At 39.9% G+C, this 107,934-nt stretch overlaps 1 long non-coding RNA gene across 1 annotated transcript; it reads left to right on the top strand.

The window, feature by feature from the left end:
• Positions 1–42,461: 42,461 nt before the first annotated feature.
• LOC140594500 (uncharacterized) lies at positions 42,462–101,487 on the top strand. Its single transcript, XR_011995378.1, has 4 exons — positions 42,462–43,054; positions 52,691–52,802; positions 95,928–96,073; positions 100,751–101,487. It is a non-coding gene; the product is annotated as an uncharacterized lncRNA (long non-coding RNA).
• Positions 101,488–107,934: the final 6,447 nt, after the last annotated feature.

The following is a 107,934-nucleotide window of genomic DNA, read 5'->3' as shown; positions in this document are numbered from 1 at the left end:
CCTGCTCTGGGGGGAAGGGGCACTCCAGCGGGGTCCTGCAATTATTTGGAGGTTTGCTGAGGCAGAGGGCTCCCGAGCTGAGCTGAGCTGAGCTGCTCCTGCTCCTGCAGCTGGCTGGGGGCGCGGCGGGGCTCTCTGTTCTCCATGGGGGTGAGCAGTGCAGCAGGAGGCTTTCCGTAGAGGCTCTTTGACTAAAAAACCAGAGGCCTGTCTGCCCTCACCATTATGTCTGGAACCCTCAAGGCAGTATTTGGAATTCATGCTCCCCACCTGTGTCTACCAATACGGTCCCTGGGGCAGGATGCAAAATTATTCACATGCCAGTGTTCTGGCCTAGACCAAAATGTTTTAAAATTATTTATGTTCCAATTACACTTCATTACTTTTTAACTAAAGATCTCATTTCACTCCAGTGAAGAATCCAATACAATCTGGGTCATTTCAAACCAGCCACAGAGAACCTGCATTTGGGGGACATATTTCAGGGAAGACACAGCCTACCATTCAGAATCCTCCCGAATCTATGAGACAAAGTGCTTCGGTGAAGCTCAGAGATTCAGTTTGGAGTTGCTACCAAAGGTAATTTAAAAAAAAAAAATTATTAGAGCTTTTCTTAATTTCTGGCAATATCCATATTCAGGCAGCAGTTTACTTTTTTAGTGTTTTTGTTGTTATTGTTTGCTTTTTGTTTTTGTTTGTTTGTTTTTGTTTTGAAACAGGTTTTACTCCTTCCTTTGATACTGTGATTAAATCCAAATAATGTTCCGGTAGACCTTTGCTCCCACAGTGTCTAAGCTATCAGCCTGACTTCTGTGATTCTGTTAGAGAGAAAGAAATTCTACTAGGGCCTCTCCTCGCCCACAGTCAAAATAAATTGTTTCAAAGGAGAGAGATGTCTTGGACGGCTTAACAACAGCCTCAGTGAATTAGTTTCCCCCTCATCTCAGACTGAAATCTCATTTTTTGGCTAAAGCTTTCCCCAAGGAAAAGGAGTACAACATGTCCTTGAGGTTCTCACTGCCAGGGTTTAGCAAGAGAACTGATCTTTTTTTCTTCCCTTTTCTTTTCTTTTTTATTTTTTTCTCTCCCCCACACACCCCCCTTCCCCCCACAGCAGTCTATAGAGTCCTGGTTGAGAAGATCCACCTGAGAAATTCTCTTCCCTCACATTTCTTAAAAATGTTACCTCTAGCTTTTGTCTTGGTTGGGAAATCTTTTGAGCTTTTCTTAGGGGTGTTTTTTTGTTTTGTTTTGTTTTAATTTTCTGTGGGAAAATGTAGTTTCTGCGGGTAACTTTGTGTTGATTTTCATTTGTGTGGCCAGGTGGGGATGGGCGCTTCCACAGGGTTAGCTTTGTAAAGACCCAGTGAAAGGCCAGAACATTGCAAATGTTTGATCCACTTGTGAAGCTACCCCAGTTTCCCAGGTCCACGACGGACCGTGGCCATCTGCCCCCCATGGCTGCGTCCAGATATGACTGAATGTGACCTTGGAGAAGACCTTTATCTCTTAGGGCTTTGTTCCCTATTTTGTAAACCGCAGACATTGGACCAGAAGTTCTTTCCCTAATTGCTCTGTGGAACACTGTGCTCTTCATTCGACATGGCAGTCGGGGCCCCGCACAATACACAAAAACTAAACTAAAATAAAGTAAAAACTTCTGTGGTCAAATACGCATGAGAAAGTTTTCCAATATATATATGCCTGTCTTGAAGATTCATATTTTCTAGTATTGAACATTTCTGTGGTACAGAAACCTGTATAAATCTGTATCCTTCAAACACCACTGGCCTTTGCGTCAGTGTAGACCAGGTTATGCAGACAGAAAAAATACAACCAAATTTCATAGGCTTACAATAAGAAACTCTCTCTCTCTCTCTCTCTCTCTCTCTCTCTCTTCCCCCCCTCCCCATGCTCTCACTTCTCACTCTCTCATCACATTTGTAGTGTGGTTTAATGGGACTCATGTTCATAGTCACTCAGGGACACCAGCCGATGGAGTAGACATCATCATGAAAATTGCAGATCATTTTGGCAGAAAGAAATGAGGAAGTTTAGGAGGGTCTCAAACCAGCTATTAAATGTTACAGCCCAAAATACGACACATCTGATTCCCACTCAAAATTCATTGGCCAGAACTAGTCACATGATCCTAGTCAACTATCAGGAAGGTAGAAACTGCACAGAGGAAAGGAAAGCTGGATTATAGTGAGCAGAACTAATGACTACTCCGACTTTGGAATCCTTTCTTAGTGCAAAAGCTATAACTTAGAAAAACATTCTGGAAAATTCTGTAGTGAATGCATTTTTCTAAGAGCCCTTCCAGTTCTGAAAGTCTTTGATTCTATGATGCAGTTGCAGAAAACCTCTCCTTTTTTCTAGTTTGTATGTGTGCTTCTCTGGGAGAAAATACCTTATTTCTTTTTCTTTGTTTATTGGGATAAAATACATATAACACACAAGAAATACCTTTATTTTATAAGCTAAACCTTTAAAAGATGAAATTTTTAGTCGACTGTGGGATCTTTTAGGATAGCTGGTCATGGTGTATCTTCCCACCAATCACTGAATATTTATATTTTGAATACAATTGCATACCCTTAGATTATTATTATTATTTAGATTTTATTTATTGATTGATTCATGAGAGACAGAGAGAGAGAGAGAGAGGCAGAGACACAGGCAGAGGGAGAAGCAGGCTCCATGCAGGGAGCCTATGTGGGACCAGATCCCAGGATCCCGGGATCACGACCTGAGCCAAAGGCATATGCTCAACCACTGAGCCCCCCAGGTACCCCAACATACCCTTCGATTAAAAGGGAAAATGAGGTCTGCCTGCGACTAAATCCTGCTGAAAACAGAATCTGGACACTCACCTCTTGGAGGAGGTGTCAGTGCAAATTTGTGAGCGCTTTGGTTGGACCCATTTTCTGTTCACTTTCTGCTGCCTGTTAAAGTCCCAAGCATGGGAAGGGAAAGAATTCATGTTCCAGAAACACTATGTATATATATATAGTGTTTCTGGAACGTGAGTGTGTGTGTGTATATATATATATATATATATATATAAAAGAGGGATACATAAAAAGAGGGATACATATTCAATTAATCTGAATGCTCCCTGCCGGAGCTGGGGCTGGAAATGAGATAATGTTCCCACCATTCCTCACCCACCTGTGTTCCTGCTCTCCACCTATGCCTCATGACTTTTTTTTTTTTTTTTTTTTTTTGGCCTTAATGCTCTTTGTCTTCTAAGGAAATCCTAAGACTACAGTCTTGCAGCAAGGAGAGGCTTGCCTTGAGCATGGTGTAATTCTCTTTAGGGACTGGGGGGTACGATTTATAATGTTTGGGTGAGCTGCTGACTTGTCACCAATAAGGGAGGTTCAATCTATCCACAGTTCATTCTGACCGACTGTCTGGCGGGGACCCCAGTGGCCAGGGTGCTATTTAATTTGTCACAGAGCAGCCGGCGGCTGTGATAAATTCATAACCTTCTACTTCCCTTCCCTCCATGTACACACGATTTGCTGATGGGTTTATATACCGCTCTGAGGACGGAGGCAGATTTATAAACATTTTGTGATGCAAAAAGGAGCTGAGCACAGAACGGTGCACAGTCACGGCTTGTGAATTGCTAATAGACCACGAGTCTGGCTTAAATATACATCACATCCTGCGACATTAATCAATTCCTAGAGCTGAACCAACGCAGGGCTTGTCCTTCGGGGACACAAAATGCCTATTTTGAAGAAAGGAATTCTAATAAGGAGCGCAGAGGCATTCTAGACCTTGAGGCTCTTAGCAGCAGCACATCTTTTGTTTCATTTTTGAATGAAAAGCATTTACAAGAAGACACTTGTGTTGGATTCAGTCTGACTTTTTTGAAAAGGATAAATATAGTGGCTTTGCATCTATATGAAATATCCAATTGTTTGGCAACTTACGGGTTCCCAAATCTTCGGTCCTTGGACGGCATAATAAAAAAAAAAAAAAAAAAAAAAAAACCTCCTCTTATATGTAAAATCTCTTCAAGGCTAAGCCCATCATGAAAAATTAATGGATTTACGAGTGGGAGAAAACAGAATCTTTTTTTTTTTTTTCCCCTCTCTGCTTCACTGTCATATACTGTTAAAACCTGGATGGTTTCTTTTCCTTTGCCTGGACTCCTAAGGCATAAGATCCTCTCATTTATCTGTGTAATTAAAATACATGTGAAGCCCTTGGCGATGCCACACCTACGTGCACAGCACCTTCCAAGTGCTTTGACATATATCCTTTGGCGATGTGACCAGCATCACATGAGACATTTTAGGTCTCATCACATGAGACCATCTTCCGCATTGGAAAGACCTGATACCTGAGATTTAACTTAAATGACCAGTCAAGGATATTTAGCTAGAAAATGATTGGATTGGGACTGACAATCAGATCCTCAGGTTACGAGTCCAGGGATTTCCAGGACTGTGGTAACTATTCTTACAATTAGTTCTCTGGTTACGGGCTTTAGTTATCATTTGTTTATGAAGCAACTCCTTAGGCTGAAAGAAGGTAGGAAACCCCTCCATAAGAATATATTGCAAAAAAAGGAAAATGCATCCGTAAAAGAAACAATTTGTTATAGGGCATATCCCATACCTAGAAGGTGGGATGACTTTCAAAGTGACCTTTTGTGTCTTTGTTCCCAGAGCCAACAATCTGGACAGATGGGCCCGGACCTTGGGTTGGAATGGTCAGGATTTCTCTATGAAACCGCTCCTCCAGGGGAACACTCCTCCCTACCTCGAGATGCTTTCTTTTATATGGGAGGCACTCGGGGCCTATATACCCTCCCCTGGTCTGCCTCTTGCTGACTCTGACCTGGAGGAGGAAGACTGATCTGATTAATACACTTGTGACGAATGAATGAGGCATCAGCAGACTCAGCTCAGCCGCCCTGGTCCAGGTCTTGATGTGGTCTTTCTGTGGGGCTCCTCCGGGCGCTGGCTCTGCCCCCCTGTGGGGCAGGGGGGAGGCTGGCCCCTACGCCGTGGGGCTGAACCTGGGCGGACATTCTGCCTAATTCTCTGTGCACACACGGGCTGGCCCAGCCCAACTTTTATTTGTCAAAATGTCATGCTTGGACATGCATCTGCCGCTCCTTGGCTTTGTTCTTCTTTATTTATTCGGACCCTAAGGTGATTACAGAGGTGCCATTTACTGAGTGTGCTTGAAGATTTCAATAGCCATGATCCCTGATTTTTTTTTTTTAATTTTTATCTTTTGAACTACATGTTTGTTTTGAACTTTTGGGGCATTTGCTGGAATAATGGCCTCTAAAGCCTGAAATATAGTTAATAATAATAATTAGTAATAGTAATAGTAATAGTAATAGTAATAGTAATAGTAATGATTGCAGCTGACAGTGTCTGATACTATGCCAAATGCTGTACCTGCTTTATCTCATTTAACCCTCATTGCAATATTTTTGATGAACTTCTAAATTATCTTTAGCTCCGAGATCGATGATTGAGGTGTGGGCCCAGTATCTTTGAATGGGAGTAGCTCCTTTTATTGACACAGGAGGATAAACTGTACTTGTCTAAGAGCAGCAAAGGATGCTTGGAGAGGGGAAAGGATTCAGGGCAACGTCTCCAAGGTCCTTCTGTGGGACTGAAGTGTGTCAGCCCCAGAGAAAGATCTCTGGGACTGACACAAGCTCCTAGTCAAGCTGCTAGGAGGCTCCAACTGCCAGCCCTCAGGTGGGAGGCTGGCCCCTTTGGGGGACCAGCAGCAGAAGTCAGGCAGTTTAGGCATCAGGCTTCTGCTCCTTGCTCTACACAACGGAAAGCCATGGAAGGCTTTTGCACAAAGCTCTGAGACCATTATTCTCCACCCTATGGCAGATCATGCCAAGCCCATTCTTCCCCTCTTTTAGGTTCAGACCCACGTCTCTTTATTCATTCTTTTGTTCATTCATTTATTTGTTCATGCTCCTTCCTTCCCCCCCTCCCTGCCCCCTCTCTACCTCTCATCTATTATTTATTTGATTAATATCTTGCTGACATTTGTTCTTCGCCTGTTAGTGAAGCCGTCATCCGGATCATTGAGTCTTTCCCCCTTCTGCTCTGACTCGGTCAACAACTGCAGTTTTATCCCCTAGTAAATTAAACCCCGGCCATTATTGGCAGGAAAGCAGCTCTTAAATGGCAGTGTGAGGTATTTCTTGGTGGGGCTCCCCCCCACCCCAGCCCCCACGTTGATGAGATAATTGGAAATAAATCTGAGACCATAAAAGATAGAGGGGGTGAAAAAGACACTGAGATAATTTTACAGCTGACTCTATGGGAATCTCTTAGAACTTTTAACCATCCTGGGTGAATAAACTGAAAAAATGGCTAAATTCCCAAATAAACTTCTTATATTTTAAAAACTATGCTTCTGGGCTGATGGCGTTTGAGAATGAAGTACAATCCACGTGGCGAAATATTGTAGACTTTATTGACCTGTCACAATTGGTCCTGGCTCAGAAGTAGCACGTTCTTAATTATTTGACAATGTCAGAGATTGACATGTCCTGCATAATTCAAAATTCTATTTCCTGAAGCATTACCAAATATTCTATGTACAGATCATCGATTTAAAAGAAGAAGGAAGCTTTGTTAAGATTTATACTGGGGGCGCCTGGGTGGCTCAGTCGGTTAAGTGCCCAACTCCTAATTTCGGCTCAGGTCGTGATCAAGGTCAGGGTTGTGACCTTGAGCCCCATGTCTGGCTCCACGCTGGGCATGAGGTCCCCTTGGGGTTCTCTCTCTCTCCCTCTCCCTCCGCCCCTCTTCCCCCTCCCTCGCCCCACTCACATGCACAGGCTCTCTCCTTTTTTCTCTTTAAAAAATAAAATTTCTACTGAGGAAAAAAATTTTTTTGATGTTTCAAAATTATTCAGCTGGTTTGGAATCCCAGTAGTACCACATCCCTAGGAGTATCTTGAAACTTTGAGGCCTCGTTGACCTCATCTATAAAGTGGGAACTAGAGTAATCCCTAAACTCATAGAGTTAGGGGGCAGGGTAATATGTCTAGAGTACTTTCTAGCATATTAAGTGTGGTAGATTTAAAATATGTTTTTTGGTTTGGTTTGGTTTTTTAATTAATTAATTAAGTAATTAATTAGTTTTTATTCGAGTTCAGTTTGCCAACATATAGCATAATACCCAGTGGTCATCTCTCCAAGTGCCCCCCTCAGGGCTCATCACCCAGTCACCCCATCCCCCTGTCCACCTCCCCTTCTACTACCACTTGTTCGTGTCCCAGAGTTAGAGGAGTCTCTCATGTTTTGTCTCCCTCACTGATATTTTCACTCATTTTCTCTCCTTTCCCCTTTATTCCCTTTCACTAATTTTTATATTCCTCGAATGAATGAGACCATATAATGTTTGTCCTTCTCCGACTGACCTACTTCACTCAGCATAAGACATTCCAGTTCCATCCACGTCAAAGCAAATGGTGGGTATTTGTCCTTTCTGACGGCTGAGGAATATTCCACTGTATACATAGACCACAGCTTCTTTATCCATCATCTGTCAATGGACACCGAGGCTCCCTCCACAGTGTGGGTATTGTGGACGTTGCTGCTATAAGCATTGGGGTGCAGGTGTCCTGCCGTCTCAGTGCATCTGTATCTTTGGGGTAAATCCCCAGCAGTGCAATTGCTGGGTCGCAGGGCAGGTCTATTTTTAACTCTTTGAGGAGCCTCCACACAGTTTTCCAGAGTGGCTGCACCAGGTCACATTCCCACCAACAGTGCAGGAGGGTTCCCCTTTCTCCACATCCTCTTCAACATTTGTGGTTTCCTGCCTTGTTAATTTTCCCCATTCTCACTGGTGTGAGGTGGGATCTCATTGTGGATTTAAAATATGTTTACAGGGTTTTTAATACCCCTCCCTTCAAGAGGTAGAGCTCAACTCCACGCCCTTGACAGCTGGCTGGACTTAGTGACTTACCCCCAGTGAATAGATCACAGAGAAAATGATGATGTATCATCTCCCTGATGCTCGGCATGGTGTCTTAGTTGCTCCCTTGGATCCCTGGCTCTGGAGGAAGCCAAATGCCATGTTGCTAGGGTACGTAAGCTGCCTGAGGCACAGGTGTGTTGGTGAGGAGCTGAGGCCTTCAGGAAGCAGCCAGCAAGGAGCTAGATCCTCCTTCCTTTACCCTGTGAGGGAGGTTTGAAGCAGATCCTCAGCCTTTGGATGACTGGACTGGTCATCATTCTGACCATAACCTCATAAAAGACTCTGAGCCAGAGCTACCCAGCTGCTGCTCCTGGACTCCTCTCAGCATGTTTTTGCTACCTCATGCCATTGAAGAAGGAAAGATGGGCTCAGAGCCCAGGTTCCAACTGCATCAGGAAGCCCTGTTAGGTAGACTGTTTTGCTAATGAAGTAAGGAACTTAGGCTTGTTCCCCACGGGAGCTGGTGGTCCTGCTTTCGCATGTGTGCAAGCGCACACACATACACATACCCCCCCACACGTAGTAAACCACAGTAGAGACCACAAGCCTGATCCCGCTGTGACTCCTTTCAAAGGTCTGTGGAAGGTTCTGGGTGAGAAACTGGGGAGGCCAGAGGAGACTACGGATGACTCAGCATCCCTCTCTTCCCTAACGCTTCCCAGATCTGCCTGCAGCAATCAGGGTGTCAGAGCGAATGGAGAGCACAAAGACTAATGGAAACAGTTCAAGACAACACATCCTGGTGTCCATTAAATATAGAGATTTAGTGTTATTTAGCCACATTCTCCGTGAAATAAGATTTCCCAAGGATATTTTTTTTCACTGAACAAGGAGACAAAGTTACAGCCTAAATTTGCATGTATATCTATTTTTAGGAGGAGGAGAGGGGCTCTAATCTGGTTGCTTTTCAATAGCATGGACAACTTTAAAAAAAGTCTCTCTGCCTACTAAGGAATTTGAATGATCCTTTCTCTAACAAATGACTTGACATTTCAAATTTATGGATTTATTATTTTTTTAAAACAGTCATCTCAGCCACCATTCACTTAAAGAAAAAGAATTCTGTTACTTCTTACCAAACAGATACTTGTCATAACCAAGAGGCTAGTAAAGTTCTAAATACTGCTTAGTCACCGAGGTCTGGTGAAAGTAAACCCAGAAGCTAATTATCATATGGTCACATTTCCAGAAATGCTGGAAATCGTTTGAATCAGTTTTAGAATCCTGAAGGACTAGAAGGCCACCACTCAAATGGCTCTTTACTCACTGGTCAGTGTGATCATGAGATACCTTGTTCAAGCAGTAGCATAACCATCTAAGGGGGTAGAAAATGTAGACATTGGCTTCATTTCAAGCATCAGGAAAATTCTGGGGCTAGTTCCAGATAGCTTAACCTTTTTGAGAATTACAAAAGGGAGCATTTGGGAACGGAGTTCAAAATACACATATTATCCAGGGAACAGGGCGTTTGGGAAAACAGAATATTCCTGTTTTATTTCTTGCCTGAGACCTCCAGAAGACGACTTTTGGGTTTGACGACAGAATCTGCCATTAACTTGCTGTTTGACCTTAGATAAGCCGCTTCACCTCTTTGGGGCTTACTATCCTCATCTGCGGGCAAGGTGATAGTAATACCAGTCACATAGGATGCTATGAGGATTTAACAAAATCATACACGTTAAAGTGATTAAAAGGATACCTAGTACTTGTAAATGTAAGCGGTTAAGAATAATAACAGCAGTAACCTGAACAACTAGTGTCAATTTTTTTTTTAAATGTGAAACCTGTTTGTTTTTCAAAAGGAGAGCAGGGTCGATATGTCATCCTTTGCACCTTTGCATTGAGAATGAGAAATACTGTGGGGTGGGGGCCTGCGACGGAGCAGAAGTGCTGGTGTGCACTTGAGACAGACCCTGTATGGCCCGGGCACCGGATGATGCTGACTTAAGAGGCCTTGCCGGAAGGCTCTGCGGGCCTGTAGAGCTGGCTCAGGCTGCCATGGGCATGTTCTCAGGCTTTGCCGGGTGTAGCCGCAGAGTGTGCAAATTCATACAGACCGTGGTGAGAAGACAGGGTCCCTGCTTGGCACAGGGTCTAGGATGACCCTAATTGGAAACAGACTCCCGGGAGTGCAATGGGAAGCGAGAGCTGACTCAAGTTCCACCACATTTCCGTCTCAGTGACATTTGACATCGCCTGTCATCTTAAGACACTCTTTGCCTTTGGCTCCTGGACCTAATGTCTCTTGGTTCTCTTCTTACCTCACTGATCACCGCTTCTCGAGCTGCTTGGCCGTCTCCCTTCATCGCCTCAACGTCTCATTCCTAGAGCTCCCCGGGACTCTGTCTTGGACCACTCTTGTCCATGTTCACTCCTTTGGTGATCTCACCTGCTCCCCTATGTCTGAAGGTATTTCTATCTCGATCTTTCTAAAATGTATGTCCCCAACCCAGAACTCATTCTGGAATTCCAGGATCTAGCTGAACGGCCTGCGTGACATAACCACTCGATGTACGAGGCCTCGCAGACCTTCGTGTCCCAATCGAAACTCCTGAGTGTTCTCACCAACTTACCCCTGCCTCTCCCGTTCGCTCTGCAGCCTTCCCGGGGTGCCAGCTCTAACCTTCCACCTGCTGAGGCCACAAACGCTGTAGTCGGTCACAGTTCTTTGTCCCACTCTGTGCGGGACTCACCTATTGGTAATTCTATCAGCACTAACTTCCAGTGAAAATGGAATCCAACAGCTTCTCATCTCCACTGCTTCTGCCCAAGACCAACTCACTTGCACTGTTATATGTGGAGTGTTTGTAATTGCCTCTCTCTGTGCTGCCCTGACCATCTCCCGTCTGTTCTCAACTCAGCCATTTGGGTGGGGGGGGGGGGGGCATCCAAGATTTTGACTGAGATCTTGTCACTCGTTTCCTTTGATTCTTCCAGCAGTTTCTCATCATATTCAAAGCCAAGCACTCACAGTGGCCGACAAGGCCCTTGAGATCTGTTTCCTGTTCTCCAACCTCTTCATTTCTCATCCTCTCTGATCCTCTCACATTATTCAACCTCTTTTTCTAGCAAACCAGTCACATTCTCACCGCAGGTCCTTTGCACTTGCTGTTCCCTTTAATTGGAACACCCCTCTCTCTCAGCTCAGTTGTCACTGTATATGTGAGGCCATCTCTCTGGACATACAGGACATAATATAGAATATCATAAACCTGGACCTACTATATAAAACCATAAACCATCTATCCTTCCACCTTCACCTCAACTATAGTCTCACTCTCTGTATTAATCTGTTTTTGAAATTTTTCCTCCCACAGCTCATACCACCCCTTGATTTGTTAGGTAAATAGATAGATATATGCATACATATACACTGATGAGTTGTTTATCATCTATTTTCCTGCCTCAACCAGGAAGTAAACTACACAGATGGCATTTTTCCACAGTTTTTCTTACTGCTGTATCCCCAGATCTTAGAACAAATGAAAAAAAAAATCATATATTATAATCAGTAAATATTAATTAGACGAAATGTCTCTATTAAACTATAATTACTCCTTTCAGGGGGGCTACTCTTAGAACATGATCAATCATGCTCTTTTTCTCAAGTTGAAAGGGATCTAAGACATTCCGGATACCCTCCCAATTTAACAACAGATGATACAAAGACCCAGAAAGGGATAAAAATTTGCTCAGGCTTTGCAGTACATTTTTAGTAGAATATTCAGGACCAGATTGTCAGTCTCCTGACTCTTACTCAGCCTGGTGCTCAATTTATATTCTAAAAACGTGTCAGAAGTTCCCAAAGAAAATATTGTGGACTTGTCAATGGGAAAAATATAGATATTACTAGGACAAGTGCAGGACTTGACAAGAGCTTTGGAACCACCAATGAACAGCTGGGCTCACTGCAAAATTAGGGCAAGAATAATTTAAACAGGAAAGTGACTCAGAGGAGGTCATAGAAGCTGAAGAAAGTTTCCAGGCCCTTTCACTGAGAATTGATTGGTTGGCATATTCATTCATTCACTGCTCATCCTCATGCCAGTTACCATGCCAGGGTAGTTAAGGGACTTAGATAAACTGTGCCAGCTATGCCAGGTGCTGATAGTGTTCTGTGCTGGGTGAGGAGGGTGCAGTCAACAAAGTGTGCATTAGGAGTGTTTCCCTGGAGAGGTGATAGCTGAGTCGAGTCTGGAAGAGTAAGTAGCTCTTAGCAGGTAGAGAAGAAACGAGAAGGCGGGAAGATGGAGGGAACAGCATGGGCAATGGTAAGGTGGTATGAAAGTACATATATTCAGGGAATTGGGATTAACCAAAGAGTCTAGAGTGGTAGGTTAGTCGGGGTGGGGGGGGGGGGTAAGAAGGGGAAGGAGGCCTGAGAAGACAGACTGAGGCCAGGTGGTGAATGGACTTATAGGGTGAGCCTATCAACACCGTGTTGCAGGAGGGACATTTTCCTCCTAAATCTCAGGGCTTTTAATGCTATTCTGATATTCCGTGTGCTTTCTTAAATAACAACTTTTTTAAATTATTATTTTCACCCACAGATTCCACGCTATTTCTCACGGGCTTTTATTCTGGGGAAAAAAATTTGTATGTTTTTTTTTTTTCATTAACATCTGTCACAACCACAGATGGATTTTAGTAGAGCCCAAACCTGGTTCTGATGTATGGGCATATTGTGAGCGAAGATAGAAACAATAAAAATATATCCGTGTTGTGCCTTCCAAGTTATAATGCTTCTTAGAGAAGAGGAAAAAATATATATATATACTTAAGTCTAAACTCAGAGTTGTATTTATGTAATAAAAATCCCAGATGAGGAGCCAACAGCGTGATTTTAGAGCATTGAAAGGAAGCTGCGAAGTTTACATGGTATAAATTACATCCACGGAAAAGAAAAGTGTTAGATTGATGTAACACTGCTTTCCTTTACATTACCATAAAAACGGAGGAAACAATAAAACTCCCCCCAGATTCTGGAAAGCCGACAATTCTTTTTAATAAAAGATGAATGTTCTGTGATATTGCTGCGATTAATCAAAGAGATAATGTTTTATTTGCATTTGTCTGGTTAGGTGCTGGAATCTTTTTTTTTTTTTTTTTTTTTTGGTTGATGTTTGTAAAGATAGGAACACAAATTAGCCAGGAGCACTGCCTCCTTCCATTTAGTCAACAAATAACCCCGGACAGAACAGTTAGAAATTGGAAGAGCTCAGAGAAAGTGGATGAGCTCTTCCCAGATGATGCACAGAGTAGCCTTAATGGGATTCGGGTCACGTAGTGCACAGCTCAGACCTGCTTTGGTTTAATCAGCTTCCAAACGTTAGAGTCTAGTGCAGCCGTGCTGATGCAGGCCCTACGTGGTAGCCTGTGTCCCCAAATTAGGTCTTTTTGCTTCCCTTTGTGTGACACACTCTGGCAAGCTGCAGCCGCAGCCTGCAGGGTGGGAGCAGGTTACGTGTGTGTCTGGGCACTCCGGGTGTTCACACTCCTCTCGGGAGTGTGCAAAGGTGCAGCACCTCCCCCCGGGGCACCCAGGGGGGACAGCACGGCCCGGCCGTGGAGGAGCTGGATCCCACTTCCTCTATTTGGACACCTTACTAGGGCACCGCTTTGTTGAAAGTAGGGCTGCCCTGGCAGGACCAGACAGCTCCCGGGGTGCCCGGACTCAACCCCTCGTGGGGTGTGAGTAGGATTAAGTAAGTACTTACTTAAATACTTACTTACTTAAGTACTTACTTAAGTAAGCACCGAGTCCTTAAACCCCCGGGGGGACAGGCCGCAAGTGACCAGCACAGCAGAGTCAGAGACGACAGGCCCAAGAATTCTGGACATGCTTCCTTCCCAGGCTTTTCAGAAAATTCTGGCCCAAATCTAATTAATGGCTATGCTCCAGCTTTCTGTCTTCGGTTGAAAGAGTGAAACCTGGAAGAGTGTAAGGAGGGGAGGGGTCAGCATCACCCCGAATCCAGACCACAGTGTCCTCCGCTGAGGGCAGGTGATGCTCGACGGCCAGCAACCCCGGGGCAGGGCCACAGCAGAGCCAGCGCCTCTGCTCTTAGCACCCAGTAAGGACACCAGAGAGATGGATCTCGTCTGCATCCCATCCACGACTCTCAGTATGATTAGAATACGGTTCAAATAATAGCTTAAGAAAACTAGGCCTCTTGACCATTCTTTCCAGAGTGGCTACGGGGGGGCCAGGGCTCTTCATATTCTTTACCCACCAACACATCCGGCCTCGCAGTCTTACTTCGCTCGTTCCTGACGTTGTGAAAGAGAAGCTGGTTTTCTGAGGCGATGATATTTATAGTTTGGCATCATCAGAAAGCAATTCCTTGCTTATTTGGGACCCGAAGGCTCGCCGGGACTCCCTTGTGACTCACTGTGTCTGCGCTCAGGGCTGCCTGCCTGCCTGCGCTCTCATGAATCCTTAATTCCATCTGAACCCAGCAATGCCACACTCACTCTCCATCAACCACCCACCCCGCTGGACCGCGCCAGCCTCTTCTGTGCAAAGCCTCACACCCCGGTTCGAAGATTGATTGGGCGTCGGGCCACTGCCGCAAAGACAAAGGAGGTCAAACTCGGCACCTGCGGTTTGCTCTGAGGCCCGATACCGTCATCCTCCCTTCTGACTTATGGAGCTGACACTGATGACATTTTCCGGGACTTACTTACATAACCCTGTGTCTCGGTTGAACCAGCTCTATCCGCACTTCATCACCGATAATAATCCCTGAAATATTAATGATGTGCTACTTGCACCCTCTGTCTGCACAGCACACGGTTGAAACCAAAAGGACATGGTGAGGCCGGAGCAGACCGATGTGCAGCCAGCCCTGCATCGTGGCATCTTTCTCATTCTTCTGCTTTGCTCTTCTCTGGCACGGCTAGAGTGCTGGCCAGATGTCCAACCGGGGATGCAGCTCGAGGCCCTAGAGATGGCAAGTAAGGCAGGCAGGGTGGCTGCTCCCGGGGTCAGAAGCATGGGGAAGCCGAGAGCAAGCTCAAACCCAGTCCTTGAGTCCACAAGGCAAGCGCAAAATGAAAGCCTGGTGACCAAGCCAGAGGATCATGTGTAAGAGACGGATATAGACTCAACACAGGAGCAAGGGCAAGGGCAGGGAAGCTGGATCTGAGACAATTACCACCACCCGGGCTGGTGGGAAGGTGCCTTTTATCAACTGGTTGCCTGCAGAGTTGGGTGTATTATTAGCATTGGCCTAGTTTCGAGGCTCAGCGTAGAAGGTTGGCAATACACAAAATATTGGAAAGGTTGAAAACTTATTTAGAGAGTATTGGATTATTTGAGCTCTCCCCAGTGGGCCTTTAGAAGCTGTGGCTAGAGATAAGTCAGATGTGGTCTCCGCCTTGAGAAGTTCAGCACCTGCCACGGGAGACGGGAATGTAAATAAAAAATTACAACACTCACAGGATTCCTGGGAAGAAATGGTCTCATTCCGCCAGGAGGGTAATAGTAGTAATCGACATTTTTTGAAAGTTCACCATATACCAACTGCTGCCTAAAATACTTTACAAATATTACCAGTGATTTTCTTTTTCAGTCTGTTTTATGAAACAGATAAATGGAAGCTAACAAAGGTGAAACAATAATCACCCTGGGTTGCAGAGCTAATTTTTTTTTCAGAGCTAATTAACGTTAAAGTCTGATTCTGTGACTTGCAGCCTGACCATTAAACTAGTCTTTTCTGGGAGACATGTTTTAAGATAGATATCGAGGAATATGGAACTTGTCAGGAGAGCAGCAAGGATGTGGAGACTGGAATTCATGATTTATGAGCAAGTCTCCTCTTCTCCTCTTCCAATGAGTCCGATGAGACTCAATCCTGGAGTAACTGATAGACCCTGGGTGGTTCTGCCAATGAACAACAACAAAGTTAAAGCATCCAAAACTGTTTAGCTTAGAGAAGGAATTTTATAGGTATCTTCACCCATCTGAAGGGCTGTCATGGGGAAGAGAAAAAATAAAATTTGTTCTCTATGATTTTAATGAACGTAACTGAGACCAACAACCAGAAATTCTAGGGGCCAGATTGCAGCCTGAAAAATACTTTTCCCAACCACTAAAGCTGACAAACAGAGAAGCTGGTCCCCGGTAGCGTGAGATCTTCATAGCTAGAGGTGTTCACGTAGAGGTGGGCCACCTTCTGTTGAGAGTGGTAGTTCTCAAATTGGAGGGTTCAAGAGATTCACCTGCACTGCTTGCTGAAAAATGTGAGTTTCTGGGCTCCACATTCAGAGATCTAATTCGTGGGTCAGTTGTGGGTATCAGGAATCTCTTGTTTTTGATAAAAGTGAACTAGAAGATTCCGATGCAAATGAGAAATATGAATCTGCAGACCATAAGCAGAATTTCCATTTTGACGGAGGTTATATTACACGACAAAGTTTCCATCCAGCTCTATGTACTCACTGTGTTGCTCTATCTCTACCCAGAATTCAGATTTTTCATATAATCTGCATCACACAATTTAATAGCTAAGGGGCACCTGGGTGACTCTGTCAGTTGAGCGGCCAACTCTTGATTTTGGCTCAGGTCATGATCATGGGGTCGTGGGATCAAGCCCTGCCTCAGGCTCCATGCTGAGTGTGGAGTCTGCCTAAGATTTTATTCTCTCTCCTTTTCCCTCTGCCCCTTCCTGCTCATGTGTTCTCTCTCTCTAAAAAAACAAACAAAAAACCACCTTAGTTAAATGTTGATATTTTATCTTTCTCTTCTAAGTAGTTCCTTCATCCAATCAATATGTTCTGAGCATCTGCTATGTGCCAGGCACTGTTCCAGGCATGGGGGAGACAGTAGAACAAGGCAGGCATAGCTCTTTGCCTTTGTGGAGAGGGTAATCTAATGAAGGGAGATAAAGAAGTAAAATAAGTTATTTTGTAAATGCTCCCTCTATATAACCAGGCATGAACTCTTTGGGGAAGGACTATTTTATTTAGTATTTTGTAGCGTCTAAAACAATGCTATGCAAGAATAGCGACTCAAAAGCATACATATATGTGTTTTAAAGATTTATTTATTTGTTCGTGAGAGACACAGAGAGACGCAGAGACATAGGCAGAGGGAGAAGCAGGCTCCATGCAGGGAGCCCAGTGTGGGACTCGATCCCAGGACCCTGGGATCATGCCCTGAGCCGAAGGCAGAGATGCTCAACCACTGAGCCGCCCAGGCGTCCCTCCAAAATATATTTTAAAGCAGCCGTAAAACATTGAAATAAGACTTGATTTGGAGGAAAACTACAAAAACTTATCTTTAGAGGCTAATCTCACTAGTTTAACTGAGGATGGCTTTGTGCCTTGAAATTTTTGTAAACCAGCAGATTTTTGCTGCATTAGGAGAAAGAGCATCCAGAAAGAAGGGACACCTGCTTCTAAAGTTTGGAAGGGTCACAGTGTTGGAGAGGGAAAAACTGACAGGCATCTGGGAAGGAATAAAGATGATGAGGGGACTTGACCTGCCACGGTGTAGGGCAGGGGCAGCCAACTTTTTGTACACATATAAAAAGGACCAGATAATTAAATTTATTCTTGGCTCTGTGGGCCACAAGGTCTCTATCACAACTAACCAATTCTGTCTGCCATTCCTGTGAAAGAATTATGGGAGAAGCTACAGGTAATCTGTAAATAGTCGGACGTGCTCTAATCAAAGTTTATTCACGTATGTAAGTGGCAGTCTAGAGGTGGCCCTCAATTAAATAATAAAGGTGGCCCTTTAAAATAACTAAAAAATAAATAAAATAAGCAGAAACTAAAAACTAGGTAAACATAAATTCTATTCTAGCAGGTCTGATTTACAGTTTGCAGACCCCTGCTATAGGAGAAACAGTTGAAAGAACCTATACATTCAGTTTGAAGGATACAGAAGAAGAACACCACATCTATTTTCAAATATTCTAATGAATCCCATACAGAAAAGAGATTTAACCTCTATTATATGACCGAGGATCTGTAACCAACACCTGGAAGCTTATGTCAACGTAGTTTTGCCAAGTAAAACAGCATTTTTACTAGAATCCTCGAGGGCAGTAGTGAGTTTACCATCACTGGAGGTGTTCAAGCAAATATCAGATTATTACTTAGGAATGTTCCAGGAAAAAAAAAAAAGGAATGTTCCAGAACAGGCAAAGGACACTGATGAACAATTCGACTAAGTGTTCTCTAAGGTCCTTGTCATTCAGGAGATTCCCTAATGGATTTAACGCACGTTGGCAGGGCACAAAGCAGGTTCAGGTGGGCACGGAGCCACAGGGAAACGCACAGGTTACATTTTATTTGTGATAAATCAACTACTGGGTGAGACGCCAAGCAAGTCTGCTAAACAGTAGGCACGTAGAGTAACAAGCACGTTTAAAATAACTAAAAAGAAATAAATAAAATAAATAAAATAAAATAAAATAATAAAATAAGCAGAAACTAAAAACTAGGTAAACATAAATCCTAGTCTAGCAGGTTTGATTTACAGGAAGACTTTAAGATCATATCTGGCAAATGGGTCAATAATTCAAAAATCAAGTGGATGTCTTATGTCTTTCAGTCACACAGATTAAAAAATAAAGGGGCTAGAGAATTTCTTTGAATTTTAAAAATCCAGGGGTTTTACATTTCCGATTCTCGTTTTGGACTTTCTATAGAATTTTTTTTTTGTGCCTTCTGATGCTGTGTATTTATAGAGCTGTAAATGCTGAAAACAATGCTCCTCCCACATGGGGGTGTAGACCCATAAAATTAATACACGGAGTGATTTATTCAGGGCCTATTGTCCCACTGATGAAAATGAGAACCAGAGACAGTGTCTGACAGATGAACATGACAAGAAGCTAAAAAGCTTAAAATTTGTGGCCGTCCTTAACATGCTACCCACGTGTGCCAAAGAAGCAAATCCTCAAGCAGCCGGGCCTTGGTCCCCACCTCCGAGCGGAGGGTCGGAAGGGGTGAGTGATTCCAATCAATATCCAGTTGTTAGAGTAACAGCCATGTCGGTTCTGGATGGCCGACTGGGCGAAAACATGTTTGTTCTACTTAATGTGACAGTGTCCTGTCAAATTAACAGCCACGGTGGCAGGAGCAAGCTTGCTTAATGGGTTGGAGTCAGTTCCGCAGAGAATTCATCATCAACATGCAACCGAGAGGAACCCCAAACCTCATTACCAGGGTTTATTTGGAGATAATAACTGAAGGTATGCCATGTACTTACAGCAGGATTTGTTTGCTCTCTGGCCACCCCTGTTTCATGTTCTTTATCAAACGCTGCCCTCTTGACTCCCACAAACTCTGTAGGATCGTGCTTGGCCCGTGTTTAAATGCACCAAGTGGAGAGGAACATTTAAGCAACTGGGCCGAGATCTTTTAGCAAGATAAAATGAGGGTCTGGAATAACCAAGTGGTTGATGTCGAGGGCAGCAGAGGAGAGAGACGACCTGGACGGTCGTGTCACCCTGCACGTCATTGTCAGCACTTAAAGGCGTGTTTCCTTTCCAGGTGAGGTGCTGTTCCAAAGCCATCATGACCAACTCTTTGCCAAGTGCTTCCCACAGCTAGATTGCGTTCGACACATAGAGTATAAAAAATTCAAACAAAATACCCTGTATCACTTAAAAATGAAAAAAAAAATTCACACACAGTCCTGGATGTCTTCTCTGAATTAAAACCCCAGAGGAAGAGGCAGCACAAGCCAGCTTTGCACATGGCAGTGGTTGGCTGGAGCTGTATGGCCGCCTCTTTTGCTGGGCTGAGTGTGCCCTATGGTGCCCACGGGCCCTGCTTTATTCATCCACGTGACCAACGCAGCTCCTGCAAGCCTTGAAGTTTTCCATCCTCAATGTGAAGATTAAGTCTTGATTTGCTTCATCATGAGACTCATGGGTGGCAATGCCCCCCATGGATAATGTCAACACCCTCTTTGCTTCTCTCTTTCTCCAGCAGCCCAACCTCCACCAGAGCCTCTCGGTGTCTGAACCAGTGGAAGCCCACTGACAACAGAGGTGGGGGGGCGGGGGCAGCCCTTCACAGGACGGTATAGGAATGGCAAGGAGAAGATCGGGGAGCATAAGCTTAGAAACTGGGAGCCAGGACACATGGTTTCTCACCCACTAATTGACTCTGTGATCTTGGGAAAGGGCTTGAACCAACTTGATGCACAGCGTGTTCCATGTGTAAAGTGAAAAATTGAGCAAGATGATCCCTGTGGTGGGGCCTTGGTACAACCTGCATTTCACTGTCTGTGCATACCCGTCGGGTGCTCCAGAGACATAGCACCGTGCACCTTGAGGCACCTAAGTAGGTTACATTTGTGAGGCCCTGAGATGTTTTAGGGGAGGCAGAGGATGTAGCTCGGCTGATAACAATAAAAACATCTCTGGGTAGCTTTATTTAAAAAAAAAAAAAAAGTGAAGGGAATCTACAAAGGTTGCTTTAGCTGGAGAGCTGCTTGGAATGAGAAGACGACAATGCGATCCCTGGCCCCCAGACTGGCCTGAGGGCTAAGGATGTGGTCCTGAGTGACTGACCTTAGCCGCTTTCCTAGTCCTCAGGAACCCGAGGACACCTTTCAAGCAAGAACACTGAACAGACAACAGTGTACTATTTGCATCGTTTAGATCACAAATGATTTTCCCAGAACGATTGGCTCCAATTTCAGAAGGAATCTGGAAACGGATCCAACATGCAGTCCAACTTGCAAGTTCCCCATGAATCATGAACTCATTTCTGCTTGCCTGCTGACACTGAAGTATGGACGTTTGATGGCGGATTCATTTCTCTTTGTGGGGCAGCAACTACGTAATGAATTGGGGGAAAAAATGGCAGTGGCTTTTATAGCTTCATTTGCTCCAGACAGGTAAAGATCTTTTAATTCCGCCTTGCGAAATGTCACATCACCCGCCAATGACAAAAATCGAAACCTGCACTTTCACAGGATTTTTTTAAAGAGGGTATCACCTTTGTAAAGGGACAGCAGTATTTTAAACAAAAGTGAACACACCCTTAAAAATAGAGCCATTATGGGGCCCACTGAGATCACAGTAATTTAGTAATTTTTCTCTCTGAAAATGGGGCATTTCAGAAACAGATCCAGACTCTTCTGTTTGTACCTCGTGTGGAACTGACGAGAGGGACCGAGGCTATTTCCTGGCACGTAATGATAGGCCCGACACTGACATTCTTCCAATGAAGTCACTTGCAGTTTCTCTCTGACAGGTATAAAGCCTCAGAAATTAATTGTGGGAGCTCGTCCTGATTCACCCAGGATGGCTCAGCAGCTGCAGGAACACTTTTTTTTTTGTCAAAAGCTTAAAGCTGAACCAAGTTTGCTTGTTGAAATGTCCAGCAAATAGGAGAATAAACACGGTCACATATCCCATTTTGAAGTGAAAAGTACAGATGACGTTAGAGCTATTAAGGAAGAATCAAAAGAGAGACTAAAAATGTTAACAGTCTGCAAAAGAACCTGACTTTAATGAATGCATTATTTATTGTTTCAGTAAAACCTTGATTAAGTGGGAGAAGTGAGGAAAAGAGATACCTGAGCAAGGAAAATTTTTGATTTGGCTGGAAAACCAACTCTTTTTTTCTTGTGTTTGTAGCCTTCCCATTGGAGATCTTCCCAGAGAGATGATCCTTCTGCCTTCAGTTCAATTGGCCTTTTTGGGGGCGCTTCATGCTTGTTGACCATGACGGTAGGAGGCTAAAGAGGCCACTGAACGAATGCTCCCCTTACTGTCAAGGGATTCCTAGACTCGAAGTGTCAAGTATATTGAACATCAGTGAGTAGTTTTGACAAGCATTTGTTCCTGGGCCTTCCAGATTGATCGTTTTGTGTGTCTGTTTCCACTGCTTCATGATGGAGATGGAGAAGGATGGGAGAAGGATCGCTGGATGTGGATAGGAAGGTCTTGAGGATGAAATGAAATGAAGGAATGCGTGTGAATGCTACTAGCGCAGTGTATGCTACTTATAAATGTCAACAACATGTGGGTATTTTTTTTTTATTGTATCAAAGATAAGCGGAAGACATTATTTAGATTAACTCCTTGGTAAGAGCTTGGAGGTGGGAAGGGAGTTGGATGTCACTTAATTTTTCTTAGTCAACCAGCCAAACACGTACTGTGTGTATCTACCAGATATGGTGGAGCCATATAAGCAGAGCCATATAAACCAGGTTGCTGCAGGAACACATGGGAGGAGGGACACTAAACCCAGATCTGGGATGCCAGGAACTGACTGGTTAAAGAAACTGATACTTGAAGAATATTGTGAAAGAAGGCACATCTTTAGATAATTTTTGCAATTTCCAGTAGTTGCGTCTATGAAATAAATGAACTATTGGTTCAGAAACTCAGACAGCTGTCCAATTGCTAAGATAGCAAAATGCATTTATTCCAAAGTCGAAAGAGAATCCTTCCTTTATGTGAAATTTTGTCACAAAATGCTGGAATGAGCTTCTGCAGTGTGCATTTTGTGTGATATGATTGTTGAAGAATGAAATCCTAGCGTCTCTGTCAGTGTTTAGTGGCAATTAATGAGCCTTTAATTTACCAGAAAAATGTACTGAGCTTCTGTTATATTGTTAGAGCTATCAGGTGAAGAGGAAGCAAAATATATGTATATATATTTTTTTCTTTTTTTTTTTAAAAAAGAGTTTTTAAAGTTGTCTCTCTCCTTCAGGAATTCACAATCAACTGGGGAAGATAGACTTGTATAGACATGACTGAAATATTAGGTTTGAGGTAGAATAAGTACAAATCATTGCTATACAGGTGAAATAAAGTAAGGAACCATTATTTTTACTGTATGTTAAGGATTTAGAGACAATTTTATAGTGATGAAACAAACTGTGAAGATGAGCAGTGACATTTAACACTTATTCTCGAATCATCTCTGAGTATTTGAAAATTACCTTATGGAAGAATTGTTTTTGTGCTCAGAAATGTGGATATTGGCTTTCCTTTCTCCCTTCCCATTTGTCTAAACAAGTTCTTTACAATCATAGCTTCTCTGCCCACCTCTTTCCCTATGGGCATTTGTAATCCTAAAAAAGATGTGCATTTTTCAGTGTTCCGTCAGAATTGGATAGCTTAGGATCTTCAACATCGAGATGTGGGTCTCAGCTCCAGAACGGCTGAGGAAGGCTAAAGCACATTTGAGGTGCTCTTCGCCGTAGAGGGCATTTAAAAAAAATCTATGACTTCAGAAAGAATGAGTATCAAAAAATTATTTTCCTATTGTACCTTTCAGAGAAGGGATATTGTGATTCTGGGTGAATGTTGGCTTACACCTCTACTGTGGTCTACAACACTCTAGATGGTCTGACTCTCACCTGACTTTCCATGTGTGTTTATCCCCTACTGCCCTTCATTCACTCTTCTCTGACCACACTGCCTTCCTCTGTTCCTCAAAAGGCTGATGATTATTTCTTCCCCCCTCTAGGGTCTCTATATTGGCTGTTTCCAAATCCTCTAGGTGACCAGTTGCCTCCTTCTCCTCATTTAGATTTCAATTCCAACGCCACATTTTCAGAGTGGTCTTACCTGACCACCCAACCTTTTGTGTCATTTGCTTTCAGGTCCAAGGGAAAGAAAATGTCATTCAAATCCACTTAAACAATAGAAACACACAAAAGGAAATCCTGAATGGGATTGAGTTTCATTTTTCCTTTTCTTCTCTCCAGCTTCTACAACATCATCTCTCTCTCTCTCTTTTTAAAAAAGATTATTTATTTTAGAGAGAGAGAGAGGCTGGGTGGGGTGAAGAGTAGAGGGAGACAGAGAATTCGAAGCAGACTCTGTGCTGAGCACGGAACCCCAGGCAGGGCTCCATCTCACGACCCTGAGATCACAACCTGAGCCAAAACCAAGAGCTGGACGCTTAACTGACTGTGTCACCCAAGCGCCCCAGCATCATCTTCTTTCTAAAGCTGGTTTCTTTCATGATTGTACAATGAGGCCAGGGAACATCTGGGCTATGGGTTTCTTATTAATACCAGAAGGCTATTTATTGCTCATGACTGTTTCTTTAAAATAAAACCCAAACTCTCAAATGCCTGCATCAGAATTGTTTTTCGTTCATTGGCTAGAGCTGTGTCACCTGATTATGCTTGACCCAATCATTAATAATGTGGGTGGGGTGTATTCATAGTATTAAGAGCCTGAGGTCCCTTCCTCAGATCACATTGTTGCTATTTCTCTAGTGAAGGTGGATTAAGTGCTATGGAGTCAACTGAAATGTCCACTCTCCTCTCAGTCACAATCCCTTTACCTTTTTAATTTTTTACATTCACAATAATTTTAAGCTATATATCTACATTATTATGTATGCTCATTGTCTGTTTTCCTCACTGTAATTAAAGCTTCACAAGAGGATGGCCCTTATATTCAATGATATATATTTTACTTAGAAAAATAGGATAGTTAGTACACAATAAAAAAAAATATGTGTTGAATCAGTGAGCTACTGCATGTCTTTCTCTTATAGTCTTTTTATTTCATGAGGATGAAAAAATTTTCCAGTTTATAATAAATTGACTTTTTCTTTTTATTACCCAGAGACAATTATTTCTCAGGAGACCCCAGCTATTGGATAAAATATAAAAATTCCTAAGAAAGTGTTGATTATATCAGTTTTGGGAATGAGACTTTGAAGAGTGAATAAAATGAAAAGTATGTCAATTATTTAAAAAGAAATAATGGGAAAGGTGTATGGGGAACAGGAACAGTAGCAAGGCAGGATAAAATAGCACGGGGGTGTGCTAAGAAATGAAAGCAATCCAGTGTGGGTGTGACTAGGATGTGTTGAGTGACAAGGGCAGGGGGGCCAGGAAGGGAAGCAGTGACACTGACTTTCTCCAGGTGGTCCTTCTCAGTTATTTCCACCATTGTGATTACCCCCGGTCACTACCTTATTCACTTCAGCCCATTTATCATTTGTTTTACATTAAATTATCTTACAAATATACCTATTTCCCTATCCTTGATCCCTTAGGTATATTTTGCTTCTTTACCTAGTTTGTAAATTCACTGATGGCAATGAATAGTTTCACTGTGTGTTAAAATGGAACTGAACTGACCCAGCCATGAGGTAAGCTTCATAAGAGCAAGGACCTTGAGCGACCTTTTCACCACTGTATTCTCAGTGCACATAGAAAGCACACATTAATATTGGTAGAATAATTGAATGAAAGTGGGAATGACTCAGACAACCTGTTTCTTAAATCAGGCTTCGCCTTCACTCATAGGATCTTGAAAGAGTCCCTGAATCCCTTTTAAGTCTCAATTTCCTTATCTGTCAAGTGGGGATGCTGCTGATGATAAAGCATAGCTGGGACAGTTAAAGGAGATTGTGAAGGCACTTTGGGAAATGAAATGCTATACGAATATATATATATATACCACAGTGCTGGGCATTATTCTGAAATCAATAGCTACACTCTAGGAACAGAGATGGGAACAGGAACAAGAGAGATCATCAATTTTCCCTCCAGATGAGAAAAAGTAACACATCCTTTGGCCTTTCTCAAAGATTTCAAGTTACCTCTATACTATTGTTTAAAAGTTGCATATTTCACAATAAGAAATGGAGGTAGACAATCAGCTGAATAAAGAGCTGTAGAGATCCAAGCCTAAAGACTTCTGGAATATCAAGATGTTGTGTTAAGTAAATGTTCTTGAGTTGGAATGGGCCTCTTCTAAGCAGATATTGCTGGGATTCATGGCCTATGTCAGATGGCACTTCCGTTCCTCCTCTCACTCTCACCTGAGAAGGAACGAAGAAATTTTCTCACCTTGATGTAGAAAAATGATCACTGCATCAGGGGCCAGGACACGAATTATAGTACCAGCTCTCCACTAATTTCTTATGTAACCTTAATAGTAACTCGCGTACCAGTCTTTCCTCTATAAGATGAAGGAACTGTGTGAGATAAACTCTGAGGTTCTTCTATACTCTAAAATGTCATCATCTCTAAGCATTCAGAGGAAATAACATTTCTGATCCCAGGCAACTTTTCATGATCACTCAGCTTCCTGAGTCCCTTCTTCTACCCATATCTGCCCCCTTCTGCACGTATTTCTATAGGATACTTTCATTCTGGCTTTAAAAGGCTTACTTTGGGGAGTCATTCTGCTGGCTAATTTAGGTCATTTCCTGTTATCCAGCTGGATGATAATAATAATAATAACTACCACTTACATAACGTTACATGCGAGGCACTATTAAGAGCTTTCATATATTAGCTCATGTACTCCTCATAATAGCTTTATGAGGTAGATGTTATTGTGATCCTTACCTTATATATGAGTAAATTGAGGCAAAAGTAGGTAATTTGTCCAAAGTCATACTACTACTACTAAGTACCAAAGTAGCAATTCAGATCCAGACTGGTTTATATCCAGACTGTGTGCTAAAGTAATAAACTATACTTAATATGGAGGATAGGAGGAAGGCTCGCAAGAGAGGGTTGACATCTAGGAAGCACAGAGCCAGGCTTCGAGACACTTCAATGTGTCACGTACACGGGACAGGTAAACTATCCAAACCAAGGAGGGAAAGCAACCAAAAGTCTGAGATCTATCCCACAGGCCACTTTGCCCCCCAGATTTTGTCTTTGGGATTGCCTGCCAAAAATGTGACTTTAAATATAAAACTAACAAAATGAAATCACTTCTTGGAGAGCATTTCTGTGGTTCACTACGGAATGCCAAGTTAAGAATATCTGTCTTACATTTTCAAGCACATGTGTTGTAGTAATTTTATGGGGTAATGAGTTGGCTTCCATTAAAGATATTTTATTTTTACGGGGGCTGGGGCTGGAGAAATGTTATGTGGCAAGCAGTGAAATACCTTACTTTTTCAGATGGCTTTAGCTAATCACCTACAGGTGAATTTTCTAGGAACTCTGGTTTTAACCGTTTGACTGCTATGGGTTTCAGTGGGTTGTGATTGAAGACTTCAGACATAATGGCATGGGACTCAACAGTGAGCAATGGAGGAGTTCAGGATGTGAGGGAAGTGATCAGGGTTTTGTGGAAGAAATACAGGATTTTTGTCTCAACTTTAAAACTTAAATGAGACTTAAAGATCATTCATTGGATTCAATAGAAAATAATTCAAAATGTGACCATAGCCAGTAAATGGAGACAGATGTAATTTATAAAGCTTGCATAGTCTCCACTTCTCAGTTTATCATGTGGCAGATGTTGCTAGTTATCTGCGCAATATCCATTCTCTCCTTCCTTGCTATCAGAAGCCAAATTTTGCAACAAGAACATTTTATGCCCCAGACAATCTCACAACTGGAAGCGGCCATGTGACACTGTTACGTAATAAAAATAAGAGAGGATGATGGCTGGGGTACCTGGGTGGCTCAGCTGGTTCAGCGTCGGACTCTGGATTTCAGCTCAGGTCATGATCTCAAGGTCGTGGAATCAGCCCCATCTCTGGTTCTGTGCTCAGCCGGGGTCTGCTGGAGAGTCTCTCTCTCTCAAATAAATAAATCTTAAAAACAAAAAGAGTGGATGGTGGCCAAGAGAATCAGCAGCTATCTTGTAACTATGAGGCGGGAGAAACGAGTGGTACAGAAATTATGGTGATATGGAGAGATGGAAAGACTTGGATTCTTGATTCTGTGTGGAGCTGATGCAGCCACCCTGGACTGCTTAGGCATGGTGTTCTTGTCTTCTGACAGTGAATTACATCTTCTTGACATGTAAGCAGTTGTCTAATTCTGCAGTTAAGGGACATACTCCTTCTGTCCTTCCTCCTCATACCCACTCCTTTCCAGTGCCCCAACTTTTAGGACTGACATGTGTTTGCACCTCGTCATGTCTGTGGGCAGGGGGGTGGTGGCATAGGGTCACATGGCATTTATTCCCTTGTGACTGTTATTCCTGAATAGGGCAAACTACTCTTGGGGTTCTCTGAGGAATAAAAGGGTCTGACCGAAGATGAGATCAGTGGTACTGATATGCTGAATTTCAACATAACAAACATATTAGTCAGTGGAATAACACAATCTAATGAGCATTCTACCAGGAACAGGAAAGAGTTTGGTACCACAGCAGGGTATGGAAATATCACCCAATAGTCGTTGTGTCCTTCTAATAGAGAAAAAGTGGCAAAAGGCTGGTGGCAGATTTCAATGTTCTGGGCCTGAAGTGGAGCCCCACTGGGTAGGATTCCTCTGAGGCTAAGAGCTATTGGGTCCGTAAATGCTGTTAAGGAAATTTTAAAGAACATTAAGGGGAAGAGTTCAAGAGTTATTGGAGAGTTAAATGGGCGCTGTTGGTGTAATTCATCTGATGTTCCCAAGAAAACACAAGCTTGAGGCTAAAAGTCGGCAAGTTAAGGATGGCAGCTTAGAAAGAACTTTGATATCATCATTACACTTAAACTAACTGCCTGGGGGCTTCTTTTCATATGAGCCCAATAAATCCTTACTTTTTAAAACTGTTTGTTGGGTTTTCTTTTATTTACAATTGAACTTATTTCACCCTGACACATCCCTTCTCCTCTTTTCACTGGGTGATGTGACCCACATATATTTAATAAGGTGGAGAAAGATATCGGGGTGAAAGACCTCGTGTTAGAGGACTTTGACTATGATTATGTAGGCCTCTGTGAGGTGATCGGGATTTTTTTTTTTTTTTTTTTTTGAGAGAGAGGAATTTAGGCTCATTCTCTGTCCATGAATATCAGTTTCTTTACAATTTGAGGTGGGTCGAGATCTTCCAAAGAACTGTGGGCATTTTGATTTTCTGAAGACAGTTTAAGAAATGCAGGATGGAATACAGGAAGAAGGAAGGGGAGCAAAGAAAAGAAATAGGCGGGAGGTGAGCACCTAAAATGTGCCTGTTATGATACAAGTCATTACGTCATCTTATTTATTCCTCAGCACTGTTCTTCAGGCATATTTTGTTGAAACCATTTTTACAAAATCAGCAATCTGAAACTCAAAGTGAGCAGAATACCTTATAAATAAGTGGGAAACCAGATATCTTCCCCAGATGTTTTGACCGAGCATCCAGATTTTCTGTGACCTTTGCCCAGGAAGGAGACATTACCTTCAGTATAGTGGACAGCTACCAAACCTGACTGTTGTTCTGAACGGAGACACTATCTTTATCTTCCAAGACCATACAAATATCCTCCAAGAGAAAACATGGAACTAGGGCAAGCAGCCTAGTTTTGTCTTTGCTTGCAAACAGTGCAAAAATAAGAAAGGCCCATAAAGTATTATCTCCCTAAACCTTCTACCATCATGGTCCTCTTCCCTACTTTCTCTGACACTAACTGGCCTGGGGGCTTCTTTTCATATGAGCCCAATAAATCCTTACTTTTTAAAACTACACAGTTTAAAAAGTTCCACCACAGTTCCACCCAAGTGTCCCGTTCCCTTGGGGGCTGCAGGGTTTTCAAGCTCTTTACTCCCTCCTATCACCGAAGAGAAGTTTAAAAAACACATTTTAGGCAATAAAATATTCAGAACATATTCTAAGGGGCTTTCCCCATGATCTTTTCAGGCAACAAAAGCATAAGCATTAATTCATTAGGTCATTTATTTATTTTATGTTTATTGCATAACTACTATGGACCAGGCACTAAGAGCTTTCATTAGAGAGAAGACAGGTTTTAATAAATAAACAAATTAGCCATTCAGACATCCGGAGATTGTGAAGAAGAAAACACTAAGATGCATGAATTTCCTGGGGGGTGAGGTTCAGTGCTTTTACACTGAATGTTTCAGGAAGGCCTCTGTAAAGAAGTGAAATTGGAGCTAAGAACTCAAAGATAAGAAAGAGCCGGTTATAAAAAGAATCTGAAAAAGAACGTTTCATTCAAAAAGTATTAGTAACAGCAAAGACCTGACAACCAAGGCCCAGATGTCTCTGGATGAACCAGGTGCAGCTGCGAATGCTGCACATGCAAACAGGCAAATCTTGGAAATCTTGGGTAGTTTGACCTGTGCTAACAGGAAAGTAGTCAAGAATATTGTGTGTTGCTGAGTATTCATTTACTTAATATCACTGAAAATAAGTTTAAAAATTCTACAACGTGTTACTAACTTTGAAATTAATTCAATGCACACAAGTGCAAACACTGTACTTTTCTGAGGGTTTCTTTATTAATCAATAGGTTAAAAGTTTCAAGAAAATTGCTGAACTATTTGCAAGAACTCTGAGAAACCATAGACAAACATGAATGCAATTTTAGAGGACAGATCAAATGACCTCTTAGACCCAAATGACTTGAGTTTAACTCTACAAGGAAAATCATTTCAGATTAAAAGAAGAGAAAGCCAGAGGAAAAACACAAGTTTTTTGGATAACCACAAATCTTAGTCACCACGAAAGAGTTTAACAGAGAATATGAGGGGTTTTTTAAAAAGATTTTATTTATTTATTCATAAGAGATACAGAGAGAGAGGCAGAGACACAGGAAGAGGGAGAAGCAGGCTCCATGCAGAGAGCCCGACATGGGACTCGATCCCAGAACCCCAGGATCACAACCTGAGCCAAAGGCAGGTGCTCAACCGCTGAGCCCCCCAGGCGTCCTGAGAATTTGAGTTTTAATTGTGGTTTCTATGAGGTAGGACATTAGAAATAAATAAAATATTTCACTAATAGCTGGTAAATTATGTTATGCAGTATCTGTTCTTTGTTGAAAATGTGTATTTGCCTCTAGGGACAGTTATTTCCCGATACCTTGCGTGGTGGTAATTGGCCTTACCCATGTGAGTAAGCCTCATCCAACCCTTCGGATGTCTTGATAGAACAAAAAAGAGTAAAGGACAATCCCCTCTCTTTACCTGACTGTTTTCTGGTTGGGACAGCAGTGTTCTCTTGCACTCAGATCACACCTTGCATCACTGGCTCTCCTGAGTCTCGGGCCTTCGTTGAACTGAAACTATGCCACTAGCTGTCGTCGGTTTCCAGCTCGTAAATGGCAGGTCCTGGGACTCAGCAGCTTCCAGGATTGTGTGATCCAACTCCTTATAATAAATCTGTGTCATTGTGTATACACACACGTGCGCACACACCATACACACTCACATACAAGTTCTGCTTCTCTGGAGAACCCTCACACTTCGTGCTAGTGATTTAACATGTCACTTTTATCAGGAATTCTGGCATTAAAAACACAATGGTGGGATTTTCCAAGGCAGCATTTTACAATAGGAACAGCCTCTGTCAGGTAGCCCTTCAATTACAGAACCTAAAATAAACCCTTGAGTAATTAAGAGATGAACTTGAATCTGAACCTTGGCTCCGGTAAGTAATTGCCGCTCTATGAGAAAGTAGCTCAGCTTAGTGTCTTCATCTGTAAAATAGGAATAACAGTATCTCAGAGAACTGTCCATCTTAGAGAAGTGTCACAAGGATTAGGTCAACTCATGAATAGAAGTTTTCCAGCAGAAGTCTAACACGTGGTAATCATTAAATGTTAACAAGTATCATTGCTGTTGTTATCATCTATATAAAGTTGATTCTGTTTGGAATTATTCTAATAGCTTCTGATATGCTCAAAGATTAATAAGATTATTAAAAAATGGGGGGGGGGCAGGCAGGGGCAGAAGCTGTTTAGGTAGAGGAAGTAGCATTATCCTTTAGATAAAAAAGGGTAAGAGGTTCCTTTTTCATCCACAGCCAGCCAGCATCAAGTGGAGCAAATGCCCAGCAGTTCCCACAGCAAATCCTAATGGAAGTTGGTGACCCCTGGGCTAGATCACTGAAGGAGGCTCCATTCAACTGAGTTCCAAGAGGATAGGGCTCAGCTCATTTTTTGTTTGTTTGTTTTTTTCCTCTGTTCTTAGTGTCTGCCAAGACACAGGCACTGGCTCACACACTTCTCGCAGGCTTGCCCGAAATAACCCGATGAGGTGCATATTATTATTGCCCCCATTTTACAGATGAGGAAACTGAAGCACGCACGGAGTTAGAGGCTCCTTCCAAGTCCAACATGGTAACTGGGGAGCCAAGTCTGGAATCAAAGGCCACGTTCTCCACCACCAAGCGGGACTGCCTCTCATTGCCCATTGAGTGCATCTACATGTGTGGTATAAAGGAGGCTTCAGAAGGGAATCTTACTCTTTTTGCAACTTTAAATCTAACCATTTATTCCAGAATGGAGAAGAAAAGAGATTACTGACCTCATAAACGCATTCTCAGAACTGATCATCCAACTTACACTCATTGAACACATATGGGTCCCATGTCAGTGACTCTCGAGCACACCAACTCCTCTGAGAATTGAGGAAAACTATCAACACTCTATACACAAAAATTCTGTTGCAGTTTTAAGGACTTCACAGTCGGCCCGAAGGCGGTTCAAATATCTCAGATTGTGAACCCCCTGTGGTATCTCACCTCGTTCTCGGAATAATCCTGAGGAAGAGTCATGCCTATACCCATATACCAGTGAAGAAATTAAGATTAGAGATTGAACGTCATTTGCTCAAAGAGACATCATTGATGAGGAGCAACACGGAAACTAAACCCAGATCAATCTGGGTCTAAATTTGATCTCTTTAACTTATAACTTATATAACTCCCTTAATTATAGCCTACAGCTATAACTAGTGATGTTTTTTTTTTTCTTTTTCGATTTTCTCTATCACTTGGCTTATCTCCATTTTTTTTTTCCTTTCAATTTAGAGAAATTAAAAGAGAAAAAGATCTTATTCCTCTGGTTGTCGTGTGGCAATTAGGATTTGAACTTTGAAACCTGGAGTATAAAAATGAAATGATTAAAAATGTCTGTCTACTAGGAGGTTTTGACTTTAGGGAAAAAACGCCTCATTAGCTGACACAGGAAGGCATTCTTACTGCATGTCTTACTTTGATTTTGCACACTGGGCACTGGTGTTATGGTTTGATATAGCTCTGGGGTCACAGGGTTTATGGTCAGTTAATTTAGTTCAGAGTTTGGCCTAAGACAGGAACTGGCTTTAGATGCAGAAGTTTATCCAAACTGTACGGAATTTTAAGCAACATCGTACAAATCAGAAGGTACAATTAAGTTACTAGCATAAAGTTGGAAATGACTTTTGGCTTGGGAAGTGGGTCCAGGTCCAAAGGGATTGTGAAGACTCTGGGCTTTGGGAAAGCATCATAGCAACATTAACATTTCCACAGATGCTTGAAAAATTCTGATTGAAAACGGGAATATCAATCAAAGAACATCTCATTGTTTATTGTTTTTCCCATAAGGGAAAAAGCCTGGAAGAAAAATTCATAAATGAATGCAGCCATCAACAGGCAATTTACAACTAATTGACATCTTACCTATAGTATGATTTCTATGTGGCCTTGATCTTTAATAAAAATCAGAACGGTATGTTGTATTTTGCTCCTAATTGGCTGTTGGGGGAAAAAAAAGTAATGTTTGACAACATCCTTTTAAAGTTTTGAAAGAAATTAACTTTGTGGTCTTGAATCAAAACCAAACAGTGCTGAAGAAAGATTGCAAATAAAAAGTCCTTCCATATTAGAAAGTCACCTCGGATTATGTTTGAGTTCTCCTGAGAACCAATGTCTTACTGTCAATAGCTCATTTCAGAGTTGTTTTCTAATGACCAGAAATACTTGTAAAATAAACTTAATCATTTCCATAAAGGAATATGACCTACGAGGGAGGAGAAAGTGTTAGGATTCATGGGTTAACTCTATCATGACTTGCTATACTATTTCTTTTTTTTTTTTTTACTATTTCTTTTCTTAATGTCCCCCCCCCATAGTTTTATTAGGCTGAATTTATATAACATAAAATTCACTCACCTAGGTAGACAATTCAATGATTGTTGATAACATTTATAGTTATACAACCATCACCATAATCTAGTTTTCAAACATTTCCACTATTCCCAAAAGTTCCTTTGTGTTCTTTTGCAGTTTTTAATCCCCAATTCCATACCCAGCCTCAGGCAATCATTTATTTATTTATTTTTTGTCTCTATAGCTTTGTCTTTTCTGGATATTTCACATCAATGTAATCCCATAATTTGCGTGTGTGCACACGTGTGTGTGTGTGTGTGTGTGTGTGTGTGTGTGTGAGTCTGGTTGCATTTAGAGGTTTTCGAGGTTCATCCATGCTGTGGCAGGTCAGTAGTGTGTTCCTTTTTCATCGCTAAGTATTATTCCATTGGATGGATAGATTATGTTTTGTTTATCCACTCACCAGTTCACGAACATTGGAATGGTGTCATGTTTATGTCCCTTACGAGTGACACTACTATGAATATTCACATACAAGTCTTTGTGTAAACACATATTTTCATTTCTTTTTGGTGGATAAATAGGGGTGGGATTGGCAGATTGTGTGCTGCATGTTATAGACTGAATTGTGTTCCTTTCAACTTTCTATGTGACTCTACTTGGGGGGAGAGCCTTTAAGGAAATAATTAAGGTGAAATAAGATTGTAAAGGTGGAGCCCTAATCCAATTTGATTAGTGTCCTTATAAGAAGAAGAAGAGACCCCAGAGCTCCTCAAGTGTAGGGGAAAGACCACATAAGGGCACAATGAGAATGCAGCCATCTGCATGTCAAGGAGAGGGGCCTTGAGAGAAACCAAACCTGCCAACACCTTAGTCTTGGACTTTCAGCCTCCAGATCTTCAAGAAAATGCATTTCTGTTGGTTAAGCTTCCCAGTCTGTGGTAATTTTTTAATGGAGGCCCTAGGAGGCTATTTCAGAAAGTTTAACTTTTTTAGTAACCTGCCAAACTGTTTTCTATGCTAACTGTACCACTTTGACAATCCCACCAGCAATATAGGGGAGTTCTGTTTCCTCCACATCCTCACCAATACCTGATGCCAGTCGCCTTTTTGATTTTAAACATTCTGGTGGGTGTAAAGTAGTATGGTCTGGTCATTTTGATTTGCATTCCCCTAATGGCTCATAATATGGAGCATCTATTCACATACTAAGCCATCTACGTTCTTTATTTTCTTTCATAAATATCCGCTCGTGCCTTTGACCATTTTAAATTGTGCTATGTTTTCATATTGAGTCGAAAGAGTTCTTTATATAGTCCGGACAAAAGTCCTTTGTCAATACATGATTTACAGATATCTGTGGGCAGCAGACGCCTTATCTTTTCCTTTCCTAATGATACATTTTGAAGCATAAAATAAATTAATTTTTAATGAAGTCCAATATGTACATTTTCTTTTTATGGATTTTGCTGTGGTTTTCCTACCTAAGATTCTTGGCCTAACCCACATTTTTCTCCTGTGTTTTCTTCTGGAAGGTGTATAGTTTTAGCTCTTATGTTTAGGTCTGTGATCTATTTGGAGTTAATTTTTGTATATTATGTGAGATAAGGTTCTAAATTCATGCTATTTCATATAACTATCCAACTGTCCCAGCAAAATATCCTCCACTGAGTTGCTTTGGCACTTTTGTTGAACATTAATTGATCATACAGATAAAGGTTACTTTTTATTTTTTACTTTTTTATACTTTTTTACTTTTTTACTTTTTTTTACTTTTTTATTTTTTACTTTTTTTACTTTTTTATTTTTATTTATATATAATATAATATAATATAATATAATATAATATAATATAAAATATAATATAATATAATATGTATATTTTCAATCCATTCATTAGGATTGCTTATCCTTATTTTTAAATTACACTATCTTAACTACTGTACCTTTATAGTACATTTTGAAACTGGGTAATTTAAGTCCTCCAAATTTGTTCATTTTCTAAAATTGTTTTGGTTGGGGCACCTGGGCGGCTCAGTTGATTAAGCGTCTGCCTTTGGCTCAGGTCATGAGCTTGTGGTCCTTTGATGGAGCCCCAAATCAGGCTGCTCAGTGCAGAGTCTGCTTCTCTCTCCCTCTGCCTCTCCCCCTGCACTCAAATACATAAATAAAATCTTTAAAAAAAATTGTTTTGTTTATTCAGGACCATTTGTTGTTTTTTGTTTTGTTTTGTTTTGCTTTGTTTTGTTTTGTTTTTTATTCAGGACCATTTGTATTCCCTTACAAGTTTTAGGTCCAATTTGTCAATTCTTACAAAATTCCTGCTAAGATTTTGATTGGGGTTATTTTGAAACTGTAGATCAATTTAGAGAATTTTCTCCCTAATGTTGAGTCTTTCAATCTATCTTTTATTCATGTAGATCTCTCTGTCTCTTTCTTTTTTTTTTTTTTTTTTTTTTTTGAATGGGAAATAGGCATGGGAGGGGCAGAGGAAGAGGGAAAAAGAGAGAATCATGAGCAGGTGCCACACCCAGGGGGACTTAGGGCTTGATCTCAGACCCTAAGATCATGAACTTGAGCTGAAATCAAGAGTTGGACACTTAATGACTGAGCCATCCAGACACCCCTAGCACCCCTAGATCTCCTTCAATTTCTTTCAGCAGTGTTTGTAATTTTCAGTATGTAAGTCTTATGCTTCCTTTGTCAAATTTATTCCTATGTATTTTTTTGTTTTTGATGTTATATTTTGAAACCTTGATGAACTATTTATGAGTTCTTATATTTTGAAAAATATTCCCTTAATATAATCTATATGTAGAACAATCTTATCCATCTTAAAGACAGTTTCACTTTTTATCCTCCAATCTGGATGCCTTTAATTTCTTCCTCCTTTCCTCCCCCCTTCTCCTTCCCTTCTTCCCTTCCTTTGTCCCTCTATTGTTGGCAATGGCTAGCATGTTCACTACAATGTTGATAGCACGCTTTTTATCTGATTTTAAGAGGAAAGCATTCAATCTAAGGATTGTGTGTATTCTATTTTTGATTCTCTTTTTTATTACATTCATGTCTTTATCCTGTCCTGATGCCACATGGTTTTAAAGTGTGAATTACTCTACTTTTATAAATAATATTGATGTCTAGTAGTCTGATAGAATGATTCCTATTGCCCTCCCACCTGAATATTGGACTTGACTTTTCTAGGTTCATTACTTTTCCATGTAAATTTGTGATCAACTTTTTAAAAACTTTGTTGGAATTTGGCTGAAATAGCATTGAATTCATAGATTGATAAGGAAAATAGACATATTTAGAAAATTAAATCACTACATCCATGTGCATGGTATCTCTTTACACAATTTGATCTTACATTTCGCTTTTAAGTAAACTTTTACAATTGCCTCAATTAAGTCATGTATTATATTGATAGATAATTCTTAAGTAACTTTTAGTTTTGAGGTTATTATGAAGGGATTTCTATCTGTCACTATATCTCATTGGTTATTGATAAGTTTTGAGAAAGCTACTCACTTTTTTTCTATTAATTTATTGGCCAGCCACTTTGATGATTTCCCTTCTTATTTCTAGAATTCTAACTTCCTTTTGGTTCTTTTTGCTATAAAACATCATCTGACCTGTGAGTATTCCTTTCTGGCTTTCTAATTGTTTTACCTCCTATTTATTTCTTTATTTCTCTTATTGCACTATAGAATTAACATTACAACTTTAAAAGAAACAGCAAAACAGCTATCAGGTTGGTTACTGACTCTAAAGGGACTTTGAAAGTTTCATCACTAAGAAGGATGTATTTTTTATGCATAGCCTCATGCTCACTAGGATTAAGCATAGTCTTATAAATAAAATTGACTTATAACTTTTTTCTCATGCTTTTCAGAGTAAATATCAAGCATGTGCAAATTTATAAAATGAATTAAAGTTTTCTTTTTCTTTTTTAAGATTTTATTTATTTATTTATTTATTTATTTATTTATTTATTTAAGAGAGAGAGAGCCCAAGGACGAGTAGGGTGGAGGTTGGGTGGTGGGGTGCAGTGAGAGGGACAAGCAGACTCTGTGCTGAGCATGGAGTCCAACTCCAGGTTTGATCCCACAATTCCGGAGACAACAACCTGAATGGAACCAAGAGATGTACACTCAACTCACTCAGCCACCCAGGCACCCTGTGAATTAAGGTTTTCTTTGTTTCAACTTTATTCTTTTTAACAGGACAAAATAATATGAAGTAGTAACTGCCAGTTATTTGAAAGTTTGCTAAAACTCACTTCTGTAACCCTCTGGGCTTGATAACTTTTTTGTGTGAGTGAATTTCTGGTTACTGATTTAGTTTCTTTAATAATTCAGAGGTCCATTTGAATTGCCATTTCCATTTCCTTCTGGAGTGAATTTTGATAAGAATATTTTTTAAATAGGGGTATCTGGGTGGCTCAGTGGCTTAATCATCTGCCTTCTTCTCTGGTTATGATCCCAGAATCCTGGGATGAATCTCAGGCTCCTTGTTTTGCTGGTTCTCCCTCTGCCCCACCCCCTGCTCATGCTCTCATGCTCTCTTTTTCTGAAGTGAATAAAATCTTTAAAGAAAAATAATTTTCAAAAAATGTCCTTAAACTTTCAAGTAATTTCTTCTAAATTTTATCAGCAGCCTCTTAGATTCTTTTATGTGCCTTTCCCTCATCTTGTTCTACTATGATTACAACTACCATCACCACCACCATACTACTATCGGTCTGCCAAAGATTTATCTACTTTATTAAGTGTTTTCAAAGAAACAGATTTGGGATTTGTTGAGATCTTTTATATCCTTAATAATTTTTTGTTGAATTGATTTAGCAATTTTGACAGAGGCTTCTTAATCCTCATCTTATTGAGGATATTATTCCATCGCCTTCTGACTTCTTGCTGCTGAAAAATCGAATTATTATTTCTTTTAAGGTAATCTAGTGTTTCTCTTTGGTTGCTTCTATGATGTTCTCTTTGAATTCAGGGTTCTGCAGTTGTTGTTGTTTTAAGATTTATTTATTTTAGAGAGAGAGAGAGGGAGAGAGAGAGAGAGAGAGAGCCTGGAGGAAGGGGCAGAGGGAAAGGAAGAGAGAGCATCTTCAGCAGACTCCCTGCTGAGCACATAAGCTCCATCTCAGGACCCTGAGATCATTCCCTGAGCCAAACCAAGAGTCAGATGCTTGGCCAACCAGGTGCCCCAAGGTTCTGCAGTTGTGTGATAACATGTCTATGCAGGAACTTATTTGTATTTGCCCTAGTTCTGCCCTAATGTGATTTGTAAATATAAGGATTATGCTTCTCATCAATTATGAAATAACCTCAGTCATTGTCTTCTTGACTATTAATTATCTCCCATTCCTTTTATTCACCCTTCAAGGACCTGTATGAAATCTATATTGAACCCAAACCCCTTCTACTACATTTCTTTTAACCAAAGTTTTATTTTTGGTGGAAGACATTCTTTTCCACTCAAAGTCAAACATCTTGCCTTTCTCTTGATTGGGAGTGTTTTAGTCTCACACAGGTGAAGGAGGTCGCTACAATTACAACCTTGCCCTATGCCAGGCCCTCAGTTCCAGCCTAAGGCTGCTGCTCTTCTGCCCCTAGGTAAGGAGTAAAGGCTAGATCCTGGATTCAAGGAGCTATTTCAGGGTTTTCTCTCTTACAGCGTGTTACAGGCTAAAGCAGTTGCTTACCTTTTTTCAATATGAGTTCTCTTATTATCTAAGAGATAATCTGTAATCTAAGATTTCCATTATTTCTTCTGAGTTCGGCCATTTATGTATTTGTTTACTTACTTATCTTTATTAAATTCTACGTAACATTACTATGCCATTTTGAGGAGAAGATCCTATATTAGATCAGTTATTCATATTGCCAAATCACAAGTCTCCTTTCACATATTTTTATATATTTCATTTTGTGCATAATTAGCTTCCATTGCAATGGGCTTTCCATGGATAATCATTGAAAACTCAACGGCTAATGTTATTACAATCAGCTCACTTACCTCGTACTAAATTTATAATCTACCATCCCCATTTACCATTTAGAGTCATATTATTGTGGAATCCCCTCCTTTAAACAGTTAAAAAATAATAATTTCTTTAATAATAATAAAAATATATAATTCCTTTAATTAAAAAAATATAATTCCTTTAATAATAATTTCTGGGACGAGCCAGAATTTTTCTAAACAGATGAAGAGCCCTAAATTAGATTTAAATCAGCTTAAAGAATGTGGTAGAAATAATTGTTGCTTTCCCATCGTTATATCAATGTCTTCTTTGACAAATTTTTAAGGTTCCACTGAATTTTAGTTATTTGCTCCTAGGTCCCTGAGCACTGCTAATAAGTAGGAAAAAAGTAAAGAGTGAATATAAGAAGGAAACTCAAGTCATAAATATGCCAACTGCATATAAGCAGCATTAATTAGAGGCACTTGTGAATGACAGAAAATTAAAATACCCTTCTACAAGTTGCTTGAGTTTTAAGCCTCCACTTGCTCTTTTATTAAAATACTTCACTGTGTACTTTGGCAAGAGCTGCATGACATTACTCAAGGTACCTAGAGCTGGAACACCAGATTCAGGAGTCCAACCCTCAACCTTCTTATATACTGTGGTCCATTGGGAGACTGCTGTTTCTCTCAAGGATTTTATTGAGGCCAAATGGCAGAGGAGAGTTAAACTGAAATTTTCTCAAGCTTTTATATATTGCTGGAAATGGTCATTATGGATTTATATTATACCACACGTATGCCTAAATACATGCAGAATAAATGATTTATTTAACTTAAGTCGAACTTTAGGCAGATAATCCTCATTGTATAAGATTTCTTGGGAGTGAGAGAATTATGTGTGGTCGGCAGAAAGAATATGTGGTGTAGTTGGAAAGACAGGAGCTTTGTCATTCATCACTAGATGCCCTTTGAGTGTCCTGTTATAGAGAATATCAGCTTCCTCACTTGGAGAACAGAGAAGGAATCTTCCTCACAGGGTAGTTGTGAGAATTTAAAAAATAAAATAGATGCGCATCATTGCGCCAGCCCTAGGTGCTCAATAAATGTCAATTTCCTTCTTTGCTTTCCTAAAAATTTGAATTAAGTTTCCAGTTAAAAGACAAAGACTTTTTTGGATGGAATTTAAGAAATACCCATTGTGGACTGTTTACAAGAAAAAGACAGGACACATGGTTTCAAAAAGATTGAAAATAAAAGAATAAAAAAAAAGATATGCCATGGAAATAGAAAATTGGTGTCATTTTCATGAGACAAGTACATTTTCAGATAGAAAGCATTGTATTAGAGTGGGCCACTTCATGATAAAAGGTTGAACTCACTAGAAAAGATAATAATTCTTTGCAATGAAATTGCAGTTCCTGTAAGCTTTTACAAATCTGTGATTTGTGTGGTTGCTTATCTCATTCTAAGTAAACTGATTTTTGTACCTGAGAATTTTTGAATTAATTCATAACATTTTGCACCTGGAAATCTGAAAAGAACCCTTGGAGGTGTTCTTTTCCAGCACTTGTTAACTGGTGTGGAAGCTAGGACATACAGAGGAGAGCACATTGGCGCAGAATTACCTCCTGGACCCACTTCTGATTCCATCCTGCGTATGTCACCAAACCTAATGGCTTTGTGCTTTCTCTATTGTTGTTTAATACAAAGGAAATTTGTGTTAGGCCTGTGAAATCAGAGGATGCCTTTTCCTGTCAGATTTAAAATAATATCACTTGCCCTTTGTGATGCTGCTCGTGTCTCGTCTGCACTCTCCCCCTCCCTGTGCACGGCCCTGTTGTGCGGCCAGCTACCTCAGAGACTGGCCTCCAGTCCGTCACCTCTGCCCAGGTACAAAGGATTCTGTGGATGGAAGTTCAACCCCTCCCCCATGCACAGCCAATACACAACCTTCTGCTCTTAGGAAACAGCCAGAACTATAGACTCCAAGGGATAGATAAAATAAGAAGACAAAAAACAAAAGGGGGAGAAGGTTCTGCAAAAGGTCAGATTTCCACAGACGCTCAGGGAGAAAATGTCTTTCTTTCTCTATGGGGACATGAATGAGCTTTTTATCTAAACCAAGCTCCGGAGATGGAATAGCTGCAAAATGAAGAGCATTAATAATGTCTTCTTTTAGAGGTGTGACTGTAAAATTAAAGAATGAGTCATATTCTACTGTTTAGTCTATGAAACTAAGAACTGGTTTTTCCTTTGTTTCTTTTTCTCTTCCCCTCCTCAAAGGAACACACAGATGATTTAAACAGACTTGAATTACAACGTCCCTAAAATAATAAAGCATTTGAGGGGGGAAAAAATCAGCTGAAGGTGTAAACCCCCTCCAGGCTGAATGACTGCGGCATATTTCATCCTCTCATTCTAAATCAAGGCTAAGCAAAGCACAGAAATGTTTACCTTTGTCTGATCTCTAATTCCCTAAATTTATGTGGAATCATGCACAGATGCGCTGGAAACCAGCCTGGAAAAGCCTGGCATTTTAATTGATCCCAGAGCTTCTTGCCTCATGGCTCCTGCTGGGATGAAGACTCCTACTTGTTCCAAAGATTCTCCGCCCGGTTGCCTAGCCACCGGCAGCTGGCCAATCAAGGTGTCCACCAGCCGTGGAGGAAGTAACCAATCAATTTTTTAATTTCCTTCTGTAAACGGGAGTGAATCAGGATGGATTTGAAATCTCATTAGTCAAAAGTAAGACGTGTAGTGTGCATTTTAACATATGTATTAGTTGAACACGTTTGGCGTTTAGTCGGAAATTCTGATGAGTATCTGAAAGCCCATTTCAGAGAAGCTTGAACCTTGCGTTACTAACTTGTTTTGTTTTGTTTTTTCAGATCAGTTTTATATTCTTACTAGCCCAGTCTATGCGCACAATTTCAATAGACTTTTCCTAATTAACACCCGCCTCTTTGATAACCGGCTTCTTTTCAATTCTGACCAATTCTCACGTATTTCCTTCTAGACACAGCGGCATTTTGTATTCCCACATCATCCAAATTCAGTATATTAGAGCCATAGTCAACTAACTTTTTGTCTTCATCCCCCAGTGCACCCAGTCATCTGTTTTTGCTTTTGGTTCCGCCTCCACCTCTATTTTGACCCTGTGTCTCCATCCTCATGACCCATATAGTCATAGGGATTTCTTCATATTTGGATTCAGAAACCGCCCTTGGCTCTAGTTCCTTGAATGCATTCTATCAGCCATCATCAGCTGTCATCACTTCAATCTTCTTCTGGAAAACCTTTCCTGAAATACAGGCAGACACGAGCTGAAATCAGTACTTCATGATCGGCATTTTCCGGTAAGTTGCCTTGCCTCTCCGTGCCTGTTTCCTCATCTGTAAACATGGAGATAATTAGGTTGAAGGAGTTAATGTCTGTGCTTAATCTGGCTCATGTTGCATATATATTATATTTATTGTATAATTATACACACACATATATATATATATATATATATATATATTTTTTTAGAGAGAGAGGAAATGTGTGTATGGGGTGGCAGAGGAGCAGAGGGAGAGGGAAAGAGAGAGGATCTTAAGCAGGATCCACACCCTGGGGGACTTAGGGCTCAATCTCACCACCCTGAGATCATGACTTGAGCTGAAATCAAGAGTCTGATGTGCTTCACTGACTGAGCCACTCAGGCACCACAACACATATATCTGCTACTTAATTTTCACTACTATTATTTAATGGCTCCTGTTTTGTTAACCTTTTCCTTGTATTTTCAAGGTCCTTCATAATCTGGCCTCCAGCCCATCCATCTGTCCACCCTTATTTCTAATATCATCCTTCCCACACCTCTCTGCTCACTACCATGTGCGCATCACTCTAATCAGACAGTCTCCTCGCTGAGCCTCACATTCACCATGTCACTCTCCTTGGGGCCATCCTCTAACTTCTGTTTGTTCTTCGGATCTCAAACTCACGTACCGCTTCCTAGAGAAAGGTTCCTTTATTATATGCTTTCAAAAGGCCATGTTCATTGACTTCCTAAGACTTTTCTCAGTTTGTAATGATACGTCACCAGTACAGCTATTTAATTAATTAATATTTGCCTCTGCTCCTTTTCAGACATCTGTGAATACAGATATTTGTGTTAGGTTTTTGTTTACCACTCTATTCCTAGTGCCTAATACGGTAACTGTGCTATAAATATTTGTATGAGAATGTTGTTGAGTCCCTATTAGCTGAAATGGCCTCTATCTCTCCTTTCAGATCTCAAAAATCTTATATTTTGAAACCCTATATGAATTTCATTAGAGGGACCAACATTCAAATTCATATTAATTGTAAAAATTCTGTGTGCCCTGTATTATGCGGGGCAATACAGAGGGATTATTTTCCCAGAGTTCATGAAGCGATTGAGATACGGTGGAATGGGAGGTGAATATAAGTAAGGAGTAGGATGAAACCATGTCGTCTAGTGGCAAAAGAGCAACAGATTGAGAATTAAGAATCCTGCCATTTGATTATTTGATCCCGGAAAAACATGATTCACTTCTCTATGCCTCATTCCTTTGTCTGCAATACGAACACATCGGACCAGTATTCTTTAAAATATCTTCAGGCTCTGTAGGTCAAAACACAATGTGTGATGGGATTAACAAATCAACTGTCTTTTTTTCTTGTAATTCCTTTCAGTCTGAGTTTTTAGAGATGAACGCATGTATTTAATAATCTGGAGTTAGACTACTATGGTGGGATTTTCTCTTGAATGGAGTAACATAGGGATGTCTGGGGGGCTCAGCGGTTGAGCATCTGCCGTCAGCTCAGGTCGTGATCCTGGGGTCCTGGGATCGAGTCCCACATCGGCCTCCCTGCATGGAGCCTGCTCCTCCCTCTGCCTGTGTCTCTGCCTCTCTCTGTGTTGTTTCTCAGGAATAAATAAATAATGTCTTAAAAAAAAAAAAGAATAGAGTAACATAAGCATTTCTCATGGTGCTACAATAGATTCTACAACCTTTATTTTTGTATGTTTTTATCATTCAATCAATACATACTGAGCAAGGACTTTGTGATAGGCATCGTGTGAGGTACTGGAGGTAAAATGCAGAATGGGAGAGAGGTAGTCTTAGTCCGTAGGGAGCTGCTAGGGTGGGCGATATCCAGGGAGTATGCATTATATATTGGAGTCACCCTTTTTACCCTTTTTTAGAGTTACAATTTTATACATGTCAGTATGTGAATATTCATAATTTTTTATTGGTCTTGGTTGTAATTTATGTGCAAGTATTGTATTCCCATCAAAGTTATAAATTTCTTAGAAGCTACATTGTGTAGGAGTGTTCTTAAATCTCAGAATTTCCATGTCAATTTTGATATTCAATATTTTATTTTGTTACTATAAATGCATTTAAGATTTGTCAGCAACGTATCCTAATATATGTTTAGAAAACTTAGCCCTTGGGGCACCTTGGTGGCTCAGTGGTTGAGCGTCTGCCTTGGGCTCAGGTTGTGATCCCAGAGTCCTGGGATCAGGTCCCACATGTGGATCCCTGCAGGGAGCCTGCTTCTCCCTCTGTCTCCTATGTCTCCCTCTTTCTGTGTGTCTCTCATGAATAAATAAATAAAATCTTATACTAAATATTCTGAGTTGTTTTGGTAGCCTTTGGTGAATCAATCATACCCCTCACAAAGGAGTCGGAAAGTCCAGCTGGCTCTCTCAATCTTAAAAGTGATTTTTTTTTTCTACAGTAAGCTTCTTTGCTAAAGGGTTAATCTGGGAGGTGAATCCCAAGACTGAGAGTTTGTAAACTTCCTATGAAGATAAACAACTCAGAGGACAAATATGCATGAGGAAATTTTTTGTTTGTATCTCAGAAACACGAAGATGACTGCGTGAGACTTATCTGGGAAGCAAGAAGGCAGATATGAAGGACGGGGTGGGGATGTGATGATATCTAGGGATTACTAGAGTGCCTGCTTCTTCACAGGTATTTGCTAACTCCCTATTGAATTAATAAACACATAAAGGAATGAATGAATGTATGAATGTATGAATGTATGAATGAATGAATGAATGAGTCATGTCTTCTCAAACTTGGTAAGGAAAGGTTAAAGAAGGAAACTTTAAAGAAAAGCTTGCTGAGGAATTTAAACAAAAGGAATAAGACAGAGAGACTTTATGACCAGGGGACTCCAACTGTCAAGAGATTAGCTCGACTACTCCCTGGTGGTGCTGCTGACTGTGCCTTTGGTCAGGCCAAGAGGCCAAACTGACGCTAGCCCTCCAGCCAGTGCCCGCCCCAGCCAGAGCCTGCAGAGGCACATATAGGTGTAAGCGCTCCTGGCACAATTCCTCCAACAACCCTGCGACTAAGTCTCCCCAGCTCAGCGGGCCTTCCCCTTGTGTGCCTTAGAGGAGAGCAGCGTGGAGCCCCCCAAACCCTTGATCTTTTTGGTCTGAATTGACCAACCCACTTTTAGCCTAGGAACCCCAAAGCACTCTCCTCCCAGACCCTCCTAAGGGCAGGTGCCCGGGTCCTGGCTCTTGCTCTGTGTGTGCTCTGCTCTGACCTCTGACCCCGTGTGGTCCCTCGAGGCTTGCCCCGTACTTCCCACAGAACCTACGAGCAATAAGCTGCTCTATTGCAATTTCCCTTGCAGTCTTTTCTTGAACCATGGCTCGCCATTTGGCATCCTGTGCTCCACTTAATAAATGTGAATTTAACAAAGTCATAACAGTAACATTATTCGGACACTTCAAGTGTTTGGCAGGGTTAGCAAGAATTTAAAGATTCCCAGTCAGGACAGCACCTTTTAGGCCAAAGGAGGCAATGCTGAATGTCGCAGGGCACTGGATGGACAGAGCCGCCAGTGGATGTAGCAGGTCAAAAGGATGAACGTGGGTGGAAAGTGCACAAAATTTACAAGACATAGACAAACGTCGGAATTATCTACCATGAGCAATTCCCTCCCCAACTTGCAGTCCATTTAAGTCTTATTTGAACCTTCCTGTCCATCTTCACATCCTATTGCTTTCTCTCAATGAACTGATTATCCTAGATTATTTGTTCTTTCCCCAAACTGCATATAAATGTGAATGTTATGTCTTCTACCTGGAATGCACTTCTCACCCTCCTTTCCTCCTTTCCTGAAAACTCCTCCTTGTTCCTTAGGACCCAACCTAAATGTCTTCAATGTGTCTTTCATTTCTATTCCTGACCATCGAGCAGAAACAACTTTTTTTCTCCAACATAGTCCCCACTGTGATGTTACTACTCCAACCATGTTGTTTCGTAATTACATTCACATCTTGTTCTACTCAATTAAAAATTCTTTGATGGCCATTAGGTCATATTCATATTTGACTCCCTAACATCTACCATAATGTCTGGCATCCAATGTGTGATAAATCAACGAATGGATGCTTTGAAGGATGGATGATGAATAAGTACCTTTGAATCACTCTCACGCACTCTCTAGTCACTCATTAATTCCGTCAATTATGCATGTGTTTAGTTGGCCACAAAATAGGTATTGAACACCTCCTATGTTATTGTTTAGAAGTCCTATTTATATCATTAGACCATATTTTTTTTCTAGAAGTATTCTTTACATCATATCTTCGAGAGGACTCATATTTTCAGACATTCAATACTCACAACCCTCCTCCGGATCATCTCTGGCATCGTGCGCTCTTCAGTCTCCTGGTCCACAGTCTCGAAGAGCTTTCTGCCCTGCTCCCTTTACCCTGGTGACTATTCTGCTGCACAGCTTGGTAGCTGAGTTCTCCAGGGAACTTGTTTCCGGTTTTGATTTGTGCCTGAGTGAAACCCCTGTAGCCACTTGGAGGTAAGGTCAATAGTTCTGTGAGTGTTTCTGCTCTTTGATACTGTGAAGGGCCAGCTTATGAGCAACATGGCAAACTGGACCTAATAGAAGCTAATGAAGCCAGCACACATTTCCTGGCAAGCACTCTAGGCCCTGTTCTCCATCTATCTGAGCTACGTTGCCTCCTGCTAACCTAATGTGGCTCAGATGAGAGAACACTGCCTGCTGGATATGAAACAACCGGGGGCAGAACCAACGAGTGCCAAGCACTCTGTGAGTGCACTTCATGGTGATGTAAACATCCTGAACATCACAGTAGCCCTCAGCAGTAAGGATGAGGATGCCCTGTTTACAGAGAATGAAAATGAGGTACCAAGAGACCGAGTCACTTAAGTGAGACCACTACTAATTAGCAAGGGAGTCAGGGGCTAAGGCCAAACCTCGCTGGTTTCAAGGTCCAAGGGTGCACTATTTTTTTTCTGTACAATCACCAACCACTCTGGGAAAGCTGATCTCAACTCCATGTGAAGCAAGGCTTTAAAAATTAAAGGTTTCGGATAAATAAATGTCTTCAAAACATAGTGAATTCACTAAGCAAAATTCAACCAGAGGTAGAGGGAAAGAAATTACCTTATTTGTTGGAATTCCAGTTTATGGATTTCCCTCTTTGCCTAAAATTTATGACTATTTATCAATTAAAGAGAGACTACACACACTCATGCACACATACACCCCAAGTCCTCATGGTGATGAGGTAACATAACAAGCTTAAAACTATGTGTGCCCAAAATACAAATATACCTAATAATTATAATACATATGATAATATTAGGTAATATTAATTGAACTTCTAAGCCATACCAGTCACACATATCATCCAGTATTTTGTTTAATTGGCATTATTATAATAGTAGTCACCTTAAAAGACTATTATAACAATTAAATTAATATACATAAAATGCTTAAAACATTGCCTGGAACATAGTAAATGTCAATTTTTCTTGTTCTTGCTATTATTCCTTGCAGCAAAGAATAATATAACACCAATAAGCCACAAGTGCTGGAGACTACAATTCAGTTAGGAAGCAGGGAAAGGGAATGAGAAGAAAAGAGAGCAATATTCCTATATTTATTTAATAGGAGTAAAGCAAATTGGTATTTTTAAGGCAATATGTAGCGATAATTGGTATTTTAAAGCAATGTGTCCAGAATAAGTAGTTTAGGCAGGCGTCTTAATATTACAAAGCTTCATTTTTCTCACCCTTAAAAAGGGAATAATTATAGCACCTACCTCATAGGGTTATCTTGAAGTTTACACAGTATTATGCACCCAGAGTACTTAAGATTGGCACTTGGAAAATGGATGCCTTTAGAAAATTCTCCAGATGTTTAAAATAATTGAGATTCATTAGTATAAAATATATTTCTGATTTTTTTTCTTTCCGTTCTGTTTCCTTTCCCTCCTACACGCCATTCCATGGAATCTGATATGGCTTCATGGAGAAAAACAAAGATACATGTGGTGTTCCAAAATAAACTTTCAAGATTCTTCTAAAAATATAATCCAATAAGAATTTATTGGGCATTTATTGTGTTACAAGAATAATTATATTTTGTGCAGTGATGTGAAGGAAACAAGGGTAAATGGAAAAGTAGAGCATGGGAAAGGCTTAGTATGACATAATGGTCAGAACCTGGCGTAGAATCCCACATATACCGTGCACCATCTCTGGGATTTCAGGCCAGTGTTTCAATTACTCTAGGCCTCACTTTTCCCGTTCATTAAGTGGGGATGACAGTAGTATTCATCACATATAAAGTAGTTGTGAGGATTTGATAAAGTAATCCGCAATAAGTGCTGGGGCTCATAAGAAGCATTCCACATACACCAGTCATTGTGTACAGTTACACGTAAGGACAAAAATTTTTTTAAAGATTTTATTTATTTATGAGAGACACACAGAGAGAGGCGAACGCCACCAAGGCATCCCGAATATTTAGTATTTTATTGTGCATAGGCCACTTTCTGAGAAATCCCAATTCTCTGCTCACTCCAACCTGCAATTACATGCATCTTCTTTTAGACTACAGGTTATTTATTGAGAAATGCGTTTTGCATATCTAGCATTATCTTTCCATGAAAATGAACGTTAATGATGGAAAATAAAGTAAAATTTTAAATGGTTAAAAAAAAAAAGTCCAAACATTCCACTGAACGTTGAATGATTCAAGAGCATTAAAAAATGTAAGGTATTTACTGTGGGGATTAATTTTGGAAAACAAAATGGATGCTAGTATATAAAAATCTTATAAACCCTACTTTTTCTGAAAGTACTTAAACCGTTGTTTATCACTGTTTTGCAAATATGGAGAATATATGACCAAATTTATTTCCCTTGTGCAGGATGCTCATTCACATGTTTAACATGATGTTCATGTCCTCTAGTTTTTCAAGGTAGATGCACAGCTGGTCACTCATTAGTTTATCAACTGAATTCACTAGACAGCTCCAGTTGGAATGTGATTAGCTTGGAAAACACCAGTACCTCCTGATTATGTTAGAACACACTATTATTATATTTTTATAATTGGCAAATATATAAATTTAATGAGTAAAATACTATTCCACGTTTTTACATATTCAGGAGGGAAGTACAATTTATCTAAGATTGAGTACTTCATCAAGAGTGTAAATCACTTAAGATTTGTCCAATTACTGCTATGGATTTGAACAAAATAATGAAAAGTTTCAAAATAATTTACTTTATCACAGTCCATGTTTGACAGCACCATGCATAGCAGTTAACGGCCTCCCATTTAATAATCGTTTTCAGAAATGTTTTGTGTGTATGACAGTAAAATACCTTTTCTGCAATTTTCCGTAAGAACATCAACAATACTTAACACTTGTCAACTTACTATAATACTTACTTACTGTAATTCACAACCTAATAAATATACTGTAATTCTGTATATTTTTTATATTTCACACGAGTGTTTTCTAATTCATTAACCCCACATCTGGGTATTTCAGAATTTAACAGCAATGGGGGCCCCCACCAAAGACCAAAGCATCTATTATTATTGAATAATGCGATCTTAGGTGGTGTTTATAACTGCATCTAATAAAATAAGATCTTTATTTAGTGGTATTTATTTTTACACACACAAACACTATAAGGTGTTAATTTTTATCAGCTCTATATGGCATGCATTAGTGAAGATGTCAAATACCCAATTTAATGGCAAAATTCACAGGCAAAAATTGAAAACACAAGTCCAGGTTAACGGACTGACACCACCTCGTTACCAAAATGGAGTTTTATGATATCTTTTAGATTTTTATTTTGTATTATTTCATTTCTCTTTTTTCTTCAGTTTAGTTTTTATTTGTCTGGGTTCCATATACTTTACTTATAATTCTCATCCCCTCCCCAAAAGAACTGCAATGACAATCATGGGAGGCAACACATAGAAATGTATGTTAGGGATTATAAAATTCTACAGGTTATAGAACTGTGATTCTTCCTCATTCACCAAAAACATTTAGTAAATACATCTGATTTGTTAATAAGTAATATATTTGTCTCTGCAGCACCAAAGGAGATTAGCCATTACTGTAAATCATACATATAGTTTCTTCTAAATAATTCAGTTTACAGGGCTGATGTCAACAAAATAAGAAATTATAAGTAAAACACATATTTAAAGAAAATGGGTTTTAAAATTCATAATTGTAATAATCTGTTATTCTCTATCTTTGGTCTTTATTACGAGAATATCTTTTAAAAGCACCAGTAAAAGGGTTTTTGTAGTTTTTGGCCTGAAAGGAACAAGTCCCATAGTGATCACAACGTGCTCGAGCCCTTCCTGCTCTGTGAGTTTTACAATCCTGAGTTAAATAGAATACAGATGTCTGCAGATGAAAAGAAAACATATGAAATTCTCACTCTCAAGCCAGGAGAATTCAAGCCAATCCAAGTGTGAAGGCTAATGTCACAGCTGAAATAGAAGTCAAGAGGGTAGCTTTGAATATAATTAAGATATGACAGTTTCACTCAGATCCAAAACCCAGGCACCTAAAAGCAGAATTTTCTCAAAAGGTGTGAAGGTGAAAATAAAATGTTTCTGGGAATTGGGCTATGATCCAAAACTAATGAATTTCCCACTGAGTTACTAATCATCTAGAGCCATGGTCATCAGACAAGAGGCCAGGGAGACGACAATCCTCATTTTAGAATTTTTTGAATCTCTTCTCTCTTTGAGGCCTGCAGAAAGTATTCCTCTGGTAAAGAGATAAAACCAGAGGATCAACAAGAACGGAATTCAGATCTTGTCGCTTTCACGCCATCTCTAACTTCTAGGCGTACCGTTTGGGTTGACTATTTGTCAAGCCTACCAGTCGTCATCCGGAGGATACCAGCACAGTTAAACATTCACATCGTATAACCAGGATACGGATCTTTTGTTCTACCATAAACTACTCTTTCCCAGATTTCAACGTTTTAAGGGTTACACAGAAAGAAAGTAGAACTAAATCAAATGAACTGAAGATCTTTATTTCGTGGTATTTATTTATACACACACAGACACTATAAGGTGTTAATTTTTATCAGCTCTTAAAGAACAGGAAAGATTAGTTATTTAACAAAAGCCAGGCCATACAAAAAAAAAAAAATACCAACAACAACAACAACAACAAAATGTTGGAGAGAAAAATAGGTAGCAGGATGGGAAAGGAAATGGAAGAAAACAGAAAGAAAGTGAAAGAAACCAAGAGAAAGAAAAAAAGAACCTGGAACACAAAAAAAGAAAGAAAGTAGGAAGAAAAGCAGAGAAAGAGAAAAGGATGAAACTTGGGTTTTGGGTTTTTTTGTTTTGTTTTGTTTTGTTTTGTTTTTAACCTGATCCTTAAAGTTAATTGTGTGGAACCAATGAACAGATTAGACTCCAACTAGGTGCCGACGACTCTATGTTAGAGACCCGGGTGAATGAGGCCTGGTGCCCGTCTCAAGGGGTTTACCATCTGCTGAAATGCTGAGCTGTAAACGAAGGCCAACCAGTGATTGTAAGAGCCACGCAAGTCCAGGCACAGTGACAGGTGCTGTAAATACGTCGTTTTATCCACGCACAGTCAGCATTACATTCCACTTTTACAGGTGGAGAAACCAAGGCTCAAAGAGCCCCTGTTCCATGATGGAAACAAGAATAAAACAGCTTTATTTGATGACAAAGTCCATGCTCTTTCCACTGTATCTTGCCTGCAAAATGGTAAGTACTATAATCGAGCTATGACCACGATGCTTGTGGGGAGCAGAGAAGAGAACAATTTCTCCTATATTGAAAATGTCAGTAGCCATTCATTTCAACTTTTATTTCTCCAGGGCGTCATGACCGGAATTTAGAGCAGTGTTGACTAACAAATATTTTGCAAAGTTCTAAGTCTTCAAGTTATTGGCCGATGAGAGGTTCAATGGTCAACAAACATATAGGAAACTCTGCAACCCATATCCTTCTTTTGAAAATCCTTCGTGTCTGTTCGTCTCTTAAGCCTCTAAGATCTCTTGTTAAATATTATTGATTGCTTAAAGATCCAAGATTCAGTTAGTCCTGGACTTTTGGAAATGCTGAGTTAGAGGCTAAGTCTTGAATGAGAAAATTAGAACATCTCACAACGGTGTGCTGTCAGCTATGACCAGAATTAAAATACAAGTGATTATTTTTCTTTTTCCCCCTGAATTAGTCTTTATGCAAAAAAATGATAGATTTTTGGCATAGTAAGCCAACAATTAATGAGCATTATTATAGTAAATGATTGGCTTGCCACAAATCAATGATTACCATTCTTGCATTTGCATCATCCAGAGGTGTTTCCAACTGTGTCAGAGAGTTTCTAAATCATAGAAATCATAATTCATTATCATAAAAATAAACCCAGTTTATATCCATTAACCAAATAGTTCTGTTGGGACAGTCTCAACTCCACACTCTCTACTTAGTCCCTGTGTCCTGATTTTTTATTAAAATATATGGTCTTAATTTCAAACTAGCCACTTACTGTTCACTTTTCATTAATTTATATACTTTTATTATTGAAGTAATGCATGTTCGTGGTAAAAAGGAAGTCAACAATGAGAGAACAGAAGAGAACAAGGTGAAAAATTTTAAAGGGTCCTTTCTGTACCCTCTAGCACTACTTCCTTTCTTTAGATGTCAACTACCTATTACTTGTTTATATTTTTAGAAAGGCACACGCATATGCATATAGACAGTTTTTTTTTAAATAAATAGATCATTTTATACATATTATTCCACAATGATTTTGACATTTGATTCTATATCTTGATTATCTTCCAATAATCAAAACATATTAGTTTACCTTATTTTGAAATCAATTTTATCGGGGTATAATTTACCATAAAATTCACCAGTTTTAAGTGCACATTTTGACTTTAAAAAAAAAAATATTTTATTTATTTATTTGAGAGAGAGAGAGCATGAGGCAGAGGGAGAGGGTGAAACAGACTGCCCGCTGAGCAGGGAGCCCGATGCAGGGGTTGATCTCAGGACCCTGAGATCATGACCCGAGCCAAGGGCAGCCGCATAACCAACCGAGCCACCCAGGCGCCCCCACATGTGTGCACAGTTCATATAGTCACTGACGTAATCCTATTTACGTTACTACAGAAGTTTCCTTGTGTAAAGTGGCAACCAAGCTCCTTCTAGTCTTTTAGAAACCATTGATCTGCTTTCCATTTCTATTGGTTTTACCTTATTTAGCAATTCAAATTAAAAAATGAAATCATTCAGCTAGTAATCTTCTGTGGCTAGTTCTTTTTTTTCCCCTCAGCAAAATGCCCTTGAGGTTCATCCAAGTTACTGTATGTATTAATAGTTAATTCTCTTTTATTGCCAAATATTATTACGTTGTGTAGATATGCCAGACGTGTCTATCCACTCATCATCTGATGGACATTTGGACGCTGCCCAGCTTTTGGCTATTGTAAATAGAGTTACTGTGAACATTCACATTCCACACCAATCTTTGTGGAGATGTGTTTTCGTTTCTTGGGTAAACACCTAGACATGGAAGCTGGTGTGTGTTGATGAGAAACTGCCACACTGTTTTCCACCAAGCTATTCTTCCAACTGTACATGAAGGATCCAGTTAATCTATATCCTTGTCAAACCTGGTGATTTTAGCTATTTTAGTGGCTACGTAGTGATACCTCATCGTGATATTTTTATTTTGCATTCCTCTAGTGACTAATGATGCTGAGCACCTTTTTATCTGCTTATTTGCCATTCGTATATTTTCTTGGTGCAATGTTTCTTCAAAATTTTTGCCCATTTTTAATTGCGTTATTTTTATTCTTGTTATTGATTGGTTAAGAATCCTTTATATATTCTAAAGACAAATTCTTTATCAGATAAAATACAGGTTTTGCAAATATTACTCCCAGTCTGTGGCTTGCCTTTTGATTCTCATAACAATATGTCTTGAAAGGCAAATTGTTTTTATTTATTTATTTATTTATTTATTTATTTATTTTTAAAGATTTTATTTATTTATTCATGAGAGAGAGAGAGAGGCAGAGACACAGGCAGAGGGAGAAACAGGCTCCATGCAGGGAGCCCGATGTGGGGCTCGATCCCGGGACCCCAAGATCATGCCCTGGGCTGAAGGCAGGCGCTAAACTGCTGAGCCACCCAGGGATCCCCTGTTTTTATTTTAATGTGATCTGATTTATCGTCTAGGGCTTTTTGTGCCCTAGATATCTTATTCAACTGAAGATCACAAAGATTTTCTCCTGTATTTTCTTCTACAGGTTTTGTACGTGTGATTCTTGCATTTAGGTTTATTAGCCAATTCAAATACCTTTTGTATGTGTCATGAAGTAAGAGTGAAATTTCATTTCTCATGAGGCAAGAGTGAAGAAGAGTGTGTTGTTATCCAATTGTTCCAACACAGTTTGTTGGAAAGATTATATCTCGTATTGCTTTGGTGACTTTGTTGAAAATCAGTAGGTAACATAAAAGGGGGCCTATTTCTGGACTATGTCCTCTGCTCCATCTATGTATGGTCTATCTTTACATCTTTCCATTAGTACCACACGGTCTTGATTACTGTAGCTTTATATGAAGTCTTGAAATCCAGCAATGATATTTACTTAATTCTTTTTCAAACTTATTTCTTTATGCTCTTCACATTTTCATATAAATTTCAAATCCAGCTTGTTAATTCCTACCCCCCAAAAAAAGGCTGCTGAGATTTTTAATTGGTATTGTGTAGGTCAATTTGGAGAAAACTGACTTCTTCGCAATATTGAATCTTCTGGTGCTTGAGTATAGTGTTTCTTCCTTTATTTAGATCTCTAGTTCCTTTCAGTAATATTTAATAGTTTTAAGTGTATAGCTTTTGCACATATTTTCTTAAATGTATACCCAAATGTGTCCTAATTTTGCTATTTATTTATTGTTATTGTATTCATAAATGTTTAAATTTAAATTCAATTAACATGCAATGTATTATTAGTTTCAGAGGTAGATCTCAGTGATTCATCAGTCTTGTATAATAACCCGTGTTGTTTTTAAATGTCAAGTTCTGCTTTTTGCTAGTAAAGAGAAATACACTTGATTTTTGTATATACACCTTATATCCAGTAACATTAAACTCGCTCATTCATTCTAGTAGCTTTTTTCTTTTAGCTTCCATAGGGTTTTCTATGTGAATATTTATGTCAATTGGATACAATACAATTATGTATGTTCCTCTTGTCTTAGACTTCTAATACAATGTTGGATAAAAGTTGAGAGAACAACCTTGTCTTGTTCCTAATCTTAGAGAAAAAACATTCATTCTTTCACCATTAATAATTATATTAGTTATGGATTTTCATAGATATCTTTTTTTGGGGGGGGAGGATCTTAAGCAGGCTCCACGCCGAGCACAGGGCTCAATCTCACAACCATGAGACCATGACCTGAGCCAAAATTGAGGCCATGCTTAACCAATTTAGCTACCCAGGGACTCCTCATAGATATGGTTTATCAGATTGAAGACGTTTCTTTTTATTCCTGGCTTGCTGAGAGGGTTTTTAAAAAATTTTTTAACTATCAATAGATATTGAGTTTTGTTAAATAGTATTTCTGAATTTGTTAAGATTATCATATAGTTTTTACTTTGAATCTGCTAATATGATGGTTAGAGTGATTTACATATGTATGTACTATAAAAATGTTTAATACAATTCATACACTTTATATATATTCTATAACTCATTTCTGACATTTGTGTAAATTAATTTTTTCTTAAGCGGTATTACTAGAACTAGAGTTCCTGGGTCCAAGCATATGTGCATTTAGTGTTTTGGCAGATATTGACAAATTGCCTTCCAAAAAAGGATTCAGTAAACATTCCTACCTATAATTATTAGAAGTATTTTTACTTTCACCAATACCGCGGACATTTAAATCCTTGCCAGTATGACAGGCATTGTAGTTCCTTGTTTTAAGACTGACTGTGCCTTTCTTTATGAATGTTGCAGAATGATATTATGGTATCCAACAAGTGCTGATTTGCTATTCCAGCTCCAGAAGGTTAGATGTGAGGACTGTATGCACAAGAATAATAACAACCATCACTTGAGAAGAATTTACCATGTGCCAGACACTGCCCTCAGCACTTTTCTCATATCAGACCATTTAATTGTCACCACAAGTCTATGACATAGGTAACGGATGGCGGAAATAAGATACCTGCCTAATCCCCCTGTGTTAGGAAGAGGCTGCTCCTATTTCCCACATGTTGAAACCAATCAACCAACAACCAAAGTAAAATGCCAGTCCCAGCTAATGGGATAGGAATCGAAACTTCGACTTGAAATCTTCCTAAAGACAAATTAAGGAGTCAGCTAAATCATGTCTTGAACAACACACTGTTTCTTAGGGCAGGGACATGTGCTCATTTTTTTCTAAATATGGGAGATAATACCTCCAACGGCTGATTTCTATGTTTTATTCCAAAGCTTTCACAACAAGTGTTCGATTCAATGTTGAATAAGGGAGTTGCAGTGACAAACGGTTTCACTTACAGGCCTCAGTACTTCCCAAACCCAACTCATTAGGTTTCGAGTGCTACAATTAGAGCGGCATGGGGGATGGTCTGGTAATGGGAAGACCAGAGAGCTCACAGGAATTGCAATTTTAATTTTAATTTGTGGTCCTTCACTTCCGATTTCTTCTCTTTTCACTTTCAATCAGAGCCACAAACTACTCCTTACACGCTTTCTGCAGCCTTCCCGGACGTCCCCGAGGAACGTACACTTGTTTTCCTCTCCATTCATGTGAGATTTCTCCTCCCATTGCATTGTGCACAGCTACAGAGGTGATGTAATTGAAAGCGCCCCTTTCTTTTCACGCTGGTAAATAAGGAGATCTTTTTTCATGCTGACAGTGGGGTCTCAGAGGCCGGATTCTGTTTGTACCAGAAACTTGCTTTTCTAAACCTCAAAACACTTCACCATATGTTCAGCTCACATGTTCTCCTGGCTGGTTAATTTAACCCATGCAAGGTTCCTCTCTGCTTGGGGTGAGCACCGGAGACGTAGCCTGCTTGTGAATTATTATTTATGGGGATGTCAATTCACAGGTCACTTGTGACGACCCCTGGGTGCTTCACTGGACTGTGAAAGACACCTATGAGGAGTGATTACAGATGCAAGGTTTCTGGAATTTAAAGATGAAACATAATATCCAGGCCTGACACCTAGAGTTTTATTTAGTTCATCTTCAGTTCACCAATTTCAAGCAAAACAGACTACTTTAAAACATTTTCAATTTGCCGTGTACTCTGGTGACATCCAACCTGCAGCAACATGTCAGTTTACATACATACATATAATGCCACTGGGCAAAATACATATGAGACAAAAGAATAGGAACGTTCTTTTGAAATTTTGAAAAAATAGAAAAATTCAAGAACAAAAATGAGTTCTTCCCCGAGTCTATGCCGTACGATCTTACATCACTGCTGGAAATAGGTCATATACTCAACTCTAAGCTTCCTGGTAGCCACAGCAAAGACTTAAAGTAAATTTCAAAATTCACTGTAGACGTGAGATACAAACTGCCCAGTTTCTCAGCAGTATATTGTCGCCAGCATCAAGTTCCAAGATGCATTTTTCCTGGAGCTGCACATGAAGAGGTCTCTGTAAGGGGGTCTTCGGTAAGATGTACAGCGATCAGCGTCCTCGTGCACACTCCTAGAATCAATATTACAACTGATTCCTTAATATCCCTCTGAAAAGTTTAATCTCTTTAATACCAATCACAATTTTGTAAAAGCCATTTTTTATGAAGAGGGGTCAAGACACTATAGTCCAGGTACTCGTCTCTCTGATGCCCTCTGTTCATTCAGGAATGAAATGTCAACCATCTGTTGGGAAGAAACGAGGGAAATACTAGTAAGGCAGTCCTCTGTCCCCAGTGCCTCTGACAAACTGGGGTCCATTGTCACTGGTAAGCCAAGAGGTCCAGGTCATACATGGACTCAGTGCAGCTATGTTTTGGTAATCACCTAAATCGAGGGTGAAGGGTGGAGCTGCTATTTTAAAAGACTGTCGTGAAGAATGGTGCTGTTTATGTTGGCCTTCGGTGATTGCTTCCAGGCCCGAAGCTACAGTGGAGCGGGAACGAGCCTCTGTGCTGCTCAAGCTGTGAAAAGCCAAGTTGCAGAAGAGGCTGAGGAGATGTGGCGGGAGGCCCAACAGGGGCTGCTGGCGCTGTACGGCCCCGAGGCCCTAACTCACGCCTGTGCAGCTCTACCCAGGGGTGAGCCTGGCAGAGAGCCACGCTCACAGGGCCTCTCCTCCTTGTCATAAATTGGAACATTCGAGGATGCTTAAAGGGATTAAAGCAATACCTGCAAGTCCAAACTTCTTTTGAGTCTACTCTCCAAAAAAAAAAAAAAAAAAGAAAAGAATCTACTCTCCCCAAGGAACGCCAAGGGTAGAAAATGAATCTTATTGTATCAGGCCTTTTCGTAAGTCATGGACACTTCGAGACCCTGAGGACAGCCGTGAACCCTCTTGCCTTCTCCCCGAGCCAGTGTGCTCAGGACTCCAACACCCCTAGGCTGGATTTTGTGCAATTCTGGAGGGTCTGCGTAACCTCTCATGACTAGAACCCGGGTTTTAAAGACTTTGCCATGGACAAGGAAGCCTAGACTCTTTAAGTGGCCTACACCTTCCCCCAGGTAGACCGTGCCTCTGTTGCTGTCTCTCCCATGGCTCAGCGCCTGCCCTGGCTCCTACCCCAAGACCCCAAAGAAGGCTGCCTGGTAAAGCAGGCCATGCTGATGCCAGGCCCAGAGTTTTCAGTTGTGCCCTTCTCGTCTCCATCCTCTGGTGAATTCTCACAGAGCCTTAAGAAATAACTGTGAAAATGAAGTTCTTCGTAGTCTCTCCTCATTTTCCCATAATCGCTGGCCTACCTCTTTGCCCACAGTCTCCTGTACAGACTTCTGTATGGCATTGGTGGCTCTCTGCTGCAGCTACCTGTTGACCTGTGGGTCTCCAACATTAGAAAGTGATTTTTAGGGGCGCCTGTGGGGCTCCGTCAGTCAAACATCTGCCTTCTGCTCAGGTCATGATCTCTGGGGGTCCTGGGATGGAGCGTCCCCTTGGGCTCCCTGCTCCATGGAGAGTCTGCTTCTCCCTCTCCCTCTGCCCCTCTCCCCTCTCAAGTTCTCTCTTTCTCTCTCAAATAAATAAATAAATAAATAAATAAATAAATAAATATATTTTTTTTAAGTGACTTTTAAGAACATTAATCATTTTTTTAGTCACTCCGGGCATCCTTTGAATAGAGTATAATTCCTAAAACATAGTTGTTTAGGAAGCTTTTTAGTTTCTTAGAAACTATCCAGAAAAATCTTCCTGTTGGTTATGGACGCAGAGCCTCACAGAGGCATTTGTGGCATCAAATGCTGTTAGAGATTCTAGGACTGCAAAGATTTATGGTATTTTGGAGCATGTTCCTGTGCAGAAAATTGGTTTGGCCAAACGTCTCAATGTGTTAAAGAGGAATATTTACAAGGAATCTGATTTAATTAAGGTACATTCCCCATGATTAACTGCTAGACACCGTAATTACTGACTTGGAAGTGTTACAAGAATGTCTAATACCATAAGATTTTGTAGAATGGCTTTTCTCCCTCGTTTTCAAAATACGCAATCATCAGTCAAATTAGTTGGAATATTTTACAAGTGGATCATAGATTGATACCTTTATATGCTTCCAGACGTGAAGAAAGAGTCTTTGCTAGAAATGTTGCATTGTGCTGCATTGTATGACAGAAAAAGAAGGGCTTAATCCTAGCCTGTCACCTGGTGGGTGTTTTTAACCTCTTTGAGGTCCTCAGATATGGAATGGGCTCAGATGAATGGTGAGGACTAAACGAGGGAAGAGGCAGGGAGAGGAATGGGATGCTTGGCAGGCCCCGTCCGTGGAGAGGCATTCGTAGAGCAGCCTGTGCTGGATGCATGGAGCACGCTGGGAGCAAAGTGACCTGCCGTGGGCAAGATAGAGACGATGGCCCTGGAGGAGGATGAAACCTGAGGCTGGCCTAGGAGAGCAGAACAGCCTCTCATCATTTTTTACAAAATTACTCCATTGCTTTAAGATCTTTCTGGAATAGTTAAACAGCTGGAGGGAATCAATAGCGCAGAGTGAATGGAACACTGTTATCTATGGCCTTAGTCCCTGACTCTGCCTCACGTGCGTATTTACCATTTTGAATCTTTATAAGATGGTAGACACAGCGCACACGTGTATACGGTTTGATTTCACTCTTAAAACAACCTCATAGAAGCCAAGAAATTGTCTTGTTGGTATTATTATTCCCATTCCATTCACAGCTCCGTAGACTGAGTTTTAGAAAGGTTAAACGAGTTGGTCAAAGTAAGGCAGTCATAAGTGGCACCTGAATGCAAACCCAGGTCATTTAGGACATGACCGTGTCACGCTACTGCCACTTGAGCTTGCAGAGTTTTCGATCCCTTGCCACTGAAACGTAGGTCATGATCTCTCCTCCCTATCTTGCCATAAGATTTAAATGAGATATCGTAGGTCCCTCATGATACCTGCAGGATCTGTGTAGCTTGTTAAAAAATAAAGGTTGATCTCACAGGAGGGTGTGTGCGTGTGTGCTTGCGTGCGTGTGCTTGGTGCAGTCTGAGGAGTGGGATATTATTCATCTGCTCACATGGAGGTGCTGTGAGAAGTTGGCTGGCAGTCAGCAGGCAGTCCCGGGTTTATGACTCTGACTCAGGGCTCCGACGCTGGCCAGTGTGCAACTCAGTCAGACTCTGAGGTAGGTAGGAGGGATCGGAGGTCAGGATGGCGATGTGATGAAGTAGTTTGCACCTACTGTGTGTGCCTTTTAAGTACCTTCCAAAGAAAGAAACAATCTCGTACCCATGGCCTGAATTTACACCTTGGGGACCTGAGGAATGGGACAAAGGAACTGGGCTGGAATAAAGGATTGATTTATTTATTTTTCTCCTTCATGAGCAACCAAGGCCAAGGTGTCCTTGCAGCTTCCCCTCCCCCACCAAACATTCTTGTTTGGAAAGACAGCAGAGGTAGGAAAGCAATTGTACGTCTATTGTTTAGGCAGAAACACTTCAAGGACTCTTTCTAAGGAGTGAGACACACACACACACGCACACACGCAGGATTGCCACAGAATAACTAAGATACAAATTCCACACTACGCCTCAGACGTAGTAAGAATTTAATTAGCCTTCGGGGTTACATGTTTGGAAGCTTAGAGATTTAGTGACCACACAGACCTAGTGTAAAATCCCAGTTCCACCACACATGACATTTGGTCCACTCCCAAATCTCACCAAGCCTTGATTTTGCACATCTATAAAACAGGACTAATGATATCTGCTTTGCCAAGTTGGTTCAGGAATAAGTGACGTGGAAAATATAATGCAACTAGAGCAGCGCCTGTATCAACAAATGTTGGTTGCTTTTTTCCAACAACAGGGATTCCAGTAGATTCCTTGACAATTTTGACTTTGTGGACCATCACTACTGCTCCATCACCTACCACCAACCGTTCTTCTGTACTTTTTTTTTTTTCCAGGATGTAGCACTTCCTCTGCCCATAGAGGGAGGAAATTCCTTTTCTGAATTCTTACTTTACCTGCACCCATAATATCCATTTGATAATCTCACTTTTGACTGACACGAGCAAAGAAAATGGGCTGTGTGCATGGCAGAGAATTGGTGGTGCCTTTTGAATGTCCTTCTCCCTGCCCCAGAAATCTGGCTCAGTATGAACAGAGATTACCTGCTGCACGTGGACATTTGATTCCCTGAATCCCTAACTTGACTGTTGCATGCACACTACATTTTCTTAAATTCTCTGGTTACCAATTTTTCATTTCTCTATTGTTTCATTGTCGCTTTATTCTTTTGCTCCCAATATGTTGCCACCTCTCTGGGTTGTCAATCTTGACCATCCTTCTGATTAAACAACACCTTTTCCCCCAGAATTGATGGATCAGTAGATTAACACTCAAGATAAAGGGAATCAAGGTGTCACATCTGGGACCTGGGGTCAAGCATAAAGCTGAAACCATGCCAAGAGGCTGTTTTTCAGCCAAATGACATGGCAAGTGGGATTTTCCATATCAGTTGGCATCAGAAGGAGGATGATTTTCAGAGGAAATCAGGGCATGAAGCTAAGCATTGCAGGGTCTCTCTGGAGACCCATTAAAAATGGAGACTAAGATGTTTCAGAGAATGGGAGGTGCAAACTAGAACAATTCTTTCCCAAAGGAAGCAGTGGTTTTTCTGGGGTTGCTGTGGCCTTCAAATGGTTAGGAATGAAGCAATTAAAGAAATAATGTGTGTAGAAGGCACCCATGGTTTTTTGGATCAATACTACATTTTTAGGAATCACTTCTCCTCCCAAATTTGTATTTGCAGTGGCAGCAGCTATACTTTATTTTTTTCCTGTCCATTGGCCACTATTATTTGACCCGGGGAGGGAACCCGACCCAAACTGGGCCAAAGAACTTCTTCAGGGCTCTTGGACTTGAGATTTGAGGTATACAAAAAATGATCAGGGTCTTTCCTGGACATGTCCAAGAAGAAATAAGCCAATCTTTTGAGAAAGAGAAGAATGGATTACAAAATATGGTGAAATTGAGGAAAAGATCTGACAAAATTGGAATCTTGAGACGTCCCTTATGTTTATAATAAGCTATTTCTATTTAAGGTGGTCATGCTAACTTTGGTCACTGTAATAAAAAACTGCCCAACTAAACACGCCAAGCAAATTGTCATCATCACGGTCATTCTCCTGACTGGGACTGCGTCCTTTGTCTACACCTATTGCCATCTGCCCATTTAAGTCTCCTCCTTCCTGAGAAGACCCCTGATCATGTCTGATGTCAGTTTTCTGGGCTCTCCCTTACATGCGTTGCTTGATGAAACTATTCATGGGTTGGATATAAAAAGACTTTTCTGTATTCTGGGTTTTCTTTACTTTGAGTCTGGCCAATCCTTCATCTTCCCTGTGCAATTTTTACACCTTTAACTTGAAAACAGATTAGTTATGCATTAAAGCCAAAGAATTATCTAATGGAAAAATCATCCTTCAATGTCTCATAGTTGAGATTTCCATTATCGAAGTATAAAGTAGCAGAACATTCTATTAGAAATATTTCCACTGACCGTGTGAGGTGATACTCCCTGACACTCTGCTTTTGGTCCAGTGTGGGCCCAGGTTTGTGTTTTTGGAAGGTAAGAGTAAAGCAGAACTCAAATAATCTGCTGGTCTAAGTATTTAAATGAGGCTCCAAGAAATGTATTTGGATTTTCAATTCCATATTTAGCAGTATTCAAGGAGGCCCTGTGGTCCCAGCCCAGATTTTAACAGGAAAAAAAGCACAGGCCCAAGGAAGAGAAGACTCTTGGATGCGTACACACATATATACACACACAGGTACGCATGCGTGGGTGGGTGCATCCAGCTCTGGCTGTGTCTGTGGCAGCATCACGTGGGCATGCAGCTGCTGGGCCCACTCGTGAGGACTGACAATAGGAGAGGCGACACAGCAGACAGTCAGCACATTCGCCCAAATGTCAGGCAGTCGCATCATTAACATAGTGCAGTGTCCAATAACTCTGAGCTCCCCACAGTGTGGACTCTGCAGGAATAATTACTTGGACATCACATGTACTTCATCACTTCCAAATTAGATTTTACTAATCCACCGCTTTATTTTCAGTGTAATCTCATTACTACAATGGCGGTTTCTTTTTCTTTCTTTTTTTTTTTTTTTTTTTCAGTGTCTCAGAAGATTTATTGCTTTAAACCAGTAACAAGATTTAGCGATTGCCAGAGGACATATTATTTTAAGATTTAGACTGATGTGAGTTTGGCTGTGGAAATCCATTTCTCTTCCATCCCCCACACTCTAGGAAAGATTATAGAGTGAAAAACTAATTATAGCTCCATACCTTGATTTTTTTCCTTTTACAGTAATAAAAATAAAACCATATTAAAGAATGCAGGTGATTATCTAGAACAAACAATAAGGGTCAAGTGGATCATTGCATATCATCTTTCCTTGTAAAATTACACCTATAAAACAACGTCGTATATTCTCAGTGGAAATTTTCTCATGTATACTTTATTTTTTCTCCACTAATAATTGGATAAAATGAATGTTCAAAAACGGGAAAATGCTTTTTCCCGTTAATGTTGACCCTGAGAAGATGAAGTTGGAGAATGCTGAATGATTTCTTCCTCCAAGACACTGTGGTATCTAAGGAGCTGCAAATTTTAGGCCATGCCAGACAGGAATTCTTTTGATCTCTCACAGTTTTAATCCCACATAGCCTGGTTATTTTAATTGACCAAAAAGATTTCAAAATATCACAGAAAACAGACAAATAATGATGAAAAATTACCAAAAACCAATGTCCTGCTCTTAGATTTATTTAATTAATTGCCCTCGGGGTATTTTCTTTGTCATACACATTCTTACATAATCATAAATCATCTAATTTCCATGTTAGGGAATCAAAAATGTATATATATATATACATAGTTATAATTATAATAATTAGCTGTATTCCCTTTACAGGGAGGTTTTTCACTACAGAAGCTTTTAAATTAGCCGCAGAAACAAAAGTAAAATGTTTGCCCCTGATATGGGACAGAAACTTCTAGGCATTGGCATTAGAAAAAGAATCAAGATTAACATGTTTTCTGTCCCTACCCTCCCCACCCCCCCGCCCTTGCGCCTCCCCTCCCCCTGCACCAAGGCACATACAAAATAATGGAAAAACCAGATAATTGAATGCATCGTAATTGTTTAACATGATGTAAGTAAGGGGTGAATAGACAAATTCTTCTTCATTGTATGAGCAGGGCTGTTGGTGAATAAGGAGAAGGATGAGGAGGAGGAGGAGGAGACTGACTGGGTACTTGATGTCTTCCATTCTTCTTTCCATAACCCAGCCTAATCGTTAGGACTGTGTCCTTTCTGTCTGAGTCTCGGGATTTGCTGAAAATTACCATCATAAGCCCTATATTCAGGGTGTTATCTAGTACCTTTTCTGCTGAAGGAAGGACTATAAAGTGTTGGAAGACCCAACCTTTGCTCCTGGGTTTGGCAGTCATTGATGCTCTGTTCTTGGGAAGAGCTCACTGTGTATGTAGGCTTCAGTTTCCATGTCTATGTGGTGAAGATTTGAACTACACATCCCTAAGAATGTTTAGAGTTCTACAAAGCTCACGAACTTAGTCATCTTATTTCCCCTGCATCTTTATAGGGTATATTTGAAGACCAACAAGACCCAGGAAAAGAAGAAAGGGAAGAGGAAAATTAACAATAACTGAACCTGTCATGTGGCATTGATACTTTATAAAAAATCTAGAAGTAGAGATTACGTCCCAGGAGTACTCTGCAAGATTTACTAACCTGCGCACATCATGTGTATATATTTGTGATAGAGCTGAGATTCATTGAAACACAATGCCTAAGCATTAGTGAGGACATTCCAGGTACCTAGACATAAAATTAGGAACAGTAATTCAGGATAGAGAAGGCTTCCTGGAATCTGTGGACAGGCAGCTTTTTAAAGGCTAACTCTCCTTTGAGAAAAGCCTTTGGTTGAGGATGCCCCCTTCCGGAAGGTGATCTTTTTACCCCTAAAGTATCCCTCCTAAGGTATGCTAACTCTTTTTATCTCTAAGATAACACTGTCCTCTACCCGAGAAACATCATGCAGACAGCATGGTACACAATCAGAGGACTGGCTGGGGTCTGGTGGGGAAGGAGGGGAAGGAGGACCATTCAAATGGCCTTGATGATCCCACACTCTTCTGATATTTTGTAGTCCCAATGGCAAAGCTGACTACATGTTTTCACTAGTATCTGGTTGCTATGGTAATACAGCTCAGCTCCTTTCTAAATTTCTACCCTTAGTAAAATATGTTACATAAAAAAGGGTTGTTTTTGCCCAACCTTGTGGAAGGTGGTGGCAACTATTTGAGCTGTCGGCACCTAAGCAGGAGTGGCAAAACCAGAACTAGGAAAGAGGTCAGAGTTCTTTGAGAGGTAGGAAGCATGTCTGGTTTGGGTATCCAACTTAGGTGTCAGAACTAGGGTAGACTGAACAAGGGTTGGGTCCAAAAACTAGGGTCCATGAGCCGGAAGCCTAAACATACTTGAGAGTTCAGTATTCTGTTCAGTTGAGGAATACTGCCAATGACTCTAACTCTCTAAATGCACTACGATTGGGGCACGTGGGTGCCTCGGTTGGTTAAACATCTGCCTTTCGCTCAGGTCAGGATCCCAAGGTCCTGGAGTCCATGTTGGGCTCCCTGCTCAGTGGGGAGTCTGCTTCTCCCTTTGCTCACCCCCCTCCCTTGCTCATGCTCTCTCTGAAATAAATAAATAAAATCTCAAAAAAAAATGCACCATGACTTTTCTTGAAGGCATAGTAGTTTTACTTAAAAACAAAATTTTTATTTTGGAATGATTCCAGGATTATACAACAGCTGCAAAGATAGGCCATAGAGCTCTTATATACGTTTTAAATTAGTTTTCTGTAGGTGTTGTAACAAATTACCACAAGCAACACAATTTACAATTCTGGAGTCAGAAGTCCCGAATCGAGTTCAGTGGATAAAATGGAGGTGCTGGCAAGACTGTGCTCCTCATGGGAGTTCTAGAGAAAAACCCATCTCCTTGCCTTCTCCGTTCTTGGAGGCTTGCCATGTGTCTTTGAGGTGTAGCCCCTTTCCGTCTTCAAAGTCGATAATGACCAATCAAGTCTTTCTCCTACTGTATCACCTGGACACTGAATTCTTTTACCTCCTTTTCCCTCATTTAGGGACTCTTGCAATTGCATGTGCCCACCTGCATAATCCAGGATTATCTCCTTAATAGAAAATCAACTGATTAGCAAAATTAATTCCACCTGCTGCCTTAATTCCCCTTTGCCATATACATTGAGCTTATTTCACAGGTTCCAGAATTTTGGACATGGGCATTTTTGGAAAGCCTTCATTCTGCCTACCACACCCTTTTTCCAGTTCCCCCACCTTTAACATCCTACATTACCCTTCCTAGTATATTTTTCAAAACTGAGAGACTGACATTGGTACATAACTAAAAACTAAACCTGTAATTAATTTGGATTTCACCAATTTTTCCATTAGTGTCTCTTTCCTATTCCGAGATCTGATCCAGTATACCACAATGTATTTAGTTGTCATGTGTCCCCAGCCTCCTCTAATCTGTGACAGTTCCTCAGTCTTTCTTGATCTTTATGGTTTTAAGAATGCCAAATGACAGTGTTTTTGACTGTTTGCCACTACTCAGTATGCGTCGCATTTATTATTACAGCCCATAAACAAAGTCAGAGAAGCAAAATCTTTTCTTAATTTGCCGTGGCGTCATATTGCAGCTCTGCAAGCGTTCCAGAGAAAACGTGCCATTATGAATGGGCTCTTTCAAAGCAGTGTTCAATTGTTGGCTCCAGAGGAGAAATAGAGCTCAGTGGCCAAAACCAAGGCTTTGTGGATTTTTCTCCATTCATTATAAAAATACATAGATTTACCATTAATGATGTAGCGGGGTATAACACAGAGAGAACAGGGCTTGGGATCAGAATGTATAAGATGTTTTGTTCTGTTATTTTTGCTACTGTTCTCATTATATATTTCTCATTACTATATTTAAAGAGTTTATTAAAGAAAATGGGGAAATAGAAGTAAGAAAAAAGATTTAAAACTAAATACAAGCCATCTAGAAATAATCCTGTATCTTGCTGTATATTGTTTCTGAAAATAATTTGAAAATTATGATCATATAATACTTAAGGTTTGATCTTTTTCACCTCAAATTTCTAGATGCATTTCGATGTACTTTGATTTATTGAAAGTTTAGTTTCTCTCCAAGTTCAGTGTCATGAAGATAAAGTCAGCTAAAATTTTGTGAACATACTTAACTATTTCTTTGGAATAAATTCTTGGAAAAATTTCTGATATATTACATTATATTGAGTTAACAGCAACTTAAAATATCAGAGGCTTAAGTCAGCGGTCCATGATAATGGTTCTTTGGCAGTTACTTGGGCTCTGCTCCATGTCACCTTCACTCTGGACCAGGCCATCAGAGTAGACCTTATCTCAGACATTGCTGGTTATGGAGGCAGGGAGGGGAGAGTGGTGAAGCACTTGTTGGCTTTCCAAGTTTCTCTAAAACTCACAAAAATTCATTGGCCCAATCAAGTCACGTGGTTAAATGTGACTTCAAGGAGGTAGAAAAATATAATCATCCCATAGAGAGAAATACCTTGCCAAATGGCCCTTCTGACTGGTTGTACCAGTTTACATTTCCACCACAACACATGAAAGTAGTGATTTCCACATAGCTTTATAAATATTGCACATTTTCATGTTCTTATATGTGGCAATTTGACAGGAGAAAGCTGTATGTCATTTTTTAAATTATACCTAATTTTAAAAAAAAAAAAAATATTTTATCTAGCTTTTTATTAATAAAGAAGAGCTCAGTTGAGGTTTAGTTTTGCATTTAATGGATGTGAATCCTTGGGGAAGTTAATTGTCCTCTTTAGCCTCTTTACTTATCTGTGTAATGGGAAGAGGAAAAATTTCTGTCTCACTGAATTATGGTAAAGATTAAAAATGATAATATATGGAATTATTTGGTAAACTGAAATGTTTTAAAAGGAAGAATGCATTTCATAATCATCTATACAATATTGAATACCTAATCTAGTATAAGAATATAAATAACAATAGGAAATAAAATAACATCATGTGTTGAAGACTGAGGTGTAGAAGTATGATTAGGGCATTGCATTCAAGAAAATTCTGGTCTTGTGTGTACCAGTCATAATTTATCAAACTTTTAAAGGATGATAATATCTTTTTGCATAATTACTGTGAGGATTCAATGATAAATTATGTAGAGTATGTAAAAATATTGGAAAATATTTATCATTAATGGAAATATAGTATTTAATAAATATTTAATGAATGAATTGCATCATCATTACCATTTGAAAACAATTATTAAACTAAAAAAATCGATGTTCCAAGTTCTAAAGTTTTTAAATTTATCTTTGTCTTTTGTAGACTTCTCTTCATCTTGGTTGGAAACTGTTAAGCACATTTTTATAGCTTTGCTTAAAGTAGCATTTGTTAAGCATTAGAGCCAACATATCTTTGAAGAAGACAAAAAGTTGATATTAACTGGAGACCTTTTATCCATTAAATGTGTCACCTAGTGAAAAGAGAATTATTGAATTCTTCATGCATAATTTGTCCATGTAACTTTCCACTGCAGTGTACAAGGACATATTATTCATTATAACTTTTCTGATTTTTCCTTCTTTTGCCATTTTAATAAGTGTTGGTACAAATCAGAGATAGAGAAGAAAATGGAATCTGTTGACTTTTTAAAATAGTTTATTTGTTTACTCATTCATTCAGATCATGCATACCAAGCAGTTTTTCTCTGCCAGTCTCTGTACTAAACCTTCTACGTGAATTATCGTATGGAATCCTCCGACATAAATGCATAAAATAGGTATAATGAGTGTTTCAATTATTTACAAAATATGAAACAAATTTAGTGAGTTTAAGTAATTTGACAAAGAGCAAGTAGGGAATTGGTGGGCTCAAAGCTAAAACTGAGATCACGTGCCTTCAGAAAGCATGCTCTTAGACATTATGCTAGGCTACGCCAAGCCAAAGACATTTTGAGAGTAATAGTAAGTAGGATATTTGCAAAAGCTACATTTATAGAGTAAGAAAGAGAGTTAAAAATTATTCAGAGTATTTGACCCTGGATAACCTGAAAGATACGCATTATTGAACTGAATTCATATCACCCAAGGCAAATGTTTACTTTGTTTCATTTTTCTAGATGTGATCAAGGCAACCATTATGGTTACACTCTACCTTTATTTTGCCCTAAATATCTGAATAAAAATATTTTTTAAAACCAGTTTTTATACCATTTAATAGATTCATATGGATACAAGTCTGATGGAGACTCCATACATGAAATTAATTGAATGAACTCATTATTAACCCTAATTTACAGAGGCACCTAGTACCACAAAGTCAAGGTCCTTGGATGACAATTTTAAGCAGTACAAAACCCAGGAATGTGTTTTCTTTATTACTCTTCATTTGAACTTTTATATTAACGTCTTGAGATTTCTGGATCATACAGATGCCTACCATTCTGCCACTGAAAAAAGGAAACTACATATTTTTCTCTGTGACAGAAACATGATATGAAGCAGAGTACTAAGGAGTGTCCTAGAAAGCAATGGGTCACACATACACATTCTAATTATGTTCAGAAAAGAATGCCTTAGGATTCCAAAACTAAAATAATTTTTATGGCAGAAATCTCCCAATATTTACTTCACTTACCTTTAACAGCTTGATGCATCAGGTCAAATCTCTCAGCTACCAAGGAAGTACATTTATCAATTTAGCAATTAATTTAACTCTAAGAGATTGCCAGGAAGTTGCTCTATTGTGAATTTTTTTATGGCTGTGGTGAGTGATTAGTAACACCTGTTTCAAAAAATTTCCAGTTGTGATTAATAGCGTAGAACATTGAACCTTGGCTACAGATTTATTTCTGTGTTAGAGTAAAGCCAAATCTGTTTCCTAAGGAAAATTTGGTCCTAACCCTTAGGTATTCCTTTGAACCTCTGTTTAGAACCATGATGGCCAAATAGTCAAATGTGCTAGGTAAGCTCCTCAACTTTTCATATTGTATGTAAACCTTACTCTATTCTAGAGTCTTCGGAAATATATGGAATTGCTGGCAATTAGAAATCTAAATTGTCTAATTTAGATAATTAAATTAAATTAATTTAAATCTAGGGATCCCTGGGTGGCGCAGCAGTTTAGCGCCTGCCTTTGGCCCAGGGCGCGATCCTGGAGACCCAGGATCGAATCCCACATGGGCTCCCTGCATGGAGCCTGCTTCTCCCTCTGCCTGTGTCTCTGCCTCTCTCTCTCTCTCTCTCTCTGACTATCATAAATAAATTTAAAAAATTAAATCTAATTGTATTCCTGGCCCTTGCTAGAAGGTTTTGCCTCAGACTTACTGCCATCCATCGCTTACTTAAAGCCCAATTAAAATAATTAACATCCATGGAAGATCATCTGAAAGATATTTAGTCTAATTTCTCTGAATGTTCTAAATTATCTCCTAGATTCTTGGATCAAGACAGAGTCTGAGAGGGCTGTGTAGCTGAACGGCATTGTTTCACCCGTCACCGAGTTGTTCTTACTAAATTGCCACTGGTTATGATGGTAACACTCTGCATTGTGGGACATTTGAATAGACTGATTCTTTACCAAGGGGATATTATCGAGCATGATGTTGCTGACTTCGGTTTGAAACACTGGGAAAAAGATGTATTAGAAAACCCAGAGTTGAATTGCCAGGTAACTATGGCCACTAATGGGGACCTCATGATTTACGCACTGTACACGGGCATTCTCTCTACTTTCCTGCTCTCATTCTCCTTTTGGCCTGACGCTTTCAGCCTTTAATTTTGCTATATTTTATAGAATCATAAAAATGTATTCATATAAATACATTATTTACTATAATAACCATACACACTGAAAAAAGTACAGCTTGGTGATATTTATAAGTGAATACACATATTTGTCAACCACCTAGATGAAGAAATGCCTTAGCAGCACTGAGAAACCATCTCTTGAGCCTCTTCTCAAGCATTAATCCCCATTTTAGTTTTCTCAGGTTTTGAACTTTACCTATACGGAATCATATAGTATGTATTCTTTGGTGTCTGGCTTTTAAACCTTCAGTTTTACATGTTTGTAAGATTCATCCATATTGTTTCTTTGTGTAGTGGTGGTCTGAATGTTTTCATTGATCTAAAGTATTCCACTGTGTGAATATACCACAATTTACTTAACCACTCAAGGGTTGATTGACATTTTGGATGTTTTCAGCTTAAGCCATTCAAATTATACTTCTATAAACATCCCAACATGTGTCTTTCTATTGGAGATATACATACATACATAGTATGCATATGAAGTCTGCTTAAAAATAATTTTTGGAAAGAATGAAGGAAAGAATGAGTATACCTACAAATATATTGTGGAAAGTGGATGAACTTCTAGATTAAATATCTGAACCGTTTGAATAAGGGAAGTAAAAAGGGGACGCCTGGGTGGCTCAGGGGTTGAGCGGCTGCCTTTGGCTTAAGGTCATGATCCTGGGGTTCTGGGATCAAGTCCCACATTAGGCTCCCCGCAAGGATGCTGCATCTCCCTCTGCCTGTGTCTCTGCCTCTCTCTGTGCCTCTCATGAATAAATAAATAAAATCTTTTTTTAAAAAGTAAAATGATCAGAAATAAATTTTTCATCAAAATAATATAGAAAATGGGTTGACACGGAAAAACAAATTAATTAGGTGACAATTGAAATGACTCAAATGGAAGGTGATGGGAACTTCCGCTAGGGGGAGTAAAAGGGAAAATTGAATCCAGAAATACTTGAGCTAGAATCTGTGGGACAGGGTGATTGGCTATGGGAAGGTCAGGGGATGGAGACAGTCATGATGAAGGACTCGAGCAGCCGGGTGGCTAGTAGACAGTATCAAGAGATGAAATATTAGAAGAAGAGAAAACTTATTGGGATGGGGAAAAGAGCTGAAACCATGAGTTCATCTTTAGATATCTTGAGATTGAGAAAACGTCCTAAAAAGGGGATGAATCTGAATGTGGAAACACCAGTAGAAACTGAACCAGAGGAGGAAATAGTAAGTATCATCATGTGAGGAGGAGAGGCTGCCTATATATAATGTCAGTGTGTGTTTTGATGCAAGAGGTGACCCAGTCATCAACTCACCCAACTGGAGTGGCAGTTATATAGGGCAGTAAAGTGAAAAATAATTTATTGTATTAATATTGTACTTGGTTTCAAAAATCACTAAATAAATCCTCTTTTCTTTCTCATACTTTCTTTTCTCACTGCCAAAACTCCTTTTTCAAGACTTCAGAATCGTGAAACTATATTCTTCAAAAGGGCCATAGAGGTTATTTCTTCTAATTTCTTAGATTTTATGATGAGAAATTGAGACTGAAAGAGGCTAAGTGACATGTCCAAAGCACGTAAATAGACAGAGAGGGAGCCAGGAACTGCGCCCTGGTCTCATTTCTCCTTGACACCATCCCTTAAGTATCTACGTTGGCTTTTCTCAGCTCGTCTCACCATTTCAATCTCTCCTTTCTTCAGTCTGTGTTACCTAAGGTTATGGAAATTTCGAAAATGTCAATCTCTGTTTAAAAGCTCTCAATCTTTTCTCAATGCCTGCAAAATAAATCCGAACTCTTGATGTCAGTAGTCAAGGCCCAACTACAAAATAATCTCATCTCTCCTTCCTATAATCCGATTGAACGGAATAATTTTCCCTTCCCAAAATAGATCCAGGAATTGATATCTCCAGGTCTTTATCTTTGCCTGGCAAAAATCTCACTTCTGAAGCCTGTTCTAAATACCAACTACCCCATGAAGAATTTCTTTATGCTCCTGAATTATATTCCTCTATGAACATGTTTCTTCATCAGGTAAATGGGCTTAATATCAAACACACAGACTTGTGCTAGAGTAACTCTTCTTTCGTGTCTCCCCTTTTGGACCTTTAGAGTTGTGTATCTGTTCCTTTCTTGCACCCTTGTATTTTGTATTTTTAGAAATTTTATGATTTACTCCTCTGGCTACATAGCAAATATTTTAGGGAACATAAAGCCCTTAGGGTTGGGACCATGCCTCATTTTCCTCTGTATCCCCTAGCTCTCTGCCCGGCAGTAGCGAGGTGCTTCATACATTCTTGAAGAACTAATTTGGATCCATGAATTCCCCAGAATAGGCTGTCTTCTCAGCATCCAGTCCTGAACCCCTGACCAATGCTGGAGAAAAAATTACACAGTGGAGGAGTTCTGGGGCTGCAAGCATCAATCCCTCGCACAGCCCTGCTAGCTTGCCACCTGCCCGTGGGCAGCGCTCCATCCCTTTCCCCACGGTCGCTCTTGAAACCCTCTCAGCTCTTTCCAAACTCTCTGTTTCTGTCTCCTCCCTCCCTTTACCCATCACCCATGATGTGTGACGTGTCCTCCCATTTCACAACAAAAATAGAAACCCAGGTTTTTGCAACCCATCCACCAATTTATTTACATTCCCCTGCCAACACAGCCTTGGCCCGCATTCTTACTTCCATTTTTGCTCTCCCAATGGACTAGTCATCCCTCCTATGAAAGGCTAATTTCTTCAATTGGGTTTTTGATTTCAAAACTTGTCCCCTTCCGCAGGTGTTTCCCTACTATTTATTTTCCTTCTCTTTCTCTTCTCTGCTGACTCCTTTATAACAATACTTGACCATATTTAGTTATCTCTAACCTTAAAAAAATTAAGTCATCCCTTGAGGCTAAAGATTCTCAGATACCATATCATGCGCTCCCTATCTTGAGTCCCCGCATTCACTGCTCCTTGTCTCTCGTGTACCTCACAACTTACCTACCTGGAGTCTCCTTTTGCCGCAATGACTCAAATGAAAATGTTCAGGCAGAGAGTGCCAGTGGTGTCTTGACTGCCAGATTTGACAGGTTCTTTCTCTACCGTTGCTCCCCTCATTATCCCTTCATCACTCGACGGCCACCTTCACAGTCTCATCTGCCCTGGCCTGTTCCATTCATCTCTGTGGCCTTAGATCCTCCGCCCTCTGCTTTCCCTTCTCTCCTTGATCCTACTCGTTCCATATGTAATGACTCTACTATCTGTAATTCTAGGGCTCATCTCTCTTTCCACCTCCACACCTGCCTCTCCACCCAGGCATGACACCTCAGACCCACAATGTGCCTAACGGTGAAGTCTGTATCTTCTTCTTGGGTCCTTATAGCTCATCCTCCTCCTTCTCTTAGGGAAAAGCACCACCAGCAACCCAGGGAGCTGAATCAGAGTTTGTGGGTTCACCATTGGCACCTCCTTTCCCACACCCTCCTTCTCAGCACACTGAATGACTCACTGCGTTGTGTTAACTCTGTCTCCATTGCTAAATCTCAACCCTGTGTGCAAAGCCATCATGCCTTTTTATTTGTGTTGTTTGTATATCAGTTTGCCAAGGAAGCTGTCACAAACTACCACAGACTGGATGACTTAAACCATGGAAATATATTTGTTTGCAGTCCTGGAAGCCAGGAGTTCAAGGCAACGTGCCAGCAAAGTTGGTTTCTCCTGGGGCTCCTTTCCTTGGCTTGCAGATGGCTGCCTTTTCACTGTGTCCTCACATGGTCTTTCCTCCATGTGTATACATGCCTCTGGGGTCTCTTTGGGTTTTTTTTGTTTTGTTTTGTTTTTTGTTTTAATAAATTAATTTTTATTGGTGTTCAATTTACCAACATACAGAATAACACCCAGTGCTCATCCTGTTGAGTGTCCCCCTCAGTGCCCGTCTGGGGTCTCTTTGTGTTGACATTTCCTCTAATAAGGGCACCAGGCATATGGGAATAGGACCCACCCTAACAGCCTCACTTTAACCTAATCACCTCTTTGCGGGCCCTATTTCCAAATACAGTTATGTTCTGAGGTGCTGTGCATTCGGGCCTCAACACCTAAACCAAGGGGGACATACAATGCATAACCCTGTAATTGCTTCTGTATTAGTTTCCTACGGCTTCCATTAAAAGTGACCATCAACTGGCTTAGAATAACAGAAATTTATTGTCTCACAGTTCTGGGAGCTGAAGTCTGAAATCAAGGTGTTAGCTGAGCCATGATCTCTCCAAAGGCCCTAGGAATGATCCTTCCTTACCCTTTCTTAGCTTCCGGGGGTTGCCATCAACCTTGGCATTCCCTGACTTACAAACACATCACTCTAATCTCTGCCTATGGAGTCACATGATATTTTTCCTTATCCGTGTCTTTGTATATATTTCTTTCATTTTATAAGGACACTAGTCATTGGATTAGAGCCCAAACTAATCCAGTATGACCTCATTCTAACTTGATCGTATCTCAAAGATCTTATTACTAAATACGGCCACATTAACAAGTACCGCGGTTTTGACCTCAACATGACTCTTTGGGAGACACAATTTAATTCACAACAGCGTCTTAACTGGCTGAACCATCTCCCCAGATCAGCTTCATTTTTCCTTGTACAGTTTGCCAAAGAGGGACCTACAGTAGCATAATACCTTAAACTACACAGTTTACCTTAGTGTTCAATTCTTGATGTTGTATATTCCTTGGTTTGGGACAAATATATAAGGACACATGTCCATCATTTTAAACATCATACAGAGTGTCTTCCCTGCCCTAAAAATCCTTCCGCTCTGCCTTTCATTCCTCTCTGCCATCTAGCCCTGGTGCAACTATTGAACTGTTTATTGCCTCCATAGCTCTTGCCTTTTCCAGAACGTCATGCAGTTGGAATCCTACAGATTGGCTCCTTTTACTTAATAATATGCACTTAAGGTTCCTGCATGGTTTTCTATGGTTTGATAGCTCATTTCCTTTTAGCACGAGATAATATGTCTTTGTCTATGCGTAGCGCAGTTTATTTTTCCATTCACCCACTGAAGAACGTTTTGATTGCTTCCAAGTTTAGGCAATTATGAATAAAGCCAAATTTTTGCGTCAACAGATTTTTGTGTGTGCAGATTTTGGGGCGAAAGTAAGTTTTCAACTCCTTTGGGTTAATACCAAGAAGTGCAACCGCAGGATCATACGGTAACGGTGTGTTAAGTTTCGTAAGAAACACCCAAACTATTTTCCAAAGTGGCTGTACCATTTTGCGTTCCCATTGGCAATGTTTGAGAGTTCCTGTCTCTCCACATCCTTGTGAGCATTTGGTGTCATTGCCAGTGTTCCAGATGTTGGTCATTTTAATAGGCATGTGGTAGTATGTATTGTTTTAATTTGCATTTCTCTTAGAAACATTTGTTTATGGGCCATCTGTACACATTCTTTGGTGAAATGTCTATTAAGGTCTTTGGTCCATTTTAAAATCAGGTTGTTTGTTTCCTTATTGTTGAGTTTCAGGAGCTCTTAGTACATTTTGGATAACAGCCTTTTATCACAAGTGGCCTTTGGAAATGTTTTCTCTTACTTTAGAGTTTGTCTTCTCATTCTCTTGAAATTGCCTTTTGCTGAGCAAAACATTTTAATTTTAATGAGACCCAGCCTATCAATTATTTCTTCCATGGGTTGTGTCTTGGTGTTGTATCTGAAAAGACAGGGATGATTATGTTTTCTACGTTTTCCAAAAATATTTCCAAAAACAATTTCAAGTTGAAATGTTGAGAAAAAGATTTGTGTTGGGAAATTTCAAAACAAAATTTTGTCTGTGAGTTTCAGTGACTTACCCCGTGCATTTCTTTTACCTAGTCTTCCTGTCTTTGGTAACTTCTTATGCAAGTTTTATAATCATAGGAAGTATTAATATTTAAAATCGTGGTTATTTGTAGAGTAAGGAGAATCGGGGAAGTTAAATGTAATGGCATTAGGCTCTCATTTTCCTTCTGCAGAACACATTCATCTTTAGGAGATATAATTATTCTCCTTTACATTCGTTCTTTTCTTAACAAAATTAATGACCCTATAATCCAAAACCTTTTACTTTGACTTAGATGAGAACAGCATGAGGACTCAAATAGCCTTCTGACTTTTACTCAGTTGTGTAAAAAGGGAAAAAGATGGCATTTTAATAGGTCAGATCACATTAAAAGAATCTCTAAGTAACCATTTGCATTCTTTGTATAGAAATGCAATTGATCTTGGTATATTCACCTGATGGACGGCTGCCTTGACTCCTGTGAATCTAACTGTTCAATGTGGGATCCTTTGACTTACTTATGAAGTAAGCACTCACTATTTGTGGCTAATGACAAGTTTTTTCTTTCCGTTTTTAAAACCTCTAATTTTTTTTTTCAATCATTAACACACTGTCTGGAACAGTGATAGTGAACAAATGTGTTTACTATGCAAATTTAAAAAGAAAGCTTCTACACTTGTATTATTAAAAACGATGTTTGCTGAAAATTTATTGAACACGACTGTTATCAGATTAAGGAAATTACTTGTTATTCCTTGTCTACTAACAGTCTTTATCAGAAATAAGCACTCAATTTTATCAAAGGCTTTTTCTTCATCTGTTGAGCATGCTCATATGTTTTATCCTTTAATCAGTCAATGTTGTGGGTTATATATTATTTTCTATGAAAGTCTCTGAATGTATTTCTTTCTATTGTTGACAGTTCCTAAAGTCTTTTGGTTCATTTCTAACTAGTATATCTTTTATTATCTTTGGAATCTTACCCCTTTCGTGTCCTTACTTTTTAGATGCATTCCCTGTAAATAGACTATTCAGCAGTTACTTACTGACTGTCCTCAGGAAGCTAGATTCATGTTTCGGCACTGGAGATGCCATGGAGAATAAGACATATAAGTTCCCTGACCTCATGGAATGTTCAGGACATGGGAGAAATAAAATAAATATGTACACAAATAATTAACAACTAAATGGTTGTAAATTATGCTCAGTCCTATGAGGAACCAGAAGCAAGTGCTAGAATAGGGATTAATGGATGTGGACAATTTTAGGTAGTATGGGTAGGAGAATAGCTAAAAGAAGGCAAAGCTTAAGCTGAGACCTGAAAGATGAGAAGAAGCCAACCTTGTGAGAAGCTAGGAAATCACACATACTTGAGGGGAAAATGCATATATCCTGTGCCAGTATAAATATAGCATGCTCTAGGAATCTGCAGAACAGCTTTCTACCTTGAACGTTCTGAGCAAGGAGTTGGAAGGTCCTATGAGGATATTAGAAAGAGAGCAGAGGGAGAGAAGATACAGAATATTTGTGTTATAATAAAGATTTTGTATTTAAGTATAACGGAAAAACACTGAAAGTTTTTACAGAGGGGTGCAACATTTCTGACTTACGTTTCTAAAAGTTCCCAACGTTTTCCATGTAGAAACTGGATCTGATGGGTGGAGAGATAGGGAGAGGAGAGACAGATGCAAGACAGGATACTGTTGCAGTGAGTGATACGGTGGCTTAGATTAAGTTGGGGAGAGTGGACAGATTTGGAATACATCGTGGATGTAAAACTAACACATCTTGTAGGTATTCTGGACATGGGGGGTGAGAAACCAAAGAGTCAGGTAGGCTTCTCATGGTCATGTCTCAGATTGGTAACTTTAACTGAAATGAAAGAGATAATAGGACTATAGAGAACACAGAATATTTGCTTGGGGGTATATCTATGTGACCCTAGGGAATGGTTGTGGATATAAAGAAATCAATTTGAGACATATTATCACTGAGATGCCTTTGAGACATCCAAGAGAAAATGTCAAGTTAATAGTTATATATACAAACCTTCAACTTAGAGGAAATGTATAGACTAGAGATACAAATTTGGGAATTGCCATCATATAGAATAGGAATCAAAAGTATGGTTTTGAATCGAGACTGCTTGAGTTTATCTGGCTTCGGTAGCCGTGTCATCTTGAGCAAGTTATCTGTAGTTCAGATTTGTCATCTATAAACCCATAATAATGATGCTAGCAATTACCTTATGTAAATAAATTGATACATGTATAGAATCTAGAAAAATTTCTGCTTGTGTTAAGCTTAAATATGTGCTGGTTGCTAGCATCATCATCATCATACGACCACCACCATCATGATCATGATCATCATCAATAGCTTGATGGGTTACCTTTCTTGGGTAAATTTTTACTTTTGACTAAAGTACCCTGAAAATACTACTTTACTGCCAAGATAATGACTCTGTAATAAAATTTAAGGTGAAGGCAAATATTCTATGGAAATATTTTTTAAGACTTTACTCATTTGAGAGAGAGAGAGAACAAGCAGTGGGAAGGGGCAAAGGGAAAGAGAGAAGGAGACTCCCTACTGAGTAGGAAGTCCAATGTGGGGCTCAATCCAGGACCCAGAGATCATGACTGGAGCCAAGGCAGACACTTAACCAACTGAGCCACCCAGGCACACCCCCACCCCCACCCCAGCCATGGAAAATTACTATAGAAAAAATACTCTTGGAAATAGGATATTTTGTAGCCTTCCATCAGAATGCTGAGTTAATAATCTAAGCCACCCTAGAATCCACTCTGTGCAGTGTCTGGCACATAGTAGGGGCTAAAAGAATATTTGTGGACTGAACTAACATTAAAATATATTGACCATAGTCTGGATTTTTTAAAATTGTGTCTTCCCTAGAGTGTTCTAGGAATTTGCAGAACACTGCTGGCTCACCGACATGTCAAAAGGATCTTTTGCCAAATTTCATACCAGGATTGCGTGTATTTCAAGCTGTTCTGTTACATTTGCCAAACAGACTCCCTTCTCCACTTCCAGTACAAACTTATAATTCAAAATACACACACCAAGAAAAGCGATTCATTACCATTTTGGTCACTGGATGAAGTCATAATCTTTGTTTGATTCAAACGACTGTTGTTGTTGTTGTTGTTTTTTCCCCCTATCAGCCAGGGGTCCTGGTCTAGTGTAATCTCTCACACACACGTAAATGTTTATGTGATAGAATTGTCAAATAGCAAGAAAGGATAAGAATCCATACTCAAACCACAGTCACTGAGCTCTCCATGCTGGTAGTAAATATTCTGGTGCACTCTAGTGGTGGAAGGAGATAGACTGGGGAACTTGGAGGTGCAAGAGGATTAGGAATCGTGATTATCACTTTGAAAAATGTGCCACCAGTTGTGGGTCTCAATCCATGACCAAAGTAATGTTTCACATAAAAGCTAGAATTGACATAGGAACTTTGCTCTTTCCCACCCAGAAGATACCGGGAGGAGAATGACTACCTGGCTTTAATAATAGATCACCTCCGTTTAAATAGAAATACAATATGTGTTGCTGAAGGCGTCCTGTGTTTTGTGATCATTTTATTTCTGACCGAGTGGAGTTCATTGTTATCTTCCCATTGGGAGAGTAAGACGTATTTTTCAATAAAAAGCTGCCAGGGACTAGGGTATGTGCATGCAAATAGGACAACAGTGGTCATAAATGTAAATTATACATTTGTACACACATTGAAAAAATGTTCATTCTAGATGATTTTGTAGTTTTTCCTATCTCCCCATCATGCCCCTGGCTTTTCCTCTCTGTAATCAACTCTAACTCCCAGATCTCTGATTATTCACTCCTTGGCTCACAAAAGCCTCCTTCGGGTGCCTCTTATTTTATTTCCTTGCTGCTGCTAATCCCTTTTTCTGATCATTTGTATCTCCACAGATTGTAAATTTCTGGTAGACTCAGCTGTGCTTGATCATCCCTGCCACTTCCCCCAACACCCTGCACAGTGCTTGGTGCATAATGGGCATTTGGTAATATCTGATGAGTGAACAAATTTATGAACATCCTGACCTGCTGTTTTAGAGACTCATTATAATGATGGATTATATTCATAAGCCTGCATCCTCTGAAGTCCCCAGCTCAGTCCCAAAAGCTAGATGGCAGGGAGGTTGGACCTCTCCGCAGTTTTTACCCTTTGAGAACCAGGTGGCATGCCAACAAGAGTTAATTTCACACTGATTCCTTTCCTTTTAAGGGACCAGCAGGATTTTCTAACTTTGGATACCTTAAGGGGGAAGGGGAAATTCACTCAGACAACTTGGTGTCCAAATTACCTTATAAAATTTAAAAGTATGTGTGTGGGTATATGCATAATCAAGGGTGAGAGGGGCACAACACCCACCTCTATGTTGTCCAGTAGAAAAAGCCTAGGTTTAGGAATCTAGAGAACTGATGTGGATGCTCTACAACCAACTCACCGCATGGTCTAAGACAAGTAATGGTTCATCCATAGGTCCCAGGTATGTTATTTATCAAAGTAGAACCATAATACACAGACTCTAACGAAACAACAGATGTGAAGTGTTTGGCAGAGAAAACAGGGCTCTAAGAGCTAACTTTTGTTTTAAGCATCTGGCTTTTGGGGGTATCATGCATGATACAACCTTAGAGGAAACGTTTGAATTAATTCATTCACTTAATTGACAAATATTTTGTGGATCATCTATTACGTGCCAGGCACTTTTCTTGGCACGGGAAATAAATATAATGTGAGCAAAACACACTCCTCTGCCTTCATAGAAGTTGTATTTTGGTGAGAGAAAATAGTAGTGAATAAACAAATAACATATACGAACATAACAAATTCAGTGTTGTGAAGAAAACTAAGGCAGGAGAGAGAATGATAGGAGATGCAATTTTATAAAAGGTGGCCAGGTAAATACTCTCTACAGAGGTGACATTTACAGCAAGACCTGAGTGAAGCAAGGAAGTGAGCTCTGTGAATACCTAGAGGAGAAACATCTGAGGCAAAGGAAACAGAGCATCAGCCCTGAGGTAGGAGAATGCGTGTATGGGGTCAAGGAAAATCAAGAATGTCATTGTAGCTGAAGTGAGTTAGCAAAATAGAGAGCAAAAGGAGATAGGGGATAGAGGGGTAGCCAGGGGCTCATATTAGGCGATATCTTGAAGGCCGTGAAGAACTTTTCAAAATAACTTTTTACAATAGCTTTAAATTCTAGAAAAGATGCAAAGAGAGTATGAATAGCTTCCCATACACGCCCCACACCTGGTTTCCCTTATTATTAACATACATTAGTATGTGTGTTTGTCATAACTAATATACCAATATTAATATATTATTACTAACTAGAGTCCACATTTTTTTTTATTTTTAAGACTTTATTTATTTATTCATGGGAGACAGAGAGAGAGAGAGAGAGAGGCAGACACAGGCAGAGGGAGAAGCAGGCTCCATGCAGGGAGCCCGATGTGGGACTCGATCCACATTTTTTATATAACAATAATTTCTTCTGTATCAGAATCTTATTCAAGATACAACATTACATTTAGGCATTGTGTCTCCTTGGGATCCTTTTTGACCCTGTATGACCATTTTTGAGATTTTCTCTGTTGTTGTTGTTTTTTTTTTTTATGGTGATTTTGAGAATTCAGGGAAGTATTGGCCACATATTTTATGGAATGTCCTTCCACTTCAGTTTGCTTTGTTTGGAATGGGGTTATGGATTCTTGAGTGGAAAACCACAGAAGTAAAGTGCCCCTCTCCTCCTATCATATCATGGGTACAGGTTATTAACACAACTTATCACTGATTTTGCTATAACCTTTCACCTAAAGTAATTTTGCCAAATTTCCATCACTATTCCCCCGCCCCATTTTCATATAGTACTCTTCCTTAGAAGGGCATAAATATATCAGCATCCCAGACTTAAGGGAAGGGAAGTTATGTTCCATCTTCTTGAGGGGATAATATCTACATAACTTATTTGAAACTCGCTGCATAGGAGAGTTGCCTATTCTTCTCTATTTATTCTTCATTCATTCATTTAATCAACCATGTATTTATATCAGTGTGGACTTGCGGATACTGATTTTATATTGTGAGTTATAATCCAATACTACATAATTTATCCATTGCTCAGCTTGTTTCAAGTGTAGCCATTGGGAGCTCTTTCAGTGGGTTCTCATGTCCCTTTGACATAGCCCATTATTTTATCTGAGCTATAGAGAGACAGACTCACCGTAACGGAAGCCATTGAAGAGTTTTGGGAGTCCCACCTGCATTTTAGGAGTCCCATGGCTACAGTGTAGAAAATAAATCACATGGTGGCCAGCGCAGAAGGAAGGAGTTTGTAGGGTAGCTCTTACTCTAGTGTGGGTGAGCCATGACGGTGGCTTGGAAAAAAGGTGCAAGAGTAGAGATGGAATGGAATAGGATTTCAGATATAACTTGTACATTGAGTTACAGTATTTCCTGGTGGCTTGAATGTGGAGTGTGACATAAAGAAGAGTCAAGGCCAGGGTTTTTGTTCTGAGTATTTGAATAACTGGTGATACTACTTACTCCTATGGTGAACGCTGGAGAGAGGGCAGTTTTGGAATTCCAATGCATACAGTATACATATATCAGAGCCACACTAAATCAAGCTCTACTTAAAAGAGCAATTGCCTTGAAAACCTTGTTTTGACTGGGTTTTCTGAGGGAAATCAGCAGCATGATTCAAACACAGGCTCTTGGGCCAAGAGAGGCAGATGGTAGCTGTTCCTCAGGCTTAGGCTTAAGGGAAGAGTTTCCATTTATTTTTCTGAATATAGTTCCCAGTATCTTAGTTTATAAATATTTCTCTCAGACTGTGAATCTGGGCCTGCTTTGTCTGTATACATTCAACTCTCGTAGCCTTGGGCGAAGCTAGTCATTTGGAAATCTGAGATCTCACCATAAAAAGCAAATCGAGGCAACCCTAAAAAAGGTAAGATTGTTCCTTCCAAGGAGTAAGAATACTGAAAATGAGACTTGATTTTGAGAGACTTGGGTTCTGGATGAAGATATTTATATAAGTTCTCTGAATGAGTCTGTGAGTAATTCTATCAACCAGCAGATATCGGCTATGGGCCTATTGTGTGCTACCCTTTGCCTATGGTACCAGGGCAAGAGTTGAAGTTCACTGATCACCCAGGGGATTAGAGATACCGCGCAGGAGTCTAGCATAGGGTGGGATCCACTGGGTGTCCCATCAACGGGGTATATTGTTATTCTCTGTATCATGTACTTTACTCCTCTGGACCATCGTACATGCTGCTTTCTCCATCCGGATGATACTTCTCTTCCATCTCTGCCACTTATGCTACTATTAATGATATAATTTGCATTACATTGACTCATTATTTTTACTTAATTCAACTTCGCTTTTGCAATAATGCTTGTAAAATCCAATTAAAAAACCTATTGTATTATTCAACTCATGAAAACCAGTATATACTAGTAACATAAAAATAATGTTTTTGTTTCAAATACAATAAAAAATCATTTCTCATAACACCATTAACGTGTACCCCATTCAAGACCCATTGGGTTATGTTTCACTATACACCTATTGTCAACAGATTGCCAAGTCTCAATTGCCAAATCCTGATTGCCTACCCTCCCTTTATCCATACCCTCTACCCTGCATCTCTGTAGCGCTCTCCCACTGTGGACAAGGTGCACATCCCTGCCCTTTGGGATGTTAGCAGACAGACTGCAAGTGAATGGTTTCAATCCTGTATTTTGAGCCCATCAAGGAGAAAGACTGTGTTAAAAGTTTGCTCAGCTGGGGCCTAGCACTCCGGAGATGCTAGCAGAAGCTTGTTAAGTACCGACTGATGCTATTACCATGAATGTGATTGTCAGCAAAAGCTATTACAAGTTTCCACTCCAAGGTATTTCACTTGCCATTCCCTTTCCCTGGGAAACTTTCCCCTCAATACCCACAGAGCTCCCTCTCTGACCTTCTTCACTTTTCTGCTAAAATGCTATTTTAGCAGAGGCCTTCCCTGGGATAGGCAATCTATCCACATTATCACCACCCAGTCACTGTCATACCTCTGCCTGTGATTCTTATCCTGGGATACAGGGGCCCCTCCTGACCGGTCCTGAGCAGGGACTGCCAGTCCTTTGAAATCATGCATAAAATTGTGAATGGGATTCAAATGTTCATTTTTCTCGTGAAAAATTCCATAGCTTTCAACCACGTTTAATAGCACCAGGGCACCAAAAGAGGTTAAGGACCACTGTAAGTTCATGGAGTTTTGTTTTTGGTCAGAGAACTATGACCTTCTCACATGTTTATGTGCTTGGCATCTGTCTCCTCGCAGACGTGGCAGGCAAGGACATTTCACTGGCCAATTAGTTCCTACTTTCTAAAGTTTTGGTTATTCAATTCTATAATTAACCATTACAAAATTGGGTGACCTTTATGGTAAACCTGCAGCGCAGCAGAGATCATTTCACCTGGGAGGTGCTTGTAACTTCCTTCAAGGTAGTGAAGCATCTTCCTACAAACTATGCATCCCAAGCAGAAAGAAACCCTATGGAGCAAACATCTTCCTGGGCCATTCATAAACATCCCACTCTGTGAATTGCCTTTTATGCAAAGAAAGTCACTGTCTTTGTAGCTATCAAAAACTGTGCTATGATTCATATTCCTCTCTGAATGTCTGCTCTCTGGGTTTATAGAACAAGTGGCTTGATTTACATTCTGGCTCTGGCGACTGAGTGCAAAGCTGAGAGAAGGCGCTTACCTTCTGTTGGTCTCCATTTCTCTTCTGAAGTTAGAATAAAAATAGTATTTACAGCATGGAATTATTCAGAGTTTTATGTGACTTAATGGCTATGAGGTGAATAGGCAGTTCATAGCATATATAAGCATTCAGTAAATGTCCAGTTATAATTGTTGCTAGTGGTTATACCTTCGGTGAGTTTCTCAGCCTGCCAGGGGAAGGGATATATTCATAACTACCTTTCAAGATCCAACAAGATTGTGTGTGTGTGTGTGTGTGTGTGTGTTTCCATTTGGGGCCATCACCAGAGCTTTTGATACAACCGCATTTATGACAGTGTCTAATCACAGTGTTTAAAGTCAGGAAGACGTTCCTATAATGATTTATGAATGTTCTTCTTGGACTTTTACATACTGTTTGGTGCCAGGACTGCCATGAATAGCGTGATCATTGTACGCTGTATACGCATCATGTCATTCAGCACCGACAACTTTATGAAGTAGGGGTGACCTCATTTTGCAATAGAGAAAAATGAGACTCACAGAGGTTATAATTTTAAAAGATAGCACAACCAGCAAACACCAGCCCCCCCTTGACCTATTTCATTCTCCAGTAGTACGTTGTCTCTTCAATACCGCCTATAATTCCACTACTCCAACACAGCAACCATTTCTCTATTTCTGTGCTCTTTCATCATGCATATCTTCTTATTTTGGCATAAATATGATTTCCTATCCTGCTCCTCACCTAGTATTACATTATAAATAATATTATTAAAGTTGTTAATAATTTTCAACCTTCTTGGCCGACGAAACCACTGAATGACTTTCCCCTGGTTTTAGGTGTTAATGCAGTCTCCAATTTCTTTGTACTAACAGATGATACCAACATAAGCATGTTTCTACGTTTTCTACTTCCTTTGAAAAATTTCATTGGAAAAATTAACACAAGATTAGTCACCTTAATTATATAAAACATTTTACAGTCGATTGATACTAATGAATTATTTTTTAAATGTTATATCAATTTATTCTATGACCAGTGGTGAATGTACAGGTTTCCCACCATTTTGTGACATTAAATATTATTATTCTTTGTTAAAATAATTTGTTAAAAGATTTTCTTTCTTTATTTATTTGGGAGAGAGAGAGAGAGCACAGATGCATGAGAGAAGGGAGTGCACGAGTCGGGGGAGGGGAAGGGCAGAGGGAGAGCCTGGCAAGGCAATGTGGGACTGTATCTCAGGACCCCAAGATCATGACCTGAGCCTAAGGCAGGTGCTGAACCTATTGAGCCACCCAGGTGCCCCTCAATTTGCATTTTTGATTGTTTATTAAGGATGTTTACACATTCTTATTTAATATTTATTTAACATTTCCACATTTTTGAATTATTTATGTGTGCTCATTATCCATCTATCCATTATAATCTTGACTTTTTTTCCTTTATTGATTTGTATTTTTCCAACAAAACACTTTTTTTCTGATTCGAGTTTGTGTAAACAATTCCATAAGTTGTTACTTCTGTTTTTCATTTGCAAAATTTAAAAGATTATGTTACAAATTAAATTATTCCTATAGGAGGAAGAGGCACCTGTAATTATTTTGGGAGGATAATATTTTCCAGATAAAATATTTTACATGTACACATCAAAGAAGTTGTACTTGGTTATGGGGCATATTCTCAAAATGTGCCTCAGTGAGTTCTCTTGTGCCATATTTTTCTCAAGTGGACTAGTTATTTATGAAATTCTCTGAAATTCATGAATAAAATGAAATATACTGGCACCTAACTGGTTTAAATATTGCTTGAAAAGGACATTAAAAAATTTTAAATCCATGGATATTTTTAGAAAGTTATTCATTTATTGGATTGAATAAACTGCATTGAGTTACAAATTTCATGGTTAAGCCTTCTTTTTCTAGAAGAGGAATGCTAATCTCTGAGTTATTATTCACATTGTTCTTTAAAAACCTGTGATTTTTCATTTCATCTCAAGCTAGACCCATCTCCCACGAATCTCTTTATAGATACTATATGACAGCTTCAAAGGTGTCATGGCAGCAATTAAGTATCTCATAACTTATAATAATACCAATCCTTTCCTAAAACCTTGGATTTGAATGTTAATTAAGCAATTAGAGGCACAGGGGACAACCACCAGATGATGCTTCCTCAGAGTTTAGTCAGCAGACAAAAATGATGAATTCTATTAAGATTGTGTTCAAAATTAAAAACAAATCTCAAGCAGCCTCAAATAAAAACCAAAATAACAATTATAAAAGCAATCTGAGAAATAAGGGGCTATTTTGTTGTGGGGGGGCTTTTTTCATTTTAATGGCAAATTCCATTAATAAAACATGAACAGGAATTCTTCATCCAAGCTTTTCCCTTGTGAATCATTTTTGAACTGTTGATTTGAGCAAATCCTTCAAAATGGAGCACCATATTAAAACCAAATCCACAAGGTACAGATGGAAAGGCAAGCTTTTAGCATATGTTTGGATTTTATGGATGACCAGTTCATTCTGATGTGCCCTACCTATTAATGAATTTCCTCATCTTCATACAATCCAGACTAGATCAGCAAGTTCAAAGTATTCTTTTGCTGCAATTGCTCACCCTCCCCTTTATCTACCCCCTCTCAACACTCCCCCTCCAACCCTAACCCAAGGAAGGGCCCTGGCACAATGATGTCACCATGTGGGGCTCCAGATCCCCATTTGCCAAGACTGTGGATAAAATCTTTCTTTAGAGGGGTGAAAGCAGTAAGAGAGCTACCCGAATAAACCTTAAATACGAATTTATAAATGGCACCATGTTTTGAGATTAGCTGATTAGCTAACACTCAAATTTATGATTTTAGAAAGATAATGACTCCACCCAAGGTGATTTTGATACTAACCCAAAGAGACTGAGATTTGAATTCTTAAATGGAGGTCATTCAGGTTCTCTTGGAGTTTTACTCTCCCCTCCCCCCGCCCCTTTTGGTTTTATTTTTCTCTTTTCCTTTCTTTTCTTTTTGGTACTTTTTAGGAACGTTCAACTAACAGTCACTGGTTTCAAGCAGCCCATTAAGCTTGACTACTTCTACCATGCTCGACTGTTTTTTAGGGGTCTAAATCTCCATGTAACTTAGCCACTCTTGGACTTTTTGCCCTCTAGCTCACCGGAAACGTCAATGTCTTTCCGAACCAAACATTTGAACATTGATCAAACTTTGCATTTCCACAGATGAGGACCATGAAACTCAATATATGCAAATAAGGATAGCAGCAATAGGGGAGAGTGCCTAAAAACACGTATTGTGGTGATAAAAAATCAACTCAACCAGACTAAAACAGGACATAACAGAAATCAATGCGGAAAAAAAAAAAGTCACAGTGCATCTCATGTAGCTAGGGTATGCACTGTATTGAGATTTCTTTTTTCATTTAGACATCTTAAGTAAACTTAAGATCCTGTCAAACTGGGATCCCAAGTGTGCATTGCTCTATATTGTACATAAGGATGTACAATAGTTCAGTTCAATAAACATTTAGGAAATGCCATATCCTAGACACTACGGTAGACACTGGGCACAGAGAGATGATAAGGCACAAGTTTGCTTATTGAGTGGATGAATCAATGGTAGGACACTTTGAATCGTGTAAGAAAGGATATGGGCTCTTGATGCACCTGAAGTGAGGACAAGGGGAGGCAAGAGGATTTCCATCATCATTATCATCATCATCACAGACCACCCTCATAGAATACTTACTCTGAGCCAGACCTTAAAACCTGACATTGTGTTGAGTCATTTAGTCCTCAAAAAGATCCTATGAGGTTGAATTACTCTCACTTTAGAGATGAGAAAAACGAGGTGTATAGAGGTGAAATAATATGTTCCAGGTCTCATAGCTAATAGGGTAGAGCAGAGATCAGAGCCCAACAGTCTAGCTCCAAATTCGACTCTTCATCACCATGTCATTCTTCTTCTCACTACAAGAGACAGGGAAAGTGTTGAGACAGTGTTTTTGTTTTGTTTTGTTTTGTTTTGTTGAGACAGTTTTCCAGTGTTTTATCTCCTCTCCCACGTCCCCAAGGCTGAGGACAGAAACCCATCCACTTTCTTCCAGAGGAGCTGTGAATGCGAACTTAGCTGTCTTGATCACCAACACTTTCCACCCCACGCGGCCTTACTGCCAGCTCCATCTTGTGAATAATGAGGAGGAATTGAAAGTGAGTCCTGGAAGCTTCCCTTATTCTCTGACTTCCCAGGAAGATGCTAATTTTGTGCTAGTTGGCTCCTATTTTATCTGATTTCTATATCTTTAGCATATCACTGTGTTTTGAAGTTGGCAAACTACCTGAAAACTTTCAGAAAAAAAAAGAAGAAAGAAGAAAGAAAGAAGAAAAAGAAAGAAAGAAAGAAAGAAAGAAAGAAAGAAAGAAGAAAGAAAAAAGAAAGAAAGAAAGAAAAAAGAAAGAAAGAAAGAAAGAAAGAAAAAAGAAAGAAAGAAAGAAAGAAAGAGAAAGAAAGAAGAAAGAAAGAAAGAAAGAAAGAAAGAAAGAAAGAAAGAAAGAAAGAAAGAAAGAGAACCAGCCATTGTCCATTATCTTTTCTTCTGTTTTGTGTTTTCTTTCCCTCCCCTGGAAACTTGCCTTCAAGATTCTAATGTTTGGAAAAATATTCAGAAAGAATGAAGAACAATGGAAATCCTACATACATGAACCAAGAAAATGAAGTGTGAGTTTGGGAGAATTGAGTGTTATTGCCTGGGAGTATTCTGCTGGGATGGGGCCTGGGCTTCTAAATCTACAGACGAATCATGCCTTCTTTTCTCCTCATACACAGGTTTTCCCGAGTACTTGGCTCAGAAATCAAACAGCTGCTCCACTAATTGCTTTAGGCCTCTAGTGTTAGTTGTTAAAAATACCTCCCTGGAAGGAGTACTGCCCTCACTGGTTAGTACTGGGCACAGGAGTAGGCAAGAGACAATTTCTTGAGTTCTACGATTTGATGGCAATTAGAAAGCCAACACCCCAGCCCACACACAGCTAAGCTAAAACAAATCTCTGCCCTGTTACACCTACTTTTCTCCGTCTCTACCGGTACAGCGCTATGCCTGCTGGGGCCTCTTTGACTCCCTTTCCAGAAGCAATACCTCAATTTCTGAGTCAGTATTAGGGCGAGTAGAGTGACCAATAATAATTAAATTTGAGCATCTACACTGTGTCAGTGGTGTGTTAAACACTATTCATCAAGTAAATATGATCTGCTTTCTTTTTGCAGATGAGAAAAATAAAGCAGGAAATAGTTAATAGCGTCAGAAGCAGGTAGGACTGAAAATGAAGCCATCACTAGGATGACCATACATCTTGGTTTACAAAGATTACCCCCTGTGACACTCACTGTCTTCATATTATTCTTAATAACCCCCCTCTCCTGCACTCTCAAATGTTAGTCGTATGATGACCCTGGTGATCATCCTTGTTTGAATTGGAATTCTGTGGCCCCAGTAATTCTGCTGGTTTCTAGTGCCCTTTTTAATCTCCCACCTAGAGTCTTATTTACTTCCAGTGAGGCAGGAAATCTAGTACAGAAATGGTGTAGCGTCTAAATGTCCCCTTTAGACACCAAATTGCGTTTTTTTCCTAATTCTGATTTGGGCCAACTTTGAAACTTGAGTTTTGACTAGGTTGCGCCTCCTGTCAGTTAGTTTAGTATTGAGACCTTCTATAGGGCCAAGGACCTGTCTTTAAGTAGTTAGGATTCTAGCAGAGTTGATTAATACTGGCCAAACCCTGGACCAAAACTAGCTTCTTATTGCTTCTAAAAGATTGGGGAAATCTCCTATATGTACAAGACAAGGCCCTTGATGCTTTTGGTTACAGTCTGGTTGGTGTCAGCTCCTATGCCTGGATTAAAAAACCAAAAACAAAAATGGGGAGTAGGGTGAGCGTGAAGCTATACCAGCACCACCGGAGGAAAAACCTTTCTGCAGATCAATAGGGTCATGCAGGGTGTTGTGGCTACCAGAGGTCCTGAGCCACATTAAAGTAATCATAATATATATCTAAGTAAGAAATGCAACAGATCCATTCTATGGTTTGCTGGTCAAAACAATCCTGGGAAACTCTCTTCTCTTAAAGAGAAGAGCCCCTTGGTTGTTAAGATGATCAAGCCCATGACCTATGAGGAATTCATTCATTCATTCATTCAACAACTATTTATTGAATACCTATTATGTACGAGGTGGACAGTGTGCCAGTGTTGGGGATCCAGAGTTCTCTGCCCTATAGAGCATGGAGTCTGGGGGACACAGACATTTACCTAACAGTCGCACAGATATAAAATTACTGACTGTAACAAAAGCAATGAGGATGTGCTGTGTGCTTTAAGTAGGCGTAACTGGGGATCTGTGGGCGGTGTATGACACTGCTTCTCTGAAGAAGCAACAGTTGGGCTGAGCTCCGAGGACGAGTTAACAGTTAACTGGGTAAATGATGAGGGAACATGCAGGGCCGGGGAAGGGCATGCACTAAACTCTTGCATCAGGAAGGAGGAGCCCATTCCTGGACTAAAAGAAATGCGGACCCAGAGAAGTCTTATGCTTAATTTCAATAGCAGATGGCAGTGGTGGGATGAGAGTGGGGTAGACTTGGGCAGCGTGAGAGCTTTCCAGATACTCTGTCTTCTAGAAGGGGAACTGGCCTGCTACCGTTCCACTGGGTGGAGGCTATAGAGAACTATTTTAGTTTAAGATAAAAAAGAACTTCCTGTGTCAATGTTTTTTTTTTTTAATTTTTTATTTATTTATGATAGTCACAGATAGAGAGAGAGAGAGAGGCAGAGAGACACAGGCAGAGGGAGAAGCAGGCTCCATGCACCGGGAGCCTGATGTGGGATTCGATCCCGGGTCTCCAGGATCGCGCCCTGGGCCAAGGGCAGGCACCAAACCGCTGCGCCACCCAGGGATCCCCCTGTGTCAATGTTTTGAAGGCAACCAGTTTCTGTCTTTGGAGCTGTGTAAGTGTAAGCTAGATCACAATTTGGATAGAATCTTGCAGGGATGTTAAAAGGATATTGCAGATGTTGAATATTTAAGTCCATTTCAATGAAAAGGACTTTGTGAATCACATACTTTCAATTAAAAACAAACGGGGGCGCCTGGATGGCTCAGCTGGTTGAGCATCTGACTCTTGATTTTAATTCAGGTCATGATCTCAGGTTGTGAGATGGAGCCCAGGGTGGAGCTCCGTGCCAGACATGGAGCCTGCTTGGGATTCTCTCTCTCCTTCACCCTCTGCCCCTCCCTCTTTAAAACAAAACAACACAGAACAAAACAAAACAAATAAGAGCAAAGCAAACTAGTCCTCCACAGAGGCAAAGTTTTGATGAAAGGATGCCATTACAAATTGCCCAAGAAAAAAGCAAAGTTTTAGTGATTTCCTTCTGATAACATAATAGTAAGATTTTCAGAAGTCTCAGTCCTGGCTAAAGTTAGTTATAATGTCCTGGAAGTACAGCATTTACATTTTAAGAAAGTTGTTTTTTATCTTGTTATCCTGTTCCTCACCACACCCCCTCCCACCCCTAGAGATGTCAAAATGTTGAAAATGCTGACTCCCTATTGCTGATTGTGGCTAGTGAAATAACCTGAAAGCAGCTGAAGTGTGATGAGTGAGAAAACAAGAGTATGAGCAGATAGCACCAATTTTTCCCTCCAAAATTATAAACTTAGACTCAACTGTTGAAAAAAAACTATAAATGGACAAAGGTGCTTGTAAGGCAGCTATCTTCTGATAAACCCATTCTTTTCTTCTAATTCCTTTGGGTTTAGTATTTTTGAAGGATCTGGATTTTCTAGATTTTCTTTGTGTACAGCGTACTGTACAGTCGTCCTTGCTAGAGGGCCCACTCAGTCATTTTTGTATAAGAGAGTTCTTTCTCGGGGATCCCTGGGTGGCACGTCGGTTTAGCGCCTGCCTTTGGCCCAGGGCGCAATCCTGGAGACCCGGGATCGAATCCCACGTCGGGCTCCCGGTGCATGGAGCCTGCTTCTTCCTCTGCCTATGTCTGCCTCTCTCTCTCTCTCTGTGTGACTATCATAAATAAATAAATTTTTAAAAAAAGAGAGTTCTTTCTCTTGCAAAACAACAAGGAAAAGAAGTAATATTCTTCATATCTGTTTCTTATCGTAAACTAGAATTGATATGAAGTACCTTAATCAGTGGTTTTGGACAATTATGAAGAACCCTTTTTCTAAGGCAGACATACTTTGGTTAACTCTATGCAAAAGCCCTGTGTGCCTTTTATAGACTCTCATAAAAACGTCTTCAAGCCAGACATTGAGTTTTACAGAAACAACACTTTCTAGTTGCCTCTCAACCACACACACCCGAAACGCACACACACGGACGCACACACACACACACACACACAGTAGGCTGAGGATGTCCCTAGTTTATCACGTCCTTTTTTATGGATAAGCCATTCACCTCAAAATGACTATGGGATTTTTTTTTCCCTGACTCTCACATCATAGAAGTCATAGGTCTAGATTTTTTTGAAGGACAAAGAAAGTGCCATCATCCCCCTTTAATGCCAATGTTTCCCATTTTCATATGTTTTTCCTATGTCTCTTTTACCAGGAGAGCATCTTTAAATTTTCAGATACCTTGGAATTCTCTAAGCCTTGTTGGTAAACATGCCACAGCATCTAAAGCCCCTAAGAGGGCCTTCCAGTGACTTGAATCTTTTCTATAAGCCAGTATTTGCTTCAAGCTCCAGATAAAAGGTAAGCTTTCCTTGAATTAGAAAAAAATCTTTCTAAAAACTGCCTATTGTATTTCCAGGAATGTGGTAGGTACTGAAGTCATAATGATGAATGCAATTTTGTTGTTTTGAGGCGGCTTACAGTAAGGAGAACCTGGCAAAGAAGTAATGATACACAGTGATAAACGCTAATAGAAGTATGAACATTTTGCATGTCAGGATTCTCAATCCTTTTGGGGTCATGGACCCTTCTGAGAACATAATGGTCTGAATTAGTTATCTGCTTTATACAATAAATATTTGCCTGAATGCTTAGCAGGTTAAAATAACATTATCTCATGCATTCACTAAAGGTCAAGAATTTGGAAGTAGCTTAGCTGGACAGTTCTGGTTTAATGGTATCTCATGACTTTGCAGTCCAGCTTTCTGTTGGGGCTGCTGCCAGCTGAAAGTCTGACTGGGGCTGGAGGTTCTACTTTCAATATGGCTCATTTCACAATATGGTCATTGGAAGGAGACCTCTAGGAGTTCTCTATAGGCCATGTCAGAAAAACTCCATTCCCAGCCATACGAGCCTCTTTATTGGATTGGTCATGACATGACAGTTGGCTCTTCTCAGAGCAAGTGATCCACGAAAGAGGTAGAAAAGAAAGCCATGATGTTTCTTGTGACCTAGCATCAGAAGTGACATACCATCACTTATGCAGTATCCTACTGGTCTGTAGACCAAGCTTAACAAAAATTGGAAGAAGACTACAAAAAGACCTGAGTACCAGGCAGCAGAGAGTTTGGGGGCCATCTTCAGAGTTGACTACCACATTCTCTGTGAACCTCTTCCCAGAAAATACACCATAAACTTTGAACTAAGAAATGCTATACTAATAGGGGGCCAAATATATCACTGTGCCTTGAGAAGCCAGAAAGCTTTTGCAAAAGGTATGAGTTTAATTACAGCCTTACAGAGTGATAATTTTATCTGTGGGTAGGATAGAGAGGCAGGTGGGTATACAAATAGAGTAAGCAGGAAAAGCATAGTTACATGACAAAATTCACCCCATATTTGGGAAATCATAAGAGAGCCAATATGGCTGAAGCATAGGAAAAATGAAGGACATAAGCCTGGGTCAGGTCACAGAAGACCTTGAAAGCTATGCCAGTGAGGATGACTTTTATTGTTCATTGTGGAGAACCTGTGAAGTCATGTAAGGACCTGATTTTAAAACCCAATGTATATCTTAGAAAGATTTTTCTGTCCATTAACTACAGATAGAAAGCTGAGAACTCAGTTGGGAAGCTATCACACCGGTATGGAGACAAGACACAATAATGACATGAGCTGGGCATGAACCGAGGGAATAGAATGGAGAGTTCACTTCCAAGGGTTTGTTAGGAGGTAAAATGTATAGGAATTGGTAACCAATGGATGTGAGAGATTAAAGAAAATAAGACATGAATGAAGCTTATGAGCTTTCACTCTGGACAACTGTCAAAAAAAGGCTCTATCTGGGGAGGTGATAAAGCATAAATATGAGTTTGGGCTATCTGATAATTATTTTTCAATATGTATGTCCTGGAAAACCACACACATGAAAACTTCAAAAAATCAGTTTCCACAGATGAGTAGGTTTAGAAAATACTATGAATCTTATGCCATTGGAGATTTACAATGTGCATCGATATATTAAAGATCAAAGTTTTCTGGGTTTTTTTTCCAAAAGAGACCCATATATTTTCAGGGTAATAGTTCCCAAAAATATTTGACAATAGAACCTTTTGCTCAACCTCCATGAACATTGCAAACCTAGCATTCTGGGTAACAATTGACACTTCATAACAACTTACAAGTTGCTCAACCCATCAGTAAATACCCAACAAAAACTGCCGAAAATGACATTGCAACAAGGTAGTCACCAGTTTCTTGAGCCTCACATTAGTCACAGCAAAGTCTTTAAGAGCCAATACTTCTTGGAATTTATTTAAAAAAAAAAATCAAAGTGAGCTTCATTCTTTTGGCTCTTTCGGCATTTGTAGCTCCTTCTATCAGAGCTAATACATAGTAAGGTCTTTTAAACTACGCCAAGAAAATTTGTACCCTGGGGAATAAAAATGTTTCCCAGCTGAAAAATTTACCAACTTTTTAGCCTAATACAAGAGTTACCTGTTGCTATAGAACAAATGTCAAATGTTTGCCCCTCCCTCAAAGCACTGCCCCATGTCGAGATTTTGAAATGAAAAAGACATCAGTGACCAGATGATAAGTGGTGTGTCAGCCAATATTTCCTAAGTGAGTGCTGCTTATGAGAACCTGACAACAGGCTGACATCACATGATCTTCCCTGGATTCTGAATCCCCATTTGGAAAGTGAGGAGAATTTTTAGTAAAGCTCACTGCGGAGCTGGAAATCCTCGATGGTTCCTGAAGCTGAACAGAAGGGGTTTCTGCACTTATAAACGCAGACACTGAAAATCACCCAAGGAGACATAATTTGCTTCCAACATATAGTGTTTTTTCGGCTTCAAATTTCCGAGTGGGACCCCGAATTGACCAGCATGTTAGCTGGAGAAGGAAGAGTACAGCAGTTGAGACCAAGCCTTAAGTGGGGTGAATCCTAATTCTGCACCTTTATCACCATGAAACTAACGAAGTTACATAAACTTGTTTTCCTTGTTTCCTCGGCTCTAATAATGCCTAGATCTAGGGTTTTGTGAAAATTCAAAGGCTAACTCACAGAAGCCTGAATTAAGAGGAGCTAGGATTGTCAGCGCAAAGGCAATGTCTGCATATAACCTGGATCGCCCTGATACAGAAAACATTGATAGATTTCACAGGGGTGACAAAATAGTGACAATACCTTAGATTTGAATAGTGTTTGAGAGCATATGAGGGAGCGATTCCACATCTCTAAGCCCATTCGAAAATAAAGCACACTTCTCAATAGAATCGTGTTAGCAGAGCTGCGTCCAGCGGCTGGTGGGAAGCAGAGAAGCACAGCGAGCCAGGCAAGCCCAGCACCGACAGCCATTAGTGAGAAATAACAGATGGTGTCTCATTTTTTGCTATAGGCAAAGATCCAAATGACATGACTAAATAGAAAGACAGCCCCATAGGACTGCATTTGGGCTCCTACTGAGCACGGAGCCTGAAAGGCAGGGACATTTTTAATAACCTTTCTTTGACAAGCTTAAAGCCATTTAATGTCTAAACCTGTCATACACATCCAGCCAGGAGAATAGACCTCCAGAGAAAACCCCAGAGCACAGTCTCACCTCCCTGTGAAAAAATAAAAAATGCACGCACACTTTACAAAAAAAAAAAAAAAATTATACAGCAAGGTCACAAAATGCTAACTTTCCATTTAAATAAAAACAGTCATTGCCCTTCTCACGGCAACCTTCTAGACTTGCTTTCCATTCTGCCCTGGATGAAAAGTTGAGTTTCCATCCAGTCATTATTTAAATAAAACAATAGAGGACTCATGGCTGCTTTGGCTGAAATCTTAGTTCAGTCTAATTAGAAGGAAATGCATTATAAATTATTATGTGCTGAAAGTCTGCACCAGGAAAAAGAAAGAAAATGAACTCATAATTCTTTATATATTGGATTTCACTTTTTCATCAATCCCAATGAAACAACAAGTAATTGCTTCTTTTTTAACAGCTTCTGAAGTAAATGGCAAAAAAAAATATCAGTAATCAACATGATTAAAAACTTTATTATTTTGTCTATTGCTATAATATTCAGTAGCGGTGCACCAGTGATTCTGCAAAAACATTCACTATAGAAAATTTATCTAATAAATTGTATTTGTTTTGCAACGCATCAGCTAGTAGGGGCATTCGTGTGGACATGAATTTGATTTTCCCTGGAGTCCATGGCTTCATTTTGCCCCAGCTGTTTCATTTTCTTCTCATCACCAAATCATTTTATTATAACAACTTCCCAGGCCTTACTCTCCTATAGTTTTATGTGGCTGCAGACATAGAAGAGCTGCCTGAATTCTGAGTAGTTGGTTGAAGGTTTACGTTTAAATTCTGCCTTAAATGTACATTTGTCAGGAGGAGGAAGGCTGATAGGAAAAAAAAATAGCTAGAAACATACATTTTATCATTACTTAACTATACCACGTGAACACTTACTTACAAGATCTGCAATGAGGAAAAAAAATCACTTTAATGAAAACAGGAATAATATCATCTGTTTGTTCTACAGTTTAACGAATTAAACTCAAATAAAAGAGGCTTACTTATTGCTGCCTGTAGACAGACCCAGCGTAACTATCCATATCTCCCTGATAAATCTCTCACGCCAAAAGCAGTATTTCAAGCTTGAGATGTGTGTTTACTTGCCAATTCAGTAACACTGTAAAGTCCATGAAAGAGGCCCTTTTCCTTGTTTGCCACCGTATTTCCATGCCATGCATGTAGGGTAGATTTTTAAGGACTATTTGTTGAATATGTAGTGTAATTAGCAGCACAAAGATGGAGAGGACTCCCAAAGCGCAGTGAAACAGAAGCAAACTGGAACACATTTCACCCTGACCACGCCAGAGGAAGTTAGCAGGTGAAAACTGTGGGTCCCAGTGATGGAAGGGAAAAATGTTCAAGCCCATTCCTTCATCGGGGCCATTTCCTAAACCCCTAGCCTTTGCCTTCTCTCCTCCATCCCTCCTTTTCAAAGGATGTCTACGCTCTTCCGCAGCTCCACATAACCTCGCATGTCCATGGGTATCTGGATGCTTCACCTCTGATGGCCACTCTTCTCACTCTGATGAACCAAAGACTCGTTGCATTCCTGTCCCCTCTTTCTGCAGCGAGCTCTCTCTCCTGACCGCCACGCTTACGTTGCTGCTTCTGGTGGAGGCCACCTAGCAAATCCTCAGAAAATGAGTCCAGACACAAGGCCGCGGTTGGAGATGGTTGGAATCACAATTTTCAACTTTATGATGGTGCAAAAGCCAATGCACTCAGTAATAGCTGTTCTTTGAATTTTGGATTTTGGCCCCTTGCTGGTCTAGAGGGTACGCGTGTGGTAGGCCGCAGCCTGTGCTGCTGGGCAGGGCGGCCAGCGCAGCTCCCCGTCTGCCACATGGTCACAGGGATAGACAATGACACATTTAGAATCATTCTGGACCCATTCAACCAATCTCTCTCACTTTCAGTTCGGTATTCGATGGATTACCTGAGCTACTCAGCACTTTATTATAAAATAGGCTTTGTGTTAGAGGATTTCGCCCAACTGTGGGCCAACAGCTGAGTGTTCTGAGCCCGCTTAAGGGAGGCGAGGCTCAGCTGGGACGTGCCTTGCTCAAGGTGTTAAGTGCATTTTCAACTTGTAGTATTTTCAACTGATGATGGATTTATCTGGACATAACCCCATTGTAAGCTGAGGAAGCTCTGTAGTGAGCAAATTGGGTGTATTGCTTTTATAGTCAGAAATTCTAACATTACTTTTTTTTTTTTTTTTTTTTTTTTACAAAAAATTCATTCACATTGTGAATCTTAACAAAACCATTGTTAAAGAGCTTGCAGCCAATCTGGGCTATGAACACCTGGTTCATTTCTCTGTACAAGAACATAAATATCTCAACGTTAACAACATGAACTTCAAACATGTCGTTCCAGGAAAATACAAATGACACATCCCATTTCAAGGGTTTGAAGACATACGTGACCTCTCCGTGCTAAAAGCCTGGAGGATAGGGGCACCTGGGTGGCGCCGTTGATTTGTGGCTGAGTCAAGACCCTCAAGAGGCTGAGTCTTGATTTCGGGTCAGGTCATGATCTCAGGGTGGTGAGATCAAGCCCTACCTGGGGCTCCCCACTGGGTGTGGAGCCTGCTTAAGATTCCCTCCCTCTCCCTTGGCCCCCCCCATTCCTCTCTAAAAATATAAAGCATTAAAAAAAAAAACCCTTGAGGGTTGTCTTCTCCATATCAGTATAACTGCTCAGTACTGAGAAAGAATTATTTTACTTAAAATAATGTAAAAATAATAGGCATAAAAATAAATGTTTTTTCCTTGTTCTTTCTCTGATGTTCAAAATCCTAGTTTCTCTCTAGGCTACCTTTAATTCTTTATATAAAAATATTCTTCTTCTTAAGAATCCTATAGCAGCTAAATAGATTGTTTTTCATGGTTTAACCGGCAATGCTTTCTCTCGAACTGGATTTTAAGTTCCCCGAGGGCAGACAAGGCCTATGTGTGTTCATCTTTATATCTCTAGGTTTAGCACAATAGCCAGTCAAGAGTATTTTAAAAGGTGTGTTTATTGAGAGTCAAACAAAAACCTGTCCGTTGTTTTTCCCAGTCTGTGGAGGGACTCGAGGACTAATAATATGTGTACAGCAAACTCCTCCAATGTTTGCTTAAAATACATCGGGCTTATAGATCAATTTTCCATATAGACAATTTCTCCAATCAACATAACAACGTCATTATTACTGATAAAACATCACTGGCGTGGATACATATATTAAATCATCACAGTGTACTCTTTAAATATCTTACAATTCCATTTGTCAATTATATGTCAATAAAGCTGGGGAAAGAATTTAATAAAAGAAGGCTGGTTTTAAAAGGAAAAAAAATGGCTTTATTCATGAAAGATAGTATTTATCATCTGACTCTTGCCTAAAGCTCCTCTGGAGAAGTGCTCAAATCCATCCTATAAGCCTGGATTAAAGCTTAAGTGATATCTGAATATAATAATGCAAAAAATCACTTGTAATAAAACCTCGTGTATATATGTGTGTTTTCTTATCATTACAAAGCTAATTCATGTCTATTCTTCAGCATAACCCTTTAAATTCTTTTATTTAATCAAGTAAATATTTGAGGCTTCACTGTGCCAGGTATTGTACCAAGTGTTGTAGATACAAGGATAATCACAAAGAAAAATGTCGGTCCTCACAGAATTCATGACTCATTGGGGGAAGCAGAGGGGGTGTGGATTAGTTAACAAATATTTATGAAGCAGCAAATTAAGTGCTATAGATTTGGAATTACACAATGCTAAATGAGTATATTTAAGAGTCTTTAACCCCCCCCCCAAAAAAAAAACAAGAATATCTATCTATACTCATTTTCTATTGAAAAAATTTGTGTGGTTATTTTCTGTTACCGGTTAGTTTGAGCTCATTTTAAAACTGTTCTGGCATTAAGGATACCTTCCCTCTCGTCCCTTGGGATCTTTTAAATGGGAGTGTTCAAGCTTGTATTAATGATTAAATAAAATAACACATATAAAGCACTGAGAAGAGTACCCAAAACAGGGTAAAAGTTCTTACTGGCTTTTGATGTGCCACACAGTCTCCTAGGTACAGTAATAATGGCAATTAGTTGAGTCCATACAACAGCCCGATAAGTTGAATGTTATCATTATCATTCCCATTTTAAAGATTAGAACACTGAGGCTCAGAGTTCAAGTAACTGGTCTCAGATCACCAGAGACTAGCGGTGGTGCAGTCAAGACCTGAACCTTGGTCAGCCTGAATTAATCAAGTACATGCCTGGCTTTTCTGTTGCACTGTGCGACCTTCATGATCTCCTCGGCAGCCCAGATATTCCTAGATACTCACTTTTAATTCTGTCTGGATGTGTCAAGGGCCCGTCAATCTGATCGCTATACTTGCCATGCTTTCCTTTGCTGCATGTCTCCCTTGATACCTCGAACCTTGCCTGTACTCTCTCTACCTCCACTACCTTTCCTCCAGCGACCCTAGGACACCTTCTTATCACGGTAACCCCTTTCCCCTGGCTAATGTTAGGACACAAAGTTTGATCGGGGTACTGGAGGGACCTACAAGAACAGTGCAGATGCAACTTTTTGGATTCAGATCAGTATAGATTCAAACTGTGTGCCTTGAGTGTCTTTCTGAAATTCTCCTTCTTTGGGGTCTTTTGGGCTCTGCAAAATGAGGATAATATAATCATTGTGAGAATTAAATTAGGTAATGTTTCTAAGTGCCCGGCATGTGACTGGTACATAGTTAAGGGTTCAATAAATGGCACACCCGGTAAAGATCATCATTCAGATATTTTTAATGGAATAGAATAAGCTTCTTCATAGTGAAAAAGTATTCAATGAAAATAGTATTACCTTACCGTTACCGCAATACAGATAAGACAGTGACAAGATTTGCTCAATATATAAACAAGGCCCATGCCACCAATTACAGGTCTCTTGCGTCACATTTTCATAACTCTGAATTTGGCTGACATTAGTAGTCAGCAATAGATAACAAGCCATTTTCCAAAATTGTGGAGAGGTTAGCAAATAGGATGGCTAGCTTCCTAAGCCTCTAGCGAGCCTTACTTCCCTGGGTTCACACCTTTCTGTAGTTCTGCTCTGCATAAATCAGGGCTGGTATGTGTGATCCATGGGATACAACAACTGTCATGGTGAGGGACTTTCAAGGCTAGGTCGTATAAAGAATAGCTCCTGCCTTGGAATTCCACTCTGCTGACACGTTGTTATGAGGACACTGACGAGTCCCCCAGAAATCCTGCAAAGGATACACAGTGACCTCCTGCCAACAGCCCGCGCTAACTGGCCAAGCACTGGGTAACCCACCTCGGAAGTGGATCTCCCAGCTACCAAATCTTCAGATTCTGCAGCCCCAGCTGACATCTGACTATAATCTCGTGACGACCCTTACCCAGAACTGACCAATTGAGCTGCTCCCAAATCTGTCGCCCACAGAAACTGCAAGATAAATAAATGATTATTGTTGCTTTCAGGTACTTATGAGGCTGATGTGTTATTCCATCATAGATAACCAATGCAGACGAGGGGGACTTAACCCAGCCACGGTCTCTCATCTCAGCCTTTGCGTTCCTTATTATTTTCTGCTGGAGGCAACCCCATTTCCTGAAGGATCTTTGACCTTTTATACTTATCTCATGTTAAGGGTCTCTCTCTGGACGTAGAATATTTCCAATTAATATCATCACCAGCTGTCTGCTGCATCTTGCTGCTAATACTTAATTCTAAGTCACTGTTATTTTTACTCCTGTGTTTTTATACTGATTTAGGTGAGATAAACTTTTAACATCATACTCTACCCATATCCTTTTCATGACTTAGCCTTTCTTGGGCCATGTTAATGTGGAACATATATCCCACCAGCCATCATTCTGCTCAAAGTGGCTCTTACGAGCACATTGAAGCAGTTGAAGGAGGGGGATATATTACTCCGGGGCTTTCATGTGTTTGATTTGTGGTTATCCTTCCATTGCATAGGGTCATGAGTTCTCCAGCATGGGCCAGATAGAACTGTGTGCTTCTTTATTGGCTTCAATTATTTCCTGTTTGTTTTGGATCATGTCAAAACTCTTCTTAGATTGTGCAGCAATTTTCCACATACTCCTTGCATGTCTAGGATGTTCAAAGGCTAAAGGTTCCTGGAAAGGCCAATTAAGATGCCTTAGGAGTTCTTTAATCACTAAATTTTAGCTGATTGGTCATAAATAGTATGGTACAGAGAAAAAAGCCACAGGACACATATGATCAGAGTCCTGTGTGACACTGTGCAGGTTGTTAACCTTCTCTCAGCTTCAAATCCTCATCAGTAAAATAATACCTGCCATCCAAATTTGTGATGGGGATAAGATTTAAAATTAGTTCTGGATAGTCTACAAGTGGCAACGATTATTAAGGGGACTCTTCCCATAACTCATGCAAAAGCGAGCCAGGTAAATTGCACATTTCCCCTTAATTGTCCCTCCACACGCAAGTGTTTTACCTTTTATTCTTCTTAGAGAGATCAAAGTCTTTTAGAACATAGGAGGCTTAGATTGTTTCAATTAAAAAGTCAGGAGTCCCAGGTAAGCCACCTGTAGTGGTCCTAATTTGAGGTTTCTATAAATTACTAAGGGTTATTTGCAGGTTATCAGTTACTTGAAAAGGTCCGTCAAATCTTGTAATATATCCATCAGCTAAATGCTCTACGTTTGTCAGTAGAGCTTCCTGGTTAAGAGCATGTATTTTGAAATTTGACTTGCTAGCTTCAAATTCCAGTTTAGCCGTGTACAAGCTTCAAGATAAGGTGCTTACCCTCTCTGAACCTCAACTATACGTGTGGTGTGTGCGTGTGTGTGTGTGTGTGTGTGTGAAATGAAGATATTAATACTACCTGCCTCAGAATTTATAAAGGCATTAAATATGGGAAGACATATTGAACACTTGGCACATTTTCTGTCCTAAAGAAAAACTCAGTTAAATCCCAAGAGATGTGTTGCTATGAGGGCAATAGGCTATTATGTCACCTTAACAATTTGCCTGGCTCGCTTTTGCATGAGTGAAAACCTAAGTTCTCCTTTTCCCCTTCCCGTTGGATGAATCTTTCCCAAATACATTTCTGTACCGCATAAAGGTTTGAAAGGTATTTATAGTGCGATTTAAGAAATTATATTGAGTCTGTTCATAGCCCATATTGAAGTATACCACAAAGCACAGAACTATGCCTACCACTCCTTCAGACCACTCTTCTCAAAGAAGTTAAGACTAGATATAACTCAGGTTTCTTCAGTGTTTCCTCCTTCTTGAAAAATCTGTTCTTGTCAAATGTCTTAATATGATAAATCTTCACCTTTGATGACATTGCGCTCTGGAAGTTTGTTTCAGATGGTCTCTGAGGTTGATTTATTACAGTTTATAGACCAGAAAATATATTTCAAGGCATTTCCATCCATAGCTCCTGCGTTAAATGAATGAGATCTGGGTTGAGTCCCTGGGTATTTTCTTTACCATCGGCCACCATCACCCGGCCAGATTCCCTCAGAGGAATCCTAGTATGTTCCATCAACACAGCACAAAGCTTCCAAGAGTCAGTTATGTCTTATGTGGAATGCTGTTTTTCACATTCACAAATTCCCTTTTGTGTAAGACTGTAATTAAACTGGTGTCCTCATATCCAACGCAAAATAACAATTGGCTGCGGCTGTCATGAAAGAACACGTGATTATATAATTTGCATTGCTTAGCTCCAATTTGGTAAGCGGAACTTTGTCGAACCAATGAGAGTTGAGATAATAGAAAACTAATATTTGCATGCTGTTCATTCCATAAATTATGACTAGACCTAATATTTGGGACCAGGAAAAGGAAATAGGAAGAGATAGGAAGAGACGCCACTTTAATCAGATAAGTTTATAATCTTCCTTTATTACCTTAGGAAAACGAAAACAAAGCAAAACAAAAAACCATAACCCCACAAAATCCACATTGCCTTTGTTGACATTTTTAGAATCGAAAATAATACATGCACATGGCTTAGAATTTCTAAGAGTGTATACACACATATTCTCCTGCGTGTATATGTACATATAGAGACATACTCTTAGATCATATATAATTACATCTATCTGTCTACACCTATCTACTTAGATATTCTAACAGTATATTATGCTCTTAAGTCAGATATTTTATCTTATATACCTGAAGTCAAAACTGAGATGACTACAGAGGACTGGTCGGTAATATAAATGATTGACTCAGGTAGGTAGAAGATAAAACAAATTTGTAGGGAGAGGAATTTTACAAGTCACTGGATTGTACCAACAGATCTTAAACTGCTGAGATTAGCCCAGGTTCAAATATTTAGTCTGTCATCCACAGATCTTACAATGCATCATAAAGATTTTGGTTGTTGCATTTTTTACAAGGGAGGCTAGTTTAGAAGCAACTTTTTCTGGGTCCAAGGAATAATAAAACCTAGAGGAGCAATACTTAATGTAAGAGAGAGTTTATTCTGCTTCATTTACTGTGCAAACAGTTTTCATTTAATCTTTACAGTACCTTATGAAGTAGATGCTATGATTTTTCTCATTGAACAAATGAGGAAACTCAGAGTTGAGCAATGTGTTCAAAATCAAATTATCAGGC

Source organism: Vulpes vulpes, chromosome 11 (genome assembly GCF_048418805.1).
Source record: "Vulpes vulpes isolate BD-2025 chromosome 11, VulVul3, whole genome shotgun sequence".
Classification (NCBI taxonomy): Eukaryota; Metazoa; Chordata; class Mammalia; order Carnivora; family Canidae; genus Vulpes; species Vulpes vulpes.
The sequence above is the reverse complement of the archived record's forward strand: the minus strand, read 5'-3'. Positions and strand labels throughout refer to the sequence as shown.